The 128,574-nt window shown below is 48.8% G+C and overlaps 1 protein-coding gene, 1 non-coding gene and 1 pseudogene across 2 annotated transcripts; all 3 read right to left on the bottom strand.

The window, feature by feature from the left end:
- Window positions 1–18,815: 18,815 nt before the first annotated feature.
- On the bottom strand, window positions 18,816–18,991 carry LOC144609746 (U1 spliceosomal RNA; annotated as a pseudogene).
- Window positions 18,992–23,890: 4,899 nt separating this feature from the next.
- On the bottom strand, window positions 23,891–24,054 carry LOC144609778 (U1 spliceosomal RNA). Its single transcript, XR_013549372.1, has one exon. It is a non-coding gene; the product is annotated as a U1 spliceosomal RNA (small nuclear RNA).
- A 2,702-nt stretch (window positions 24,055–26,756) lies between these two features.
- LOC144609540 (chromodomain-helicase-DNA-binding protein 3-like) lies at window positions 26,757–117,357 on the bottom strand (the record flags this gene model as incomplete). The annotated part of the gene is made up of 39 exons (XM_078428043.1): window positions 26,757–29,117; window positions 46,147–46,273; window positions 48,838–49,001; window positions 52,553–52,748; window positions 54,464–54,596; window positions 56,187–56,295; window positions 57,806–57,937; window positions 61,229–61,327; window positions 62,127–62,271; window positions 63,937–64,046; window positions 65,926–66,091; window positions 66,552–66,696; window positions 66,787–66,920; window positions 68,352–68,437; window positions 68,925–69,011; window positions 69,695–69,872; window positions 72,110–72,276; window positions 73,884–74,115; window positions 76,653–76,777; window positions 76,871–76,988; window positions 79,513–79,644; window positions 82,561–82,702; window positions 85,471–85,644; window positions 86,772–86,893; window positions 87,297–87,434; window positions 88,100–88,300; window positions 89,941–90,132; window positions 91,687–91,792; window positions 92,993–93,124; window positions 96,474–96,685; window positions 97,543–97,746; window positions 100,870–101,118; window positions 102,307–102,482; window positions 103,448–103,586; window positions 105,640–105,767; window positions 106,152–106,396; window positions 107,627–107,748; window positions 110,556–110,729; window positions 117,220–117,357. Coding segments are annotated over 39 exons (5,886 nt in total), but the record flags the coding sequence as incomplete, so codon positions are not given.
- Window positions 117,358–128,574: the final 11,217 nt, after the last annotated feature.

The raw sequence follows: 128,574 nt of genomic DNA, 5'->3' as shown, positions 1-128,574 counted from the left end.
CCATGAAACACGACAACCTGTGTCTGACATTTGCGGCAGGTGCAGCACTAACAAATAAACTGCTTTTAACCCGCCTGACATCTGTTTGGATATTTAGTTCCCACTAAACTCTAGCCTTGAACTCAGAGGAATTAAACATCAACAGATGTCCACGTTGCTCAAAGATGCAGATTAAGCAGAAAAATAACACCATTGCCTGTCATATATATTGATCATTTTTAATGAGTCCCTGACCATTGAAGTGTTTATTTCAGTTTCTACCCCCTCATTCTCCCCCCTCCACTTTATAATACATTTATAATACACAATAATAAATTAAACTAAACAAATATTTGATCCCCCCTCTTCCCCTCTCTCTCTCTCCTACTCTCTCCCTTTTCAGATGCAGCACGGAAACAGGCCCTTCAGCCCATCGAGTCCGTTCCGACCAGCGACCGCCCGTTCACACATTTATTAATTTACAGATATAGCACAGAAATTAAACTAATATATGATACATTCCACCCCCTCTCTCTCTTTCCCCTTCTCTCTCTCACACACTCACCCCATCTCCCTCTCGTCCCTTTTGACTAATTTAAATACCTCTTGGGGCTAGAGGAATCAAGGAATATGGGGAGAAGCAGGCACAGGTTCCTGATTGTGGATGACCTGCCATGATCACAATGAATGCTGGTGCTGGCACGAAGGGCCAAATGGCCTCCTCCTGCATCTATTTTATACATTTCTGTGTTTTTTTGTTTCTATGTTTCTAAACTAAATAATAAATCCCCCCTTTCTCTCCACCCCTCTCTCCAATTCATTATAATAAATTTACAAGAATAAATTGAACTAATATTTGATACCCTCTCCCACTCCATTTTATAATAAATTCAACGATAATAGACAATAGACAATAGACAATAGGTGCAGGAGTAGGCCATTCAGCCCTTCGAGCCAGCACCGCCATTCAATGCGATCATGGCTGATCACTCTCAATCAGTACCCCGTTCCTGCCTTCTCCCCATACCCCCTTACTCCGCTATCCTTAAGAGCTCTATCCAGCTCTCTCTTGAAAGCATCCAACGAACTGGCCTCCACTGCCTTCTGAGGCAGAGAATTCCACACCTTCACCACCCTCTGACTGAAAAAGTTCTTCCTCATCTCCGTTCTAAATGGCCTATCCCTTATTCTCAAACTGTGGCCCCTTGTTCTGGACTCCCCCAACATTGGGAACATGTTATCTGCCTCTAATGTGTCCAATCCCCTAATTATCTTATATGTTTCAATAAGATCCCCCCTCATCCTTCTAAATTCCAGTGTATACAAGCCCAATCGCTCCAGCCTTTCAACATACGACAGTCCCGCCATTCCGGGAATTAACCTAGTGAACCTACGCTGCACGCCCTCCATAGCAAGAACATCCTTCCTCAAATTTGGAGACCAAAACTGCACACAGTACTCCAGGTGCGGTCTCACCAGGGCCCGGTACAACTGTAGAAGGACCTCTTTGCTCCTATACTCAACTCCTCTTGTTACGAAGGCCAACATTCCATTGGCTTTCTTCACTGCCTGCTGAACCTGCATGCTTCCTTTCATTGACTGATGCACTAGGACACCCAGATCTCGTTGAACTCCCCCTCCTCCTAACTTGACACCATTCAGATAATAATCTGCCTTTCTATTCTTACTTCCAAAGTGAATAACCTCACACTTATCTACATTAAACTGCATCTGCCATGTATCCGCCCACTCACACAACCTGTCCAAGTCACCCTGCAGCCTTATTGCATCTTCCTCACAATTCACACTACCCCCCAACTTAGTATCATCTGCAAATTTGCTAATGGTACTTTTAATCCCTTCGTCTAAGTCATTAATGTATATCGTAAATAGCTGGGGTCCCAGCACCGAACCTTGCGGTACCCCACTGGTCACTGCCTGCCATTCCGAAAGGGACCCATTTATCCCCACTCTTTGCTTTCTGTCTGTCAACCAATTTTCTATCCATGTCAGTACCCTACCCCCAATACCATGTGCCCTAATTTTGCCCACTAATCTCCTATGTGGGACCTTGTCGAAGGCTTTCTGAAAGTCGAGGTACACCACATCCACTGACTCTCCCTTGTCAATTTTCCTAGTTACATCCTCAAAAAATTCCAGTAGATTTGTCAAGCATGATTTCCCCTTCGTAAATCCATGCTGACTCGGAATGATCCCGTTACTGCTATCCAAATGCTCAGCAATTTTGTCTTTTATAATTGACTCCAGCATCTTCCCCACCACTGATGTCAGACTAACTGGTCTATAATTACCCGTTTTCTCTCTCCCTCCTTTCTTAAAAAGTGGGATAACATTTGCTATCCTCCAATCCACAGGAACTGATCCTAAATCTATAGAACATTGAAAAATGATCTCCAATGCTTCCACTATTTCTAGAGCCACCTCCTTAAGTACTCTGGGATGCAGACCATCAGGCCCTGGGGATTTATCAGCCTTCAGTCCCATCAGTCTACCCAAAACCATTTCCTGCCTAATGTGGATTTCCTTCAGTTCCTCCATCACCCTAGGTTCTCCGGCCCCTAGAACATTTGGGAGATTGTGTGTATCTTCCTCAGTGAAGACAGATCCAAAGTAACGGTTTAACTCGTCTGCCATTTCTTTGTTCCCCATAATAAATTCCCCTGCTTCTGTCTTCAAGGGACCCACATTTGCCTTGACTATTTTTTTCCTCTTCACGTACCTAAAAAAACTTTGCTATCCTCCTTTATATTATTGGCTAGTTTACCCTCGTACCTCATCTTTTCTCCCGTATTGCCTTTTTAGTTAACTTTTGTTGCTCTTTAAAAGAATCCCAATCCTCTGTCTTCCCACTCTTCTTTGCTATGTTATACTTCCTCTCCTTAATTTTTATGCTGTCCCTGACTTCCCTTGTCAGCCACAGGTGTCTCTTACTCCCCTTAGAGTCTTTCCACCTCTTTGGAATAAATTGATCCTGCAACCTCTGCATTATTCCCAGGAATACCTGCCATTGCTGTTCTACCGTCTTCCTGCTAGGGCCTCCTTCCAATCAATTTTGGCCAGCTCCCGCCTCATGCCTCTGTAATCCCCTTTGCTATACTGTAATACCGACACTTCCGATTTTCCCTTCTGCCTTTCCATTTGCAGAGTAAAACTTATCATGTTGTGATCACTGCCTCCTAATGGCTCTTTTACCTCTAGTCCCCTTATCAGATCAGGATCATTACACAACACTAAATCCAGAATTGCCTTCTCCTGGTAGGCTCCAGTACAAGCTGTTCTAAGAATCCATCTCGAAGGCACTCTACAAACTCTCTTTCTGGGGTCCATTTCCAACCTGATTTTCCCAGTCTACCTGCATGTTGAAATCTCCCATAACCACCGTAGCATTACATTTTTGACACGCCAATTTTATCTCCTGATTCAACTTGCACCCCATGTCGAGGCTACTGTTTGGGGGCCTATAGATAACTCCCATTAGGGTCTTTTTACCCTTACAATTTCTCATTTCTATCCATCCATAAATTAAACTAATATTTTTTAACTGCGCTCTCTCCCTCCCCTTCCTTTCCCCTCACTCCTCCCCCCCCTCATTCTCTCTCCCCTCCATTTTGTAAGAATACATTTACAATAAAAAATTAAACTAAACTAATATTTGATACAACCTCACCCCTCTCTCCCTTCTCTTTCTCATCCACTCCCCTCTCCCCGTCTCTCTCTTCCCGTCTCTCTCCCCCTCCAACCTCTTGCCCCTCACTCCCCTCTTTCTCTCCCCCCTCTCTCTGCCCTCCCTCTCTATCTCGCACCTCTCAGCCCTCATCCCCCTCTCTCTCTCCCCAGTCTCTCCCCCCTCCACTCTCTCTCTCCCCTCTCTCTCCCCTTCTCTCACTCCCCTGTCTCTCCCCCTCTCTGCCCTCTGCCCTCTCTCCCTCTCTCTGCCCTCTCTCCCCTCCCACTCTCCCCTCTCTCTCTAACTCCCATCTCTCCATCTCCCTCTCTCCCCCTCTCTCTCTGCCCTCTCTCTCCGCCTTTTCTCCCCCTCTCCCTCCACCCTCTTTCTCTTCCCCACCACTTTATATAATCACTTACAATAATAAATTAAACTAATATTTGACCCCCCTCTCCCCCTCTCTGTCATGCTCTCTGTCCCCTTTCTCCGATCTCACTCCCCCACTCACCCCTCTGTCTCTCCTTCTCTACCCGTCTCTCTCGCCCCAACTCTCTCTCGCTCTTGCTTTCTCTCCCGTCTCTCTCTCTCTCTCCACTGTCTGAAACCTCTCTCTCTCTTTCACTATCCCTCTCTCTCCCGCCCCCCTCTTTCTCTCCCCCTCTTTCTCTTTCTCCCTTCCATTTTGCAAGAATACATTTACCAAAAAAATTAAACGAAACTAATATTTGATACCACCTCACCCCTCTCTCCCTCCCCCTCTCCCCACTCTTCCCTTCTCTCTCTCTCTTCCTTTCCCCTCTCTCCCCCACCACTCTCCCGCCCTCTAATCTTTCTCTCCCTCTTTCTTTCTGCCCTCTCTTCCCTCTCTCTCACTGACCTCCCTCCCTCTCCCTTTCTTCCTCCCCTCTCCCTCTCTCTCTCTCTGTCTCTGCCCTCTCTCCCTCTCCTCTCTCTCCTATCTCCCTCTCTCCGTCTCTTGCCCCCACTCTCTCCCACCTCTCTCCCCCTTCTCTCTCCTTCATCTTTCTCTCTCCCCAGTCTCTCTCCCCTTTCATTATCACCCCCCTCTCTCTCTCCCCCTCTCTCTCTGCCTTTTCTCCATCTCTCTCTGTGTCCTCTCCCCTTCTCTCTCCCTCCTTATCCCCTGTCTCCCCTCCTCTCTCTCTTGCACCTCTTTCTACCCCGAGTCTCTCCCCCCCTCAACTCTCTCCCCCTGCCTCTCCCCCTCTACCCCCTCTCTCATTCTCATCTAACTCCCCATCTCTGCCCTCTCTCTCTCCCCTCTTTCTTTCCCCACTCTTCCCCCCCACTTTATGACACACTTACAATAATAAATTAAACTAATATTTGATCCGCCCTCTCCCCTTCTCTTTCCCATACTATCTCTCCCCTTTCTCTCTCCCCTTTCTCTCTCCCATCTCTCTCCCTCTCCCACACACCCATCTTTTCCTCCCTCTATTCTGGAGGGGGAGGGTGAACAGCCAGTTGTCGTGGTGCACGTTGGCACCAACGATATAGGTAAAAAACGGGATGAGGTCCTACAAGGTGAATTTAGAGAGCTAGGAGATAAACATAAAAGTAGGACCTCAAAGGTAATAACCTCTGGATTACTACCAGTGCCACGTGCTAGTCAGAGTAGGAATAGGAGGATATTTCAGATGAATACGTGGCTTGAAAAATGGTGCAAGGGGGAGGGATTCAAATTTCTAGGACATTGGAACCAGTTCTGGGAGAGATGGGACCAGTACAAACAGGACGGTCTGCACCTGGGCTGGAATGGAACCAATGTCCTAGTGTTTGCTAGTGCTGTCGGGGAGGATTTAAACTAATATGGCAGGTGGATGGGAGCAGGAGCAGAGAGACAGAGGGGTGTAAAATGAGGGTAGAAGCAACAGGTAGCAAGGTGAAAACTAAAAGTGGCAGGCAGACAAATCCAGGGCAAAAATCAAAAAGGGCCACTTTTCAACATAATTGTATAAGGGGTAAGAATGTTGTAAAAACAAGCCTGAAGGCGTTGTGTCTCAATGCAAGGAGTATACGTATTAAGGTGGATGAATTAAATGTGGAGATAGTTATTAATGATTATGATATTGTTGGGATTACGGAGACATGGCTCCAGGGTGACCAAGGCTGGGAGCTCAACATCCAGGGATATTCTATATTCAGGCGGGATAGACAGAAAGGAAAAGGAGGTGGGGTAGCATTGCTGCTTAGAGAGGAGATTAAAGCAGTGGAAAGGAAGGACATTAGCTTGGAGGAAGCGGAATCGATATGGGTAGAGCTACGAAACACTAAGGGGCAGAAAACACTAGTGGGAGTTGTGGACAGGCCACCTAACAGCAGTAGCGAGGTTGGGGATGGCATCAAACAGGAAATTAGAAATGCGTGCACCAAAGGTGCAGCAGTTATAATAGGTGACTTCAATCTACATATAGATTGGGTGAACCAAACTGGCAGGGGTGCTGAGGAAGAGGATTTCTTGGAATGTTTGCGAGAAGGTTTTCTAAACCAACATGTCGAGGAGCGAGCAAACCAATGAGAGAGCAGGCCATTCTAGACTGGGTATTGAGTGATGAGGAAGGGTTAGTTAGCAGTCTTGTTGTGCGAGGCCCCTTGGGCAAAAGTGACCATAATATGGTAGAGTTCTTCATTAGGATGGAGAGTGACAAAGTCAATACAGAAACAAGTGTTCTGAACTTAAAGAAAGGTAACTTTGAGGGTATGAGGAGTGAATTGTCCAAGATAGACTGGCAATTTATACTTAAAGGGTTGACGGTGGAAATGCAATGGAAGGCATTTAAAGATTACATGGATGAACTACAACAATTGTTCATCCCAGTTTGGCGAAAGAACAAACCAGGAAAGGTAGTGCATCCGTGGCTAACAAGGGAAATCAAGGATAGTATTAAAACAAAAGATGAAGCATATAAATTAGCCAGAAAAAGTAGCATACCAGAGGACTGGGAGAAATTCAGAGTCCAGCAGAGGAGGACAAAGGGCTTAATTAGGAAAGGGAAAATAGATTATGAGAGAAAACTGGCAGGGAACATAAAAACTGACTGCAAAAGCTTTTATAGATATGTCAAGATAAAAAGACTAGTTAAGACAAATGTAGGTCCCTTGCAGTCAGAAACAGGTGGATTGATCATAGGGAACAAGGAGATGGCAGACCAATTGAACAACTACTTTGGTTCTGTCTTCACTAAGGAAGACATAAACAATCTGCCGGAAATAGCAGGGGACCAGGGGGTCTAACGAGATGGAGGAACTGAGGGTAAACCAGGTTAGTCGGGAAGCGGTGTTAGGTAAATTAAATGGATTAAAGGCCGATAAATCCCCAGGGCCAGATAGGCTGCATCCCAGAGTGCTTATGAAAGTAGCCTCAGAAATAGTGGATGCATCTCCATTTATTGTATATTTAAGGGGTCAAAATGGCTTGGTTCGAGGACTTGACCGTGGCCTGAATAATGGAATGGAGGAAGAATTATGAACAATAAATTATGGATATATCTCCAATGATAGATAACTTTTTTAATACTCCATTCATTTCTCCAATTTGGATCTCTTATTTTTATTTTATTTTTCTCTATCTTTTCCTCTCTTAAAAAAAAAAGTATAGAAATATGTAGGACATAATTGTTAATATTAATAATATCACGAATGTATGTAATAAGTAAATTTTATTAATATGTATTTATGTTTAATAAAAATATTTATCAAAAAAAGAAATAGTGGATGCATTAGTGATAATTTTTCAAAACTCTTTAGATTCTGGAGTAGTTCCTGAGGACTGGAGGGTAGCTAATGTAACCCCACTTTTTAAAAAGGGAGGGAGAGAGAAAACAGGGAATTATAGACCAGTTAGTCTAACATCGGTAGTGGGGAAAATGCTAGAGTCAGTTATTAAAGATGTGATAGAATCACCTTTAGAAAGTGGTGAAATCATCGGACAAAGTCAGCATGGATTTACAAAAGGTAAATCATGTCTGACGAATCTTACAGAATTTTTCGAGGATGTAACTAGTAGAGTGGATCAGGGAGAACCAGTCGATGTGTTATATCTGGACATTCAGAAAGCCTTCGACAAGGTCCCACATAGGAGATTGGTGTACAAATTTAAAGCACACGGTATTGGGGGTTCAGTGTTGAGGTGGATAGAAAATTGGTTGGCGGACAGGAAGCAAAGAGTAGGAATAAACGGGTCCTTTTCGGAATGGCAGGCAGTGACTAGTGGGGTACCGCAAGGCTCAGTGCTGGGACCCCAGTTATTTACAATATATATTAATGATTTGGACTTGGATAGATTAGGAGAATGGGCAAATGCATGGCAGATGCAGTATAATGTGGATAAATGTGAGGTTATCCACTTTGGTGGCAAGAACAGGAAAGCAGAGCATTACCTGAATGGTGGCCAATTAGGAAAAGGGGAGATGCAACGTGACCTGGGTGTCATGGTACACCAGTCATTGAAAGCAAGCGTGCAGGTGCAGCAGGCAGTGAAGAAAGCGAATGGTCTGTTAGCATTCATAGCAAGAGGATTTGAATATAGGAGCAGGGAGGTTCTGCTGCAGTTGTACAGGGCCTTGGTGAGACCGCACCTGGAGTATTATGTACAGTTTTGGTCTCCTAATCTGAGGATAGACATTCTAGCCTTAGAGGGAGTACAGAGAAGGTTCACCAGATTGATCCCTGGGATGGCAGGACTTTCATATGAAGAAAGACTGGATAGACTAGGCTTATACTCGCTGGAATTTAGAAGACTGAGGGGGGATCTTATAGAAACATATAAAATTCTTAAGGGGTTGGAGAGGCTAGATGAGGGAAGATTGTTCCCGATGTTGGGGAAGTCCAGAACCAGGGGTCACAGCTTAAGGATAAGGGGGAAGTCTTTTATGACCGAGATGAGAAAACATTTCTTCACACAGAGAATGGTGAGTCTGTGGAATTCTCTGCCACAGAAGGTAGTCGAGGCCAGTTCATTGGCTATATTTAAGAGGGAGTTAGATGTGGCCCTTGTGGCTAAAGGGATCAGGGGGTATGGAGAGAAGGCAGGAACAGGTTACTGAGCTGGATGATCAGCCATGATCATATTGAATGGCGGTGCAGGCTCGAAGGGCCGAATGGCCTACTCCTGCACCTATTTTCTATGTTTCTATACATGTTACAACTCACAGTAGGTATCCTTGGGTACTATGAGTTGTAACATGTATGTGCTTTGTTAAATTTTTTTTTAAAAAAGAACGTTACACAAGGTCTAGGCTTGAACGCGGCCTAGTTTCAAGGCTCCCGAGGACTTACAGACTAATCGAGGCCCAGGCTCTGAACCGGGCCTGGTTTTCCAGGCTCCACAGGGCCTAGGAATCCATGAAGACCCAAGGGCCAGGCGGCCTTGCTGGAGAATCACCAACAACAGATAAACAGACTGATCCAACAGCTAATTATTCGCTCCGCACGCGGGATGTGAAAACAATCCATTAAATAAACTAATTACTCAACGAGAAAATTGTTTCACTCAAAACAACCTTGTCGTACACTGGTGGAATGTTGGCCTTCATAACTAGAGGTGTTGAGTTTAGGAGCAAAGAGGTCCTTCTGCTGTTGTACAGGGCCCTAGTGAGACCGCACCTGGAGTACTGTGTGCAGTTTTGGTCTCCAAATTTGAGGGACGTCCTTACTATTGAGGGCGTGCAGCGTAGATTTACCAGGTTAATCCCCGGGATGGCGGGACTGTCGTACGAGGAAAGATTGGAAAGACCTGGCTTGTGTTCACTGGAGTTTAAAAGGATGAGAGGGGGATCTTATAGAGACGTGTAAAATTAAAAAAGGACTGGACAAGTTAGATGCAGGAAACATGTTCCCAATGTTGGGCGAGTCCAGAACCAGGGTCCACACAGTCTAAGAATAAAGGGGAGGCCATTTAAAACTGAGGTGAGGAGAAACGTTTCCAGTTGTGAATGTGTGGGATTCTCTGCCACAGAGGGCAGTGGATGCCGATTCATTGGATGGGTTTAAGAGAGAGTTAGATAGAGCTCTAGGGGCTAGTGGAATCAAGGGATATGGGGAGAAGGCAGGCACGGGTTACTGATTGTGGACGGTCAGCCGCGATCACAGTGAATGGCGGTGCTTACAGGCTCGAAGGGCCAAATGGCCTCCTCCTGCACCTGTTGTCTGTGTAAGACATTCATACTGTAGGAAAATAACTGCAGATGCTGGTACAAATCGAAGGTATCACAAACTGCTGGAGTAACTCAGTGGGTCAGGCAGCATCTGGGAGAGAGGGAATGGGTGACGTTTTGGGTCGAGACCTTCAGACTGAACCCTTCAGACCCTTCTTCAGAAGGGTCTCGACCCAAAACGTCACCCATTCCCTGTCTCCCAGATGCTGCCTGACCCACTGAGTTACTCCAGCACTCTGTGAAACGTCACCTATCCATGTTCTCCACAGATGCTGCCTGACCCGCTGAGTTACTCCAGCACTCTGTGATACCTTCGATTTGTACCAGCATCTGCAGTTATTTTCCTACACAAGGATTATTAATTATTTAATTATTAGATGGACCTGCAGTGCAGCGGATGACCACACGGTGGGAGTGTTGACCACAAAGTGGCCCGGCCTGCAGTGCAGCGCATCACCACACGGTGGGAGTGTTGACCACAACGTGGACGGGCCTGCACTGCAGCGGATCACCACACGGTGGGAGTGTTGACCACAACGTGGACGGGCCTGCACTGCAGCGGATCACCACACGGTGGGAGTGTTGACCACAAAGTGGCCGGGCCCGCAGTTCCACACAACATTACTTACACATGGACATCCAGAACTCATTCAGAAGTCTATTAATAGTTATAGAAATCAGACATTTCATTCATTCCCCCCCCCACCCACCCCACCCCACCCCACCCCCACCCACAAAAGGAAGCATGCAGGTACAGCAGGCAGTGAAGAAAGCCAATGGAATATTGGCCTTCATAACAAGAGGAGTTGAGTATAGGAGCAAAGAGGTCCTTCTGCAGTTGTACCGGGCCCTAGTGAGACCGCACCTGGAGTACTGTGTGCAGTTTTGGTCTCCAAATTTGAGGAAGGATATTCTTGCTATTGAGGGCGTGCAGCGTAGGTTTACTAGGTTAATTCCCGGAATGGCGGGACTGTCATATGTTGAAAGACTGGAGCGACTAGGCTTGTATACACTGGAATTTAGAAGGATGAGAGGGGATGTTATCGAAACGTATAAGATTATTAAGGGGTTGGACACATTAGAGGCAGGAAACATGTTCCCAATGTTGGGGGAGTCCAGACCCAAGGGCCACAGTTTAAGAATAAGAGGTAGGTCATTTGGAACGGAGATGAGGAAAACGTTTTCACTCAGAGAGTTGTAAATCTGCGGAATTCTCCGCCTCAGAAGGCAGTGGAGGACAATTCTCTGAATACATTCAAGAGAGAGCTGGATAGAGCTCTTAAGGATAGCGGAGTCAGGGGGTATGGGGAGAAGGCAGGAACGGGGTACTGATTGAGAATGATCAGCCATGATCACATTGAATGGCGGTGCGTACAGGCTCGAAGGGCCGAATGGCCTCCTCCTGCACCTGTTGTCTATTGTCTAGCAACCCCACCTAGCAACCCCACCCAGCAACCCCACCTAGCAACCCCACCTAGCAACCCCACCTAGCGGGTCGGGCAGCATTTCGGGAGAGAAGGAACGGGTGACGCTTTGGGTCGAGACCCTTCTTCAGACTGAGAGTCGGGGGGGGGGGTGGTACAGAGATAAGGAAGTGAAAGGTGTGAAAGGAGGACAAAGGGGATGGAGATCAAGGAAAGTGTAGAATGGATCAGTTAGCTGGGAGAAGGTAACAACAAAGCAACAGTGGTCGGACGGACACAGTCAGACTGGTGGGAGAACTGGGAAGGGGGAGGGATGGAGAGAGAGGGGAAGCAAGGGTTACTTGAAGTTAACTTAAGGGTTACTAGAGAAGTACAAATTGACAAGGGAGAGTCAGTGGATGTGGTGTACCTCGACTTTCAGAAAGCCTTCGACAAGGTCCCACATAGGAGATTAGTGGGCAAAATTAGGGCACATGGTATTGGGGGTAGGGTACTGACATGGATAGAAAATTGGTTGACAGACAGAAAGCAAAGAGTGGGGATAAATGGGTCCCTTTCGGAATGGCAGGCAGTGACCAGTGGGGTACCGCAAGGTTTGGTGCTGGGACCCCAGCTATTTACGATATACATTAATGACTTAGACGAAGGGATTAAAAGTACCATTAGCAAATTTGCAGATGATACTAAGCTGGGGGGTAGTGTGAATTGTGAGGAAGATGCAATAAGGCTGCAGGGTGACTTGGACAGGTTGTGTGAGTGGGCGGATACATGGCAGATGCAGTTTAATGTAGATAAGTGTGAGGTTATTCACTTTGGAAGTAAGAATAGAAAGGCAGATTATTATCTGAATGGTGTCAAGTTAGGAGGAGGGGGAGTTCAACGAGATCTGGGTGTCCTAGTGCATCAGTCAATGAAAGGAAGCATGCAGGTACAGCAGGCAGTGAAGAAAGCCAATGGAATGTTGGCCTTCGTAACAAGAGGAGTTGAGTATAGGAGCAAAGAGGTCCTTCTACAGTTGTACCGGGCCCTGGTGAGACCGCACCTGGAGTACTGTGTGCAGTTTTGGTCTCCAAATTTGAGGAAGGATATTCTTGCTATGGAGGGCGTGCAGCGTAGGTTCACTAGGTTAATTCCCGGAATGGCGGGACTGTCGTATGTTGAAAGGCTGGAGCGATTGGGCTTGTATACACTGGAATTTAGAAGGATGAGGGGGGATCTTATTGAAACATATAAGATAATTAGGGGATTGGACACATTAGAGGCAGATAACATGTTCCCAATGTTGGGGGAGTCCAGAACAAGGGGCCACAGTTTAAGAATAAGGGGTAGGCCATTTAGAACGGAGATGAGGAAGAACTTTTTCAGTCAGAGAGTGGTGAAGGTGTGGAATTCTCTGCCTCAGAAGGCAGTGGAGGCCAGTTCGTTGGATGCTTTCAAGAGAGAGCTGGATAGAGCTCTTAAGGATAGCGGAGTGAGGGGGTATGGGGAGAAGGCAGGAACGGGGTACTGATTGAGAGTGATCAGCCATGATCGCATTGAATGGCGGTGCTGGCTCGAAGGTCTGAATGGCCTACTCCTGCACCTATTGTCTATTGTCTAAGTCAATGTTCGTACCGCTGGGGTGTAAACTACCCAAGCGAAATACGAGGTGCTGTTCCTCCAATTTGCGCTGGGCCTCACTCTGACAATGGAGGAGGCCCAGGACAGAAAGGTCAGCGTGGGAGTGGGAGGTGAAGTGCTGAGCCACCGGGGGATCAGGTTGGTCAGGCTCAGCCACCGGGAGATCAGCCTGCGCTTGGTCTCGCCAATGCACAGGAATACCTATCCACGTGCTGCCTGACCCGTGGAGTTACCCCAGCACTTTGTGTCCTTTTGTGTATTGACCAGTGTGTGCAGGTCCTTGTTTCTGCATTCTCTGGCATCGCCTGCTAAGCTTTGTCCTGTACCCACCTCTTCCAGCTTCCCCCCTCCCCCCCACACTCCGTCACTCTGAAGAGGGGTCACGACCCCAAACATCACCGGTCCACCTCCTCTCCACAGATACTGCCCGTCCCAATGAGTAACTCCACCACTTTGAGCTTTATCACCTCAAACAACACAACCCTCAGCTGAACTGCTCAATAACAGCACAGTTATTCCTCATTGAGGCAGGTAAACAGGCCCTTCGGCCCACCGAGTCCGTGCCGACCCAGCGATCACCCGTTCACACCAGTTCTACGTCACCCCGCTTTTCCACCCACTCAATTCCACAGATTCACCACCCTCGGACTGAAGAAATTCCTCCTCATCTCCTTCCTAAAAGTACGTCCTTTAATTCTGAGGCTGTGCCCTCTGGTCCTAGACTCTCCCACTAGTGGAAACATCCTCTCCACATCCACTCTATCCAGGTCTTTGGGAGGAATCCGGAGCACCTGGGGGAAACCCACGAGATCTGGGGAGAACTTGCAAAACCCACACAAAAGACAGCACCTTCCATACGATAGACAATAGACAATAGGTGCAGAAAGAGGCCATTCGGCCCTTCGAGCCAGCACCGCCATTCAATGTGATCATGGCTGATCATCCACAATCGGTACCCCGTTCCTGCCTTCTCCCCATACCCCCTGACTCCGCTATCCTTAAGAGCTCTATCCAGCTCTCTCTTGAATGCATCCAGAGAATCGGCCTCCACTGCCTTCTGAGGCAGAGAATTCCACAGATTCACAACTCCCTGACTGAAAAAGTTTTTCCTCATCTCAGTTCTAAATGGCCGACCCCTTATTCTTAAACTGTGACCCCTGGTTCTGGACTCCCCCAACATTGGGAACATGTTTCCTGCCTCTAACGTGTCCAACCCCTTAAGAATTTATACTAAGGGAAAAGCAACAAGACACACAGCCACATAAAATAACATTTCCCATAGACATCCCCCACAGCGGATTCCACATTCCTCACTGTGATGGAAGGTAATAAAGTCCAGCATCTTCCTCTTTGTTCACATCTCCGTCGAGGTCAGAGATTGAAACAAGTTTCCCCCAACTCCCCTTCCCCCCACATAAAACAAACCGAGAAACACTAAAACACACTTTAATACAAATCTAAAATAATTTAAAAAACAGTAGGAAGGACAGACAGACAATTGTCGAGGCGGCCGGTCATGGTGGCGCCACCCGGTGGATTCCCCCGTCATGCTTCTAAACTCCAGCGAGTGCAGGCCCAGTGCCGACAAACGCTCATCGTATGTGAACCCACCCATTCGTGGGATCGTTCACGTAAACCTCCTCTGGGCCCTCTCTGTGCACTGGATTTGGGCCGGAGAAGCGGTCAGCATCTGCTGTGGGTTCTGCGGTGTAACAGTGAGCACTCTGGACTCTGGCTCCAGCGATCCCGGTTCGAATCTCGGTGGAGCCTCAAGAGTTTAGTTTAGTTTCAGTTGAGCTCAGAGGCTCGAGACAGAATCAGGCCCTTCAGCCCACCAGGTCCAGACCGACCAGCGAACCCCGTACACTAACACTACCCTATTCACGTGGGACAACTTACAGCTTTAACGGTTTATTAACCTGCAAACCCACACGTATTTGGAGTGTGGGAGAAAAACAGAGATCTCGGAGAAAACTCACGTGAGTCACGGGGAGAACGTGCAAACTCCGTACAGACAGCGCCCGCAGTCAGGATCGAACCCGGGTCTCTGGCGCTGTGAGGCCGCAACTCTACCGCTGCGCCACAGTGCCAACAACAGCAATACTAGTGACATGGAAATGCAGGGAATGGAGGGATATGGATCACATAGAAACACAGGTGCACGAGTAGGTCCTTCGAGCCTGTACGCACCGCCATTCAATATGATCACGGCTGATCATCCACAATCAGTACCCCGTTCCTGCTTTCTCCCCATACCCCTTGATTCCGTTAGCCCTTAAAGCTAAATCTAACTCTCTCTTGAAAACATCCAGTGAATTGGCCTCCACTGGCTTCTGTGGCAGAGAATTCCACAGATTCACAACTCTCTGAGTTAAGAAGTTTTTCCTCATCTCCGTTCTAAATGGCCGACCCCTTATTCTTAAACTGTGGCCCCAACATCGGGAACATGTTTCCTGCATCTAGCCTGTCCAGTCCCTTAAGAATTTATACTAAGTGAAAAGCAACAAGACACACAGCCACATAAAATAAAATGTCCCATAGACATCCACCGCAGTGGATTCCACATTCCTCACTGTGATGGAAGGTAATAAAGTCCAATCAACTTCCTCTTTGATCACCCGCGGTCGGGGCTGTTGAACCGTCTGCAGTCGCCGCTGCCGACTGTCCGAGGCCCTCGCGTCGGGGCGATCGAAACTCCCCGTGTCGGGGCGGTTGAAACTCTCTCCGCGGCACGGAGCTCCCGAGTCAGCCTCTTCTCACCAGAGACCGCGAGGCTTCACGGCGTTAAAGTCCGCAGGCCCCGCGGTTGGAGCTCTCCGCAGTCGATCCCCAGCAAAGGGTCGCCAGATCCGCGATGTTAAAGTCCGAGGCACAAAGCGCCGGGCCGGTCTCCGGGAAAGGCCGCCAACTCCTCGATGTTAGGCCGCAGTGAGGACGGAGGTACGACATGGAGAAACATCACATCTCCGTCGAGGTCAGAGATTGAAACAAGTTTCCCCCAACTCCCCCTCCCCCCCACATAAAACAAACCCAAAAACACTAAAACATACTTTAACACAAATCTAAAATAATAAAAAACAGTAGAAAGGACAGACAGACAGTTGGAGAGACGGCCGGTGAAGGTGGCGCCACCCGGTGGATTCCCCCTCATGATTCTAAACTCCAGTGAGTACAGGCCCAGTGCCGACAAACGCCCATCGTATGTGAACCCACCCATTCGTGCCCCACCCATTCGTGAACCCACCCACTTGCCTTTGTTCTTCTCCCCCCCCCCCCCGCCGGTCCTCCAGCGGTTGGCTCCGGAGATCACCGGTCAGATGGACGCCATTTTGGGAAACAGGCCTTTGGAAAGGAGAGACTCCTGGACCAAGGGAAGGCATGATGGGAAGGTGCTTCCACTGACCCCTCTTCCCCAACACTTAATTGGGCGGTCACGATGGCACAGCGGTAGAGTTGCTGCCTTACAGCGAATGCAGTAAGGACGCTCGGGTTCGAAGATGACCATGACTTCTCTTTCAATCTTATTATTTCGGCCGCTGATTGGGATCGCCGCCAGCCAGCCGCGGTGTACATGATGGCCAAGGTTGAAGTCATGACTTGCGCTTGACTTGGGTTTAAGTGAGGGGGAGTTATTGCACAGATCGTCGGCCTCACTCTCTCGTCCCGGCCTATCGGGCCCCAGCAGCAAGACATAGTCGAGACGGCTGAGGACAGGTCGGGATGCACTGGATGGTCAGACGTGTCCTACGTATCGCACTCTGCCCTGTTTGCGCTCCACGGCGATTTGCTGGGATCGTCTTTCTGTCTCTCTTGCTATCCACTTTGCTGCTGTAACACTGTAAATTTCTCCGGTGTGGGATAAATAAAGGAATATATTTTTATTATTATTATCCCTTGTGTCCTTGTGATATAAAGATTCTGCCCATATATACTGACAATCTTCTGACAATACAGTGTTTTATTTCTTAAAATCTAAAGATTCTTCCCACTGATCGATCATGTAGTATTTATATAATGAAAAGTTAAAGATTCTGCCCACTGATCGATCGATCAAGGGCGGCACGGTGGCGCAGCGGTAGAGTTGCTGCCTTACAGCGAATGCAGCGCTGGAGACTCAGGTTCGATCCTGACTACGGGTGCCGTCTGTACGGAGTTTGTACGTTCTCCCCGTGACCTGCGTGGGTTTTCTCCGAGATATTCGGTTTCCTCCCACACTCCAAAGACGTACAGGTATGTAGGTTAATTGACTGGGTAAAATGTAAAAATTGTCCCTAGTGTGTGTAGGATAGTGTTAATGTGCGGGGATCGCTGGGCGGCACGGACTTGGTGGGCCGAAAAGGCCTGTTTCCGCGCTGTATCTGAAATATGAAAATAAATAAATAATAATAAATATGTTGTGTTTTTATCATTAAAAGTTAAAGATTCTACAGGCTGACAATATACAGTGTTTTTGAAATTAAAAGTTAAAGATTCTGCACGCTGATAATGTAGTGGGTTTTTTAATTAAGAGTTAAAAATTCTGCAGACTGACGATATACATATCTTTTTGAAATTAAAATTTAAAGACTCTGCAGACGAACAATAACAGTGTTAATGAAATAGTGTTTTATGAAATTAGATGTTTAAGATTCTGCAGTCAATATACAGTGTTTTGGAAACTAAAATGTAAACACTGCAGACTGACAATACGATAATACTCAAAAACTACTGTTTACTAGGTTAATTCCCGGAATGGCGAGACTCATATGTTGAAAGACTGGAGCGACTAGGCTTGTATACACTGGAATTTAGAAGGATGAGAGGGGATCTTATCGAAACATATAAGATTATTAAGGGATTGGACACGTTAGAGGCAGGAAACATGTTCCCAATGTTGGGGGAGTCCAGAACCAGGGGCCACACAGTTTAAGAATAAGGGGTAGGCCATTTGGAACGGAGACGAGGAAAAACTTTTCCAGTCAGAGTTGTGAATCTGTGGAATTCTCTGCCTCAGAAGGCAGTGGAGGCCAATTCTCTGAATGCATTCAAGAGAGAGCTAGATAGAGCTCTTAAGGATAGCGGAGTCAGGGGGTATGGGGAGAAGGCAGGAACGGGGAAGGGTCTGGACCCGAAACGTCACCCATTCCTTCTCTCCTGAGATGCTGCTTGTCCGGCTGAGGAGTTACTCGATTTGTACCAGCATCTGCAGTTATTTACTTACAGCTCCTGTCACAGAGTCACAAGTCAATTTTATTTGTATACCACATTTAGGAGCTTCTGGGAATAAATCGTGACCAGGGACCCCCCCTCCCCCCCTGTGTGGGATATGTGGGAATGCGGCGTCACCCTGGGTGAAAGGAGCGTCGCTGCGAGTAAAGGGCATAACTTACCTGGAGCATCTCGGAATAAATGGTGACAAGTACCCCCCCCCCCCTGTGATGCTGCTGGAAGGTCATCAACTCGGTGAAAGACGCCCTTTGGTCTGCCCGATCCTTGTTGACCTCCCAGCGGAGCGAGCTGTCCGTCAAGGAATGTTGCCGACTGGCCCACTGCAGACTGCAGGAGTACGTGCTGAGGGACGCTCTGAAGCTCGGTGCAGCCAACGCCAAGGCCCTGTGGGGGAGGACCACAGTCTAGGGTCCTTCCGCTGCTGGACATGGGGGGCAGGGTGTGGTGGAGAGAGACGCCCCTCCAAATAAGGGATATGTATGTAAATGTATGTAAATGTCTAAGTAAATGCCTGTATTGAATATGTAACCTCCGGAAATGTCGGATGGGTTTGTTTAAAAAAGATGTTTTGTAAATGATATTTATTACTTGAATAAAGTATTTTTGGATAAAAAAAATAAAAAAAAGATTATGTGGGAATTATGTGGCAGCCGTGCTCACTGCAGCCTAGAACGGACGCGCTGCTGTAATGGGTGCTGGTTCTGTCTTTATATTGTAAACCAGGGGAGAGCGTGAACGCTGTCCCCCACTACCACAAATTTTGCAGTCGAGTATCCCCCATTTGGGGACATCGCAGGCGTCAGCACACCCGAAGTGCAATGGGATAGCCTCGTCCTGGGAAAACCTTTTTTTTTTCTTTTTTTTTATATCAAAAAATACTTCATTCAAGTAATAAATATCATTTACAAAACATATTTTTTAAAACAAACCCATCCGACATTTCCGGAGGTTACACATTCAATACAGGCATTTACTTAGACATTTACTTACATTTACATACATTTACCCAGTATCCCTTATTTGGAGGGGCGTCTCTCTCCACCACACCCTGCCCCCCCATGTCCAGCAGCGGAAGGACCCTAGACTGTGGTCCTCCCCCACAGGGCCTTGGCATTGGCTGCACCAAGCTTCAGTGCGTCCCTCAGCACGTACTCCTGCAGTCTGCAGTGGGCCAGTCGGCAACATTCCTTGACGGACAGCTCGCTCCGCTGGGAGGTCAACAAGGATCGGGCAGACCAAAGAGCGTCTTTCACCGAGTTGATGACCTTCCAGCAGCACTCGATGTCAGTCTCCGAATGCGTCCCTGGGAACAGTCCGTAGAGCACAGAGTCCTCTGTGACGGAGCTGCTCGGAATGAATCGTGACAGGGACCCCTGCAGACCTCTCCAGACTCTCTTGGCAAATCCACACTCTTTGAAGAGGTGGGCCACCATTTCCTCTCCGTAGCAGCCGTCCCGAGGGCAGCGTGCGCTGGTAGTGAGGTTCCGGCGGTGCAGGAAGGATCTGACTGGGAGGGCTCCCCTCACCGCCAGCCAAGCCAGGTCTTGGTGCTTGTTGGTGAGTACTGGCGATGAGGCATTTTGCCAGACAAGCTGGGCTGTCTGTTCTGGGAACCACGCCACAGGATCCATGGAGTCATTCCCCTGCAGTGCCTGCAGGACGTTCCCTGCTGACCACTGCCCGATGGACTTGTGGTCAAAGGTGTTGGTCCGGAAGAACCTGTCCACAAACGACAGATGGTTCGGCAATGTCCAGCTGACTGGCACATTGCGTGGCATCTGCGCCAGGCCCATCCTTCGCAACACCGGGGACAGGTAGAACCTCAGCAGGTAGTGGCATTTGGTGCCCACGTGCCTTGGCTCTATGCTCCGCCTGATGCAGCCACACACGAAGGTGGCCATCAGAATGAGGGCGGCGTTGGGCACGTCTTTACCCCCGTTGTCTGCCGACTTGTGCATTGTGGCTCGTCGCACCCGGTCCATCGCCGACCCCCAGATGAAGCGGAAGACGGCCCGGGTGATCCCCGTGGCGTAGGAGGGAGGGACGGGCCACACTTGCGCCAAGTACAGCAGCCCCGAGAGCACCTCACACCTGATGACCAGGTTTTTCCCCGTGATGGAGAGGGAGCGCTGCTTCCACAGCTCCAGCTTCTTCCCCACCTTGGCTATCCGCTCCAGCCAATTTTTGTTACATGCCTCAGCCTTCCCGAACCAGATCCCCAGCACCTTCAGGAAGTCAGGCTTGATGGTGAAGGGGATGGAAGATCGGTCGGGCCAGTTGCCAAAGAGCATGGCCTCGCTCTTCCTGCGGTTTACCCTGGCCCCCGTGGCCAACTCAAACTGGTCGCAGACGCTGATCAGTCTGCGGACCGACCCTGGATCCGAGCAGAAGACGGCGACATCGTCCATGTACAGGGAGGCCTTGACCTGAGTGCCCCCACTGCCTGGCAATGTCACTCCTCTTATGCTCGCATCCTTCCTGATGGATTCGGCAAAGGGTTCAATGCAACAGACGAACAAGACAGGGGAGAGAGGGCAACCCTGCCTGACTCCAGACCTGACAGGGAAGCTGTCTGATTCCCACCCATTAATTTGGACTGCACTACAGATATCGGTGTAGAGCAGTTGTATCCACTTCCTGATTCCCTCCCCAAAGCCCATTTTGGAGAGCACGTCCCTCATGTACGTGTGCGATATCCTGTCGAAGGCCTTCTCCTGGTCCAAGCTGACCAGGCAGGCATCCACCCGTCTGTCCTGCACGTAGGCAATGGTATCTCTCAGCAGCACCGGGCTGTCTGAGATTTTCCTGCCAGGTACAGCACAGGTTTGGTCCGGGTGGATCACCCGTCCCAGAGCAGACTTGACCCGGTTGGCGATGGCCTTAGACAGGATCTTGTAGTCTACATTCAACAATGTGATGGGTCTCCAATTCCTTAAGTCATTCATCTCCCCCTTCTGCTTGTAGATCAGGGTGATGTTGCCCTTCCTCATAGAGTCTGACATGCTGCCGGCTAGAAGTATATCGTTGTACACTTCCAGCAGGTCCGGGCCCACCCAGTCCCACAGAGCCGAGTACAACTCTGCCGGTAAGCCATCGCCTCCGGGAGTTTTACTCGAGTCAAAGGAACGGATGGAGCCAGTCAGCTCCTCCAGGGTCAGTGATTGGTCCAGACTCTCCCGCTTGCTGTCGTCCAAGACTTCCGTGATGGAGGACAGGAAGTTCTGGGAGGCGGTGCTGTCTGTGGTCTTTACATCGTACAGATCCTTATAAAAGGATCTGCAGATCTTCAGCATGTCTGTCTGCGAGGATGTTACCGAGCCGTCCTCCTCCCTAAGGCTTTTGATCACAGAGCTCCCCCTGTGAACCTTATGGAAGAAGTAACGTGAGCACGTCTCATCCTGCTCAACATGGCGGACCCTGGACCGGAAGATGATCTTGGAGGATTCAGAGGTAAAGAGCCGAGCTTGCCGGCCCTTCAACTCTCTCAGTTCCTCCCTCACATCCACCCCTCTCCTCTGCAGAAGGAGTAGCTGCTGCAAATCTGTCTGGAGTTGACACAGTTCCCTCTTACCCTGTCTTGCTCTCCGAACACCTTTGGAGACGAAGAACTTCTTGATGTTCTCCTTTGTTGCCTCCCACCAGAGTGTCTGGGAGTCAAAGAGGGGCCTCACAGTTCTCCAACATGCGTAGTCCCTCTTTAGCTCCTTAACGTTCTCCGGGGTCAACAGCTCCACGTTTAGCTTCCACGTCCCTCTGCCCGCCTTCCGGTCCTCCTGTAGGTGACAGGTGGCCTGAAGGAGGCAGTGGTCAGAGAAGAACACCGGCGCGAGGTTGGTGTGTCTGACCGTGACGGCCCTCGATGTGAAGAGGAAGTCTATCCGGGACTGGGCTGAACCGTTCGGTCCTGCCCAGGTGAACCGTGGCTGGACTCCGCCTGCAGGGTCACTGAAGGCGTCGCGCAGCTTTGCATCTTTGACCGTTTCCACCAGGAGTTTGGAGGTGCCGTCCAGTCTGTGGTTGGCACTGCCGGATCGTCCAGCTGCATCGATGATGCAGTTGAAGTCACCGGCCAGAACGAGCGGTCTAGACGTGGCCAGCAGCGGTGGGAGTTGCTGGAGGACGGCCACCCGCTCGCTCCACCTGGGTGAGGCATACACATTAATCAGCCGGAGCGGAGAACCACGGTACATTACATCCACCACCAAGAGACGACCCCCCACCACCTCCCTTACCTCAGTGATGGTGAAGCCCCCTCCCCGCAGCAAGATCCCCAGACCGGACGCACGACAATCATTTCCCCCCGACCATACCGACAGTCCGTGGGGCCACCATCGCGACCACCTCCGATAGCAGCGAAGGTGTGGCAGCCCGCACTCCTGTAAAAAAGTCACATCCGCCTTTACCTTGGCCAGGTACTGCAAGGCGGTTACACATCGCGCAGTGCTCTTCACACTGCGCACGTTTAAGGATGCCAGTTTCATCTCCATTGTCCTTTAGTGTCCCAGGCGATCCTCCCGCATGCCAATCATCTGGCTGAGTTCCTGCACATTTTTGTCGCACAGGTAGTGGTACAGGTTGGTGGCTTCCTCAGCACAGGGTGTATTTTCTGGCGAGGCCACTGCGCTGCTCCCAGTTTCCTGGAGCTGGGGCCCATTGGCCACTGCACTGCTCCCGGTCTCCCGGAGCTGGAGCCCATTTGCCACTGCACTGCTCCCGGTCTCCCAGAGCTGGGGCCCATTGGCCATTGTGCCGCTCCCGGTCTCCCGGAGCAGGGGCCAATTGGCCGTTGTGCCGCTCACGGTCTCCCGGAGCAGGGGCCCATTGGCCGTTGTGCCGCTCACGGTCTCCTGGGGCTGGGGCCCATTGGCCGTTGTGCCGCTCACGGTCTCCTGGGGCTGGGGCCCATTGGCACTGCTCCCAGTCTCCTGGGGCTGGGGGGGCAACAGACACGTTCTTTCTCTTACCTTCCTCCTCCCCCGTTTTCTTCCTCTGCCTCTGTTGCCGGCTCTTCCTGGTCGTCTCATCCTCCGATGCGGAGAGGCTGCTGGCCTCGTCCTGGGAGAGGACTCTTTTTTGGGACTTGCTTGCCCCCTCCGCCTTTTTCTCCGTGCGCACAGCCTTCAATGTTTTCCTCGATTTTACCAACTGCCATTCCTCCTCTTCCTGTTCCCCCTCTTCCATCGACTCACCCTCGTGGGCAGGGGCCTGGGGGGCTCTGTCCTGCGGTTGGGGGCTCCTGGTGGTCGCGTTGTCATCGCCCCTGCTCTCCTTTCCTTTTTGGGCTTTTGCCGTGGTAGGAGGCGTCTCGTCCACCCTGGGTGTGCTGGCAGCGGCCCCTCTTATCGCCTGTGCATAAGTGCTTGCTCTTTTAGGGCAGGCCCTGTAAAGGTGGCCTGCCTCCCCACACAGGTTGCAGCTCTTACTCTCTTTACAATCCCTTGTCTCGTGGCCTTCTAACTTGCAGTTTCTGCAGATGACTGTCCTGCATTCTGCCGCCACGTGCCCAGGTTTGTTGCATTTCCCCGGCCTTGAATCCACAGGCCTCCAGCAGCACCTTCTTGATGAAGAGATCCCTTGAGAAAGGGTTCCCCTCCTTGAGGTCCTTCACCGATACTCGCAGGGTATTCCGGATACCCTGCCCTCCAGCTCCACTTGCTGCTGCCATCCCACCTGGATAAGGGTGTTAGGTTGGTTACCCAACCAGCATGGATCCACCCCTAAACCAGACACGTGCTCCTGAACGGACGCGCTGCTGTAATGGGTGCTGGTTCTGTCTCTGTCTTTATATTGTAAGCCAGGGGAGAGCGCGAACGCAGTCCCCCACTACCACAAATTTTGCAGTCGAGTATCCCGCATTTGGGGACATCGCAGGCGTCAGCACACCCGAAGTGCAATGGGATAGCCTCGTCCTGGGAAAACCTCCTGAGTGATCAAGGTATCTCCCCTGCCAGGTAAGTATGCCCTTGACTGGCAGCGACGCGCATCCAAGCTCCGCCGCTACTCCTTTCACCCAGGGTGACGCCGCATTTCCAAGCCCCATTTCCACACATCCCACTCCGATCCATCAACAAAACACCCGCTTCACGCTTCGCTTCCACTGTCTTTGATCGACGACCACAGTTGTGAGGGTCGCCCGTCGGCCTCCTTATTTGCATATCTTCCTAATATGGTAGCGACGCCGCTATTCGTCGGCTGAGCTGCCGCCTCTGGCTGGGCCGCAGGGTGTCGCTGTGGGCGGCAGGCGGAGAAAGCCAGGTTGCAGATGCTGCAAAACCCGGAAAATGCAGGAAGAACTTAGGCAGTCAGGCAGCATCTGGGGAAAGAGAAACTAAAGTCAATGTCTCAGAGGGCCCTTTCTCAGAACCGACCGAAACTTTGACTGCTTTCTCTTCCTGCGGACTTGGGTGACTTGGCGATTAATCTGTGGAATTCATTGGGTGACTTGGTGATTAATCTGTGGAATTCATTGCCACAGACAGTGGTGGAGGCCAAGTCAGTGGGCACTTTTAAGGTGGAGATTGATAGATTCTTAATGAGCACAGGCATCAAAGGTTACGGGGAGAAGGCAGGAGAATGGGGTTGTGAGGGAAAGATAGATCAGCCATGTGGAGCAGACTCGGTGGGCCGAATGGCCTAATCCTGGTTCCTATGTTTTATGAACTTATGGACTTTATTTTGTTTGTGAGATACAACAGGCCCTTCGGCCCACCGAATCCGCACCGACCAGCGATCCCCACACACTATCCTACACACACTAGGGACAATTTACATTGCTACCAAGCCAACCTACAAATCGTGTAGGAAGGAACTGCAGATGATGGTTTAAACCGAAGAAAGGCTCAAAAAGTTGGAGTAACTCAGCGGGGGTCAGGCAGCAACTCTGGAGAGAAGGAATGGGTGATGTTTCTGGTCGAGACCCTTCTTCAGCCAGTCTGAGCTATAAACCAGTACATCTTTGGAGTGTGGGTGGAAACCAAAGATCTCAGAGAAAACACACGCAGGTCACGGGGAGAAAGTACAAACGAGCACAGGAGCAACATTATGTCGCAAGGAACTGGATATTCCCTTGTTCAGATTCAGAACAATATCTGTGGCCATCATGATGCCAACTCAAGAGTCAAAAGGTGTTTTAATGTCCTACGTCCCAAAACGGAACAACAATTTTTTTACTTGCAGCAACACTGGCACCCAGTAGATGGCGATCATAAACAGCAAAAATGAGTTCAATAAATTGAAGCCACTACGAGTTACATAAAGGGGCGAGTCCATAATACCAGGAGACTACGTGCTGAAATCTCTCCTCAGAATAATCGAGGTTAGCTTATGATGAAAGTGCACCTGGTGATCATCTGTCTTAAAGCCTTGCTGAGTCAAAGTATGATGGAGGAAAGAACGTGCAGGCCGGACCAACCGAACCACGTTCACCACCTGTGCCAAGGAGATGTACTCTAAAAGAATGGAAGGTCAGCCGACTGAAGGCCTGCATTGGGCTTTTAGGGCATCTTCACCTTTTGTGACTGTTGGAAGGACCGTCATCATAAAATCTTACCTTGTTATTGGACTAAGTGTAAATTTGATGATGTATGTCCAAGTGCGGGTGGTTGGATTCCCATAGAACTATGTCGGGTCTCTCCACTACAATACGTGATCTCGTTTCTTGGAGAGGTCCCAAGAGGTAACTTATTTCCCCGAGCTCACTCAGCTATGTAGTCCCCACAGTCAGTTGTTTGCTACCCACCCGTGACCTCAGTACAGGCATTATTCAGCATGACCAGAATGATTTAATGGATGGGGATCGATCTGGGGCCTTGTGTGGCACTATGGGAGTATTATTGTAATAATTATAATTATTACTTTACTGCAGTATTGCTGTACGCCATGTATTCGCAATTGCTGCGCTCCTAGCTTCGTTATCTAATCCACGCTTTAAGTTAGAGTTGTGATTATGGAATAATCAAAGGGGGGAATGTAAGAGGTAATTAACTGGAAACCATTTTGTGTTAACTGGAAACCATTTTGTGCTAACTGTGGCATACATTTTAAAGTTGAAAATGCTCTTTTAGCTGAATATGTTCCCGTTTGAAGTCTGTCTTCACAGTACCAGACACCTACATGGTAAGAAGTTGTTCTCAGTGTTTAGAAGTTGTTCAGTTATGGTTTATCAAGGACTGGATGTTCCAATACTCCGAGCCAGATCCATTGGTGCTTCCTTATCACACAATGGTGGCCTCGTTGGCATGCTATTCCCTTGTACTCCTGTCTGACTCTCTAACACAATTAAAGGAACTCTACTATGTATCTGCTGAGACTGCTTTATGCTATGTAACCATGGAAATTTACTGCATGTGCTTTATGCTGCTTTTAACTGTATAAATACCGACTGTAATCTGTGTATTCTTTGAGAGGACAGAAGCAGGTGCTTGAGTGAACAACAATGCGCTCAGGTCTCTGTGTCTTCTCCCACCTTGGTGTAAAAGTAAAAGGTCTTGTGTTCTTTGAATTATTTCATAGATAGATCTAGCTGACTTTAACAACTGGGTGGAGTGTGAGTGCTCAGTGAGGGTGGGATTGCACGCTCGTGGAGGTTGGGAGGGCTCGGATCTGACCAGCGATTCAGTTCAGGAACAATCAACGCACAGCAGACGCAAGTTCAAACGGGTAACAAAAAAAACTTTAATGAAAAGAAAACATTCTTCAAAATATTCTTTTAAAACAAAGGATATGAAGTAATAGATGTCGGCTGAAAGAGATTATTACGCAGACATAATTTAAAGAACACATGTTTGTTTTTCCTTTTGGGAGTGTTTTTTTGCCCGGCGCTGGCTGTGAATGAGTTAATGCCGTTCCCGGGATGGGAGACGGATGGATGCAAGAAAGCGACCACACCCGGGCGTTACAGGAGTCACGGACAACACATATGGCACAGAACTGTCACGACCCCAGCCTTCCCCACTGTCAGAATGAGACCCCCAACTGCCAGCCCGATTCCCAGCACCATTCCACAACTCAAACCACTTGTATCAGGAGGCCACTGGACGGTGAGACAGGGGTGGAGGTGCAAGGGATCTGGGGCTTGGCCTGCCTTTGCTGGAACCACGGCCTAAGCCCACGGGCCCCACCTCCCTGTATCCCCAGCAGAGTGCTGTGGTGTTCCCCAGTCTGTCCCTCCCTGACGCACGGCGATGAGGCTACAGCAGAATCACCGTGGGGGATCAGTAAGAGGCAGCGGCTTTTACAGGGAATGAGGAGTTCCTTTACCAGTGACTGGTGGAGGAATGGCAGTGGGTCAGAGTAGGTGCGGGGGACAGGACACCCCTCACAAACTCTGGTGGTGCCGAGGAGCAGGGAGCGGAGGCAGCCTCATGGCCAGCTTTACGGTTCAGGGCGGGGAGGCTGCGGCAATTGTAGAGAAACAAAAACTAAATGCTTACGTGCAAACCATCCATATTGAACAGAAACCTGAAACAAGCTGGGAGCATAGGAAAAATGGGATAGCACTGAGTTAACTTATTTCTGACCAAAATCCCCCCCCCCCCCCCCCCCAGGGGAACATTAACCTGTTTTCCCATCGCCTGTGCTGACTTCCACCCAACAGGAATCCAATTTCAGATTTCAACAGAATTCAGATTTCTGCCACTTGGACATTTAAAATGAACATTAGACCACAGGTGAGATGCATTGCCCAGACATATAAAGGGACAGAATGACAACTTTTAGTATTTTCTGTAATCAGGGCCCATTGCAACCCCTCCTCCTCCCTAAACCTCCCATCCCCAAAATCCCACCCAACCTCTGCCATTTCCCTTAAAACAACTCCATACTCTGCAACTTAACTTAAACTGCTTCCCATGTTGGCAGGTTGGATGTGTGCTGGAGCAACTAAGTTGCTTTAACATGGCCGCCCAAAGGTAAAATGGGCATCCTTTTGATAAATCAAGGCCAGGCAGACACAAAGATAGATTGAAACGGAGGGGACCATACGTGTTCTGCTGGAGTTATTCTGAGCCACAGCCTCTGTAGACTGGAGTAAAACGGGGCGAGGATTTAAATAGTTGGCACGGTGCAAGGTTGGAGAAGGTGAATGTTATTTAAAGCTGCAGTACCTGACCCTGCTGCCAGGATTAGGGTGCCGTCTCTCGGACCCCTACCCCAACCTCACAAGCCCGCCCTCCAGTCCACAGAGAAGCTAGAGGAGGCAATTTACAGAGGGTTCCATTGCACATTGGCTGGGCTGCCCTTCACACCCCTCCACCCCCCCATCGCACTCCTCTGGCACACTGCCCGGTCACAGTGGCCCTCTCATTGCCACGGCCACCTGCACATCCGCTAGGGTGACGGGTGGAAATACAGAGGCCAGCGTGGAGCCCATGGACAGACAGGCCATTCTACAGTTGCCAGCAAAGGAGGGGGTTGAGAACTAATGGAGCTCACCCCCCCCCCCCCCCCCACACACACACTGTCACACAACCTGCTGCTGGTGTGAGCTTGGCTAACGGTGCAAGGTGCAGGAGCTCACTCCTGTCCGCAGAGTTCAGCACTACCCCCGGCAGCAGCAGCCTGGCTGGTTTACATTACACCCGCGTTCGCCTCTCGGCCGGGAGAGATGGAGAAAGTGGAATCAGTCGGGGATGGAAAGGAATCCGGCCTTCCTGCATCCGCTGAGCGTGGAGATGTGCGGCAGGGAGAACACTGCACCCTCCACTGGCTGGCCTCCCAACTCTGCTGGCTCTGGGCATTGGGGCAGCTGGAAGCAGGGGAGAGAGGGAGGCGGGGGGTCCCCAAGATGCCACTTGCTCACCTTTGCACATGCACACACACCCGGGGCAAAAACACACAAAGGACGTCCTTTAGCCTAGTGTTTCGTCTCTCAAAATTAAAATATAAACACAAACTGATACAGAGGCGGCGAGGAAGGTCAATCATCTATACATATTATTTCCCCTCTCTTCTCTTCCTTCTTGTCCATGTTCATTCCTTCCTTGATGCTCTCCTTTTTCTCTATAGCAGAAGGACCATTGGATGCTGTAAATAAGAGGTGAAGGCAGAGAGAGAGAGAGTGTCATTCACGATGTACAGTGCATGCCACTGACGATGTCTTCAGCTGGTGTAACGAGCAGCTTCAGTAACTAAACCTCACCCCCCACTCCTCCCCTCCCCACGCATCTGTCCTTTGCCTCTTCCGCATCCTTACTTCGCCTCTTGCTCCACTTGGTCTCACAAGGGAGTGCGCAGTGCGTGGCCCTGTAACGCTCTCGACCATCTGAAACGCTCGACGTGTGCAGTTCTGACACGGCGTTTCAGGACGGATACCATGGGCCACCAGGGAGGGAGGGAGGTCAGTGTGGCTGCGGCAGAATGAAGCTGGGCCCCAGGCATTCGATTTACCCAAGAGTAACTCATGAGACAGGCAACATCTCTGGAGAGAAGGAATGGGTGACATTTCGGGTCGAAACTTATCTTCAGACCCGAAACGTCACCCATTCCTTCTCTCCGGAGATGCTGCCTGTCCACTGAGTTACCCCAGCGTTTTGTGTCTATCTTCGGTTTAAAGCAGCATCTGCAGTTCCTTCTTACACATTGGATTTACCCACTGTTGGCTGGGCAAAAAGGATGGTGGCGGTTTCCGCAGATGGGGCAGGCATTATCTCTCTCTCTCTCTCTCTCTCTCTCCCCCCCCCCCCCTCCCCTCTCCTCCCCACCATAATGACGGTACCAGGAGGCATAACTAGGGTGTCCCAGTGACATTGGAAAGTTCTTCACACAAAAGGGAATGGTCATTGGGAGCACTTGCCTCATACAACATCGCTGAGCTCCCAAAGCACAGCATGAGTAGGAGGGAACTGTAGATGCTGGTTTACACCGAACAGGCACAAAATGCTGGAGTAACTCAACGGGACAGGCAGCATCTCTGGAGAGAAGGACTGGGTGACGATAGGATCTTCTATCCAGAAATGCTGCCTGTCCCGCTGAGTTACACAAGCGTTTTATGTCTCTCAAAACACAGGTAGACTGTGGCTAGACCAGAGTACTGAGAGCACAGAAGCAAGGCTGGACAGCAGGGTTGAGAAGGAAATATAGATCCGCTATGATCAAATGGTGGAGTAGACTCGATGAGCTGAATGGCCTAATTCTGCTCATGGAAACAGAAAAATAGGTGAAGGAAGAGGCCATTTGGCCCTTTGAGCCAGCACCGCCATTCAATATGATCATGGCTGATCATCCAGAATCAGTACCCCGTTCCTGCTTTCTCCCCATATCCCTCGATTCCTTTAGCCCTAAGCTAAATCTAATTCTCTCTTGAAAACATCCAGTGAATTGGCCTCCACTGCCTTCTGTGGCAGAGAATTCCACAGATTCACAACTCTTTGGGTGAAAAGCCCTCATCTCGGTCCTAAATGGCCTACCCCTTATTCTTAAACTGTGATCCCTGGTACTGGACTCCCCCAACATTGGGAATATTTTTCCTGAATCCTTTAAGAATTTTATATGTTTCTATAAGATCCTCTCTCATCCTTCTAAATTCCTGTAAATACAAGCCCAGTCGACCCATTCTTTCATCATACGTCAGTCCCGCCACCCCGGGAATTAACCTGGTGAACCTACGCTGCACTTCCTCAATAGCAATAATGTCCTTCCTCAAATTAGGAGACCAAAACTGCACACAATACTCCAGGTGCGGTCTCACCAGGGCCCTGTACAACTGCAGTCGGACCTCCTGGCTCCTAAACTCAAATCCTCTCGCAATGAAGGCCATCATGCCATTAGCTTTCTTCACTGCCTGCTGTACCTCCATGCTTACTTTCAGTGACTGATGTACAAGCACACCCAGGTCTCGTTGCACCTCCCCTTTTCCTAATCTGACATCATTCAGACAATAATCTGCCTTCCTGTTCTTGCCACCAAATTGGATAAACTCACATTTATCCACATTATACTGCATCTGCCATGCATCCGCCCACTCACCAAAACTATCCAAGTCACCCTGCAACCTCATAGCATCCTCCTCGCACCTCACACTGCCACCCAGCTTTGTGTCATCCACAAACTTGGAGATGTTACATTTAATTCCCTCGTCTAAATCGTGAATATATATTGTAAATAATTGAGGTCCCAGCACAGAGACTTGCGGCACCCCACTAGTCACTGCCTGCCATTCTGAAAAGGACCCGTCAATTCCTACTCTTTGCTTCCTGTCTGCCAACCAGTTCACTTTCCATGTCAATACTCTACCCCCAATACCATGTGCTCTAATTTTGCACACTAATCTCTTGTGTGGAACCTTGTCAAAGGCTTTTTGAAAGTCCAGATACCCCACATCCACTGGCTCCCCCTTATCCATTCTATTATGTCTTATGATGTTTTGATAGAGTTAAGTTACGGTTTAGCCACAATGGGACTGAGTGGTGGATGGGGTTGCCTTAAGGGGAGAGTGGCTGCCCTCGAACAGGGCTGCAATTACAGAATACTCAAAGTCAGTTGAGCGATGGAGAGATACTGTGTGTAGGTTTACACTAAGATAGACACAAAATGCTGGAGTAACTCAGCGGGAAAGGGAGCATCGCTGGAGAGAAGAAACAGGTGACATTTCGGGTCGAGACCCTTCTTCAGACTGAGAGTTATGGGGAGAGGGAGACATCAAGATATGGAAGGATAAGGTGTGAAAACGAGAGTCAAAACCTCAGGGAAGTGCCAAACTGAGCTGTGACACACAAGCCAGCAAGGATTGGCAACGTAACTGTGCGCTGGGGCAGCATCATTCCCTCATCTCAGAGTTTCTTGTTGCTCTGGAATCGAGGCACCAAGAACTTAGCCCAGTGACTGCCCTGCATCTAACCACACTGCGACCAGCTATCGCACTTCCAAACGCAACCTGTATTGCGGGCGGAGGAAATAAGAATGCGGAAGACTTTAGCCAGATGAAACACTCAAGGCGGAAAGCGTCATCCTATCGTTACGACACAGATGAATAATGGCAGGCGATGAATGGGGATAAACGCCACTGGGCCACAGAGTGCAAGCATGTCTCCATGGGTAAAGCAGCTACTGGCATCTAACCAGCTGGCGGGCAGAGTTATAAAAGCAACACTGCAGAGTCAAGCTGTAGTGGCTTCTCCAGAATCTGCGATTGGACTCACTGCCTCTCAACAAAGACTTAATGACAACCTGATCCCTCAAACTGACTCATGTCCCCTGACGCTCAGCCTGAAGAAGGGTCTCGACTCAAAACGTCAACTATTCCTTTTCTCTAGAGATGCTGCCTGACCCTGCTAGGCAAAGGAGCAAGGATGCTGCAAGACAAAGGAGATGGTGACCGACTGTAGGAAGCAAAGCGGTCAGTACACGTACCCCAGTTTGCATTGACGGAGCCGAAGTACATGGTTGAAAACTTCAAATTCATAGGAGTAAATATCACTAACAACTTCTCTTGGACTACTCGTATTGTAGCAACGACCAAAAAAGCACACCAAAGCCTCTACTTCCTTAGAAGCCTTAGGACGTTCAGCGTGTCCCCTACAACTCTCAACAACTTCTAGAGATGTGCCGTCGAAAGCATTTTATCAGGATGCATCACAGCGCGGTTTGGGAACAGATCCATCCAAGACCGTAAGATATTGCAGCAAATTATGAATGCAGCCCAGACCATCATACAAACCAACCTCCCTTCCATCGACTTCATTTATACCTCATGCAGCCTCATCATCATCAGCATCAGCCAGCAGCATCATCAAGGACCAGTCTCACCCCTCTCCCATCAGGCACAGAAGTGTGAACACGCACACCTCCAGATTCAGGGAAAGTTTCTTCCCAGCTGTTATCAGGCAACTGAATCATCCTAGCACAACAAGAGAGTGGTCCTGAACTAGTATCAACCTCATTGGTGATCCTCAGTCTATCTTCGATCAAACTTTACTGGCTTTCTTGCACTAAACCTTATTCCCGATACATGTGACAATAAACTAAACTTAACAAAAAGACGCATCTCCTCAATCTCCACTTGGATTCGCTGCCTGTGAACAGTCTCAATGACCCCCTGATCCCTCAACGCACTCTCAGATCCCCTGACTCGGTCTGAAGAAGGGTCTTGACCCAAAGCATCACTTATTACTTTCCTCCAGAGTTGCTGGGTTACTCCAGCTCTGTGTGTCTACTGTCAAACCACAACATTGCCATCAATTCTCTGCAACCCCCCCCCCCAGAGTACCACCCCATCCCCTAACCGGAGTACACTAAACAGTACAGTAGCGTGTAAGACCTGGGGCTGTCCTGCTCCACACAGCCCAGAAGGCAAAGGATCTGGAAAAAGAAAGGAGAATCCAGGCCAGGTTTTCCGAGAGACCTATCAAAATAAACTCAGGGACACACACACACTCATCTATAACTGGATCATTGACCCCGTTGTTGAATTACACACAACGCATTTCACTAAACCACTTGGCCACTAGTCCTGTGCCGATCTTTATGCTTTACACAGCCTCTTCTCGCTGTCATGGCCCGAGAGCAAACCCACTATTCCAATCCTCCCTGTGTACTTAGCTTCCTTTTAAATGCTGACAAACACCACTCTTCCAGCAGACAGAAGTTGCATATTTTCACCATTCTCTGGGTTCATCTCATCAAAACCCTTTCTTATTTAGGTTGAGGCCCTTCTTCGGACTCAGACTTGAAGAAATTGCCTGCAAATGTTCTCCAGAGACAGAGAAAGAAGGAACTGCAGATGCTGGTTTACCAAGAAAAGACACAGGACACTGGAGTAACTCAGTGGGTCAGGCGTCATCCCTGAAGTCTGAAGAAGGGTCCCAACCCGAAACATCACATCTCCATGTTCTCCACAGATGCTGCCTGGCCCGCTGAGTTACTCCAGCACTGTGTGTCTTTTTTTTGCAAGCCAGCATCTGCATTTCCTCGTGTCCACCCTTCATTATTTGAAAGGTCCCAGAGTTTTCTAGGGTTTTCAGTCTTTTCAAAAAAGCATAACCCTTCAGTGCTGCTATGCTTGACAACTCTTGCTGAGATCTCCTTCAGTCTCGGTATTCTTTTTACAACATTAATGCTCAAAACTAAAAGCAAACACTCGCCTGCATTTCAACCAAACTTTCAGCACAAAGTTAACTTTGCTGCTTTTCTAGTCTAACGCTGTAAAAGTTGCTAGGATTTACCTATCAAAAACTGAAAAGACCCATGTAACCCTACCTTGCTAGTTTAAATAGTTTAAATAATCAGTGGGTCTGATCCTTTGCTAACTGCTCTGCTACCCTGTTAACATGTTCTCCAAGGATTCTTTATACAAAAGCCTTCAGCTCATGCTGACCATTTGGCAATCACACGCCAAAGTGATTTGAGGAAGGATATTCTTGCTATTGAGGGCGTGCAGCGTAGGTTTACTAGGTTAATTCCCGGAATGGCGGGACTGTCATATGTTGAAAGACTGGAGCGACTAGGCTTGTATACACTGGAATTTAGAAGGATGAGAGGAGATCTTATCGAAACGTATAAGATTATTAAGGGGTTGGACACGTTAGAGGCAGGAAACATGTTCCCAATGTTGGGGGAGTCCAGAACCAGGGGCCACAGTTTAAGAATAAGGGGTAGGCCATTTAGAACAGAGATGAGGGAAAACTTTTTTAGTCAGAGAGTTGTGAATCTGTGGAATTCTCTGCCTCAGAGGGCAGTGGAGGCCAATTCTCTGAATACATTCAAGAGAGAGCTAGATAGAGCTCTTAAGGATAGCGGAGTCAGTGGGTATGGGGAGAAGGCAGGAACGGGGTACTGATTGAGAATGATCAGCCATGATCACATTGAATGGCGGTGCTGGCTCGAAGGGCCGAATGGCCTACTCCTGCACCTATTGTCTATTGTAAAGTTTTATTCCTTTGGTTCATAAAATCAATTGATTTGATTATTACAAGGCTGTTTAGTATTGTATTACACAACAGGAGACTATACACGATCAGCCAAAACATTATGACCACCTGCCTAATATGCTGTTGGTCCTCCGTGTGCAGCCCCATACGCAGCAGGGTGCGATGCACTGTGCATTGTGACACATTCCTCCCGTGACCACCATTAACATTTTCCGTGACTTGTGCCACAGTCGACCTTCTGTCGGTTCGGACCAGACGGGATAGCCTTCGTTGCCCTCGCACATCGATGAGCCTTGGGCGCCCAACACACTGCCTGTCGCCGGTTTGTCCCTCCTCGGACCACGGTCGGTCGGTACTCACCACTGCTGACCGGGAGCACCCACAAGCCTTGCCGTTTCAGAGATGCTCTGACCCAGTCGTCTGGCCATAACAATTTGGCCCTTGTCAAAGTGGTTCAGGTCTTTACTCCTGCCCATTTCTCCTGCATCCAACACGTCAACTTCAAGAACTAACTGTTCACTTGCTGCCTAATATATCCCACCCCTTGACAGGTGCCATTGTAGCAAGATAACCAATGTTATCCACTTCACCTGTCAGTGGTCATAATGTTTTGGTGATCTGTGTACAGTCCACTGCACCTATACAGCTTTGCTTAAAATCTGTCCTTCTCATTCTACCTTTAGCTCTGTAATTTAGAGACTATCCACGAGACGTGCACTCTAACTGCAGGAGCCCAACTACTAAGCATCCAGCTCATTTCACTAAGTCCAAGCTGAAATAAATCAACTATTAGTCCTCCATGTATCCAGACGTTGTGATAATTATATTCCTAGTAGCCAGCCATGTTCCCCTCCCATTTATTTTCAAGATAGGCACTGACAAGTTGATGAACATGTTCCCAGCACAGATAACACTCATCCAAAAGCAAAATGCCGTAAAGTAAAATAATTTCTGCCAAAATGATTTCTCTGCACACACATACCCATGGTTTTCTGCTTGCGTCTTTGACCCAGTTACCCACAAGCTGAGTAGAAGTGCAGTGTCAAGCCTTGCCCTTTGCGTTGCCCAGCGCACAACGCTGCTGAGCCTCGTCTGGAACCCGCGCATGGTTTATGAATGAACATCTGCAGGGAAAACTCAGCCACACTCCAAACCTGGGCCACCCATGAGGTGAATCAGGCTTGTGTTCAACCCTGCACTCCAAGATCAAAGATGAAACAAATGATTATGGGCAAATGGGCGGAAGTGACGACCTTTCACCACCAAGACCCTTGAACGGAGCACTTGCTTCAGGATTTCACGAACAGGGAGCTGAAAACCAATTGTGGAGGGAAGTGGGGTGGGAGAATGGGAGCTTGGGCAGCATATCTTTCTCCGAGATCTTCGGTTTCCTCCCACACTTCAAAGACGTACAGGTATGTAGGTTAATTGGCTGGGCAAATGTAAAAATTGTCCCTAGTGGGTGTAGGATAGTGTTAGTGTGCGGGGATCGCTGGGCGCCGCGGACCCGGTGGGCCGAAGGGCCTGTTTCTGTGCTGTATCTCTAAATCTAAATCTAAATATCTGAGGATGGACATGCTGGCTCTGGAGAGGGTACAGAGGTTTACAAGAATGATCCCAAAAGTGAGTGGGTTAACATATGATGAGCATTTGATGGCAATGGGCCTGTACTCGCTGGAGTTTAGAAGGATGGGGGATCCTCATTGAAACTTACTGAACAGTGAGCGGCCTGGATAGAGTGGATGTGGAGAGGATGTTTCCACTAGTGGGAGAGTCTAGGACCAGAGGGCACAGCCTCAGAATTAAAGGACGTTCCTTTCGGAAGGAGATGAGGAGGAATTTCTTTAGTCAGAGGGTGGCGAATCTGTGGGATTCTTTGCCACAGACGGTTGTGGAGGCCACAAGTCAGTGGATATTTTTAAGGCAGAGATAAATTCTTGATTAGTGCGGGTGTCAGGGGTTATGGGGAGAAGGCAGGAGAATGGGGTTAGGAGGGAGAGATAGTTCAGCCATGATTGAATGGAGTAGACTTGATGGGCCAAATGGCCTAATTCTGCACCTATCACTTATGACATAACAGATTGCTTTAATAAACTCAAAGCTGCAGTCAATATGAAGATGGACATAAAGTGGAAGAGTAACTCATCTCTGGAGAAAAAGGATAGGTGACGTTTCGGGTTGGAAACCTTCTGGACAAGAAGGCTGGGCCTCACGGCTTGTTAGTTTGACTCCTTTGTGCTATGTAGCTCACCAGTTCTATACAATGACTAATTTGCTGAATATTTTGAGGAGGACAATATGGACAAAGTTTATACCAAAGACAGACTCGAAATGCTGGAGTAATTTAGCAGGTCAGGCATCATCTCTGGAGAAAATGGATAGGTGACAATTTGGGTCGAAATCCTTCTTCAGTGATTGTGAAGGAGGGGGTGGAAACTGGAAATTAATAAAAGAGGACAAATTGGGGCCGGCAGACAGATTACCTCAGGCATGGAGGTTCCCTGGTATAGTCGTGCAGCGGTTAGAGCTACTGCCACACTGTGCCAGAGACCCAGGTTCAATCCTGACCTCGGGTGCTGTTTGTGTGTGGAGTTTGTACGTTCTAGGTTTGTACATAGAAGGTACGGTGGCGCAGCGGGTAGAGCTGCTGCCTCTCAGCGCCAGAGACCCGGGTTCCATCCTGACCTCCTACCGAATAGTGAAAGGCCTGGATAGAGTGGATGTTCCCACTAGGAGAGTCTAGGACCAGAGGGCACAGCCTCAGAATGAAAGGACGTTCCTTTAGGAAGGAGGAGGAATTTATTCAGAGGATTTGAGTACAGGAGTAAAGAGGTCCTTCTGCAGTTGTACAGGGCCCCGGTGAGACCACATCTGGAGTATTGTGTGCAGTTTTGGTCTCCTAATTTGAGGAAAGACATCCTTGCTATTGAGGCAGTGCAGATTAGGTTCACGAGGTTAATCCCCGGGATGGCAGGACTGTCATATGAGGAAAGATTGTAAAGTCTGGACTTGTATTCACTGGAATTTAGAAGGATTTAGAAGGGGATCTTCTGGAAACATATAAAATTATAAAAGGACTGGACAAGCTAGATGCAGGAAAAATGTTCCCAATGTTGGGGGAATCCAGAACCAGGGGGCACAGTCTAAGAATAAAGGGGAGGCCAAAACTGAGATGAGAAAAAACTTTTTCACCCAGAGAGTTGTGAATTTGTGGAATTCTGTGCCGCAGAAGACAGTGGAGGCCAATTCACTGGATGAATTTAAGAGAGAGTTAGATAGAGCTCCAGGGGCTAGCAGAATCAAGGGATACGGGGAGAAGGCAGGCACGGGTTACTGATTGTGGATGATCAGCCATGATCGCAATGAATGGCGGTGCTGGCTCAAAGGGCCAAATGACCTCCTCCTGCACCTATTTCCTATGATTCAATGTTCTCCCTGTGTCCGCTTGGGTCTCCTCAGGTTTCCTCCCACATCCCAAAGATGTGTGGGTTGGTAAGGAATGGATGAGAAAATTAGATGTTTAGTTTACCGATATATCAAGAAAACAGGCCCTTCAGCCCACCGAGTCCAAGCTGACCAACGATCATCGATACACTAGTTCTATCCTACACACTAGGGACAATTTGCAGAAGCCAATTAACATACAAACCAACACGCCTTTGGCATGTGGGAGGAAACCCGGAGAAAACTACATGGCCACAGGGAGAACATGCAAACTCCATGCGTGGTCAGGATTGAACTCTTTGTGCTCTAAGGTAGCAACTCCTCATCTGCACCACTGTGCCGCCTGATAACATGGAACTAGTGTGAAGGGGGGATTGATAGTAGGCAGGGACTCGGTGGACTGAAGGGCCTGTTTCCAGGCTGCATTTCGAAATGGACACAATCAGTTTTTGAGAAGCACCTGGCAACTTCTCAATTAAATGGGCAAAGCTAAATCTGTAAGGTTTGTCAGAATACATGTGAAGACATCGCAGCAAAGGGCATTTTTCAGCAGCTGCCCATCTTTTCATTTGCTCAACCTGGGGATTCAGAGGTCAAAAACAGTACCTCTGCTGCCGTCCTAGTTGTGACTGGAGCGATAACAAGACTGGAAAGGGGGGGGGGGGGGGACGTGGGAAAGATGGGGTTGAAGCTCAAATGATTTGGTCTTGCACGACCAACTGGATCAGCAGTTGTGTGGTTGGGATGGAGACGACCAGAGGTCTTGATGGTGAGAGGAACCCCGTCACATTTCAATGGCAAATGCAATGAGACACAGCGTGTAAAACAACCAGCGATGGGTGACAAGGCACCAAGTGTAAGTGGGATGGTAGTGAGGGCTGCACCTGTGATTCCCAGCGGGATACTGGGAAGTTTGCTGTTACTGAAAGAGATGGGCCTCTGGGTGGGAGGCTGTGGAAAAGGCTGCCCCTGGCTTGGGTGGGCTCCAGAAGTGGCCCGCTGGGTGCTCACTGGCAGGGGGAACTGTACAGGGCCATGGACACAATGCAAGGGTGGGGGGGGGGGGGGTAAAGTAAAGGACCAGGAGACAGATGCAAATAAAAGGAACAGATCAAAAAGAAAGAGAAGGGGGAGGGATAGGATCAGGGAGGATAGTGCGGGTGGGGGTGGTCGGAGAGAGGGGTCGGTCGGGGAGAGAGGGGTCGGTCGGGGAGTGGTGGGGGAGAGAGGGGGGTGGTGGGGGAGAGAGGGGGGTGGTGGGGGAGAGAGGGGGGTGGTGGGGGAGAGAGGGGGGTGGTGGGGAGAGAAGGGGGTGGTGGGGGAGAGAGGGGGTGGTGGGGGATGGTGAGGGAGAGAGGGGGGTGGTGGGGGAGAGAGGGGGGTGGTGGGGGAGAGAGGGGGGTGGTGGGGGAGAGAGGGGGGTGGTGGGGGAGAGAGGGGGGTGGTGGGGGAGAGAGGGGGTGGTGGGGAGAGAGGGGGTGGTGGGGAGAGAGGGGGGTGGTGGGGGAGAGAGGGGGTGGTGGGGAGAGAGGGGGTGGTGGGGAGAGAGGGGGTGGTGGGGAGACAGGGGGGTGCTGGGGGATGGTGAGGGAGAGAGGGGCGAGGTGGGGGAGAGAGAGAGAGGAGGTCGGAGAGAACGGTTGGGGAGAGGGGGTTGGGGGAGAGGCAGGGGAATGGTTCGTGGGAGAAATGGGTGAGATGATTCAGGAGACAGGTGGGGAAGGAAGTTCGGGGGGAAAAGGAAAAGCGGCAACAGAAAAATGGAAAGAAATGGAGGAGAAAGGAAAAAGACAACCCTTTTGTTAGTGCAATAACCAAGCTGATGGGAACAGCAGTCTCCAATACATCCACTTAACACACAGGACATTCCAAGAGTTTGCTCCACATCGACTCATTTTCCTTCATTTTGTTTAAACCACCTCCACAACCCAAAACTCATCCCGACGTGGTTTCCAACATTCACATGGAGCGTGCCACAGTCGATGACGATTCCTGGCCACGCCATTGGCGAAACGGCCTGTCTGAAGGACGGGAGCGACAGCACTGGAAGGGGATCAGGACACATTTAACCAACGCTTGTCCGGTCCCGCAGTGCCTCAAACGAGGGAAGGATATCACTCCGGGGACCACATGAGTGGCAAGGGTGCCGGGAATAAATATGGTTTTTGGGAACTCCACCAAATGCAATGCCAACGAATCTTGTATCGCCGTGGAGAATGTGAGGAATTTTGCAGTTTTGTGCATATTTTTCTATCCTGAACAAAGTTTAATTTTGGTCTCGACCCGAAACGTCACCCATTCATTCTCTCCTGAGATGCTGCCTGACCTGCTGAGTTACTCCAGCATTTTGTGAAATAAATACCTTCGATTTGCACCAGCATCTGCAGTTATTTTCTTACACTAAAGTTTAATTTTAGTTTAGTTTACAGATAGTGTGGAAACAGGCCCTTCGGCCCACCGCGTCCACACTGAGCAGCGATTCCCCGTACACTAGCACTATCCTGCACACAGTGGAGCCAATTTACAATTTTTACCGAAGCTAATTAACCTACAAACCTGTACGTCTTTGGAACGTGGGTGGAAATCGGAGCACCTGGAGAAAACCCACGAGGGTCACGGGGAGTATGTGCAAACTCCGTACACAGTGCCCGTAGTCAGGATCGAACCCGGGTCTCTGAAGCTGTGAGGCAGCAACTCTACTGCTGCGCTACAGTGCTGCCCCTGAGTTTTAATTAAAAACATTTTTAAGTACGACCATGTTGAGGTCAATGGATACATTCGTGAACGTGGGTGATCAGCACTTGTAGGAAGTCGACTGGAGCATTTTCTGAGCTGCGAAAGCTCATTCTTTAATCTAGAAAATACATCAGTCTAGTTTTGATGCATTTTGAGGAGTCAAATTCCAGCAGGACAGAGTGGATGGCCGCCACAAGGAACCGAAGATGCTGGCGTGCAGCACAGAGTGCTGGAGTAACTCAGCGGGCCAGGCAGCATCTCTGGAGAACGTGGGCGGGTGACGTTTTGGGTCGGGACCCTTCTTCAGACTCAGTAAAAGGCACACTAAGGAGCATTGAGGCACAGACACCTTTGCATGGAAGTACATGTACACGTAGAAGTACACATACTACTGGGCTCCATAACGCGCTGGTCAGACCGTATTTGAAGTATTGCGACCAATTTCGGGCACCATGTCTGAGGAAAGATGTGCCGGCACTGGAGAGGATCCAGAGGAGGATTACGAGAATGATCCCAGGAATGACTGGGTTAACATATGATGAGCGTTTGACGACACTGGGCCTCGACTCGCTGGAGTTTGGAAGGATGAGGGGGAACCTCATTGAAACTTCGCAAATAATGGAAGGCCTCGATAGAGTGGATGTGGAGAGGATGTTTCCACTAGTGGGAGAGTCCAGGACCAGAGGTCACATCCTCAGAATAATAGGATGTTCATTTGGAAAGATGAAGAGGAATTTCTTTAGAGGGTGGTGAATCTGTGCAATTCATTGCTGTGACGGCCAAGTCAATTGATATATTTTGGGGAGAAGGCAGGAGACTAGGGTTAGGAGGGGAAGATAGATCAGACATGATTGAATGGCAGAGTAGACTTGATGGGCCGATTGGCCTAATTCTGCTCCTAACACTTATGAACTTATATACATAGCTTGCTGTAAGTGGCAGCACAGGTGCTAGGGTAGTGCAGAAGTAATTTGACTTGCTTTGCTTCACAAACCGAGTTGCTGAGTATAAAATTGGGATGTTATGGTGCAGCTGGTTACACTGCACTTGGAGTGTTGTGTACACTTCTGGCTGCAACACTACAGGAAGAATGTGGTAGCTACACAGGCAGTGCAGAAGAGATTCAATGGAGAGCAGTAACTATAGGGAGAGAACAGGGTTTGTTCTCACTGGAATATAAGAGGCTGAGAAGGGTTTCTAAACTATGAGGGACACAGATAGTTGTTTTTTTCTCAGAAGGGTGGGGATGAGTTGTGAATTGTGAAGCCAGAGGAAGGAATGTCCAGTTCAGCTTATTGTCAGGTGCACCGAGGTACAGTGAAAAGCTTTGGTTGTGTGCTAACCTGTCAGCAGAAAGACAAGACATGATTGCAATCGAGCCGAGAATGTAGGTGGAATGAGAGGGGGTGGGGAAAAATGGGTGCAAATCAAGGTGGGGCACGGGGAAGAGGAGAAGGAGGTTGGGGTGGGGGCAATGGGAGGGCGGGGGGAGGGTTCTTAGTTTACCCAAATTTGGAGAATTCAATCTTCAACCAATGGGTTGTAAGCGACCCAAGCAGAATACAAGGTGCTGTTCCCCCAGTTTGCACGTGGCTTCATTCTGGCAATGGAGGAGGCCCAGGACCGAAAGGCCAATGTGGGAATGGGAAGGGCAATTTAGATTTTAGATTTAGAGATACAGCGCAGAAACAGGCCCTTCGGCCCACCGGGTCCGCGCCGCCCAGCGATCCCCGCACACTAACACTATCCTACACCCACTAGGGACAATTTTTACATTTGCCCAGCCAATTAACCTACATACCTGTACGTCTTTGGAGTGTGGGAGGAAACCGAAGATCTCGGAGCAAACCCACGCAGGTCACGGGGAGAACGTACAAACTCCGTACAGACGGCGCCCGTAATCAGGATCGAACCTGAGTCTCCGGCGCTGCATTCGCTGTAAGGCGGCAACTCTACCGCTGCGCCACCGTGCCGCAGTAGATTAAAATGCGTCACCGTAATTAAAATGGTTAGCAACCGGGAGATCCATTAGGCCATGATGGACCGAGTAAGTGTTGGGCGAGACCATTATATCTGAAGGATTGGGGATAGGAACTGAGCCCACATGCGATTTCCCCTTTTCCCCCCCAAGTCTAAAATCTGCTCTTGAAATAAATTAATAGAAAGGTCACAGAACCGGGTTCTGGAAAGGGCATAGATGTGCGTTTTCAAAAAGGTGAAGATAAGACACAAAATGCTGGAGTAACTCAGCGGGAGAGGCAACATTTCTGGAGAAAAGGAATGGGTGACGTTTCGTTAGCGGAGACAGGGCCAGTGCAGGCCTTGGGCAGGGATTGTTCGAAGTTTAGAGTTCGGGGACAGGGCCAGTGTACTTAACCTGTGACTTGTGTTCACTTCACGTTGAATTTAAGATCAAATGTGATGGAGGGAATATTGGAAAATAGGACATAAAAAACAGTACGGTACAAGAACGAGCTCTTTGGCCCACGACGTCTGTGCCGGACATGATGCCAACACCAACCCTGATCTTTCTGCACATCATCCATAGCTCTCCTTTCTAATGGAATATTGAATGGCTATTTCTTGCTAAAGGACTTCAGCCTTTCCAATCAGCCAAAGCAACAGTGTGATCAGACTGTGTTACACTCAACACACTGATGTTTAAAACCACCCTTGCCAGCACAGTCCAAATGATAGAAATTAATTAGGTTTAGGTTGACCGAATATCGAGAGCAATTGTGTCCAGTGTATTAAAGGCACTGCTTGGAGACTGGGCTGTCACTTTATAAATATCATGCACAAGTTAATCTCTGCAGAGTATATATTGTATATGCCAGTTCTCAGTAATAAGAGGACATTATCTCAGCTCATGATTTCAACCATCAACTACATTTCTGTATCCTATTCCATTTCTCTGAACCCCAACCGCTTTGCTTAGTTTTAGTTTAGTTCAGAGATACAATGCGGAAACAGGCCCTTCGGCCCACCGAGTCTGCACCGACCAGCGATCTCCACCCACTAGGGACAATTATTACACCAAGCCAATTAACCTACAAACCTGTACGTCTTTGGAGTGTGGGATGAAACCAAAGATTTCGGAGAAAACCCACGCAGGTCACGGGGAGAACGTACAAACTCCTTACAGACAGCACCCGTAGTCAGGATGGAACCCAGGACACTGGTGGTGTAAGGCAGTAGCTCTACCACTACACCACCCTGTCAGCCTCGAGTAAACAAGGGCACTCACAGGTCTCGGCGCTGAAGGGACATCTATGTACGCATATCTTTCACGCAGAAGTGGTGAGTGATCAAGAGCTAGTTTGCACTCTAGCTGAGAAATTTAATCGGGGAATCTGCAGATCCTGCCAACTATGTAAATACATAGATTTTAGTTTAGTTTAGAGATACAACGGGGAAACAGGCTCTTCGGCCCACAGAGTCCACGCCGACCAGTGATCCCCGCACACTAACACTATCCTACACACATTAGGGACAATTTACATTTATTCCAAGCCAATCACGCTACAAACGTGTACATCTTTGGTGTGGGAGGTAACTGGAGCTTCCCGGAGAAAACCCACGCATGTCACAGGAAGAACGTACAAACTCCATACAGACAGCACCCGGGTCTCTGGCGCTGTGAGGCAGCAAATCTGCCGCTGCACCACCGTGCTGCCCGATACCAGCATTGAGAGAGATTCAATGTTGTTTGATGTTGCCTGGCACATACATTATATACTAGATGCAACAAACCACATGCAGGGACTGAAACAGCCAATGATTCCATTTCAGCGACAGTGTTTTGTAAACCACTCATCACAGCATTATCTGAACACCACATGGCAATCCCTGTAGTATCCACAGTAAATATCACAGTAAACATGTTGCTTGGACACTGGCTGATGTGATTTTGGTCTTGGGTTTAGTGTAGCATAGTTAAGTTTAGAGATTCAGCGCGGAAACAGGCCCTTCGGCCCACTGAATCCGTGCCGACCAGCAATCACCCCGTACACTAGCACCATCCTGCACACCAGGGACAATTTACAGAAGCCAATTAACCTACAAGCCCGCATGTCTTTGGGATGGGGAAGGAACCGGAGTACCCGGAGAAAATCCACGCGGACACAGGGAGAACATGCAAACTCCATACAGACAGCGTCCGTGGTCGGGATCAAACCCGGAGCTCTGGCGCTGTGAGGCAGCAACTCTACCATTGCACCACCGTGCCGCCCCGTAACACCGCTATGGTCTCCAATAGGACATACGCCTCATCCTCGTCTATCCGGAGGTTTATTCTGAAGGACACTGAACGAGGGGTCAGTGCCGTTGATGTTGTGTTTATCCATCGCCCAGAGAGGACCACATCCAGAGAGGAGGGTTCTACTGCACGGCAGATAAACCCACACCCGGCCCCCCAACTCCACAACGTCCAACACTTCCTCTTCCAGGGAGCGGCTGCTGTTAGTCGGTGCCTGGCAAGGAGAAGTTAGCACCAGGCCAACATCCAAGCAACAGGAGAGACGCCACGCTGGCTGTGATGACGTCCAGCTTTCAGCTCGTCCACAAAGCGTGGCATTCTCCGACATCTTTCTGCCCATGACAGGTGAAGCAAGTTCAGTGGAAGGACCTGTCCCAGGAGATTATTTCAGATAAGAGTCCAGATAGACAACGAGAGCAGAGATCGGGGCCCGAGCCACAAACTGTGGGCATCAGGAGACGTGTTTCGTACCTGTGGTGGCTCCTCCACTCATCGCCCGCACTGCGCGGGACCTTTCAGGCCCATCTCCCCTTCAGAACCAAAATCAACTCAACTTCCCCAATCTGATAAAAGGCAAGGCAAAGCTGACACTGTTAATCAGCCAGGGAACCTTCCAAAGCTTCACTCGCCCAGAGAAGATGGCAGAGATAGAACTAATTAATGTCCCCTTTGCGTATGCTCACTGCTGCCCAGCCAGAGAACAGTTAGATAGATAGATAGACAAAGTTGCAAATGTCACAGTATCACTGACCTGTTACAAAGGAGCCCCCCGGCACCTGACTGTAGTTCATTGGGCCCCCTAACGTGCTCACAGGTGCAGGTGGCCCAAAAGAGCCAGCGAAAGTTTGCGATGTCGTGTACGGACCTGGCGGAAAGGTCTAGGAAACAGAAACAAACTCCACTTTAGTTTACAAATGCAGTTTTACATTTCTTTTAAATAATTTAACTAATGGCAGCCCGGTGGCGCAGCGGTAGAGTTGCTGCCTTACAGCTTCAGAGACCCGAGTTCATTCCAGTGACCTGTGAGGGGTTTTCTCTAGGATCCTACACTCCAAAGACATACAGGTTTGTAGGTTAATTGTCTTGGTGTAAATGTAAATTGTCTCTAGTGTGTGTAGGATAGCGTTAGTGTGCAGGGGGATCGCTGGTCGGCGCGAAACGGTGGGCCGAAGGCCCTGTATCTCTAAACTACACTGAATTAATTGGATAGGTAGTAAAAAAAAAAGACTTAAATAAGCTCAGTCAACGAGCCGAGCGAGTTCATCATCAATGCTGCCACTCTATCAGCATTCGGTAACTTTCCACTGGGGCTTACCAGAACAAGACATCATATCCCAGTGCTTTTATTTGTGCACACATCCCTTTCAGGAATAGTGAGGCAAGTGGAACTTGTGATTAATTAAAGTTCCAAGAGTTAGCAATTAAGGTTGCAGTTTATACTTTGTAAATTATGATACACCGGCACTGGAAATAATGTGCGGGTTGGAAAGAGTAAAGCCCTCTCCACACAGTCCCATGAAACAAGAGCTGTAGAAACAAGGAACTGCAGATGCTTGGTAATTAAAAAGGCACAAAGTGCTGGAATAACTCAGAGGGTCAGGCAGCATCTCTGGGGAACATGGATAGGTGATGTTTTGTGTTGGGACCCTAGCTCAGACAAGTACTGCATAGTTTAAAGGCATAGAAAACCTACCATCTGGAAGATTTTTTTAAAACTCAGGAGATCAGAGTCCAGCGCCCTTCTATGCAAACTACTTTAGCATCATAAAATAATTGATTTGGGGCATTAGCCTAGAACTCCAAAATACTGAAACATCAAGACATGCTGGAGAGTGTGCAGAAAGGAACTGCAGATGCTGGTTTAAACTGAAGATAGACACAAAATGCTGGAGTAACTCAACGGGACAGGCAGCATCTCAGTAGAGAAGGAATGGGTGACATTTTGGGTCAAGATCCTTCTTCAGAGTGTGTCAGGAGGACAGGTCATCCCTGTGTTACGACCGGGGTCTAGTTACCAGCAGTTTGCAAGTCGAAAATGTGACCGCAAACAGAGTTGTACTCAAGGTGTAGCAGATGCATGCAGAGGCGAGTTGTCCCACAGAAGTGGATAATCTGCACAGGCATGTTAAAGCTTATTCACCATCTTAAATAATAAAGCTGCTGTCAAAAAATGTAGCCCAAGCCTATCTTTTAAAAGTTTTGAATGCAGACAAGGTTAGAAATGGGGTTGAGAATTTTAAAAAAGGAAACAGTTTCTATCCTGGATGCCGTATCTCTTAATAGGAATTTCAAAATGGACGTCAACATGTATTTTTCCTAGGTTATGTATTTTTCCTGTGGCAAAATTCTAGTTAGTGCCAAGAACAGACTCCTGCAGCCTCGCAGTGCAAATCCATCCTGCTGGTCTCCCAAAAGCTTGTTCCCATGTACAGGGTATACACAAACCGGGCGTTCAAAAACTGGGGACAACGGTGGCGTAGCAGTAGAGCTATTGCCTTATAGCGCCAGAGACCGGGGGTTCGATCCTGACTACGGGTATTGTCTGTACAGTTTGTACATTCTCCCCATGACCTGCGAGATCTTCGGTTTCCTCCCACACTCCAAAGACGTACAGATTTGTAGGTTTGGTATAATTGGTTTGGTATAAATGTAAAATTGTACCTAGTGTGTGTAGGATAGTGTTAATGTGCGGGGATCGCTGATCACTGGACAGTGGGCTGAAGGGCTTGTTTCCGCGCTATATCGCTAATCTAAGACTACGCCAGTAATGGGATCCATGTGGGAAACTGGAACTGAGGCTCATTGCAATGGACAAAGCACAGAATGGACAAAGCAGAGGAAAGTAAAAGAAAATGAGATGGATTGGAAATGTTTAGAGATATGGGCCAAACACAGGCAAGTGGGACTAGTGCAGATGGAGCATCTTGGTCCGCATGGGGAAGTTGGGCCGAAGGGCCATGTTTCTGTGCCGCATGCCTCCGAGGTCAATGAAAGGTTGAGGAAAGATCATGGTCTTATTTCTCTGACCTCAGCTATTGTCTGACACCACGTCTCTCTCACATTGGCGTACAGCACGAGGAACCTAGATTCGATCCTGATTACGGGTGCTTTCTGTACAGAGTTCGTACGTTCTCGCCATGACCGGCGTGGGTTTTCTCTGGTTTCCTTCTACACTCCTGGTTTGTAGGCTAATTGTCTTGGTGGAATTGTAAATTGTCCCTATGTTGTGCAGGATAGCGTCAGTCTGCGGGGATCACTGGTCAGCGTGGACTCGGTGGGACAAAGTGCCCGTTTCCGCAATGTACCTCTAAACTAAACAACTTACTGTTGAAGAGAGAATGGATCACAGTAGTGATTTGCCTTTCATCTTATGCAAACATCTATGCAACCTTTGCAGGAGGGGCCACGGTGAGAAAGGGAAGACAATGTGAGATTTTTTTACCAGCGTATTTGTGGATTCTGTTCCTTTGTTGGCCAATCGGCTGAGGATGCTGCGCTCCGACATCTGGAGACGAGCGGCTATTGGTGGGACTCGTGACAGCGTGGAGGGGAGGCGGGTCACATCTGCCTTCATGTCACTTAGCAGCTCCTCCAATTGGTTTAGAACTGGGAGACAATAAGAGTGAGAGCTGGTTGAAATCAGGCAGTCAGTCCCTCAGCACTAGACCTTTGACTGGTCACGATTGGTAGATGCGAGGGATGGATGTGGCGAAGAGCAACAACTCCAGAGAGAATAGTGACCGGCTCCCAGCTCTCCACAGCCAGCTGCCGAGGGGGGTATCAAGGAAAACCCAGGAAGTGCAATGGAGACAGTCTTCCCACACAATCTGCCAGGCATCAAGCAAGGGCAAGGAAGGCAAGCATCCCTTATGCCTTCTTCACCAACTTATCTATCTGTGCTGCCCCCTTCTAGGAGCCGGCGACTTGTACCCCGACGTCCCTTTGTTCCTCAATTCTCACTAAGGCTCCTTATACATCTCCCAACTTCATCCTCCCAAAGTGCATCATCGCACATTTACGTGGATACATAGAAAATAGGTGCAGGTGCAGGCCATTCGAGCCAGCACCGCCCTTCAATATGATCAAGGCTGATCATCCAAAATCAGTACCCCGTTCCTGCTTTCTCCCATGATTCCGTTGGCCCGAAGAACTAAATCTAACTCTCTCTTGAAAACATCCAGTGAATTGGCTTCCACTGCCTTCTGTGGCAGAGAATTCCAGATTCACAACTCTCTGGGTGAAGAAATTTTTCCCCATCTCAGTCCTAAATGGCCTACCCCTTTTTCTTAATAGAGGACAGGTCTAGGGGGGTAAGGGCCAAACACAGGCAGGTAGGACTAGTGCAGATGGGACTCTCTCTTGCATTGCTTCTGCCATTGTTAGGCCCATCTTACCAAGTGACCAGAATAATCTTGGAGCCCATAGGTATGTTCAACAACACCACCAATTTATGAGTCATCTACAAATTTAGAAATCGTACCCCTGCTTGGAAAACCTAATATATACAATGGAGCAAAAGTCCCAGCCCTCACACCTGTGGTCACGAAAAGAGCCCTCCAGCATTACCCTCTGCCTCCTATTACCAAGGCAATAAGGATCCACTTTTCCAACTTGCCTCGGATCCTCTGGGCTCTAAACATTTGGACCAGTCTTCCTTGTGGAAGGGGGGAGCTTATCAAAGCCCATTTTTAAATCATCGTGGAGAGGCTCAAAAAGTTCACAAATGCATGTTAAATCTGACACCTCCTCGAATCCTTATAAACTTAAGCAAAATAAGATTAATATTGGGGAATCTGAAACGCCCTATATATTAGCCCTATTAGTCTTGCATGCCTGATTTACTTGCATATCTACTCCTCTATCACCTGCTAACTGTTAGATCTATTACATATCCCCAAAGTAATGGTCCCCTTTTTATTCATAAATTCTACCTATATGGCCACATTTTTGAAGAGCCTTCTCGGATATAACAATAGATAATGCCTAGTTATTTAGAACAACAACATTTAAAGGACATTTGAGTAGGTACTTGGATAGGAAAGGTTTAGAGGGGTATGGGCCAAATGAAACTAGTTTCAATGGGGCATCTTGATCAGCATGAACTAATTGCCTGTTTCTGTGCTACATGACTCTATATTCTTCCTAAGATAGACACAAAAAGCTGGAATAGCAGTGGGTCACACAGCATCTCTGAAAAAAAGGAATAGGTGAAGTTTCGGGTCGAGACCCGAAACATCACCTATTCCTTTTCTCCACAGATGTTATCTGACCAGCTGAGTTATTCCAGCCTTTTGTATCTATCTTCAGTTTAAACCAGCATCTGCAGTTCCTGCCCACACTCTATATCCTTCCTCTTTACTGCAAATATGGATGCTTTGGTCAAAACTGCAATACAGTGCTATGTTGCACCTAGTCAAGCCTGAGCATCCAATACCCTAGAATGTCATTGCCTCCCATGCCCTGCTTCATTCAAACGTATCTCTGCAAGAGAAACAATTACTCATCAGATTCTCTCGCCATTCAGCAGTGGCTACCAAGTGAAGATGAGAAAACTTCTCTCTTTCACCAGATCCAAGACAAATAAGCAAACGGATCATAAAATGCCAGATGCGCTCAGCGAGTAGCACTCTAGTTTTGGGAGTCCACTTGTAATGAGTCATAAGTGATTGGAGCAGAATTAGGCCATTCAGCCCAACAAGTCTAGTCCACCATTCAAACATGAGTCAAGAATGTTTGTCTGTCACATGCACCAGGACAATGACATTCCTACTTGTTGCAGCGTGCAGGTTTAAGGTCCAGAGACTTGAACGTACTGCCAGAGACTTGAACACTGCCCGCTCCATCATGGGTTCTGACCTCCCCACCATCGAAGGGATCTACAGGAGGCATTGCCTCAAAAAGGCAGCCAGCATCATCAGAGACCCTGGCCACATTCATTTCACCACTGTCATTGGGAAGATGGTTCAGATCCTAAAAACTGTAATGTCCAGGTTCAGGAAAAGCTTCTTTCCTACAGCCATCAGGCTATTAAACATTACAACCTCTAATAAGTTCTGAACTATGTAGACTATTATTGTTATTATCACACTATTATTATTTGTTTGTATGTGTGTGTATGTGTGTATATATATAAATATATATATATATATTCACAAAATGCTGGAGTAATTCTTCAGTCTGAAGGGTCTCGACCCGAAACGTCACCCATTCCTTCTCTCCTGAGATGCTGCCTGACCTGCTGAGTTACTCCAGCATTTTGTGAATGAATATCTTTGATTTGTACCAGCATCTGCAGTTATTTTCTTACACTATATACACACATACACACACTCGAGTATGTACACACTGAACTTTTTTTCTAGCTTATTATATTGTTTACAGTGTACTATGTTTACATATTCTGTTGTGCTGCTGCAAGCAAGAATTTCATTGTTCTGTCTGGGACATATGACAATAAAACACTCTTGACAATGCAGACCGACACGGTGTAGGAAAATCAAGGGAGTGCTGCCAACTGTTGGAGGATTTGATTTGTGTTTTGGATGAAACATTAAACTGAATCCCCCACTGCCATCTCAAGTTGGTACAAACGTTCCCTTGGCTATTATTGGAGGGACTGTGGCGTTCTCCCTTGCATGTCCCTGGCCGATAACGTTGCTGCTTGTGACATCCCACTGTGCGGAACGTGCCCAATGCAAATCCTGTGTTATGGCAGTAATTACTTTTCAATTCCATTTTCAAAACTACTTCATCAGTTGTCAATCAATTTGGGATGTCCCAAACTGGCGGGAGATGTGATGCAAGTTCGAGCTGAATGCTTCCCTTGGGCGGCACGGTGGCACAGCGGGTATAGTTGCTGCCTCACAGCGCCAGAGACCCGGGTTCCATCCTGGCTACGGGTGCTGTTTGTACGGAGTTTGTACGTTCTCCCCGTGACCTGCGTGGGTTTTCTCCAGGGAGCACCGGTTTCCTCCCACACTCCAAAGACATACAGGTTTGTAGGTTAATTGGCTTGGTATAAATGTATGTGTGTTTAGTATAGTGTTAGTGTGCGGGGATCGTTGGTCGGCGAGGACTCAATGTGCCAAAAGGCTTGTTTCCGCTCTGTATTTCTAAACTAAACCAAGTTTACAGCAGGAGGGTGACTCGGCACTCACCTTTGTGTAGGACGGCGTTGGCAGGCTTGTTTCCGGCCAGAGATTCCTTGGAGAGGTGTTGATGACTCTCCGCCAGGCACTCCACTTCCGCAAAGCGGGTATTGAGGGCCATGGCCGGATGGCTGGTGTCCTGAGACATGTTCAGGTAGGCTGCCCTCCGCAGCTGCTCCTCGATCACCAGTGCCTGCTCCAGCAGCTGCAGCAGGAGAAAGAAGGGGGGCACAGCACTTCAGAGGGTGACTGTATCAAACCGCAGTAGTATACTGGAATGCAAGGCAGGCCAACAGGTTTAATTCACCTGTTGCCAGTACTGAGCAGTAGTTAACATTCGTACCTGCGATTCAGAAGGCAATAGATTTAAATCTCCCCATTCAAACCATAGAGCCAAACATTACCCAAACTGACATTCCCACTATAGAGGCAAAGGTGGGATACACAGCAGCCGCCGTCTTGTGAATGTAATGTTCAAACAACAGTCATACAGCACAGTAACAGGCCCTTCGGCCCAACTTGCCCATTCCGACAAAGATGCCCCATTCACACTGGCCCCACCTGCCCGCGTTTGGTTATATCCCTCTCAACCAGTTTGTCTTTTTTTTAAACTTCCATTTCCCCACCACCCCTCTCTCCCTACTACAATCAGTTTGAAGAAGGGTCAACTATCCATGTTCCCACACTGTATCTCTGTACAGTATAGAAGACTACGGGCCAAGTGTTGAAAGATGGGATTAATATGGATGGGCGCCCAGTGATTGGAGTGGACATGCTGGCCGAATGAAACGTTTCCACCTTAAGGACGTGTAGGTTGGTTGGTCAGTTGTTCAATGAAAATGATTCCCAAGATAGACATAAAATGCTGAAGTAAGTCTGAAGAAGGGTCTCAAACCGAAATGTCATCCATTCCTTCTCTCCAAAGATGCTGTCTGTCCTCCAAGTTACTCCAGCATTTTGTGTCTATCTTCGGTGTAAGCCAGTAGCTGCAGTTCCTTCCTACACAAAATAAGGTGAGATGGCAATGTGGGGAGTAACAGTTACAGGGCAAATTGGGAGGAAATGGGATTGTTCTGTGGGCCAGCATAGACACGACAGGCCGAATGCCCTCCAACACTGTAAAATATGATGCACACATTTACAAACACATTAGTTAATTTGTGTACAACAGGAAACGCCATCAGTAAAGAGTATTTCCTAAGAGAATTTCAGAGACATCCCCACGTTCATATGTTCTAGGAGCAGAATTAGGCCATTCGGCCCATCATGTACTCTGCCATTCAATCGTGACTGATCTATCTTTCCCACTCAACCCCATTCTCCTGCCTTCTCCCCATAACCCGACGTCCATGCTAATCAAGAATCTGTCAATCTCTGCCTTAAAAATATTAATTGACTTGGCCTCCACAGCCGTCTGTGGCAATGAACTCCACAGATTCACCACCCTCTGACTAAAGAAATTCCTCCTCGTGTGTAGACCATTGGCTTTACACATACATGGCAGCAACGAGAGAGGAGAAGAGTGCAGCCACAAGATCTTATCTTTCCGCCACATTTCTTCACGCCTCTTTCATATCTCTGCACTCTTCCAGTTTGGGCCCCCCCCAATCTAACTGCACCACTATTGTTGTCAGGACCGTCAGGGTCTAGAATACCCTCAAATCACGTCCATCATTATTTCCTCTAAAATGTTCCTCAAAAGTTCCAAGCAAGCTTTTAGCGATGTGTGCGTGGAAGACAACGTTTGTTTGACACAGCCTCTGTGCTGTGCCTCAAGAGATATTTTATTATCATGAGGAATGACGAAACGGGGTTGGCATTATCTTCTCTCACACAGATACGTCTTGGACCAACTCACTGTGCAAACAACCGCTCTCTTTTCCACCGCTCACCTTCAGCCCACAATACAAAGTTGCTCACCTTAAATCGTCGGGCCAGGAACTTGTTCTTCATCTCCAAGAAGTTTCCTTTGTTCACCTCCAGCTTGAAAGGCTCATTGATGATGGCAAACCGGGCATCGTTCTGAATATCCTGCCACCGGGCATAGCCGTATCTGCCAGGGGTTAAGGACAACTTCCTTTCCATGTAGTTTAGAGAAACTGTCACTACACGAAAGGTAGCCAAGGGAGAGGCGAGCACAGCCCACATAAAATAAGTGTTCCTGATTTTAGCTCTTTGGACAAATGGCACAATTAATAGAACAGACCACATCTGGAGTATTGTGGGCAGTTTTGGTCTCCTAATTTGGAGGACATCCTTGCTATTGAGGGAGTGCTGCGTAGGTTCACAAGGTTAATCCCTGGGATGGCGGCACTGTCATGAGGAAAGATTGGAAAGACTGCACTTGTATTCACTGGAGTTTAGAAGGATGAGAGGGGATCTTATAGAGACGTATAAAATTATAAAAGGACGGGACAAGCTAGATGCAGGAAAAATGTTCCCAATGTTGGGGGAGTCCAGAACCAGGGGCCACTGTCTTAGAATAAAAGGGAGGCCATTTAAAACGGAGGTGAGAAGAAACTTTTTCACCCAGAGAGTTGCAAATTTGTGGAATTCTCTGCCACAGAAGGCAGTGGAGGCCAATTCATTGGATTAATTTAAGAGAGTTAGAAAGAGCTCTCGGGGCCAGTGGAATCAAGGGATAAGGAGAGAAGGCAGGGACAGGTTACTGATTGTGAATGTTCAGCTATGATCACAATGAATGGTGGTGCTGGCTCGAAGGGCCAAATGGCCTTCTCCTGCACCTATTTTCTATGTTTCTAAGATCTGCCTCTCAATTCTAGTATCTCGGGTTCAATCCCCATCTGTGGAGTTTGCAAGATCTCCCTGTGAAGGCGTGGGTTTCCTAGGTTGCTCTGGTTTCCACACCCCCCCCCCCCCCCCCCCCATATGCCACAGATGTACAGGTGGAGGTTGACTGGCAAAAGTGCCCCTAGAGAAGGCAAGTGGAAATATTAATTTGGAAGCTGGAATGGAGCAATAAAATTACCATAGACATAATGGGCTGAATGGCCTCCTTCTATATCTAAAGAATACATGGGTGCATGATGAACTTCAATAATTGGCACATCAAGAAAGAAATCGATCACTGAGGCAACCAATTCTAACAAAGCAGCATTTTCCAGCACAGAATTCTGGCCAGCTAACTTTATGTAGTGGGGACTCAAACCTTTTCATTGTGCTGCACCAGTCCTGGAAGTGGTTTATAGAACCACGTTTAGGAAGTGTTGACATCCGACGGCGGCAGCGGTGGAGCCTCGGTCGCGGGGCCTTACGGTCGACCGAGCCTTGTGGGTTGACCCTCGTCGATGAGGGAGTGGGGGAACTACCATTAAGGGAGGTGGGGGGACCGCCGAGAGGGAGGGGGAAGAACAATAAAGGGCTCGGCGTGTGGGGACCGCCGTGATGGAGGGGGAGAGCAAAGGAGGAGCCGGCGGGGGTGTTTTGTAACTTTGTTAGCGCCCTTTATGTGGAGACTGTTTGCATACCTTGGGTATGCAAGCAAAGAATTTCACTGTGCCTCGTCACATGTGACAATAAAGTATTCCATTCTGTTTTACTCGAGAGTGCATTCATGACCGATAAAGGCAAAGTTTGGACTGATGAGTTGGACCTGGCGCAGGGCGTGACTGTGAAAGGATACACAACGATGCCAGAGAGCAGCCAGAAGTCATGTCGACGGTGCCAGATTTCAGACACTTTTCCAGAAGATATTGCAGCCCTCTCCTCATTCTGCCATAGGGTATGCAGCTCTGTAAAGATCAACGCCAGCGCAAAAGCATTAGTAACACTTTGGAAAACCTTCCTTCATGCCCCGGTCAACACCGTGTCAGCAGGATAGGTGGACCCATGGGGTACAATGGTAGATCACTGGAAGGCCGTGAGTCCCCGCAGTCAGTGGAGGACGCGCCACCGAGAACAAGGAGGGACCACGTGTGTGTGTGGGGGGTGTGGTGTATCCAAGAAGAGGGGCCCTGCGTGGCGAGGATCCAAGAACAAAGAGGGACCCAACAGGGTGTGCCCGCCGAGAACTAAGAGGAACTGGAAACCTCACCCATTCCTTCTCTGCAGAGATGCTGCCTGTCCCGCTGAGTTACTCCAGCATTTTGTGTCTAATTTGAGTTTTTTAACAAATCAGTTTAGAAATATTTAACCTCCCTCCCTTCCATTGACTCCATCTACACCTCACGTTGCCACGGCAAGGCCACCAGCATAATCAAGGAGTAATATCATTCTGGTCACTCCCTCTTCTCCCCTCCCCCATCAGGCAAGCAGTACAGAAGTGTGAAAATGCACATCTCCAGATTCAGAGAGTTTCTTCCTGAGCTGTTATTAGGCAGCTGAACCATCCTGACAACAACTAGAGAACAGTTCTGAGCTAGTATCTATCTCATTAGAGACCCTCGGACTATCTTTCATTGGACTTTACCTTACATTAAATGTTATTCACTTCATCATATATCTGTACATTGTCGATGGCCCTATTGTAATCATGTCGCCTTTCCACTAACTGGTGGCATGCAACAAAAGCTTTTCACTGTACCTCAGTACACATGACAATAAACTAAACTCAACTGCATATCCTGTACAGATGCTCCTTGACGTACGATATTTCGACTTTACGATGGTGCAAATGCGATACATTCAGTTGAAATTGTACTTTGAATTTTGATCTTTGCCCGCGCTAGTGATATGCGGTATGACACTCTCTCGTGATGCTGGGCAACGGCAGCGAGCTCCCAGTCAGCCATGCGATCACGAGTGTAAACAATGTGATCTACAGTATACTTTATTAGTGTACTTTATTATAAAATAGGCTTTACGTTAGATGATTTTGCCCAACTGTAGGCTAATGTAAGTGTTCTGAGCACGTTTAAGTTAGGCTAGGCTATGATGTTCGGTAGGTTAGGTGGCTATGATGTTGGGTAGGTTAGGTGGCTACGATGTTTGGTAGGTTAGGTGTATTAAATGCATTTTCGACTTACGATATTTTCAATTTATAAAGGGTTTATCAGAACTAAACTCCATCGTAAGTCGAGGAGCAACTGTATTAATTCTCCCTTTTTGAAAGTTACTCCAGCATCTGCTGCCAACATCGCCTCGGAAGGCTCACAGCAGACCACGATAATATTTTTCTCCATTTATCTTATTCTCCATTTGTCTGCCAAATATCTTAAATCTGCAATAGTTGGTTGCAACCTTTCTCTCAATGAAGTCAGAGAGCAGAGTGGGCTTCTTAAAAAAACAATGCTGCAGTGTTACCTGTGAAGCCACCATCGGCAATGTTAAACATGAACTTGCACTTCTCCATCTTGTCCTCCTCCCTTTTCCCGTTGCTTTTGTTTTCATCTTTTATGCTACTGGATTTCAGATCTTTCTCTGTTTTTGTCTCCTCTGTATTTCCAAAAAAAAAAAGAAACAAAAAATGAACAGAAGTGTTAGTGTGCGGGGATCGCAGGTCGGCATGGACTTGGCGGGCTGTATCAATAAACAAAAAACTAAACTGAAGTGCTATTTCATTCGGAGACGTTTGCACTTTCAGACTCAAAATCGTTTTTGCAGCTTAGGATGATTGAGATAAATCGGAGGAAAGCAGTCGGCTTGACACCATCCGAGGCATTCACTCACTCACCACGGGTATACCATGGCTGTAATGCCTCTACAATCAGGACAGCACCGTGCCAATACTGCTGTGAGAGCGTGCCCCATTGCCCTGACCATCACTAGAAGATTCTAATGATGCTGGAAGTCATCAACTCGGTGAAAGACGCTCTTTGGTCTGCCCGAGCTTTGTTGACCTCCCAGCGAAGCGAGCTGTCCGTCGGGGAATGTTGCCGACTGGCCCGCTGCAGACTGCCGGAGTACGTGCTGAGGGACGCACTGAAGCTCGGTGCAGCCAACGCCAAGGCCCTGTGGGGGAGGACCACAGTCTAGGGTCCTTCCGCTGCTGGACATGGGGGGCAGGGTGTGGTGGAGACACCCCTCCAAATAAGGGATTCTGTGTAAATTTTGGTGTAAATTTGGAAATGAATACCTGTATTGAACGTGTAACCTCCGGAAATGTCGGATGGGGTTGTTGAAAAGAAGATGTTTTGTAAATATTTATTACTTAAATAAAGTATTTTTTGATATATATTTTTTTAAAGATTCTAATGATGGTGGGGGTTTGGAGGTTAATTGACCTCTGTAAATTGCCCCTTTTGTAGGGAGTGAAGGGGAAAGTGGGATAACATACAACTAAATGTGAATGGGTGATCGATTGGCGGCATGGATTTGATGGGGACAAAGGGCTTGTTTCCATGCTGTATCTTTCAAGCAATCATTCAAATACCTGTCCCTGGTTAGTGAACATACAAGCTCGGACATACACTGGCAAAATTCCATAATAATAATAATAATAATAAACATTTATTTTATATAGCGCTTTTCCAAATGCTCAAAGACGCTTTACAAAACAGTCAAAACATAAAAACAAACAAACTGACAAACTGACGGATATAATCCCGACCTCCCTCAAGGTTGCCATTTAAGAGGTGGAACTAGAGACATCCTTGTTTTGGGAAATAATTTAAAATTGAGAGTTTAGTTGAAACTATTTTACTATTTGCAGAATCGTTCATCCCGTTTGTAAAAACCTGGATAATTATTTGAGCAATACAAGGTGGCTCAATGGTGCAGACGTAGAGCTGCTGCCTCACAGGGCGAGCGAACAGAGTTCAATCCTAAACTCAGGTGCTGTCTGTGTGAAGTTTGCATGGTCTCTCTGTGGCCGCATGGGTTTCCTCTGGGTGGTCCCGTTTCCTCCCGCCTCCCAAAGACATGCGGATTTGTAGATTAATTGGCCCTATTTAAATTGCCCCTAGTGTGTTGGGAGTGGATACAAAAGTGAGATAACAGAGCCAGTGTGAACGGGCGATCGGTGGTCGGCATGGGCTTGAAGGGCCTGTTTCCACGCTCTAAATTTCCATTTATCTCCATTTCTCTAAAACAATACTGCTAACCCGTAAGAGGTGGGATTAAGCTAAATAGGCTACTTTTGGCCGACAAGGATGCAGTGACTTTCTGGTGTTCCGGTAACCTCGAAGATTCATGGATCTACAATAGCCAGGTAAATGCAGCTTCATTATGCCATGCATCACCACTGGGTCCTACAACTGTCAGAAGACCTCCTCGTCTCCTCACCTAAACCCTGATACATGCATAGTCCGAAGACGCACACCAGTTGAACTATTTGGGGAGTCTTTTTCTTCTGATCCAAAGGCAGACGGATAAAGAAAGGACAAAGTGAGACTGACTGAAATAGGCATAAACAATAGACAATAGGTACAAGAGTAGGCCATTCAGCCTTTCGAGCCAGCACCACCATTCAATGTGATCATGGCTGATCATCCACAATCAGTACCCCGTTCCTCGCCTCTCCCCATACCTCCTGACTTTGCTATCATTACGAGCGCTATCTAACTCTCTCTTGAAAACATCCAGAGAATTGGTCTCCACTGCCTTCTGAGGCAGAGAATTCCACAGATTTACAACTCATCACTTCAAGATGAGTGAAAAGGTTTTTCCTCATCTCTGTTCTAAATAGCCTACCCCTTAAGGGCCTGCCCACTTAGGCGATTTTTTTGTCGCCTTAAAATCGCCTGTGAGACAGGCCCTTTATTCTTAAACTGTGGCCCCTGGTTCAGGACTCCCCCAACATTGGGAACATGTTTCTTGCCTCTAGCGTGTCCAACCCCTTAATAATCTTATATGTTTCAATAAGATCCCCTCTCATCCTTCTAAATTCCAGTGTATACAAGCCCAGTCGCTCCAGTCTTTCAACATACGACAGTCCTGCCATTCCGGGAATTAACCTAGTGAACCTACGCTGCACTCCCTCAATAGCAAGAATGTCCTTCCTCAAATTTGGAGACCAAAACTGCACACAGTACTCACTGTGTGGTCTCACTAGGGCCCTGTGCAACTGCAGAAGGACCTCTTTGCTTCTATACTCAACTCCTCTTGTAATGAAGGCCAACATGCCATTAGCTTTCCTCACTTCCTGCTGTACCTGCATGCTTACTTTCAGTGACTGATAAACAAGGACACCCAGATCTCTTTGCACTTCCCCTTTTCCTAACTTTACAGCATTCAGATAATAATCTGTCTTCCTGTTCTTACCACCAAAGTGCATAACCTCACACTTATCCACATTAAACTGCATCTGCCACGCACACAACCTGTCCAAGTCACCCTGCATCCTCATAGCATCCTCCTCACAGTTCACACCGCCACCCAGCTTTGTGTCATCTGCAAATTTGCTAATGTTACTTTTAATCCCTTCATCTAAGTCATTAATGTATATTGTAAATAGCTGCGGTCCCAGCTCCGAGCCTTGCGGTACCCCACTAATCACTGCCTGCCATTCTGAAAGGGATCCGTTAATCCCTACTCTTTGTTTCCTGTCTGCCAACCAATTTTCTATCCATGTCAGTACCCTACCCCCAATACCATGTGCTCTAATTTTGCCCACTAATCTCCTATGTGGGACCTTATCAAAGCCTTTCTGAAACTCCAGGTACACTACAGACCAGACAAGCCTTTTAGAACGGTGGGGTTGTGTGAATGAACAGAGGATACCGATACCCTTAACACAGTCTCTGTGTTGCTTAGTATGGTGACCATGAAGGATAGTGCCAATATTACCTTTAACATCAGCTGTTTCTAGTTCAGTTTTTTCCTCGAATTCTGAGTTTGCTTCAGGTTTCTCGACAAATGTTTCCCCGCCGCTCCTTTCAAGCTCTGCTGTTAAAGTGAGAAGTGTCAAGTCTGTGGCACAGTATCAAAGCGTACAATACATTAACTCGAGCTGTTTTTGTTCTCGCTCCATTTGACACTTTCCTAGAGTCATAAGAGTGATACAGTGTAGAAACAGGCCCTTCGGCCCAACTTGCCCACACCGGCCAACATGTCCCAGCTACACTAGTCCCACCTGCCCGCGCTTGGCCCATATCCCTCCAAACCAGTCCTCTCCATGTACCTGTCTGTTTCTTAAACACTGGGATAGTCCCTGCCTCAACTACCTCCTCTGGCAGCTTGTTCCGTACACCCATCACCCTTTGCGTGAAAAAATGACACCTCAGATTCCTATTAGATCTTTTCCCCTTCACTTAAACGTACATCCTCGATTCACCTACTCTGGCCGCTCCAGTTCCTCCCACATTCCAAAGACGTACAGGTTTGTTGGTTAATTGGCTTCAGTAAAAATTGTAAATTGTCCATAGTGTTGGAGTGTTAGTGTACAAGGATCGCTGGTCAGCGCGAAATCGGTGGGCCTGTTTCCACACTGTATTTCTCAAGTCTAGAGCACCTTCTGCCATTTGACCAGATCAAGGCATACAATACCCAGACTCCACACAGTCATCATTGAAAATGTTCCCCCAGTGGAAACTAAACAGAACCAGCAACCCTGGTCTACCTCGCAATAGCCACTATTAATAAATCAGCCTGCTTATAGTGCAAAGGTTTGGGTTTTTTTGGGGGGTGAAGTGAATTACCCACCATTTCTCTGCCTGTTGCACTCACTTCTAAACACGGCTGGTACCTTGTTTCTCATCCTTGAGCGCTGACTCCTGCACTTCTCCTGCACCCTCCTTTTCCTCTTCCGGCTGCTCTTTAACCTCTTCAATATCGGGTGGCTGGGCCTCCGGCTTTTCAATCACCAAAGCTGGTTCTTCTGCACTGGGAGTCTTAAAGGAATAGATCATACACGTAAACTCAACTGGAAACAACCCCAAAAAATTCTGAGATGTAATAACTCGGTAATAAACGTGGAAAGCCCTGTACAGTAGAATGCTTCATCAGTTTTGACAGTGTTCAATATGAAAAGAATGGCTCAACTGCAATCATGTATTGTCTTTCCGCTGACTGGTTAGCACGCAACAAAAGCTTTTCACTGTACCTGAATTCTCACTGTCACATCTGAATTCTCAAGCTAAATGTGAAGTTTCTTCATGTGGTACAATTGAGCAGATTTTCTTTTCTTTGCATGAAAAGACTAGGCTTGTATTCACTGGAGTTTAGAAGGATGAGAGGGGATCTTAGAGAGACATATCAAATTATAAAAGGACTGGACAAGCTAGATGCAGGAAAAATGTTCCCAATGTTGGGGGAGTCTAGAACCAGGGGGGCCACAGTCTTAGAATGAGGCCATTTAAAACTGAGGTGAGAAGGAACTTTTTCACCCAGAGTTGTGAATTTGTGGAATTCTCTGCCACAGAGGAAGCCAAATCACTGGATGAATTTAAGAGAGAGTTAGATAGAGCTCTGGAATTAAGGGATATGGGGAAGGCAGGCACAGGTTACTGATTGTGGATGATCAGCCATGATCACAATGAATGGCGGTGCTGGTTCAAAGGGCCGAATGGCCTCCTCCTGCACCTATTTTCTATGTTTCTCTGTTTCTAAACCAGTGATCATCTGTCAATGCAGATAGACACAAAAATGCTGGAGTAACTCAGCGGGACAGGCAGTGTCCCTGGATAGAAGGAATGGGTGACGTTTCGGGTCGAAACCCTTTTTCAGACTGAGAGGGGAGAGGGAGACACAGAGATATGGAAGAGTAAGGTGTGAAAATGAGACATCAAATGGGACACATTTCAAGGAAAATGTAGAATAGATCATTGTTAGCTAGGGAAAAGTGACAACGAAGCATACAAAGATAAAATGTAAGCAGGATGACAGTCAGACTGGTCAGAGAACTAGTGTAGGAAGGAACTGCAGATGCTGGTTTACACCGAAGATTTACACAAAATGCTGGAGTAACTCAGTGGGACAGGCAGCATCTCTGGGTAGAAGGAATGTGTGACGTTTCGGATTGGGATCCTTCTTCAGATAACTAGGATGGGGAGGGATGGAAAGAGAGGAAAAGCAAGGGTTATCTGAAGCTGGAGGTCGATATTCATATCGCTGGGGTGTAAGCTGCCCAAACAAAATATGAGGTGCTGTTCCTCCAATTTGCGCTGGGCCTCACTCTGACAGTGTTGGAGGCCCAGAACAGAAAGGTCAATGTGGGAATAGGATGGTTACAGGTAATGACAGACGATCCACCATTTTTCGCCAGTGCAAAATCTGATCATCTGTCAATGCTGTGAACCCGATTACCTTGAAAAGTAAATTGAAAGCATCTCTAAAGACAATTTCCTCGACCTAATCGTGAGCAGAAGTTGGAGGAGGCAACTTAGTGCTCGTGCCTGCTCCACCATTCAAGCAGGTTTATGGCTGACCGTTGACCTGAGCATCATGTTCTTGGAATAAACTAATATCACCCGATTCCCTAATAACTAAAAATACATTGATCTCAATCGCAGAACCTTTACTTCCCAGCGTATGTGCCAAAGTCATTCAGAACATACCTCAAATCCCATCTTTTCACTGCCATTTGCCTCTTCCTCTTTGCCATCTGTCGGTTCCTTCTCAACAGGAGTTCCGCTGCCTTCTAACTTGTCACTTGGAGCAGGAGTGGCTGGTCATTTAAAAATAAACATCGATTAGATAGAGACACAAGAGACTGCAGATGGAGCATAAAATCAAACTGTTGGAAGGAGCTTAGCAGGTCTGGCAACATCTGTGGAGGAAAGTGAACAGAATATGTTTAGAGGTGAATCCATCTCCAGTTTGAGATACTCCGGCAGCCAGCCTTTGGTTGATGTGGAGAGGATGTTTCCACCAGTGGGAGAGACTAGGACCAGAGGTCATAGCCTTAGAATTAAAGGATGTTCCTTTCGGAAGGAGATGAGGAGGAATTTCTTTGGGCAGAGGCTGGGGAATCTGTGGAATTCATTGCCACAGACGGCTGTGGAGGCCAACTCAATGGATATTTTTAAGGCAGAGACATTCTTAATTAGTACGGGTGTCAAGGGTTATGGAGAGAAGGCAGGAGAATGGGGTTGAGAGGGAGGGATAGATCAGCCATGATTGAATGGCGGAGTAGACTTGATAGGCCGAATGGCCCAATTCTGGTTCTATCACATGAATTTATGAGCTTTTGCACACAGATTAGATACAGCTTTCTGTTGGTTTATGGAGTCCTGTTCTGGTTTAACTTCCCAAAATGCAACAACTCACACTTGTCGGTGTTAAATTCCATCCACCGTTCCATAGCCCAGTTCCCCAATTCATTCTAAACCCTGTGACAAACTTAGCTAACCTTCACTGTCCAGTACAGCACCAATTTGGGTGTCATCTGCAAACGTACTAACCATGTTATCAATACTGTCATCCAAATCATTAATATGACAGTGTATCGAGCACTGATCCCCGAGGTAGAGCACTGGTCACAGGCCTCCAATCTGAATAATAACTCTCTAGTATCATTCCCTGTCTCCTTCCATCAAGCCAATTTAAAATCCACTTGGCTAATCGCACTCTGGACCCCACGTGATCCAACCTTCCAAACCAGCCTACCACGTGGGCCTTTCTAAAGTCCATGTAGACAACGTTGACATGTAGTTTCTAAAGTCCATGTAGACAATGCTCCCATCAGTCTCCTTGGTCACCCTTTCAACAAACTCAAATTAGTAAGATACAATTTCCCTTGGCCAGACTAATCTTAATCAGTCCTTGACTCTCCTAATGTGGTAATCTTATCCCTTAGAATCTCCTCCAGCAGTTTTCCCACCACTGTTGTCAGATTTACTAGCCTGTAGTGCCACATCAAGGTTTGTCCTTGTGGATCTTCTCAAATAAATGTACATTAGCCATTCTCCAGTCTCTGGTACTTCATTCTGGATAGAGCTCTTAAGGATAGCGGAGTGAGGGGGTATGGGGAGAAGGCAGGAACGGGGTACTGATTGAGAGTGATCAGCCATGATCGCATTGAATGGCGGTGCTGGCTCGAAGGGCTGAATGGCCTACTCCTGCACCTATTGTCTATTGTCTATTGGAACCAGAGTCATGATGCAGGGCCTTTCCTCCCAAGCTTTCCACAGCTGGTTGTCGTATCTAGTTTAAATGATCGGTATTGCAAAATGCACCAAGTAAATCTCCAATAAGCCGCCATATTGCTGAATGGTTATAATGACCGTTTGCCATCTTGGGAGAGTACCAAGGCAGGATTCCCAAAAGGTCCACTTGCAGGTTGAGTCAGAGATTTAGTGCACTGTTTTTTCATGCTTGGGACTGTGGAGCAGCATTACTGTACAAAGAAGCCATCACTATCTGACCAGTTTGTTGCAGTTGCTTACACACGGTACCTTTCTGCACCTGACGTGGAGTAGTGTTGTTGACCTTGATTTGGTCTTGAGTGACTGCATTTAGCACTGATGCTATTTTCATGCATGCACACCCACTGCTGATCTGAAGCACAGCATGGCTGTGCACATGTATTCAGTCAGTATATGTACCTGGCTTTGAAGTGCAGGGGGTGTTGCTGCAGCTGGGTTCTGGGGTCGTCGTTGCCGTCTTCACGAGGGGAGACGAGGCGCGCGACGACTTCTTGGAGTCGGCACTGATGTCGGGCATGAGCTCTGGCATGCTCCATTTCCCATTGATGTGCTCAAATTCCTGCACCTGGTGGCAAAGCAAATAAGACATGAGTGGCTCCACTCTCCGGCAACCCCATCCTGTGCACTTGGGACAATCTGGAGGACGTCAGATAGAAGGGCGGCACGGTCACCCTGCATAGAGTTGCAGCCTCACAGCGCCGGAGACCCGGGTTCGATCCCGAAAAAGGGTGCTGTCTTTACGGAGTTTCTACATTCTCCCCATGACCCCGTGGGTTTTTTCCCCCAAGATCTTCGGTTTCCTCCCACATTCCAAAGACGTACAGGTTTGTGGGTTACTTGGCTTGGTATAAATGTAAAAGAAAATTGTCCCTAATGGTGTGTCGAGTGTTAATGTGCAGGGGTTGCTGGTCGGTGTGGACTCGGTGGGTCGAAGGGCCTGCTTTCGCGCTGTATCTCTAAGCTAAACTATAGTTATCATATGACTCCCGCCTGCATGTGCACTCTGTCAATGACTCGGCTCTTACCTTCTTCTTCACCAGCGACATGACTCCTATTCTGGTCAGCACTTGCTGCCTGGACAGTCCCTCACGAGGCACTCCATCTGCAAACGTTTCAGCACCATCAGCCCCAGGCTCACACAAGTGCCTCATGAACAGTGACACATAAGCCCTAAAAACCAAGCACAATGATCTTTAGTACACCCACTGAAGAAAATTCAGATCAGCAAGCTTTCCGATGTGGAGTTAAAGAGAAACATACTTGAACTCCTTCTCACTCTTGCCACGCAGGTCCCTGACCAGCCACTGAGAATTGAAAGCATCTTGAGGAGGCATCCCCCACCTCATCACTGCGTTCAGGAAAGCCTTCCGCTGCCGGGTGTTGAATCCCAAAACCTGTCATGCAAGGGGCACATTCACAAAGGACACACTTCAGCCAGGCACACTTTCAATCTATTTATTTAAGGGCTTATGCTGCTTCCCACAGTCGAATTGAACATCATAAACCCCTTTACTGTTCCACAATCTAATCCCTTCCCTCTTACTGGTCGTGCTAACCCCAGCTTAAAATTCGAAAACCAATTTCGCTGCCCCACAGGGGAGTTTCAGTTTCAGTTTAGTTTATTGTCACGTGTACCGATGCACAATGAAAAGCTTTTGTCGCGTGTTAACCAGTCAGCAAAGACAATACATGATTATAATCGATCCATTCACAGTGTATAGATACACGATAAGGGAAGAATGCTTAGTGCAAAGTAAAGCCAGAAATGTCCGATCAAGGATAGACCGAAGGTTATCAGAGATAGAAGTTCAGCACTGCTCTCTGGTTGTGGTAGGATGATTCAGTTGCCCGATAACAGTTGGGAAGAAATTGTCCCTGAATCTGGTGTTGTGCATTTACACGCTTCTGAACTTTTTGCCTGATGGGAGACAGGAGAAGAGGGAGTGGGCAGGGTGTGACTCGTCCTTGATTATGCTGCTGGTCTTGCCAAGGCAGTGTGAGGTATAGATGGAGTCAATAGAAGAGAGGTTGGTTTGTGTGATGGTCTGGGCTGTGTCCACAATTCGCTGCAATTCTTTGCGGTGCAGAGCTGTTCCCAAACCAAGCTGTGGTGCATCCCGATAAAATGTGCTCTATGGTGCATCTGTAGAAGTGAGAGTTGTAGGAACATGCTAAACTTCCTAAACCTTCTAAAGAAGCAGATTAAGAAAGGAAGGATTTGACAAAGACCAGAGATCAAACTACTCTTGTGTAGGACTAGGCTGCATCACCACTTCCTCACCCAGCACATGCTTCCTCCTTTGAGCCTCTTGCCCAAGTTATGTTTCAAGAACCAAGAACAGGACTTCTGCCATCAGGAAAGCCAAAAGTGGTCATTAAATAGTCACCAACAGTCCCATTTCACATTGCACTCTCGCACTGTAACCAATGTGCTGTGGTTTATTGCAAGACAGATACACTTGAATCTGCTTGGGGAATTCACGCACAGTTTCAATGTTTGTCTTGTATGAGAGAAGGGGCCAGGCCTCAAGACACCCTCTAGGAAATCAAGACAGTCAAAGGTCAGGCAGTGACTAATTCGCATGAGTAAGGCTATCATCACTTGGCAATCGGTTCAAGAAGGACTTCCATATCAATCGCCTACCCATCTCCCTCTTCCTCTCTTATTCACTCCCATCCGCCCACTCACCATTTTCTTCCCTCACACTATCTCGCTCTCATCATGGACAAATTCAATTCATATTACCACTAGCAGGTGCACTATTTTCAGGTGTGCTGGAAAGGGGAAACAGAGCCCAGTTCTGGCCTCTGTTGATTGTTGTTACCTCAATGTTCCCACCCACTCGCGCCAACAACGGTGGAAGTGGCTTGTCCTTCTCGCCTCGGAGCTGACGCCTGGATTGTCGGCGACCTTTAAAAGCATAAAAAAGAAATATGTGCAGAAAGAACTTTATATTGCCAACTTTTTGAGCGTCTCAATTATGAGGTAGTGCACAGTCTCACGCAAAGCAACGGGGCACCAATTGTTATGGGCGTTCGTTTTGCAGCATATACGTGCGGGGCCGTTCTCCCTACATGGTCTAACTGCAGCATTGGCAGTCACACTATCTGTAACGTAAAGCATACGCACTGACCACAAACAGTCCCACTGCAGTATGTAGGACTGGTATTCTGTGTGGACCTCATCCTTCACGTAGGATCCACACTCTCCCCTACACAGACCCACTGCATGAACTGCCCACACTCGCCATGCACAAACCCAGTCACTCTATTACGGTCTTTGCTTTCCATGTAAACTCCATCTGACCATCTCGACTACAGGCCGAATCTCTTCAAACAAAAACAAAATCAAGCACACACTGCTGATCCGAATCGAGGAACAAAACGTAAAGAGAGACCTTCAGGCCTTTCATCAAAGTCTTCGTCCTCTTCCTCCGAGCCTACTGAATATTCTGATTGGTTGTCTGAAACAGCATCCTGCCAGTCTGCAGCAGACAAAAGATTAAAAAAAAGAAAACCTTGTTTATTACTTGTCTTCTCAATTTTTTAAAACTTTCTTTTTCTCAATAAATCAGATTGTCAAGAGTTTTATTTTAGCTCCTGCAGTTCAAGTTTATCATGCTCATGAAGGCTCTTGTGCACAAACGCCGAGATCAAGGAGGATTGGTATATGTCGGTTGGGTAGCCTGGTTATAGGTTCTTGTGGTCAATTCCATTTCTGAGGGTAAACAGTTGCAGGAATGGGCAGTAATTCATCTGGCGGTGATGGGAGAAGATAACTAGGATTACACGAAAAGCTGGAATTGGCAAAGGGTTTAGCTCCCCAGAGCACTGCACCACCCAATTGGTACATACGTCAAAAAAGCAAGCATGGCAATTGTTGATGGTGGTATCAAGTATACGGTGAATCAAGTACACAGAACCAAGAACGCTCCTGCGTTCCTCCTGGGGTATAAAACTACCACTCTAGGAATGGCAGCAAAAGAGATGACTGCACTTGAGATGTGCCTTCCGCTCTAGCCTCTTGGCTGACAGAATCAGTCAGCAGCCACCTACATCTAGCTCAGGAATCCCACCAACGTTAAGATGATCCACACTCGGAATGTCCCAACTCGGGTTCAGCCGCCGTAGCCACTGGACGGGCACATGAAACAGCGCTGCCAATTACCTTGGTCCTCCTGGGCAGCATCATTGTAGTTGACCTGCTTGCGCACCCGCTTGCCCTTGCCCAGGTTCCGTGCCAAGTCCTCTTGCTGCTGCTCGTAGTGATGCCGCAGCAGCTTCTCCCAGTAGTCAGGATCCACGTTCTCCTCTTGCTTGATAATTTCCCTCTCAACCTCCTCTTCCTGCGGGCACACAAAACAAGTCATGTCCATTAGCAACACTGTGCCAGAGCATGGCAATCGAAAGCAGCTGTACGGGAAGGCACTGTGTGCAGATTTAAGACAGTCTCAAATATCTGACTCGAGTACAATGGGCCAGATACACAGCAGCAGAAAGCTGCATACAACATACATACACTCATATTAAAACCTCACAGAAGCATATTAACTATTCTCTCATTAATCATTACACAGAAAACTATTTCAAATATTGCTGATAACACCTGATTTTGGTGGTCGGGAGAGTAGTTATTACAGTTAACTTAGAGAATGTTGCACCAAAACGCAAGACAATATTAATAAACTTTCAGAATGAGCATGTAAACTGTAAATAAATATGTAACGGTGCATTTTGGTAGAAGGAATAGGAAATCTAAATGGAGCAGAACAAAGGGAGCAGAAGCAATAAAAGTGGCAGATTAACAAGGTCATTAAAACAATAAAATGGCACAGAGAGACAGACTAAAAAAAAAGATGGTAGGGCAAATGTTGCATTGAGGAGTTAAGGTAAGACCTCTTCCCTCATCTGCTGCTTTAGGCTTTAGAGATACAGCGTGGAAACAGGCCCTTCGGCCCACCGAGTCAGCGCTGACCAGCAATCGCTCCGCACACTAGCACTATCCTAAACACTAGGGGCATTTTACAATTTTACCAAAGCCAATTAATCCACGAACCTGTACGTCTTTGGAGTGTGGGCGGAAACCAGAGCACTGGAGAAACCCACGTTGTCACAGGGAGAACGTGCAAACTCCGTGTAGACCAGTAGTCAGGATCGAAGCAGGGTCTCCAGCACTGTAAGGCAGCAACTCTACTGCTGCGCCACCGTGCCGCCCAGCAGTGAGTGGTAAATAGGGAGCAGTGTAACGTAGACTTTAGAGTTTAGGGATACAGAGCAACAGAACAACTGGCAAAATGATCTCCCACTTTGTGCCGTAAATTCTGTGCAAATCCATGCTGAAATCAGTGCTGGGTAGAAATGTGTAGGAGGGAACTGCAGGTGCTGGTTAAACGTTAAAAAACATCTCTCAGTTTGAAGAAGGGTCTTGACCCGAAACGTTACCTATTCCTTTTCTCCAGAGATGCTGTATGACCCGCTGAGTTACTCCAGCTTTTTGTGTCTATCTGCTGGGTGGAAATATATTATGGGTGCCCTGGGAAGAGGCAAGGCACTGACAGTTTTGAGATGAAATGTCTGGGTGCAAGAAACACGTAAAATATTGAAATCACTGCACAACAAATGACAACTAAGCTTAATGCCGAATACGCTTATTCAGCAAATATCATAAACACAGCAAAATAACTGTGCATGTCATCAAACGATAAAATATATTAGGGATGCTTGGGAACCAAAGTAAGTGGCAGAGCCAACATATGCAGTCAAGCTTACTTGTCAGGTGGAACCTTTTCTCCGTATGATACTTTGGGTAGGTTCTTTTTAGAGATTAGGCTTTATTGCCGTATTAATGAGTTAGGAATAGGCAGCATCTCTGGAGAGAATGACTGGGTGCCGTTTCGGGTAGAGACCCTTCTTCAGACTCTTTGATGGGTATTCAAAGGAGTTTATCCCACGATGAAGCAGTACTGCTGATGCAGTCAGAAATGTATAATTTCAGATTATGTATTTAGTTTCGAGTTAGATTCAGCACGGAAACAGGCCCCTCGGCCCACCGAGTCCGCACCGACCAGCGATCCCAGCACACTAACACTATCCTACACACATTAGGGACAATGTACACATACACCAAGCCAATTAACCTACAAACCTGTATGTCTTTGGAGTGTGGGAGGAAACCGAAGATCTCGGAGAAAACCCACGTGATCACAGGGAGAACGTACATTTCGCCTTTTCAAGATCTGATGCTTACTCTAGGGCGGCATGGTGGCGCAGCGGTAGAGTTGGTGCCTTACAGCGAATGCAGCGCTGGAGACTCAGGTTCCATCCTGACTACGGGCGCCGTCTGTACGGAGTTTGTACGTTCTCCCCGTGTCCTGCGTGGGTTTTCTCCGAGATCTTCGGTTTCCTCCAAAGACGTACAGGTATGTAGGTTGATTGACTGGGTAAACGTAAAAATTGTCCCTCGTGTGTATAGGATAGTGTTAATGTGCGGGGATCGCTGGGCGGCGCGGACTCGGTGGGCCGAAGGGCCTGTTTCCGCGCTGTATCTCTAAATCTAAAAAAAAAATCTATCAGCCACTCTTACCTTGTCCTCCTCGCGAACAACATACTGAGCCACCTTGAAGGAGGTCAGGTACTCATTCATGCTTTGGATGTCGGTGTCTTCTGTGGCGTTTTGGTTCCTATCCAGCAGCCGGTCGATGGCAGTGCCGTCGTAGTGGATGACACTGCTGTCATCATCGCGGTTGTCACCTACTAACATGGTGGAAAGACAGAATGAAAGTGACACAATGCTTCACACGTTCAGAAACAAGTGCAGCAACAAGGTACGTGGGGCTTTGTGGAAGTAGCTCGTGACGATGCAATTGGTGCTCAGGTTTATTCACTTCTCTGTTCTAACAAGAGGTACAGAGCTGAATCCATATTTCCAATGTTATCAACTATCCATCCTGCATTGTAGGATATCAGTGGGGCAACCTGACCATAGTCTGACCCCGTGCATTAACTACCCTCCTCTAAAAATCAAAAGTCATAAATAATAGGAGCAGAATTAGGCCATTCGGCCCTTCAAGCCTACTCTGCCATTCAATCATGGCTGATCTATCTCTCCCTCCTAACCCCATTCTCCTGCCTTCTCCCCATAACCCCTGACACCCCGTACTAATAAGGAATCTATCCACCTCTGCTGTAAAAATGTCCATTTACTAGGCCTCCACAGCCTTCTGTGGCAAAGAATCCCACAGATTCACCAACCTCTGACTAAAGAAATTCCTCTTCATCTCCTTCCTAAAGGAATGTCCTTTAATTCTGAGGCTATGACCTCTAGTCCTAGGCTCTCCCACTAACGGGGAAACATCCTCTCCACATCCACTCTATCCAAGCCTTTCACTATTCAAAGGGCGGCAAGGTGGCTCAGCGGTAGAGTTGCTGCAATACAGTGTCAGAGACCCGGGTTCAGTCCTGACTGCAGGTGCTGTCTGTATGGAGTTTGTACATTCTCTCTGTGACCGCATGCTCCAGTTTCTCAGGTTCACTTGCATCTCCTCCAACCTCATTCACTGTATCTGTTGTTCCAGTTTTGGACTCTTATACATCGGTGAGAGCAAGCGTCGAATGGGTGGTCGATTCGCTGAACACCTTCGCTCAGTCCACTTTGGCCTACACGATCTCCCGGTTGCTAAAAACTTTAACTCCCCTTCTCATTCCCACAATGACCTTTCTGTCCTAGGCCGCCTCTACTATCACGAGTGAGGCCAAACGCAAATTGGACAGCTTACAACCCAGCGTAATGACTATTGATTTCTTTAACTTCAAGCAACCCATGCTTTCCCTCTCTCTCCGTCCCTCCCCGACCCTAGTTCTCAGAATAGTTTCACTGTCCTCCTGATTAGTTTTACTATTTGTATACCTTGTTGTCACCTTCCCCTCAGCCAACAATGAACCATTCTACATTTCCTTGATCATCATCTGCTATGATCTGTTGTTTTCACACTCCACATTCTCTTTATACCCTTCCATATCTCCAGTTTCCCTCTCCCCTGACGATCAGTCTGAAGAAGGGTCTTGATCCGAAACATCACCCATTCCTTCTCTCCGGAGATGCTGCCTGTCCCGCTGAGTTACTCCAGCATTTTGTGTCTATCTTCAAGGAAGAATTACATTGTTCTGCTTCAAGTAGAAACGACAATATACAAAACACTCTAAACTGGAGACAGAAACGCACACACACAATAAACAAATGTGGTACAACTAATGACTCCTTATTCTATTCCTGTGGAAAATAAACAATGTCTTCATGGATAGGACAGCTGCTGCCTTTCTCACTCGCCAGCTCCACTGAGTAAAAGTTGATACTTTACCTTCTATGTCTCCTTTAAAGAGCTCCTCTGTGCCAAACTTGAGTATATTGTCCAGCTCCTGCTTGCTCATGCTGCCAGCCTTGGAGCCCAGGCCAGACCGCACGACAAGGTGAGTGAGCATCATCTTTCTCTTGGCCACTTGTGTGATTCTCTCCTCCACGGACGCTCGAGTGACAAAGCGATAGATCATCACTTTTTTTGACTGCCCGATGCGGTGAGCTCTGCTGAAGGCCTGGAGAACAAAGAATGCCAAATTAACTGGGCAGAGACAGCAGCCTTTAAAACAACTTATTAGGAGGCCGTAAATCTCTCAATCCTGCATTCCTACTTAATTAAATTGTGGTGAGCTGTACCTTATCTGCATGCTTCTGCTCCACGTCCTTAGCCCTAAAACAAAAACCTCTCAATCTCAATTTTGTAACTTTTCACAACTTTTGAGGGACAGCAGTCAGATGGGGATAAACAAAAAAATTATCAAGTTACATGACTGGAAACACAAATTCCTTCACTCTCAACATCGGTGATGCAGTTGATAGGAAAAAGGAGTCTAAGGCTACAGACAATACTCATTAGCTGGAAAGTTGAGCATGCAAATGCCAGATGGAATTTAATCCCAAATAAAATGGAAAGCAATGCATTTCGGGAGGTCTAATTAGGGTTTGATATTGACAATGAATGGAACAACCCTAGTATGTTGAGGAATAAAGGCACCAGTTTTTAACGTGGCAGCACAGGATGATCAGATGAAGGTGGTAAATGGGATATGCCTTCATTAGCCAAGGCACAGAATACAAGCATGATGATCATGGTACAACTTTATAAAAGGATTTAGACCATTCAGAAGCAGTGTGCAAGGTTCTGGTCACAATAACATAGGAAGGAAATGGTAGGTAGGAATTTCAGATGCTGGTTCACAATGAAGACAGGCACAAAATGCTGCAGTAACTCAACGGGACAGGCAGCACCTCTGGAGAGAAGGAATAGGTGATGTTGCGGGTCGAGACCCTTCTTCAAAAGGGTCTCAACCGGAAATGTCACCCATTCTTTCTCCCCAGAGATGCTGCCTGTCCTGCTGCGTTACTCCAGCATTTTGTGTCTATTACCGAAGGACATGGGAGCACTGGAGATTCACCGGGGTGACTTGGAATGAAACGTTTCAGATATGACAGAATGGATGGGCTCAGATTATTTCCCATAGACTGAAGGCGGTTTGAGAGGGGGGGACGACGACAAGGGTAGGGACTGTAAAGAGGTATGCAAAATTACGAGGCACGTAGATTTGGGAGATAGTAAATTATGGTTCCCCACAATGGTGACATCAAAAACCAGAGGTGAGGAGTAAGTAGTTTAGAGAGCCCCAAGGAAATTATTTTCACCTGGATTATGGCCGCAATCTAAAATTGACTGCTTGAGCAGGTAGTGGAGACAGGTACTCTAACAGTGTTTAAGTATCTGGATGAATATTTGAATTGCCACGGCATAGAAGGCTATGGACCATACGTGGGTAAACTAGGATTCGTTGGGATGGGTACTTGATAGGTGGCATGGACATGTTGGCTAAAAGACTTATTTCTCTGGTGAATGACTCTGACTTTATGAAAAATCAGCGGGTTTATTATTTTCACTGAGGCTTCTAACAGAAAAAAAGAATACGAAATTCGGAGCAGCACTGCTCCACTCAACTTCTCAAGCTTGAACGGTTCAATGGTTCCCAGGTCTCCACTCCTCTTTTGTGCCAGTTCCTCATAATCTCAATTCCCTCACCTTTCAAAGATCTATAGTCGTACAGTGTGGAACGGGCTTTTTGGCCTAACTTGCCCACTCCAGCCAACACGTCCCATCTACACGAGTCCCATTTTCTAAATGGGGAGAGAATCCAGAAATGGGAGGTGCAAAGGGACTTGGGAGTACTTGTGCAGGACTCCCAAAAAGTTCATTTGCAAGTCGAATCTGTAGTAAGAAAGGCAAATTCTCTTTATATCAAGAGGACTGGGATACAAAAACAGAGATGTAATGCTGAGGCTCTGTAAGACGCTGGTCAGGCCACATTTGGAGCACTGTGAGCAAAATTGGGCCCCATATCTGAGGAAGGATGTGCTGGCTCTGGAGAGGGTCCAGATGAGGTTTACAAGAACGATTGCAGGAATGAGTGGGTTAGCATATGATGAGCGTTTGACAGCACTGGGCATCGACTCGCTGGAGTTTAGAAGGTTGAGGGGAGACGTCATTGAAACTTATAGAATAATGAAAGGCATCGATAAGAGTGGATGTGGAAAGGATATTTCCACTGGGGGGGGGGGGGGGGGAAGAGTCAAGGACCAGAAGTCATAGCCTCAGAATTAAAGGGTGCTCTTTTAGAAAGGAGGTGAGGAGGAACTTCTTTAGTCAGAGGGTAGTTAATCTGTGGAACTCATTGCCACAGGGGGCTGTGGAGGCCATCAATGGATATTTTTAAGGCAGAGATAGACAAATTCTTGATTAGAACGCTTGTCAAAGGTTATGGGGAGAAGGCAGGAAAATGGGATTAGGAGGCAGAGATTAGCCATGATTGAATGGCAGACTGAGTAGACTTGATGGGTCAAATGGCTTAATTCTAATGATGCTGCTGGTAAAGATTCAATTATCGCTGATAGTTGAGAGTAGACTATTAAAATCCAACCTTTACCCACATTTTTACCAACAAAACTTGTACGTGTCACTTGTACGTTAGATGCCTTTGATTGAGCCACACTGAGATAATACCACCATGTACCATCTCCCATTCTGTACCTGGATATCATTGTGAGGGTTCCAGTCCGAGTCGAAGATGACCACGGTGTCTGCTGTGGCCAAGTTAATGCCCAGGCCCCCGGCTCTGGTCGATAGCAAGAAGCAAAACTGTACAGCTCCCGGTGCTGCCAATGGAGAATGTGAGCAAATATTAGAAAAGCAAGAGCAGGCAAAGGACAGGTGTCGCACTCCAAAAGATTGGTGCTTGTGGCACTTACCGTTAAATCGATCAATCGCCTCCTGTCGCATTCCACCAGTGACAGTTCCATCAATCCTTTCATACTTGTAGCCCTCGTAGTCTAGGAAGTCTTCAAGTAAGTCCAACATTTTTGTCATCTGCAACAACAAAAAAATCAGTTTTCAGGGTTTCAGAAGCATGCCAAAGTCATTCATTAAAATGTCTGGAGGTGGACACAAAATGCTGGAGTAGCTCAGCGGGTTCGTTAATTGGCTTCGGTAGAAATTGTAAATTGTCCCTAGTGTGCGGGGTAGTGCTAGTTTGCGGGGATTGCTGGTCGGCGTGGACTCGTGGGCAGAAGGGCCTGTTTCCGCGCTGTATCTCTAAACTAAAAATATTCCCCTACAAACCCATTTTGGAGTTTATTGCTTGAATAAGGTCACCCCTCATTCTTCGAAACTCCAAGGACTACATACCCAAACTTGTCTACCCTCTTTTGATAGCACAAGTTGTGTAGTCTGAAGAAGGGTCTTGACCCGAAACGTCACCCATTCCTTCTCTCCGGAGATGCTGCCTGACCCGCTGAGTTACTCCAGCTTTTTGTGATACCTTTGATAGCACATGCCTCTCCAGGAATTAGCTTGGCAAGTCTCCTTTGGTCTGCCTCCAATGTTACTATAAAGTGTTACTATAACCTTTTCTAGGCAAGGGACAAAAACTGCACAGACAACTCCAGTTGTCACCTCACCAACACCTTTTTGCAACTGCAACAAACCTCCTAATTCTTAAACTCCAATCACTTTGCAATAAAGGCCAACATACCAATTGCCTTTATAGTTTCATAGAGATTTAGTGAAACAGCATGGAAACAGCGGCTTTGGCTCAACTTGTCCATGTCGACTAAGATGCTAATCCCATTTGTATGTGCTTGCCCTATACCTCTCTACACCTTTCCTATCCATGTACCTATCCAAATATCTTTTAAAAGTTGTAACTGTACTTGCCTCTACCGCCTCCCGTGACAGCTTGTTCCAAATACCCACCGCGCTTTGTGTGAAAAATTTGCCTCTCAGATATGCGTTAGGTCTGTCCCCTCTCACTTTAAACCTTTGCCCTCTCATTTTAGGCTCTCTCCGCTACTCTACCATCTGAACCATTAGTTGGATCTGCCTCCAACTCTGAGATTAAACGGGTTGGAACACCCAAAGCCCTTTGAACTTCACTCATTTGCGACGTCTCTCAATAGACAATAGGTGCAGGAGGAGGCCATTCGGCCCTTCGAGCCAGCACCGCTATTCAATGTGATCATGGCTGATCATTCTCAATCAGTACCCCGTTCCTGCCTTGTCCCCACACCCCCTGTCTCCGCTATCCTTAAGAGCTCCATCTAACTCTCTCTTGAATGCATTCAGAGAATTGGCCTCCACTGCCTTCTGAGGCAGAGAATTCCACAGATTCACAACTCTCTGACTGAAAAAGTTTTTCCTCATCTCAGTTCTAAATGGCCTACCCCTTATTCTTAAACTGTGGCCCCTGGTTCTGGACTCCCCCAACAGTTTACCAGCATCTGCAGTTATTTTCTTATATTTCCTAGCTCTAACGTGTCCAACCCCTTAATAATCTTATATGTTTCGATAAAATCCCCTCTCATCCTTCTAAATTCCAGTGTATGGAAGCCTTGTCGCTCCAGTCTTTCGCTTTGGTTTATGGCCTTCTGCCAAATAACTTGGCACGTAGAACCACCCCACCAGATCTACTGTCACCTTTTCACGCAGAGCTCTGGTGGTACGTTCTACAAACCGTTATCTAATAATCGGCATTCAGAGGTGTTCTTTTGGATAAAGTGTTCAACAAGGAACACTCTGCAAAACAGTCCATCTAAAGAGGAACATTCTGAGGCGACAGTCAGACAAGACAGAATCTCAATGCATACTGACAACTTGATGTTTCCAGTATTCTAGTACATATTGCACAGGTCTGCAGTTGGCCATTTAGCCCTTCAAGCCCACCACATTGCACCAACAGCTCATTTTCCATCACAGCACCATTTTTTTGCATGATCCCTACATTCCTTAATTCCCTTCACACCAAGAAATCGTTTGAACGTGACCGAGCATCCACAGCCCTCCAGGTTAGATAATTCCAAAGATTCATTGCTAGCTGTTTGAAGAAATTTATCCTCACCTCAGTTCTTTAGACTTTAGAGATACAGCGCAGAAACAGGCACTTAGGCCCACCAAGTCCACGCCGACTAGCGATCATCATGTACACTAACATTAACCTATACACTAGGGACAATTAAAAACATTTCCGAAGTCAATTAACCTACAAACCTGTAGGAAACCGGAGCACCCAGAGAAAACCCATGTGGTCACAGGGAGAAACTCCATACAGACGACACCTGTGGTCAGGATCGAACCCAAGTCTCTGGTACGGTCCAGAGATGCTGCCTGACCCGCTGAGTTACTCCAGCATTTTGTGTCTACCTCAGATGAACACTAGACCAGATACATACACAGTCTGACTCAAATTGCATGCCCCACTTGATTGTGCCATTCTTGAATTATCAACAGGCTTGGGCCTTCCCATTTCTTCAAAGATCTGCAAAGTGAGTGGTGCAGAGACTGTGGGTATCCCAATAAACATCGTGTACCGAGGTACTGGGAGCAAGGAGCAATATACCTGAGAAAATATCAGCACTCTGTGGCCCCCGTCCTTCAACTTCCGCAGCATTTTCTGGAGCAGCGTCAGTTTTCCAGACGACTTGATTAGCCCGTTACCTTCATATGCACCATTTGGTAACTTCGCAGCCTCCTAAAGCAAAAGGCCAGTAAAGCAGATGTTCAAAACAAGCTGCTAACCACAACAAGGCTTGGATACAACAGAAATAATTAGCAGAATGTGTGTTCCATAAACCACAGTACCAAGTCCTTTTAATAATAGGACTACATACCTTCAACATATTTTCTCTATCCTTGACCCAAACATTCCAGCATTTTTCCTCATTGCTTAAGGAATACAAGAGTGGACTGTTGTGGTTGACGGCATCACCTTAAGGGCTATAAACATTGGCCTGACCAGTAAGGCAACATTATAGAAAACTTTTCTTTTTGGACGAATGAAGTAAACGTCTCAGCCAAATGCACAATCTTCATGCAATAGGCTCAATAGTGAGCCTGGTGCCGTAATTGGAGGGCAATTTAGAGAAAACCAAATGCAGAGAAAGCCTGGCTCTGATCTGCTCTTCTACACCTGTGGTTCTCCCAGAAAAATCATTAAACCTATGTTTTTCCGTGAGTAGTAGAAAAATAGAAAATAGGTGCAGGAGGCCATTCGGCCCTTCGAGCCAGCACCGCCATTCATGGTGATCATCCACAATCAGTAACCCGTGCCTGCCTTCTCCCCATATCCCTTGATTCCACTAGCCCCTAAAGCTCTATCTAACTCTCTCTTAAATCCATCCAGTGATTTGGCCTCCACTGCCCTCTGTGGCAGAGAATCCCACTAAATCACAACTCTGTGGGTGAAAAAGTTCCTTCTCACCTCAGTTTTAAATGGCCTCCCCTTTATTCTAAGACTGTGGCCCCTGGTTCTGGACTCACCCAACATTGGGAACATTTTTCCTGCATCTAGCTTGTCCAGTCCTTTTATAATTTTATATGTTTCTATAAGATCCCCTCTCATCCTTCTAAACTCCAGTGAATACAAGCTTAGTCTTTTCAATCTTTCCTCATATGACAGTCCCGCCATCCCAGGGATCAATCTCATGATCCTACGCTGCACTGCCTCAATTACAAGGATGTTCTTCCTCAAATTGGGAGACCAAAACTGTACCCAATACTCCAGATGTGGTCTTACCAGGGCCCTATACAACTGCAGAACTTCTTTACTCCATGATAAAATGGGGCGTGGCTGTGTTCTGCAGCTGCGGCTCACCGGCAGTCTCTCTGTCTTTTTTTTGTTTTTTGTCTATTGTCATCGTTTAATGTACGTTTTGTTCTATTTTTAACTCTGTGTATGTGGGGGGGTGGTGGGGGGTTGGGGGAAACCTTTTTTCTAATCTCTTCCTCAACGGAGATGCGACCTTTACCGTGTCGTATCTCCGTTCGCGCTACGGCCTAACATCGTGGAGTCGGCGGCCTCCAGCTGGGATCGACCTTGAAGACTCCGGTCGCAAGGCCTGGACTTACCATCTCGGAGGCTTCGGCCGTGGGCCCTGCAGACCGCAACATCGGGAGTTCGCAGGTCCCTGGCTGGCGACCGGTTTTTGGGAGCTCCAGCCGTAGCAGCTTCGACCGCCCCGAAGCGCGAGGTACGATCGACCCGCTCGCAGGCCCTTCATCACCCTGCGTGGCTCGGCCACAGCACTTTCCATCGCCCGGTGGGGGCTCAGGACTTTCATCGGCCTGCTCGGCTCGGCCCTGGGACTTTCCATCGCCCAGTGGGGCTCAGGACTTTCATCGGCCTGCTCGGCTCGGCCCTGGGACTTTCCATCGCCCGGTGGGGGCTTCAAAAAGTTGGGAGCCTCGATCACCTCGTGGCACCACGGGTGAAAAATGAGGAGGGGATAAGACTTTGCCTTCCATCACAGTGAGGGTGTGCCTAGAGCAATCACTGTGATGGCTGTTTGTGTAAAAATTGTATCTGTGTGTCCTGTGCTTTTTGTTGGCTACTGCCGGACCCTGACATGAGAGGACGCTGGCGTTGTTTATTCGCCGCTTTTCCGTTAGGATAGTTTGTCTGTTTGTTTTTATGTTGATTGTTTTTGTAAAGCGCTTTGAGCACCCGATAAGGCGCTATATAAAATAAATGCTTATTATTATTATTATTATAATACTGAAATCCTCCCGTTATGAAAGCCAACATGCCATTAGCTTTCTTCACTACCTGCTGTACCTGCACGCCAACTTTCAGTGACTGGTGTACAAGGAAACCCAGGTCTCGCTGCACTTCCCCCTTACCCAACCTGACACCATTGAGATAATAATCTACTCTACTCAAGTAGCTCTATTCAATAACCAAAAGTCTGTAGTCTCTTTTTGCTCTGGTTTATTTCACTCACATGTTTAAACCATAATGTTGTATTCTTAATGGTTTATGCTTTGTTCTTAATTGTTTACTGTGTGTTCGTGTTGTTACTTGCGAACGGAGCACCAAGGCACATTTCTTGTATGTGTACATACTTGGCCAATAAACGTATTCATTCATTCTTTCTCGTTCACCTCCCCTGCTCCCACCTTCCCTCGCAAGTTCCAGGACCCAGATGTCGGGAAGTTCAAACACCTAAGGTTTAGTTTCATGTTGTATTTCTAGAAGACTGGCTAAATAGCCTTCCGAGTTCCTATATTCATCCATCTCACAGGTAGACACAAAATGCTGGAGTAACTCAGCGGGTCAGGCAGCATCTCGGGAGAAGGAATGGGTGGTGTCACCCATTCCTTCTCTCCCGAGATGCTGCATGACCCACTGAGTTACTCCAACATTTTGTGTCTACCTTCGATTTTAACCAGCATCTGCAGTTTTTTTCCCCTATTCATCCCTCTCACTATCTCTTAACAATTTTCTTGATTCCTGCCAAACCTCTACCACTGTTCAGTCCTCGTTGCTCCCCTGAGATGGCTCACTATTTGAAATGCATGACCGCTTTACTAGCTGTATGCTTAAACACTCAAAAGAGCGCATGATGCGAGACCGTACAAAATGGCAACAAAGAATGCAGCTGCTACATACCATGGCAGCCACAGGGAAGAGGTAAGGGTGGTTACAACACTTCTTCAGATCCATCATGATATTTAGGAGCGACACCTGATTCCCGCCACCTTTGGAGTTGAGGGCATCGAAGTTTCTCGTCAGTATAAATTTGTAATATTTCCTGAAAAACAATTAATAGGATGGAGATTTACATCTGTGATCGGAGGTTGATAGCACCTACCTATTGATTCGCAGTCTAACAAATATTTAACTGGAGAGCTATGTAGAAATTCCAGGACTCGCTGATCCCTTCTTCCAAACCTTCCATACTCTCCAGAAACAAGTTGCAAATCCAACTATTTCTGCCAATTGGGGCTGAGAAACTTGAACAAAGATCTACTTTTTGAAAACAGAGTGACGCAAGAAAAGGAACTGTAGTTCTATCTTCACGAGAGGAAGATACAACTATCTTCACGAACAGGACAGAGCACAGAATACAACGTCCATGCACCCTCAGCAAGGTGTGAAGAATTAGGAGGCCTGCCCTCTGCCCACTCGCTTCCATCCCACGCCTCCCATGATCTTGCCAGGCGAGCGACGCTCAACTGATTTCAGAAAACAACCTGTTGTTTTAGTTTCTATAGGAAAGTACGGTATCATGAATGAGGGAGACTGCATGAATTACAATTGTTCTTCACAAGGGAAAGTTTAATGGGATATTGGAAATTTTTGACGTGTTGCCTGAACAGATAAGCATAATAACGATTCATTAACTAAAGTGTTGGGAACTGGAGGCCATTGTATTAGCAAAACAACCAGACAAAGCATTATTTTAAACACGAAAAGTTATTATTTGGAATGCAGTGAATGAAAGGGAAGCGGATGCAAGTTCGAGGTAGGAAAAAAAAGTAGGCTTATGGGAAAAGGATTAGGATCCTGCATTAGTCATAGGCAGTGATACAGCGTGGAAACAGGCCCTTCGGCCCAACGTACCCATACCGGCTAACATGTCCCAGGTGCACTAGTTCCACCTGCTCACGTTTGGCCCATATCCCTCTCCAAACCTGTCCTATCCAAGTGCTAAAGATAGACACAAAAAGCTGGAGTAACTCAACGGGACAGGCAGCATCTCTGGAGAGAAGGAATGGGTGACGTTTCGGATCGAGATCCTTCTTCAGACTAGTTAAGCATATGGGAAACGAGAGATATAGACGATGATGTAAAGAGATAAAGAACAATGAAAGTTTAAAAAAAGTTATGGTGATAAAGGAAACATTCCATTGTTAGCTGTTTGTTGGGTGTAAACGAGAAGCTGGTGCAACTTGGATGGGGAGGGTTAAAGAGAGAGGGAATGCTGGGGTTACTTGAAGTGAGAAAAATCAATGTTCATATCACTGGGCTGTAAGAAGGGTCTCGACCCGAAACGTCACCCATTCCTTCTCTCCCGAGATGCTGCCTGACCTGCTGAGTTACTCCAGCATTTTGTGAATAAATCATTGGGCTGTAAGTTGCCCAAGCGAAATATGAGATGCTGTTCCTCCAATTTGTGTTTAGCCTCATTCTGACAATGGAGGAGACCTAGGACAGAAAGGTCAGTGTGGGAATGAAAAGGGGAATTAAAGTGTTTAGCAATCGGGATATCAGGTAGGTTCAGGTGGACTGAGCGAAGGTGTTCAGCAAACCAATCGGCCAGTCTATGTTTGGTCTCGCTGATGTTTCAGCATCCACATTTTGAACAACGGATACAGTAGATGAGGTTGGAGGAGGTGCAAGTGAACCTCTGCCTAACCTGAAAGGACTGTCAGGGTCCCTGGACAGAGTTCAGGGACGAGGTATAGGGACACGTGATGCATCTTCTGCGGTTGCAGGGAAAGGTATCTGGGGAGGGAGTGGTTTGGGTGGGAAGGGATGAGTTGCAGAGGGAGCGGTCTCTGCGGAAGGGGGAAATGGGTGTAGATGGGAAGATGTGACTAGTGTTGGGATCCCGTTGCGAGGTGATAGAAGGTAGTTTAAGTTTGCCAGGAAGAAAAAGTTTAAATACCAAACAAAGAAGTTAGTACGTTCTCCCCGTGGTTTTTTTCCGAGATCTTCGGTTTCCTCCCACACTCCAAATACGTACTGATTTGTAGGTTAATTGGCTTGGGATAAGAGTAAATTGTCCCTAGTGCATGTGTAGGATAGCATTAATGTGCGGGGATCGCTGGTCGGTGCGGACTCGGTGGGCCAAAGGGCCTGTTTCCGCACTGTATCTGTAAACTGAACTAAATTTGCTGGAAGAGGTAAAGCTGGTTTGAAAGGATAAAAAAGTAATAGTTGCTGGAAATTGGGAAATTAAGAACAGAAAAAGATGGAAACCCTTAGCAGATCAGGCAACATCTGTAGAAAGTGAAACAGTCATTCTTTCAAACCAGACCCAAACCAGCTCCTCGACATTAACTGCTTCCCTTTCCACAGATGAAACCTGACATTGCTTCAATGATGCTGAGGTCTGAAGGGTGTAATGTGCTCAGGTAATGAGATGTTGATCCTCGAATGCATGCAGTTTTATCGAAAGTGACTTTCAGTTTAAAGATACAGTGCGGAAACAGGCCCTTCAGCCCACCGAGTCCGCACCGACCAGCGATCCCCGCACATTAACACTTTCCTACACACACTAGGGACAATTTACACTTATATCAAGGCAATTAACATACAAACGTACGTCTTGGGAATGTGGGAGGAAATCGAAGATCCTGGAGAAAACCTATGCAGGTACAAACTCCTTAGACAGCATCCGCATTCGAGATCGAACCCGGGTCTCCAGTGCTGCAAACGCTGTAAGGCAGCAACTCCACTGCTGCGCCTGACTTTCTGCTCTGTCTTTTCTCCCCTACAATGTGAATCTCGGACCAAAGGAAGAGGAGTTGGCCAAGGTTAAGTTGCAAACCGCAGGATCCCAGAGTTACTTACTTTTGCATTGTGCTCAGCTCCACACGCACAATCAGCTCGGTCTTGGAGGGCATGTTCTTGAAGACATCTGCCTTAAGGCGGCGCAACATGTGGGGACCGAGAAGATCGTGGAGCTTCTTTATCTGGTCCTCCTTTGAGATGTCAGCAAATTCTTCAAGGAAGCCCTCTAGATTACTGCAAAAGATATTCAGTGAGAGCAAAGCTTGGACAATTTCTAAACCTACACTGTCGCCAGGATCTTCTCATATCATTGAAGGTATCAGAGCTTACACAGAAACTCCAGACAACAAATGACAAGACCATCACATAAGGGAGATTACAACAATCATCAGAATAAAGTGTTAATGCAGACTGTTAACGTAGATTTCAAGACCCTTCTGGAAGGGAGCAAAAATATGGGGAATTGGTAACAAATTCCAGGTTTAACATGACTACCTACAATGAAAATTGGAGATGCACACAAATGCTATCAGGGAAGTTAACTATTCTTTTTTGCGAGCTATTGATTTGGCTGCATCGCCAGTGCGTTGACCTCTGTCAGAAGGTCATGGATCACACCTGCCATCTTAAATGAGGCAAGACAAATGCAGGCTGATGCATCCGTGGACATTCAGAGAAATCAGTGTGGCGACGTTAGGGATGGTAACCTGGAAGGAGAGCAGTGCAATCTTCAAGTACTCCACCAGTGTTTCACCCTCAACCACAAGCAGGCTACTTGGTTTCACTTCTATTTCATTTATTTATTTTTACTTTTTAAATATTATTTCACTAAATTATCAGATCATAACAACTATGTTTATGACAAGATAGGCTGCCACTTTCAGCTGAATGCCCATATCCCATAACCATGAATCAGTGAGGGAATTCTTGTGCCTGTAAATGGGCTTGCCCCATTCAGAAAGGTGCATGCACAAACTGGGCTGACACACATTTAATCCAAAGAGACTGCAAAGCATAATTTCTCTTGGGTGGACGCAAAAGATTTTCAGAGCACAAGAGGGCTCTGTGCCGCTTGTCAAAATATCCTCAGTCAACGCCCCAAAGAACAGAATATCTGATCTTTGTACACGACTCTGAGGAAATTTGCTCGGTCCAAATTGACCGGCTGCTTTGTGCAGCACGACACAAGAGAAACCACTCCATTGGGCGAGAGTGAGAGTGATAGGGAGTGAGAGTGAGTGAATACTTTATTTAAAGGGTGCCTACAAAGTGTACTTTGGACTCTTCCTTGAAGAGTAGTTGGGGACGCTCCCAAGGTCATAGAAGGAATTCTCACCCCACCATTGTGAAGCGGCACTTACTTGAAACGATCAGACGTCAGGAAATTAAGCAGATGGAAGAGTTCTTCTAGATTGTTCTGCAGAGGTGTCCCTGTCAGCAACAGCTTCCATTTAATCTTATAACCATTCAACACTCTGAAAAACTAAACAATTGTCACCACGTCAGTACAGATGTTGCTCTGTGTTTTCTTCTTCAGGTTATTTATATGGATAACATTCGGATTTTGGTCAAAAGGTACTGGTCAATCTTGTTATTGTGCAAATCTAGGGCGATAGTGGCACTGCTAGTTCCGAGAGACCACAGAGATCAGAGCAGGAGGTACTGCCTTCTTGGATTAGGCGTTAAAAAAAGCAACCCCTTCTCGGGAGGGTGGCATAGTGGCGCCGCGGTAAAGCTACTGCCTTGCAGTGCCAAGGACCCGGGTTCCATCCTGACTACGGGAACTGTCTGTACAAAGTTTATATGTTTTGCTTCATTATGCTTCTTCATTACATGTGAATGAACAAGTGGCAGAAAAGGAAAGTGGACGTGCCTCTCGCACTCACCTTGGACTGGTTGTTCTTTAATCTGTGTGCTTCATCAACCACGAGAGAGGCCCACTTAATGGAGCTCAGAACTGCCTGGTCAATGGTGACCAGCTCATAGGAGGTCAACAAGACATGAAACTTCACCTGTGCCTGATTCTACAAAAGAAACATATTAAATCAGTCTAACCATTGTGAAAATTGATCTACAATAATATATAGAGCTCAAAATGTTCCCTTTCCTGTTTGAGTTTAGTTTATTGTCACATGTACTGAGGTACAGTGAAAAGTTTTTGTTGCATGCTAATCGGTCAGCGGAAAGACAATACACGATTACAATCAAGCCGTCCACGGTGTAGATACATGGGTCACTTTTCCAGTGAGCACCATATCCTGTGGCTGTGATCCTGCGCATTGCGTTCCCAAGCACGGTGGCGCAGCGGTAGAGCTGCTGCCTTACAGCATCAGAGACCAGAGTTTGAGCCTGACTACGGGTGCTTGTCTACACGTTCTCCTCATAATCTGCATGGGTTTTCTCAGAGACCGGTTTCCTCCCACACTCCAAAGACGCACAAGTTCATAGGTTAATTGGCTTGGTGTTAATGTAAAATTGCCCCTAGTATGTAGAGGGTAGTGTTAATGTGTGGGGATCGCCGGTCGGTGCGGACTTGGTCGGCCGAAGGGCCTGTTTCTGCGCAGTATCTCTAAACTAAAAAACTAAACCTTACATTCAACATTGCAAGGTAACCCAATGGCCTGACATCGGATCCTTCACTTCAAATCTTAGCATTTTGCACCCCAGCATTAAAACATACAAGGCTTACCCTGATTTTGACTGCTCGCTTGCTGACTTTAACAGCACCATCGTCAAAGCAAAACTCGTTCTCCCGGATGACGGCACGGCTATCCTTGTCTCCTGTGTACGTAACCACGTAAAAATGCGGCGCCCAAAACTCAAACTCTCGTTCCCAGTTTATGATCGTGGACAGGGGGGCGCTGACCAAGAAGGGGCCTTTCGTGTGTCCCTGCAGAATCAGATTAAAGAAAGTTCAAAGATCGAGTGAAATAAAATGAAATCCCAAAGGAGGGTGTATTTAGTCACCAGCTATATTCGTCGTAACGTTTAAAAAACATTTAGACAGTATTTATTTCACAAAATGCTGGAGTAACTCAGGCAGCATCTCAGGAGAGAAGAAATGGGTGACGTTTCGGATTGAGACCTTTCTTCAGACATGGATAGGACAGGTTTAGAGGGATATGGGCCAAACGCGGGCAGGACCATACCCGGATCTATGGCGCTATAGTGTAGATGGGACCTGTTGGTCGGCGTGGGCAAGTTGAGACCAAGAGCCCGTTTTCACGCTATCTGACTGTGACTCAATGTATTCCAGGATGTTTCTCAAGAGTATCAGACAAAACTGGTATTCGTAAATAAAGAAATTATAAATGGTGACCAAAGGCTTTATCAAGTTCATGAGTAGTATGTGAATAGAACAAGCTGCAAGTCAAAGTTTGTGGAGAGGCTGACAATAAACAACTGAAGGACTCCTAAGCTTTGGCATCCAAGGCAACTGAGGCGTGCTTTACAATTTCTTACACTGATAAGTACGAGAGAAACAATGGCATACCTTCCTCTTGGGAGTTAGTTATATCTGCTCGTCCTTGTTGGAACACAAGACTCTGGATGGATGGTTAATGTTACACTATCAATTACCACCTGGTCTGCTGTTAGATTTCTTTGCACAGAGGACTGATGCATTGTAAAGAGAGAATTTTAAGTATAAGTGGAGCTGTTAGATGAGGGTAGGGCAGTGAATGCTGTCTGAATAAGCGGCATAGCGTTAGAGTTGTTGCCAGGGTTCGATCCTGACTACGGGTGCTGTCTGTGTAGAGTTTGTGCGTTCTCACCGTAACCAGCGTGGGTTTGATCCTTACTACAGTTGCTTGCTGTACGGAGTTTGTACGTTCTCCCCGTGGGTTTTCTTCAAGATATTCGGTTTCCTCCCACAGTTTGTAGGTTAATTGGCTTGTGTGTGTAGGATAGTGTTAACGTGCGGGCTAGTGTGTGTAGGATAGTGTTAACGTGCGGGATCGCTGTTCGGCGAGAGACGGTGGGCCAATGGACTTGTACCCGCGCTGTGTCTCTAAACTAAAAAACAATTTGACAAGGTCCTCTTGGCAGGCTGATCCAGTAGAATAAGGCACATAGGATCTACAGTGACTCGGAAGACTGGATGCAAAGTAGGTTCGGGGCTCCAAGAGTTAAGTTAGTACCAGAGAATCTAACGTCAAAACGCAATTGACATAAGGCCAATTGATCATTGAAAAAAATAGAATTGTAGATTTTGATAAACAAACAGAAAAACAGAAACTATGTGAATAAACACAAAATACTGAAGTAATTCAGCAGGACAGGCAGCATCTCTGGAGATAAGGAATGAGTAACGTTTTGGGTCGAGAAGAAGGATCTCAACCTTCTGCCTGTCCCGCTGAGTTACTCCATTTTGTGTCCTTCCGACACAGAAACTATATAGAGCTTGATCGCCCTTGTTCCCAATAACAGCAGTAAGGACAGAGTTGTAAGTAGCCATTCCTGTTGTCCTATGTGTTAACCAGCCTCCTACGATAACACAGAGGATGAGTTTAAACCAAAGTCCACCTTTACCTCTTTATACAAAGAATACAAGAATACGATGGTCTGGATGGTCTTTCCCAGTCCCATCTCATCGGCTAATATGGTATCGGTGCCCTGTGCCCAGGAGAATCGAAGCCAGTTCAGACCCTCCAGCTGGTACATGTGCAGTGTTCCGCCCGTAACCGTGACGAAATCTGGCTGTGCCTCATATTTAATGGTTGGCTGCAGGTAAAACAAAAAACAATTAAACAACGACACAAAGCAATCCTGCAACAAAACAGCCCTAAAGAGGGGCTGGAAAAGGCAATGGAACTAATGGTATTCAACAGCACGGTGGCGTAGCGATGGAGCTACTGCCTTGCAGCGCCAGAGACTGGAGTTTGATCCTGACTACGGGTGCTGTCTGTATGGAGTTTGTACGTTCTCCCCATGACCTGCGTCAGTTTTCTCCGAGATCTTTGGTTTCCTCCCATACTCTAAAGACGTCCAGGTTTGTAGGTTAATTGGCTTGGTATAAATTGAAAATTGTCCCGAGTGTGTGTAAGGTAGTGCTAATGTGTGGGGATCGCTGGTCGGTGCAGACTCAGTGGGCCGAAGGGCCCGATTCTGCGCTGTATCTCTAAACTAAACCAAATATAATCTGTCACCGTTCACTTTCCTTGAGCTGCCAGGTTCCTGGAAGTGTTAAGAGGCTCCAAAGCAATGCAGGCAGTCCCCATTGCTTGCTATCAATTTTGATTTCAAGATTACCAAGATTCAAATATTCAATACCATTCAAAATGTTTTAACATTTCAATATGATCATTCCTCAACCTTCTGCATTGATTTCGACGAGGGGATTGGACGCTTTGTGGCCAGGTTTGCAAATGATATGAAAATAGGTGGAAGGGCAGTTAGTGTAGTGAAAGCCGGGACTCTGCAGAAGGACTTGGACAGGTTGGGAGAGTGGGCAGAGAAGTGGCAGGTGGAATATAGCGCAGCAAAGTTTGGTGTCATATAGTAGGAATAAAGGCATAGGCTATTTTCTAAATGGGGAGAGAATCTAGAAATCGGAGGTGCAAAGGGACTTGGGAGCGCTGGTGCAGGATGCCCAGAAAGTTCATCTGCAAATCGAATCGGTAAAGAAAGCAAACTCAATGCTAGCATTTATTTATTTATTTATAAGAGGGCTTGTATACAAAATCAGGAATGTAATGCTCAAGTTCTACAAGGTGCTGGTAAGACCGCATTTTGAATATTGTGAGCAATTTTGGGTAACATATCAGAGAAAGGATGTGCTGGCTCTGGAGAGGGTCCAGAGGAGGTTTACAAGAACGATCCCAGGAATGAATAGATTGACCTATGATGAGCCTCATTGTTCTCCAATGGGGACCTCATTGAAACATACAGAATAGTGTCTGGCTTGGATAGAGTGGATGTGGAGAGGATGTTTCCACTCGCGGGAGAGTATAGGACTAGAGGTAATAGTCTCAGAATTAGACGTTCTTTTTGGAAGAGATTTCTTTTGTCAGAGGGTGGTGAATCTGTGGAATTCTTTGCCACAGAAGGCAGTGGAGGCCAAGTCAGTGGATATGTTTAAGGCGGAGTAGATCTGTTAGGCCGAATGGTCTAATTCACCTATCACTTATGACCTTATTCCTTTGGCCTCTGCACATAGCTCTATGTTTTTTGTATCATATTAGACTATCATACCCACACTCACATACTGTATATTATACTGCAAGATTCACAATTCTCACAAACCGCTTCGGACCAAGGCTTCAACCCCTCACTTACCTCAACTTCAGGTGAGCTGGGAAGCCTGTCCACCAAAATCTCCTTGATTTTCTTGAAATTCTTGGTTTTTCTGGGCCTGGATGACTCCTCTCCAATGATCGTCTCCCTTTATTAGAAGGTAAACAATGTTTAAAAATCAGGAGTCCCGCATGCAGCCGCACCAGTGAGCTAGGCTGGAGCGTAGCTAAGCTACGGGCAATAGTGAGCTAGGCTGGAACGTGGCTAAGCTATGGGTAATAGTAAGCTAGGCTGGAACATGGCTAAGCTACGGGTAATAGTGAGTAGCTAGGCTGCAGTGTGGCTAAGCTATGGGTAATAGTGAGCTAGGCTGGAACATGGCTAAGCTACGGGTAATAGTGAGCTAGGCTGCAGTGTGGCTAAGCTACGGGTAATAGTGAGCTAGGCTGGAACATGGCTAAGCTACGGGTAATAGTGAGCTAGGCTGGAACGTGGCTAAGCTATGGGTAATAGTGAGCTCGGCTGCAGCATGGCTAAGCTATGAGTAACAGTGAGCTAGGCTGCAGTGTGGCTAAGGTAAGGGGCTGACGGAGCTCTTATGAGGTGGTTCAAACCCATGTTGGACAAGCAGATGAAATAGTCTGTGCCCGTTAACTAATGGGGTAATCTCGGGTCAATAGACAATAGACAATAGACAATAGGTGCAGGAGTAGGCCATTCAGCCCTTCGAGCCAGCACCGCCATTCAAAGCGATCATGGCTGATCACTCTCAATCAGTACCCCGTTCCTGCCTTCTCCCCATACCCCCTCACTCCGCTATCCTTAAGAGCTCTATCCAGCTCTCTCTTGAAAGCATCCAACGAACTGGCCTCCACTGCCTTCTGAGGCAGAGAATTCCACACCTTCACCACTCTCTGACTGAAAAAGTTCTTCCTCATCTCCGTTCTAAATGGCCTACCCCTTATTCTTAAACTGTGGCCCCTTGTTCTGGACTCCCCCAACATTGGGAACATGTTTCCTGCCTCTAATGTGTCCAATCCCCTAATTATCTTATATGTTTCAATAAGATCCCCCCTCATCCTTCTAAATTCCTTGAGATGTGGACAGTTGAAGGCGTCACATGATACAGATGGAGCTTCTTGTGTAGGAAATATCTGCAGCTGCTGATTTAAACCGAAGATAAAACACAAAAAGCTGGAGTAACTCAGCAGGTGGGGCAGCATCTCAGGAGAAAAGGCCTAGGTGAGGTTTCAGGTTGAGTCCCTTTTTTGCCTGACCCGCTGAGTTACTCCAGCTTTTTGTGCTTGTGAGAACACACACACACACACACACACACACAAATACACACCTGTAATTCCAGTAGGTAACTTTTAAAGAGTCGTAGTCTGGGATCTCCAGATCATCCTCCTCCCAGGTGGCCTGGTCATATTGCAGGTCTCTCCACTTCACCAGGTAATGGTAGTTTCCTTTCCTGTCAATGCTGCAGAAGGAACGAGATGGAGGAAGGTTACATTTACACAAGTAAACTACAATCATCCAGTCTGCAACATGTGGAGAGGATGTTTCCTGCCGATGGGGAGCACGTGCACACGCACCCGCTCCCCTTCTGTAGGAAGCATCCTCTCCACATGCTACTGACTGGATGATTGCATTACTCCATCTCCTATTGAGTTAACGTGCGTCGGTACCAATTGTTTTACATAGAGTCATGGAGTGATACTTTCGGCCCAACTTGCCCACACCGGCCAACATGTCCCGGCTACACGAATCACACCTGCCTACGTTTGGTCCATATCCCTCTAAACCTGCCCTATCCATGTACCCGTTTCTTAAACGTTGGGACAGTACCTGCCTCAACTACTGCCTCTGGCAGCTTGTTCCTTACACCCACCACCCTTTGTGTGAGAACGTTACCCCTCAGATTACTATTAAATCTTTTCCCCTTCACTGTAAACCTAAGTCCTCTGGTGGGTAAGAGACTCTGTGCATTTACCCGATCTATCATGAATTTATACACCTTTCACCAGATCTTCTTAACACACTTTACCTCCATGACAGTCACTGAATTTTCATTGCTGTACAGTCTCATTCTATCACAGAAATAGCAGTTTAATTCTTGTTGCTACGTGATGAACTGCAATAAAAATTTAGTATTATCTCACCTTCAATTTTATGACAAATTTGGATTTCAGTTTTGATCTATTAAGTTGTATTGACGTGGTTTTCAATGCATCCAATATGACACCGAGACAGGGGCTTTTAAACTGCCTCGTTTTTTTTTTAGAATGAGCTGCCCTTCCAAAATGCAAAACAATTATTTATGTTGTAAATTTAGCTCTTCAACTAAATTCAGATATAAATCGGTATTTTGTCAAGTAAACGTGAATGGGGATATATTCACAGCATGACACCGTGGTCAAAAATTAGAATTTACCCTTAACAAGTGTAAAACATTCATGGTGATTGTAGCATTTAAATCTCCTGTGACCAATTGCAATCTCCTCCTTATAACCCACTCACCCTCTCTTTCTCTCCCCCACTGCTGCCTTAATTCAAGGCAGTTGGATGGTATGGGATGTGTGTGCCATCTCCCCCCTCCACACCTCCCTCCTCACTCCCTCCCCCTTCCCTCCCCCCCACTCCCATCCCGGTTACAATGGAAACCCTACGAAGACACTCCCTCTCTCTCAGACACTGTCTCTCTCACTCTCACTGTCACTCCCTCTCTCTCTCTCTCACTGTTTCTCTCTCACGCTCTCACCGTTTCTCTCTCTCTCTTTCACAGACAGCCCATCTCTCTCACTCATTGACACTCCATCTTTCTCTCTCACTCTCACTTCATGGATAGAAGACGGTTTAGAGGGATATTGGCCAAACACAGACAGGTGGGACTAGTGTAGATGGGGCTTCTTGGTCAGCGTGGGCAAGTTGAGCCAAGGGATCGGTTTACATGCTGTCTCACTCTATGATCCCAACCCCTACCCGCCCAATCAGAGGAAAAGATTTATATCCTATAAAAACCTTAAATCATTTAAACAAAACAATTAGAAGGTAGACACAAAATGCTGGAGCAACTCAGAAGGTCAGGCAGCATCCCAGGAGAGAAGGAATGTGTGATGTTTCGGGTCGAGACCCTTCTTCAGATTGATGTCAGGGGAGGGGGCGGGACAAAGATAGGATGTAGTCGGAGTCAGGAAGACTAGTAGGAGAACTGGGAAGGGGAGGGGTGGAGGGAGAGGGGAAGCAGCGACTACCTGAAGTGGGAGAAGTCAATGTTCACACCGCTGGGGTGTAAAGCTGCCCAAGCGAAATATGAGGTGCTGTTCCTCCAATTTGCCCTGGGCCTCACTCTGACAATGGAGGAGGCTCAGGACAGAATGGTCAGATAGGGAATGGAAGGGGGAGTTGAAGTGCAGAGCCACCAGGAGATCAGGTTGTTTGAGACGGACAGCAGAGGTGTTGAGCGAAACGATCGTCGAGCCTGCGCTTGGTCTCGCCGATGTATAGAAGTTGATCTGTAACATTCCATAACAATTAGAAGACTCTTTTAACCTTCCAAAGGAAGACATTTGGGAAAGTAGAAAATGTTGAAAGGGCAAGCTGAAGCAGGAGGATTAGGAAATCATGCGGTTCAAGGACACCAACATAGCTCAGATGGGCCAAATAGCATTTCCGTGCTATAAATGTAATGACATTTCATGGATGAGAAACAGGCTTATGCGTCTTGAAGGACTGGAAGTTATTTGGAGATGTTAACCCAAGCTATGTTTCTATTGAAGTCAAGCTGGGTAAATGATCAGCAATTATGACTTGGATGAAGGGATTAAAAGTGACATGAGCAAAGTTGCAGATGATACAAAGCTGGGTGGCAGTGTGAACTGTGAGGAAGATGCGATGAGGTTGCAGGGTGACTTGGACAGGTTGTGCGAGTGGGCAGATGCATGGCAATGTGGATAAATGCGAGGTTATCCACTTTGGTGGTAAGAATAGAAAGGCAGAGTATGATCTGAATGGTGTCAGGTTAGGTAAAGGGGACGTACAACGAGATCTGGGTGTCCTAGTGCATCAGTCACTGAAAGGAAGCATGCAGGTACAGCAGGGAGTGAAGAAAGGTAATGGAATGTTGGCCTTCATAACAAGAGGAGTTGAGTATAGGAGCAAAGAGGTCCTTCTGCAGTTGTACAGGGCCCTAGTGAGACCGCACCTGGAGTACTGTGTGCAGTTTTGGTCTACAAATTTGAGGAAGGATATTCTTGCTATTGAGGGCGTGCAGCGTAGGTTTACTAGGTTAATTCCCGGAACGGCGGGACTGTCGTATATTGAAAGACTGGAGCGTCTAGGCTTGCCTTAAATTTATAAGGATGAGAGGGGACCTTATTGAAACATAAGATTATTAAGGGATTGGACACGTTAGAGGCAGGAAACATGTTCCCAATGTTGGGGGAGTCCAGAACCAGGGGCCACAGTTTAAGAATAAGGGGTAGGCCATTTAGAACGGAGATGAGGAAAACATTTTCAGTCAGAGAGTTGTAATTCTCTGCCTCAGAAGGCAGTGGAGGCCAATTCTCTGGATGCTTTCAAGAGAGAGCTAGATAGAGCTCGTAAGGATAGCGGAGTCAGGGGGTATGGGGAGAGGACAAGAACGGGGTACTGATTGTGAATGATCAGCTATGATCACATTGAATTGGTGGTGCTGGCTTGAAGGGCCAAATGGCCTACTCCTGCACCTATTGTCTATTGACTATAATTTGACAGAATGGGCATGATTGCAAGAGCCACGATCCGTGACTGAGCAGAAAGCTGCAGCTCTCCACAGCTCCTCGCCCCACCTGTGCTGCAGGATGCGGTGGATGGTCATCCACTCCAGTTTGATCCCGTAGCGGTAAAACTTCTCCTCCATGGCAGCGTACTGGGGGTCTTGGGCTTTGCGCTTCTCACTCTTGCTGTCATCTTCCCCAGAGCAGTAATCGAACGAGGGGGGCTCGTCCATGTCGGTCTTGCGCTGGTAGTTCCGGAACATCACTGAGTGGTAAATCTCCAGCTGTCACGGACCAATGGGCAGGACAATTAATGACGGAAATTAGTGGCGCCAACAGTAAATGCTGCAACGTCCTGGGGCTGCGTACATCCACTCCCAAGGAACCCCTATAGATTCCGACACATGCCCAGCTTCTGTGTATCACTAAAGACTTACCCAGGGACTGAGGGAACAGTGCAGATGGAGCTTCCCTCAGCCCACCTCATGCTGTTCCTGCCCTTGTAAATGTCAAAATCCAAGAGACCCCTTAACCCAAACCACTGCCAGGTCCCCAAGCCTCTAGTGAGAGGTCAACACGGTATTGCAATGGGTCGAACTGCCAACTCACAGCACCAGAGACCCGGTTTCAATCCTTGCCTTGGGTGCTGCCCGTGTCTGTGTGGAGTTTGCACGTTCTCCCTGTGAGTTTCTTCCGGTTGCTCCAGTTTACCTCCCACGTCCCAGACACACAAGTATGTAGGTTAACTGGCCTCTGTAAAAGGGTCTTTTTCCATGCTATATCTCTAAACTAAATCTTAGTGGCAAAACATTTTTGCATGTTCACCCTATGACCATATGGGTTTCCTCCCAAATCCCAAAGACGTGCGGGTTTGTAGATTAATTGGCCCTCTGAAAATTGCCCCTAATGTGTGGGGAATGGATGAGAAAGTGGGATAACATAGAACTAGTGTGAACGGGTGATCGATGGTCGGTGTGGACTCAGTGGGCCGAAGAGCCTGTTTCCAGCCTTATCCTGGGACCGAGGACAGTGCAGATGGAGCTTTACTCAACCTGAGCCATGCTGTTCCTGCCCTGGCAATCCACTATTAGCCCTCATTCCCGCAACCACAAAATAGGAAAAAAAGACGACCAAAACCCACCTGCAGCTCGGTGACCCAGGAACAGTGCCAGTAGGACAAGCCAGCCCACTTAACGAAAAACTCCCGCTCGGGTCGGCCATGCAATGGCTTCGGCGGCGAGTCCTCTGGGTTGTCGTCGGGTGCCCTCGGCGCTGGGACCACTAGTGGAGGATCTCCCCATCTCCAGTGAAGAATCTTCTGGACCCGGCCTTTCAACAGCGGGCACTGCACAGAGAAACAGAGCAGCAGGGTGAAGCTTTAAGGTAGCGAGGGGAATGAAAGGCCCTGCACTCTCATTATCCCAGGGCAGCCCGAGGCATCACGAATGTACTTACTGAGAGGGAACGTAGGCTACAACCAAGTTGAGCACAATCAACATGATAAAGATTTTTTTTCTGCTGTGAAATCAAAGGATGTTTTAGCCTGGACAACATAGAAGAGTTCTCCTGATCGTCTGAGATAATACAGTGGTATCATTCAATTCTACCAGAGGAGAAATCGGCCTCAGTTTTATGCCTCTTTTGTATACTCCTATATTGAAAAGCTTAGATAGAGTGGACGTGAAAGATATTTCCACTAGTGGGAGAGTCTAAGATCAGAGGACACACCCTCAAAATAAAAGGACATGCTAAATAAAAGGACAAAATAAAAAGAATTGCTTCAGCCAGATGTGAATCTGTGGAATTCATTGTGTGCAGGGAGAGGATGTGAAAGTGGGATAATGTAGAACTAGTGTGAATGGGTGATCGAGTGTTGGCGTGGATTCAGTGGACCGAAGGATCTGTTTCCCTGCTGCATTTGTAAGTATATTACTTACTAGCCGGGCGTGGACCCGTTGGGCCCAAATCTCTCCTGCGGGCCTGTCAACCCTCCGTCCAAACCTCTCCTGCGGGCCCAGTAACCCTCCCCGAATTGATCCAAAACTCTCCTACGGGCTTGGCAAGCCTCCGTGCAAACCTCTCCTGTGGGCGCGGCAACCCCCGTTGGGTGCAAGCCTCTCCTGCGGGCCCGGCAACCCTCCCCCAACTGACGATCCGTGGACCCATTGGCGGCCAGGGAGAGTTCCCCCGGGGCTATGGGTGGGCGAGGGGGGACAGGAAAGGGGAGGGGGAGCCACTCACCCCAGCCCCGGGTGGCCATCGCGTTGGCCAGAGCGAGCCATGGATGGAAACCTCTCCTGCAGCGGCAGCTCGGCGGCCACGGCCAAGTTGTTTGACCCTCTGCCACCGCGCTGCACACGGGAGGAAGGTCAAGCGCGGGAGGACGCGTGCCGGTCCTCCAGGCGAGCGCATTCATGAATGTTTCAGCTCGACGACTCAGCAGCTGCGACAGCTGGACGGCTCACCATAACCCCCCCCCCCCCCCCTTCATTGGCCACCACTCCCGTCACTCTGGTGGGTCCCGCTCCCTTCCAAGCGGCAACCCTCCCCCAACTGCGCACCCGCGGATCGGACGGCCATCTTACGTAGGTATAAGATCAACGGCCCCAACTGCGCACCCGCAGATCGGGTGGCCATCTTACATAGGTATAAGATCAACGGCCCCAACTGCGCACCCGCGGATCGGGCGGCCATCTTACGTGGGTATAAGATCAACGGCCCCAACTGCGCAGGCGCGGGCCTGTTGGGTTCCCATTGTGACGTCAAACACAGAGGCAGCCAATCAGGACCCATTGTGGGGGGGAGGTGGAAGAGGTGGATGAATCAAATTCATTAAAGTTTAAAAAGTGTGTTTTTTTTAAGTTTAAACAGCAAAAACAAAATTTAAAATATAACATCCATTTGAACGGCAGGCCAATGGTGAGTAAGGTGCGCCTAAAATTGTTGTGCTATCATGTACCGTTTTGGCTATACTTCGGGAACAAATATATATAAGAACAAGATGAGAGTTTCAGTAATATAATAATAGATAAGTGTATATTGTGATTATAGGCCAGTTATGCTGCTGAAAATAAGAATGTTACTGTCCTGTTGTTGGTACATATGACATGCAGCTGAACCTGGATGCTTCTCGCCCATTTGCACATCTCATTTATTGGTTTCAATGAACCACCAAGCACCTGGATTAGACACCAGTTTCGAAAATATGCACCCTAAGGTGCCTGAGGTTACCCCAGGCGTTAGAATTAAGGAACAGTAGATACTTCTTTGTAAACGTAATTTTTCCACTCTGTACCATAAGTTCATTAGAGACAGGAGCAGAATTAGACCATTCAGCCCATCAAATCTACTCCACCATTCAATCATGGCTGATCTATCTTCCCCTCTTAACACATTTCTCCTGCTTTCTCCCCATAACCCCTTACACCTATACGTATCAGGAATCTATCCATCTCTGCGTTAAAAATATCAATTGACTTCTACGGCATTCTACGGCAATGAATTCCACAGATTTATCACCTTCTGACTAAAGAAATTCCTCCTCATCTCCTTAAAGGAACATCTTTAATTCTGAGGCTACGACCTCTGGTCCTAGACTCTCCCACTGATGGAAACATGCTCTCCACATCCACTCTACCGTACCATTAAATATATTGGACTCAACTCCTCAACATCTTGGCCAGAAGCAAGAATCTCAGATACCTAATCCAATCCAAAGTGCAGCAGATGCCTGCAGATTGTTAAATTGGAAACTATTGTTTTAAGTAGATCAGACAGATTGCCCAATCTAGGAAATGGATGGTCAAATTCAATTTTGCCGAGCTAATGAGGAAGGCAGTCAGAGACGTGTTCCCAGAGCACGACAAATTCATCATGTCTACAGCTTTGTCTTTTCCACAGAGATACTCTGCAAAGCTAAGCACTACAAGGGTATTTTATTCTCAGACAGTTTGCTTGGACTGCCCCCATCACACACAAGAATGATCCCAGGTATTTATTCACAAAATGCTGGCGTAACTCAGTAGGTCAGGCAGCATCTCAGGAGAGAAGGAATGGGCGACGTTTCGGGTCGAGACCCTTCTTCAGACTGATCCCAAGAATGAGTAGGTTAACATATGATGAGCATTTGACAGCACTGCACCTCTATTCACTGGAGTTTAGAAGAATGAAGGGGAACCCCATTGAAACATACAGAATAGTGAAAGACTTGAATAGAGTAGATGTGGAGAGGATGTTTCCACCAGTGAGACAGTCAGTCTTGGACTAGAAGTAATCGCCTCAGAATTAAAGGACGTTCCTTTAGGAAGATGAGGAGGAATTTCTTTGGCCAAAGGGTGGTGAATCTGTGGAATTCTTTGCCACAGAAGGCTGAATGGCCTAATTCTGCTCCTATCACTTAGGCAAGTATCTGCCCAAATCAGTCATACAAATCTTTCCCCGCAAAATATGAAATGACATAATAACTCACTGTACAGCGAGGACAAAGCCACTCGCCATTGGGAATCTCTGGAAGTGGTGGATTGAGGCAGTGAATGTGATAGGACGAAGGGCAGGTGTCACAGCACAGCAGCTCTCCGCCATCCTTGCAGACCCGACAGTACTCCATGTGATCGTCCTCTTCTTCCCTCTCAGCTCCCAGCTCCACATCTTCCTCCGCCGCCTCCTCCTCCTCCTCCTCCTCTTCATCCTTTGCTTCCCACTGGATACCTTCTTTATCCTGAAGAAACACAGAACAGAACTCTTTCATTATCATTATTCTTCCGTTATTTACTCTCATCCCAATGAGCCAGGAAACAGGTTCACTTTAAATTGGCAGAACATTGTGAAGTTAAAAGACTGTTCAAAATGGCTGTGATCATGTGGATTTCACTCTAATCCACTGTGTATTTGGCAAAATTAATTTTACATGTAATTTGTATTATGGGGCTACCTTAGGGGCAGCACAGTGGCACAACGTTAGAGTTGCTGCCTTACAGCGCCAGAGACCGAGATTCAATCCTGACCACTGTTGCTGTCTGTACGGAGTTTACACGCTCTCCCCATGGCCGTGTGAATTTCCCCCCGGGTATTCCGGTTTCCTCCCACATTCCAAAGAAGTACAGGTTTGTAGGCTAAGTGGCTTTGGTAAAGATTATAAATTGTTCCTAGTGTGCAGGATAGTGCAAGTGTATGGGGATCGCTTGTCAGAGTGCACTCGGTGGGCTGAAGGGCCTGTTTCTGCGCTGTATCTCTAAACTAATCTTACACATTGAAATTGTTTGGAAAAGTAACCCTGAATTTAATCAGGAGACTTTCCAGTAGAGTCAATTTTGGGGAATATTTGCATTTACAGTCTCTACCCCAGGCAGATACCTGATTTCCTAGAAACATAGAAATGTATGGTTGAAGAGACACCGTTTGGTCCAATGTATCATAAATTGACAAAAATTAGAAATGTTCCAGTTCTCAATTCATGGCAGGGGGGCTTTGTATTTTACGATTTCGACATAACTACACTTTTACAGCCTTAACGATGTTCTTCTAAATCTTCTGTGCACCCTGACAACATACTTCTAGCAGTGTTACTCTAGATATGGGCTGCCTCATGCGTCAAATTCAGCCCGTTCCTGCTAATGCTTTAATAGACCTAACCAAACTGACCCTATCGCTCAGTTCTGTCAACAGCATCCACGGAGTTTGAAGAAGGGTCCCGACCTGAAACATCGCCTATCCACGTTCTCCCGAAATGCTGCCAGACCCACTGATCTACTCCAGCACGCTGTTCCTTTTGTAAACCAGAATCTGCAGTTCCTTGTTTCAATACCTCCCTGACTTGTTTCCCCCGTTTCCCCCCCCCCCCCCCCCCCCCCCCACCCACCCACATGGTTACAATTTGCAAACTCCTACACAAGCAAGCACTACTCACACAATGTGGGCAGCTCCACTTCCCTTCTGGGGCCTTGTCCATTTCCGGATCCAGACAGACCAAGTGGTAAGCTCTGGGGCAGGTGTCGCACAAGATGATCTCTCCTCCCTGCTGGCAAACCTCGCAGTAATCCTGATGATCAGTCTCGTATCCATCTGCCTCGTCCTCGCCAATCACTGCAGGTTAAGAGTCAACCAGTTAAAGTCAAGTTAGTAAATACCATGGTAGGTTGCTGCCTTACAGCGCCACTGATCCAGATTTGATCCCGACTATGGGTGCTGTATGCACGCGGTTTGTACATTCTCCGCGTGACTGCGTCAGTTTTCCCCGAGATTTTCGGTTTCCTCCCACACTCCAAAGATATACAGGTTAATTGGCTTGGTACAAGTGTAAATTGTCCCTAATGTGTGTGCAGGATAGTGTTAATGTGTGGGGATTGCTGGTTGGTGCGGACTCGGGGCCTGTTTCCGCACTGTATCTCTGAACTAAATACTTGAATTTAAACAAACTGCAGATTCCAAAGGGTTGGCACACGAGATCAATGGGGATGTATTGAAGACAAGTTATCACACGGAAGACAAGAGTCACAATAAATGGGTCTTTATCAGGCTGGGTGGATACAAATTGTAGAGGTTCTTGGTCCTCAATTATTTACTATCTACAGTGGTGACCTGGAGAAAGGGCAGCGTGCAAGATATTATGATCAGAGTTTGAATTTTTGCAACTATATTCCCTTGTATTGCACACACCCAACCCCCCAATCTCCTAAACTCCCAACCCCGCAATTTCCTAAACTCCACATCTTGGGGCAATACAAGTAGACTTTGCATTACAATAGCTTGGAAGAGGACGAGTTTCTTTACACAGAGGGTGATGAATGTGTGGCATCCATTACCACAGCAGCTGTGGAGGCCAAGTCAGTGGATATTGTTAAGGCAGAGATTGACAGATTTGTGATTAGGAAGGGTTTCAGGGGTTATGGGGCAAGGGCAGGAGAATGGGGATGAGATGGAAAGATAGATCAGCCACGATTGAATGGCGAAGTAGACTTGATGGGCCGAATGGCCTAATTCTGCTCCTAGAACATGAATTTCAGCCTTAAACCCCTGAAAAGCACACACTAAGTACGCGATTTACTTACTTTTCCTCTTCTTTCTGCCGACTTTTGCTTTCAGCTTTGCTTTCCTCAGAGGCCCGACTGAGCTATCAGATCGAATCGATGAACTGTGCACACTGCCATCGTCAAAATCAGAATCGCCATCCAAGTCTGCCTCATCGCTCTGAAAGGGAACCGCAAGGGTGTTTCAGGCCACAAGACAGTAAAACACGCTGAAGGTGACTCCCAAATACAAAACTCTGTTTTCTGGGTGGGCATGGCAAGATTAGTTTAGAGATACAGCATGGAAACAAGCCCTTTAGCCCACTGAGTCCATGCCAACCGTACACTAGTTCAATCTTAAACACTCGGGATAATTTACAAAAGCCAATTAACCTATAAACCTGTAGGAAGGAACTGCAGATGCTGATTTAAACTGAAGGTAGTCACAAACTGAAGGGTCTTGAACCGAAGCGTCACCCATTCCTTCTCTCCAGAGATGCTGCCTGTCCTGCTGAGTTACTCCAGCATTTTGTGTCTAGCCTACAAATCTTTGGAATGCGGGAGGAAACCTAAGAAAAACCTACGTGGTCACAGGAAGAATGTGAAAACTCCATACAGACAGTACACGTGGTCAGATTCGAACCCGGGTATTTGGCACAATAAGGCAGCAACTATACCACTGCGCCACTGAGTATAACTTAACATCACTGAATACAACTTCACACTAGATGCGAAAGGAGAAACAAAGACATGGAGGCACGGTGGCGCAGTGATAGAGTTGCTGCCTTACAGCGAATGCAGCGCCGGAGACTCGGGTTCCATCCCGACTGTACGGTGTTTGTGCGTTCTCCCCGTGACCTGCGTGGAGTTTCTTCGAGATTTTTGGTTTCCTCCTACACTCGAAAAACGTACAAGTTTGTAGGTTAATTGGCTTGGTAAATGTAAAAATTGTCCCTAGTGTGTGTTGGGTAGTATTAATGTGCGTGGATCGATTGTCGGCGCGGACCCGGTGGGCGGAAGGGCCTGTTTCCGCGCTGTGTCTCTAAACTAAACTAGTGCCTATGTCCAAGAGGCCGCACAGGGGCAGATTCCCCTTAGAAACTACATAAGATTGTAGTTTACTACTACACTTGATTACTACTACACTTGACACTATCTCAGGCCATTCTTAGTAATAAGTAGAAGTTTTTAAAGCAATTGATTTTTAAAAAGCCAGTGCTACATTGTTATGAAGTAGCAGCCAGGTGCCTCCCAAGATTAGTACGACAGTCTAGCACCTACTGGTCATATTGTCCAATACGACAGAGCAACAAAGCTGGACCCATCAAGATAATGCTTCAGTGCAAGATTATCTACCATATTTTTCATACACACAAAATGATACGCCTACATTATGAAAAAAGACTAACCCACAGGCTAGCTCCACACCAGGAAGGCAAACAGAAAATAACACGTGCTGGAGTAACTCAGCAGGTCAGGCAGCATCTCTGGACAAAAGAGATGCAATGGAGGGATATAATGCTGAGGCTCTATAAGGCACTGGTCAACATTTGGAATATTGTGAACAATTTTGGGCACCATATCTGAGGAAGGATGTGCTGGCTCTGGAGAGGGTCCAGAGGAGGTTTACAAGATTGATCCCAGGAATGAGTAGGTTAACATATAAGCATTTGATAGACTGGGCCTATAGCTACTGGAGTTTAGAACAAAGAGGGTGGACCTCATTGAAACGTACAGAATAGTGAAGGCTTGTATAGAGTGGATGTGGAGAGGATGTTTCCACTAGTGGGAGAGTCTAGGACTACAGGTCATAGCCTCAGAATTAAAGGGCATTCTTTTAGGAAGGAGATGAGAAGGAATTTCTTTAGTCAGAGGATGGTGAATCTGTGGGATTCATTGCCACAGAAGGCTGTGGAGGTAATGTCAGTGGACATATTTAAGGCAGAGATAGATTCTTGATTAGTACGGGTGTCAGAGGTTTCAGGGAGAAGGCAGGAGAATGGGGTTAGAAGGGAGAGATAGATCAGCCATGATTGAATGGCAGAGTAAACTGGATGGGCCAAATGGCCTAATTCTGCTCCTATCACCTATGATCTTATGATATGATGGGGGGGCGGGGGGGGGGGGGGGGGAAGAGAGGGAACTGGAGGTAAAAGGCCAGAACAAATTACAGCCGGCAACAGTTGACCAAGGAAGGATGGAGCCCATAATGGCCCACGGAACATCACACTTACCGAGGAGCTTTTCTTCCTCTTCGATCCCATTATTCCCAGCTTGATTTTCAAAGGAACCAGCTTCTTCCTCTTTTTCTTCTTTCCTTCGGGGATTCTGGGGCTCTTGCTCCGCCTTTTTGCACCAGGACCTACAATCACAAGAGTGGACTTTTGAATCTCACACCATCCAAACTCCACAATGACTAGTGTAGATGGGACATGTTGGCCAGTGTGGGCAAGTTGGGCCGAAGGGCCTCTTTCCACGCTGCAAAACTCTATGACTCTCAAAGGGATGATAAAAGGGGATGACTCTATGACTAAAAGGGGATGATACAATCTTGTGTCCAGCTAACAGCGAGATAACCCCAGAAAGGTCCCTCTGTTTAACCCTTGACCAACCTAACAATCTCCAGTGTCGGGGCCTGTAATTAGCAGGGGCTGGGAAAGGAGCCAAGGAACGGGCAGGGTTGTGGAAGGCTGGAAGGGGCACAATGTGGGAGTGCACCAAGCCAGAGGCCTCCAGCAGCACTCACCTTTGCCCTCTTTGGTCTTAGCCTTGCGGATGGGCGGCACCGGCAGTGCAGACAGTGTCTCTGCGGAGGCGCTGGCAGACACTTGCTCCACCACGGCTGCGACCGCTGCCGCTGCCGCCGCTGCCGCCACTGCTGCTGCCGATCCCTTGAACGGGCTGTTGGCGCTGAACTCCCTCCACTTGGCACCAAGAATCGTCATCATTTTAGACATTGGAATCTTCGGGTTCTTCTTGGCAATGAGCGGCCTGGGTTCAAAAGATACGTATTTGAATATAAGGTCCATCCAACTTGAAGAGAAGCCAGCGTCATAGTAGAAACAAGGAGTAGTTTTACAGATGTATGCAATAGAACCCCACCTGTCTATTTTTATGTCTGCATTCTCTCCACCCGTCTCATCCATCTACCTGCTAGGAGTTTCACTCTTATCTCATTTAGCTTGCCCTTCAATTAATTTGAGGAGCTTGAATCATTTTAAACAGATTTACGATAATCAGAAAACCCAGAAAGAGTTGGAAGAAACAGCAGATGCTGGTTGAGACCGAAGATAGACGCAAAATGCTGGTGTAACTCAGCGGGTCAGGCAGCATCTCTGGAGAAAAGGAATAGTTGACGCTTTGGGTCAAAACCCTGCTTCAGACTTCAAGAAGAAAGATCTTGACCCGAAACGTCAACTATTCCTTTTCTTTAGAGATGTTTGCCTGACCTGCTGAGTTACCCCAGCATTTTGTGTACAGCGCCAGACACCCTGGTTCGATCCTGACCTTGGCTGCTGTCTGTGTGGAGTTTGCACGTTCTCCCTGTGACCGCCTGGGTTTCCTCAAGGGTGTTCCGGTTTCCGCCCACATCCCAAAAACATGCGGGTTCGTAGGTTAATTGACTCTTTGTAAAGTGCCTCTAGTGTGTTGGGAGTGGATGAGAAAGTGGGATAACAGAGCTAGTGAGAATGGGTGATGGATAGTTGGAAAGGACTCAGTGGGTCAAAGGGCCTGTTTGCATTCTGTATCTCTAAACTACATTAAACAAAAAATTAAGCTCAGACATGATGATAACAAAATTACCAGGTTATCATGAATGGACATGTAGGAAGGTACTGCAGATGCTGGTTTACACCGAAGATAGACACAAAATGCTGCAGTAACTCAGCGGGACAGGTAGCATCTCTGGAGAGAACGAATGAGTGATGTTTTGGGTTGAGACCATTCTTCAGACCTGAAGGTCTTGACCTGAAACATCACCCATTCCTTCTCTGCAGAGATACTGCCTGTCCTGCTGAGTTACACCAGCATTTTGTGTCTATGTTCTGTCATGAATGCCAATCATACTGGGTTTGACCTATTACTGTGTCACACCCACTTATTAGGTCGACTCTCGGAGATAGCCCAGGATGCAGTAAGTGTTCAATAATACATTTATAAAGAATCTATGCATATCTTTCCTTTTATTTTAAATGGCCCTCATAAACTGCTCTCACTCACCTCATAAACTGGCTGAAGGCCTTGTAGTTCGTTAAAGTGCGGTAATCATCCTCTGTGAATACATGGTCCACATCTTCCAACCCCCAGTCCTCAAGTAGCCAGGCTGAGGATTTCGGTTCAGGCTGTTACAGACAAAATGTTACAGTATGAGTAATGGGCAGCCAGACACTATGCCAGAGGGCAAACTGGGCCACCATCTACCCTCTGAAAGAAATATTTTAATTACTCTTAACTTCTTGTCCTATCCCTTGCACTTTGATTAAATCTTCCCAAACATTTAATCTCATTACCATTATTAAATCTGCTTTCACCTTTCAAGCAACAAGTGGTGTCCTCCAATTGCTCCAAAGGGGCGGCACAGTGGCACAGCAGTAGAGTTGCTGCCTCACAGCACCTGAGACCGGGTTAGATGACAACAGGTGCTGTCTTTACAGAGTTTGTATGTTCTCCCTGCAACCATGTGGGTTTTGTCAGGGTGCTCCAGTTTCGTCCCATACTTAAAAGACGTACGGGTTTGTAGGCAAATTAGCTTCTGTAAATTGCCCTTAGTGTGTAGAATAGAACTAGTGTACAGGTGATCGGTGCTCGGCACGGATTCAGTAGGCCGAAGAGTTTGGTTCCACGCTGCATCTCTAAACTAAATTATTGTCAGTGACAATAGACACTACAGACAATAGACTACAGGCATCTTGGCATGGAAAAGATGGGCTGAATGGCCTGCTTCCATGTTATACGAAGTCTATGATGCTATCTGTGACTCCTGCTCTATTTGGAGGTACAGTTTATTTTCTGCTTAAAACTACCAATTGTTCCACCAAATTTCAGCCAATTTCAATATATGACAAGACACATTAGTGTGACTTTTTTTAGTTTAGTTTAGAGATACAGCACGGAAACAGGCCCTTTGGCGCACCGGGTCCGCGCCAACCAGGGATCCCCACAGACTAACGTTATCCTATACACAACAGGGTCAATTTACAAATTACACCAAGCTAATTAACCTACAAACCTGTACATCTTTGCAGTGTGGGAGGAAACCAGAGATCCCGGAGAAGACTTCCCGCAGGTCACGGGAAGAACGTACAAACTCCGTCCAGACAGCAGTCATGGTCAGGATCGAACTCAGTTTCCTGGAGTTGTAAAACAGCAACTCTACAGCTGCGCCACCATGCCACCCTTCTAATCTTTTAATGGACTATAAAAGAACCAATAAGCCGCTGCATTTTCAAGTGCCTGTGTGATCTGACCAGTGCTGAAACAAAAGTCCTCAGCCTAACTGCTACAGTGGAATAGATCTGCAGATCTCAATATGATATGCAGAGAAAGCTTACATCCCCTGCATCCATGTTCCTGTTTTAACTGTTATCGGACAATAACGCAGAATGCATCAACATTCTGTAGTTCCTCAGTTCTACACCATCAAATCTTGCCAAGCTAATTTTAAATGAGCACTCGTCATTCCTCCTCCTCTCTCTGTCCCCACATCCATCTTAAGATGACGAATGTACGTTGGCCTTTAATACAAGCGTAATTACTTTGCTCTGCAATTACACAAAGCATCAGTGTTTGTCTGAGCTGACTGAGCCTGTCCTCCTCAGGGTTTCGAAGAATGAGAGGGAACCTCCTTGAAATATATAAAATTATAGAGGTTGATAAGACAGATGCAACAATGATAATTTCACTGACCAGTGTCTAGAACACTGGCGCAGAGGTAGTATTGATGCCTTACGGTGCCAGAGACCCGGGTTCGATCCTGACTGCAGGTGCTGTCTGTACAGAGTTTGTATGTTCCCCCCGTGGGTTTTCCCCGGGTGCTCTGGTTTCCTCCCACACTCCAAAGACATGCAGGTTTGTAGGTTAATTCGCTTGGTAAAATTGTAAATTTTCCCTAGTGTATATAGGATAGTGTCGATGTGCAGGGATCGCTGAACTTGGTGGGCCGAAGAGTCTTTTCCCCACGCTGTATCTCTAAACTAAACAAAGTGTCACAGACTCAAAACAAGGGGCCAGCCATTCATAACAGAGGTAAGAAAGTTCTTCACCAGAGAACAGCAAATCATTGGAATTCTATACCCAAGAGGGCTGTTGAGGCTCTGTCACGAAGTACATTTATTACAAAGATTGATAGATTTGTTGATTTCAAGGAATTATAAAGATTAGAGATGAGGCTTTATAAAAATGATCAGGTTAACGCATGATGACCATTTGATACTTCTGGGCCTGGAGTTTGGAAGGATGAGGGGGGAAATGACATTAAAACCTACCAGATAATGAAAGGCCTAGGTACAGTGAATGTGCAGAGGATGTTTCCAGTTGTGGGAGAGTAGGACCTAAGGGCACAGTCTCAGAATAAAAGGACGTACCTTTAGAATGGAGATGAGGAGGAATTTCTTTAGCCAGAGGGTGGTGAATCCATAGAATTCATTGCCACAAATGGCAGTGCAGGCAACTCATCGGATATTTATAAAGTGGAGATGGTTTAGCAAGGGCATCAAAGGTTACGGGGAAAAGCACAGGAATGGAGTTGAGAGAGAAAAATAGATCAGCAATGATCGAATGGCAGAGTAGACTCGATGAGCTGAATGGCCCATATCTTAACGTCTTAAATATCGCCCATGATCTTATTCAATGGCAAGACCTCCCCAGTTGTTTTTGGTTAATGTTCTCATCTGACAGTGTGGATTATGTAGGCAGGAACTGGGGTGGAAGGGGACAGATATTAGTGTGTTCACAGCTCCAATCCAAAATGGCTTAAAAAAGTGATCCGAGGATGTGCTCAGGCGGATGAGCTGGATCAGTGCGAGGAGGAACAGTAGATACAAAATGCTGGAGTGACTCAGCTGGACAGGCAGCATTTCTGAAGAGATGGAATGGGAGACGTTTCGGGTCGAGACCGAATGGTCAGAGGGCAACGGAATGTAAACGTCACCTTACGACCTTCCTCCTCTTCATCGTCATCACCCTGATCCTTTTTTCGACGCTTGATTTTCTTCTCTTTCTTCTCCTTTCGTTTCTTCCTCTTTTTCTTGCCAAAGTCACTGCAACCGCTGTCTGATTTTTCTTTGAGATCTTCCAGCTCAGAGGCAATTTCGTCCTCACTTTCCTATTGGGAAAGAAACGTATAAAAGGTTATACAGGAAGGCACAGGTACACAGTGGGAAAACACCTAATAAGAAGCGGGATGCTCTCGGCAAGCAGGCCCCGGAGAGCAGGCGAAGTGCCTGACCCGCTGAGTTACTCCAGCACTTTGCGTCTATCTTGGGGGTAAACCAGCGTCTGCAGCTCCTCCCCACACAATTAAAGACCCATACTTTGTGCAGCTTGCTCCCATCTGCCTATTAGTAAAGACTGAACAGCTTCACAGGGGATAGGACAGTTAATTAAACCGTTCACTGTTTCCTACACACATCACATCTAGTTCACTGCTTGGAACATCCTGCAATCATGAAAAGCATTTTAGAAATGAAAAAAGTCTTACATTTAATTTCTGAGAAACTGCATAACAGAAATAAATACATCCAGATTACTCATATCCAGTAATTCCCTTGGAAATTATAAAAACATTCAGACACACAGTCAGCTGGGTGGCACAGCGGCAGAGCTGCTGCCTCACAGAGCCAGAGACCCGGGTTCGATCCAATCTACGGGCGCTGTCTGTACGGAGTCTGTACGTTCTCCCCGTGACCTGCGTGGGTTTTCTCCGAGATCTTCGGTTTCCTCCCACACTCCAAAAACGTACAGGTTTGTAGGTTAATTGGCTTGGTATAAATGTAAATTGTCCTTAGTTTGCGTGGTCTAGTATTAGTGTGCGGGGATCACTGGTCGATATGAACTCGGTGGCCCGAGGGGCCTGTTTCCGCGCTGTATCTCTAAACTAAACTGACCATAATTAGTCAAAAATCTATCAATCTCTGCCTTAAAATTATCTATTGACTTGGCCTCCACAGCCGTCTGTGACAAAGAATTCCACAGATTCACCACCCTCCGACTAAAGAAATTCCTCCCCATCTCATTCCTAAAGGAACGTCCTTTAATTCTGAGGCTGTGCCCTCTGGTCCTAGACTCTACCACGATTGGAAACACCTCTCCACGTCCACCCTATCCAAGCCTTTCACTATATCTCTCTATGTTACTGAACATGTGTAGGAAAGAACTGCAAATGCTGGTTTAAACCGAAGACAGACACAAAGTGCTGGAGTAACTCAGTGGAACAGGCAGCATCTCTGCAGAAAAGGAATTGGTGACGTTTCAGGTCAAGGCTCTTCTTCAGACTGAGAGTCAGGGGAGAGGGAAACTAGAGATATAGACGATGTAGAGAGATATAGAACAAACGAATGAAAGATATGCAAAAAAGTAACAACGATAAAGGAAACAGGCCATAGTTAGCTGTGGGCTAGTGAAAACGAGTTACAGACAGTGAGACTCAACAAGATGACAGTGAAACGAGTTCAACGACTTGGGTGCGGGAGGGACGGAGAGAGAGGGGATGCAAGGGTTACTTGAAGTTAGATAAATAAATATTCATACCGCTGGGGTGTAAGCTGCCAAGAGAAATACGAGATGCTGTCCCTCCAATTTGCATTTGGTCTCACTCTGACAGGGGAGTAGGCCCAGGACAGAAAGATCAGTGTGGGTAGACACAAAATGCTGGAGTAACTCAGCGGGACAGGCAGCATCTCTGGATAGAAGGAATGGGTGATGTTTGGGATCGAGACCCTTCTTCAGACTGAATCAGGGGAGAGGGAGATACAGAGATGTAAGGTGTGAAAACGAGTTAAAGGGGCTGGAGATCAAGGAATATATAGAATATTGTTAGCTAGAAGGTAACACCAAAGCAAACAGATAAAATGCAAATAAGCAGTCAGATGTTGGAAAACTGGGAAGGAGGAGGGATGGAGAGAGGGAAGGCAAGGTTTAAAGGGGCTGGAGATCAAGGAAAATATAGAATATTTTTAGCTAGAAGGTAACACCAAAGCAAGCAGATAAATTGCAAATAAGCAGTCAGATGTTGGAAAACTGGGAAGGAGGAGGGATGGAGAGAGGGAAGGCAAGGGTTACTTGAAGTTAGAGAAGTCAATGTAATGGCAACTTTCTGACTTTTCCAGTGTCTTCTTTTCCACTTGCCATCACTACACAGGAAGTGGGAGTGATCTTACGCAGATCTAATAGAACATATCTTCCAGTCGTTATTTCCAGTTTAATTGGTTGTTTATTGAAGAAGTTGTACAAACAAGATGAATATACCAGGCTTTCCTTGTTCTGCATGCAAGTTGTAGCTGGCAGCTCTGTCCCAGGTCTGGTGACAACTGTACACTCTCCCTCCCTGTGCCTGCCACTTCCTGCCCCCTATGCCTATACACACACCACACTGTGCATCTAATTACCACCCCCAAGTGTCTAAAATAATACTGCAATATATATCTAGACAAAATAATATAATATGCCAACAGTAGCTAGCCTAAACAGAAATGGCTCCTACAGTCAATATTCATACCGCTGGGTTGTAAGCTGCCCAAGCGAAATATGAGGTGTTCCTCCAATTTGCGCTGGGCCTCACTCTGACAATGGAGGAGGATCCAGGACAGAAAGGTCAGGAGGGAGTTAGCAAGTGTTTAGCAACCAGGACATCAGGTAGGTTTAGGTGGACTGAGCGGAGGTATTCAGCGAAAACGGTCGCCGACCCTGCGCTTGAAATGGTTAACAACCGGGAGATTGTTAACCAGCAGGCCCAGGCAGTTAATCCACAAGAGTCAAGACAGACACAAAAGTCTGAAGAAGGGTCTCGACTGGAAACATCACCCGTTCTTTCTCTCCAGAGATGCTGCCGGTCCCGCTGAGTTACTCCAGCATTTTGTGTCTATCTTCATGTTACTGAACAGTTTGAATGAGAGACAGGTAGAGTGAAAGAGAACAGTTGCTGGAAGCCTACCTGTATTTCACATGAATAATGAGTAAAGCTTCATGCAGTTTACCCAAATCCCCAAGTGTAGTTTGGAGGCCCGAGCATTGTTTCACAGCATTCGTCTTGTGAAAGGATCACCAACACTGTCATCGTTTGTTATCACTGCCAGACAGCAGCACAAAGACGCTTTCAAGTGAAAGCTGCAGAGGTCGTCACTGAGCGATAACACTTCCCTCAAATCTGCAGCACTGTGAATTGTACGAGGTTCCCTCCCTGCAGCTGCTGTTCACTCTTTGTAATGAGTTGCGAACCTACAAACCTGCACGTCTTTGGAATGTGGGAGGAAACCAAAGATCTCGGAGCAAACCCACGTGGTCAGGCGGAGTGCGTACAAAATCCAAAGAGACAGCACCAATAATCGGGACCGAACCCACTGAGCCGTCCATTGAGTACATAAGAGCAAAGAGGCAGTAGGGTATTTGCAAGGCAAAGATATAGTTGCAGTATCCCAGTTTAAGTCTAAAACTAGACTTAGAACTAAAACTAGGTCTAAAACTAGACGGGATAGGGTTAAGGCGAGAGGGGGAAAAAGTAAAGGATCCGATAGGCAAGTTTGTAGGATAAGTGTGCGGATCGCTGGTTGGTGCGGACTCGGTGGGCCGAAGGGCCTGTTTCCCTACTGTATCTCTAAACTAAACTGAAAAAAATAAATGCTTAAAATTGATCAAAAGAAGAATCTCACAAGGCACGCAAAAGTAGATGGATCTCTAAGGGACATGATGGTAAATCAAAAGTCAGAAGCCAGGTCAATGTCAGCTCTTCACAGAAAGATCCATGGAAGTCGGCAACACTCTCCCCAGAGAACTGGTCTGCTCAGCGCAGTTTCAGATCACAATGTTTTGGTTGGGAAAAGATAGGTGGGAGAGGAAAAGATCATTCTGAATTAAACAGAACAGCCACATGTGCCACATTCCTTTATCCCCATTGCTCAGAAAAGCCGTGTTCTTTTCAGAATTCTTGCTCAGAATAAGCCGCGTACTTATCAAAGAGACGTGGGCGGCACGGTGGCGCAGCGGTAGTAGAGTTACTGCCTCACTGCGCCAGAGACTCGGGTTCGATCCTTACAATGGTTGCTGTCTGTACGGAGTTTGTTCGCCCCGTGACCTGTGTCAGCTTTCTCTGAGATCTTGGGTTTCCTCCCACACTCCAAAGACATACAGTTTTGAGGTTAATAGGCTTGGTGTAAATGTAAATTGTCTTTAATTTGTGCACGATAGTGTTAGTGTGCGGGGATCGCTGGACGATACAAACTCAGTGGGCCGAGGAGCCTGTTTTCACGCCATGTCTCTTAACTAAACTAAGAAACGCGTCTACTCCAACTTAAAGCATGCATATAGAGCAGTACCTCTCCCACATCTGGGCCTGTCAGACCATCTCTCACTGCTCCTCATTCCAGCATACACTCCCCTCAGGAGAAAAACCAAGCCGGACATAAAGATCATAAAGACCTGGCCTGAGAGGGCACTCTCTTAGCTGTAGAACTGCTTTCCACATACAGCATGGAATATATTTGAACAACAGGACTTCCAGGAATACATAGAAGCTGTACTGTTCTACATAAAGCACTGCACCGATAATGTCACTGTTGAAAAACGCGTCCGGGTTTATCCCAACCAAAAACCCTGGATGACTAGTGAAGTACAGTCACTCCTGAGAATCCGCAACTCTGCCTTCAGGTCAGGCGACAGGCCCCTTTCAGCATGGCAAGAGCAGACCTGAGGAGAGGCATCAAAGTTGCAAGGAGGCCTACAAGAAAAAAGTGGAGGACCATCTCACACACAATAACCCACAGCAGGTGTGGCAAGGATTACAGCAAATCACCAACTACAAAGGCAACACCCCTTTGCCAGTCTGTGCTGACGCCTCGCTGGCAGAGGAACTGAACCATTTCTTTGCTCGCTTTGAGGCAAAGAGGCCCCACACAGTCACGCTGCCCCCACCGACCTCCAGCCCCCACTCGCTCACTCTCCAGGAACACCAAGTGAGGCGTGTGCTCAAGCCGGTGAACCCAAGGAAAGCCACTGGATCTGATGGTGTATTCGGCAAAGTACTTAAAGCTTGTGCTGACCAGCTATCAGGGGTCTACACCAAGATCTTCAATCTTTCCCTGACACAAGCCACCATACCAACTTGTCTGAAGTCGGATACCATTATCCTTGTCCCTAAGAAGCCAGCCATAAACAGTCTCAATGACTACAGAACAAGCGCATTAACGTCAGTAGTCATGAAATGTTTTGAAAGGCTAATTTAACAGCACATCAAAGCCAGCCTCCCTCCAAACTTTGACCCTCACCAGTTTGCTTATAGAGCATACAGATCTACGGAGGACGCCATCGCCACAGCCCTCCACACTGCACGGAGCCATCTGGAACACCCGGGGAGCTATATAAGGATTATTTTTATTGACTATAGCTCAGCTTTAAACACGATCATCCCTGACATACTAGTCGACAAGCTGTCGGACTTAGACCTCCCCCCTCACCTGCGCCTGGATAAAGGACTTTCTCACTAACCGCCCACAAACAGTCAAAATGGGCCCCCACCCTCACACTCAGCACTGGCTCTCCACTGGGCTGTGTGCCGAGTCCACTCCTCTATGCTCTGTACACTTAAGACTGCACTCCCATCCACTCCACAAACTCCATTATTAAATTCGCAGATGACACCACTGTGGTCGGACTCGTATCAGGAGGAGACGAGGCAGCGTTCAGAGATGAGGCCCTGAAGCTGTCAAGAGTGGTATTCTGCGAATAACCTGGCACTCGATACCAGCAAAACAAAGGAAATGGTCATCGACTACAGGAGGCACAGAGCGCACCCTGCCCCACTCTACATCAATGGGGACAGTGTCGAGAGAGTTTCCACCTTCAAATTCCTGGAACGTACATCACGGGTGACCTCTCCTGGTCTGCCAACACTTCAGCGGTGGTAAAAAAAGACCCAGCAGCGATTGCACTCCCTGAGAGTGCTAAGGAAGAACACTCTAAAGGAAAAGCTGCTGGTGGCCTTCTACCGCTCCACCATCGAGAGTGTGCTGGCATATTGCATCACAGTGTGGTGTGCCAGCTGCTCAGCAGCAGACAGGCGAGCTCTACAGAGAGTTATCAAAACTGCCCAGAAAATCATCAGCTGCCCTCTGCCTTCCCTGGAAGACATCTCCAGCTCTCGGTGCCTCTGCAGAGCCAGGAAAATAATCAAAGACCCCTCCCATCCTGGACAGTTCCTGTTCAATCAACCTCCTGCCCTCTGTAGGCGGTACAGGTGCATCAAAAGCCGGACAAACAGACTCAAGTACAGTTTCTATCCCTGGGTCATCAGAACGCTAAATTCCTCAAATATTCACACGACATGAGAAATGCTGTCATCCATTCCAGGAATTTATTTTAAAGTATTTATTACATTTTAAAGTGCAATATTTTCCCAAGTGCAATATTCAACCTAGGTGTGATAAATATATATTCATTTACTACTTTGAGCATTTAAATAACGTATTGTATGTGTTTTTAACTTGTTTTATCTGCACTGATCAGGAGTAGCTCTCCTAATTTCATTGTATCTCTAAGTACAATGACAATAAAGGCTTAGTATTATTATTATTATTATTATTATGAACAAGCATCACATCACTCACCAGTCTCTTCCGCTTTTTGGTTTTCACTGACTTATTTTCTTTCCGCTTTTTCAAGAGTTTCTTTCGTTTCTTTTTGACACCTTCGCCTTCAGAATGTCCTTCGATAACATCTTCCACATTCTCCTCTGCAAACAGAAGCAAATAGAATCAGCATTTCCCCCCACAGTTTAGACATGGATTTTCGTTGGGACCCTTTGACAGGGACACAATGTCCAAGAACTAAATTTGTGCTGTAGGCCTTTAACAAAAATGCTTCCGCAATCGGGAAGGGAGGGGGGGGGGGAGAGAGAGGGAAAAAGGGGCAAGTGGGAGTGAGAGAGAGGGAGGAGGGTGAGGGAGGAGGGTGAGGGAGGAGGGCGAGGGAGGAGGGCGAGGGAGGAGGGCGAGGGAGGAGGGTGGGGGAGGAGGGTGGGGGAGTGAGGGAGGTGGGGGTGTGAGGGAGGAGGGTGGGGGAGTGAGGGAGGAGGGTGGTGGGAGTGAGGGAGGAGGGTGAGGGGGGTGTGAGGGAGGAGGTGTGAGGGTGAGAGGGGTGAGGGTATGAGGTAGGGAGTGGGTGTGAGGGAGGAGTGAGAGGGTGGGGGTAGGAGGGAGGAGGAGTGAGGGGGTGCGAGGTAGGGGTGGGGGTGTGAGAGAGGGTGAGGGAGGTAGGTGTGAGGGTGGGGGGTGAGGGAGGAGGGTGGAGGTAGGAGGGTGGGGGAGTGAGTGAGGGGGTATGTGAGGAAGGAGGTGTGAGGAGTGAGGGTGGTGTGAGTGAGGGAGGAGTGTGGTGGGGGTGTGAGGCTGGCGGTGAGGTGTCAGTGAGGAGGGTGAGGAAGGAGGTGGTAGGTGTGAGTGAGGATGGAGAGGGAGGAGCGTGTGAGAGAGGAGGGTCAGTGAGGATGGGGGAGAGAGGAGGGGGAGAGAGAGGAGGGAGAGAGAGAAGGGAGAGAGAGAGAGAGAGAGGAGGGAGAGAGAGAGAGAGGAGGGAGAGAGAGAGAGAGGAGGGAGAGAGAGGGAGAGAGAGAGAGAGAGAGGAGGGAGAGAGAGAGAGAGAGGAGGGAGAGAGAGAGAGAGAGGAGGGAGAGAGAGAGAGAGAGAGGAGGGAGAGAGAGAGAGAGAGAGAGAGGAGGGAGAGAGAGAGAGAGAGAGGAGGGAGAGAGAGAGAGAGAGGAGGGAGAGAGAGAGAGAGAGAGAGGAGGGAGAGAGAGGAGGGAGAGAGAGGAGGGAGAGAGAGGAGGGAGAGAGAGGAGGGAGAGAGAGGAGGGAGAGAGAGGAGGGAGAGAGAGAGGAGGGAGAGAGAGAGGAGGGAGAGAGAGAGGAGGGAGAGAGAGAGGAGGGAGAGAGAGAGGAGGGAGAGAGAGAGGAGGGAGAGAGAGAGGAGGGAGAGAGAGAGGAGGGAGAGAGAGAGGAGGGAGAGAGAGAGGAGGGAGAGAGAGAGGAGGGAGAGAGAGAGGAGGGAGAGAGGAGGGAGAGAGAGGAGAGGGAGAGAGGAGAGGGAGAGAGGAGAGGGAGAGAGGAGAGGGAGAGAGGAGAGGGAGAGAGGAGAGGGAGAGAGGAGAGGGAGAGAGGAGAGGGAGAGAGGAGAGGGAGAGAGGAGAGGGAGAGAGGAGAGGGAGAGAGGAGAGGGAGAGGGAGAGAGGAGGGAGAGAGAGGAGGGAGAGAGAGGAGGGAGAGAGAGGAGGGAGAGAGAGGAGGGAGAGAGAAGAGGGAGAGAGAGGAGGGAGAGAGAGGAGGAGGGAAGAGAGGAGGGAGAGAGAGGAGGGAGAGAGAGGAGGGAGAGAGAGGAGGGAGAGAGAGGAGGGAGAGAGGAGGGAGAGAGAGGAGGGAGAGAGAGGAGGGAGAGAGAGGAGGGAGAGAGAGGGAGAGAGAGGGAGAGAGAGGGAGAGAGAGGAGGGAGAGAGAGGGAGAGAGAGGAGGGAGAGAGGGTGTGAGGGCGAGGGTGTGAGGGAGGGAGGAGGGAGAGAGGGAGAGAGGGAGGAGGGAGAGAGGGAGGAGGGAGAGAGGGAGAGAGGGAGGAGGGAGAGAGGGAGGAGGGAGAGAGGGAGGAGGAAGAGAGGGAGGAGGAGAGAGGGAGGAGGGAGGAGGGAGAGAGAGAGGAGGTAGAGAGGAGGGTGAAGAGAGAGGATGGAGAGAGGGGTGTGAGTGTGAGAGAGGGAGTAGGGTAAGGATAAGGGAGGGCGGGGGTGTGAGGGAGAAATGTAAGTGTTAGGGAGAATGGATAGGGAAGTACGTGTGAGGGAGGAACGTGTGAGAGAAGGGTGAGGGAGGTGAGGAGGGTGGGTGGGAGGTAGGGAGGGAGGGTGGAGAGAGAGGGTGTGAGAGAGGGGTGTGAGGGAGGCGTGTGTGAGTGGAGGAGGATGAAGAGAGAGGATGGAGAGAGGGGTGTGAGAGAGGGAGTAGGGTAAGGTAAGGGAGGGAGGAGGGTGTGAGGGGAGGGTGAGGGAGGGGGTGTGAGTGAGGTAGGGGTGAGGGTATGAGGGAGGAAGAGTGAGGGGGGTGTGAGTGAGGTAGGTAGGTGTGAGGGAGGATGGAGAGGGAGGAACGTGTGAGGGAGGAGCGTGTCAGAGGAGGGTGAGGGAGGTGAGGGAGGGAGGGTGAGGGAGGGAGGGTGGAGAGAGAGGGGTGTGAGAGAGGGAGTAGGGTAAGGGAGGGTGGGGGAGGAGCGTGTGAGAGAGGATGGGGGAGAGAGAGAGAGGAGAGAGAGAGAGAGGAGGGTGAGGGGGGGTGTGAGTGAGGGGTTGTGAGTGAGGTAGGTGTGAGAGAGGAGGGTGAGGAAGGAGGGTGGTAGGTGTGAGTGAGAATGGAAAGGGAGGAACGTGTGAGGGAGGAGCGTGTGAGAGGAGGGTGAGGGAGGTGAGGAGGGTGTGAGGTAGGGAGGGAGGGAGGTGAGGGAGGGAGGGTGGAGAGGATGGAGAGAGGGGTGTGCGTGAGAGAGGGAGTAGGGTAAGGGTAAGGGAGGGCGGGGGTGCGAGCGAGAAAGGTAGGTGTGAGGGAGAGGGAGGAGGTGAGGGAGGAGGGAGGAGGTGAGGGAGGAGGGAGAGTGAGGGAGGAGGGAGGGTGTGTGAAAGTGGGGGGTAGGGAGGGTGAGGGTGTGAGTGAGGGAGGAGGCTGAGGGATAGGGAGGGTGAGGGTGTGAGTGAGGGAGGAGTGTGGTGGGGGTGTGAGGCTGGCAGTGAGGAGGGTGAGGAAGGTAGGTGTGAGAGAGGAGGGTGAGGAAGGAGGGTGGTAGGTGTGAGGGAGGATGGAGAGGGGGGAACGTGTGAGGGAGGTGAGGAGGGTGTGATGTAGGGAGGGAGGGTGGAGAGAGAGGGAGGGAGGAGGGTGGAGAGAGAGGGAGGGAGGGGGGTGGAGGAGGATGAAGAGAGGGGTGTGAGTGTGAGAGGAGGGTGAGGGAGGTGAGGAGGGAGGGTGAGGGAGGGAGTGTGAAAGTGGGGGGTAGGGAGGGTGAGGGTGTGAGGGGAGGGAGAGAGGAGAGAGGAGGGGAGGGGAGGGGGGGAGGGAGGAGGGGAAGGGAGGGAGGGAGGGGGGGAGGGGAGGGGAGGAGAGGGGAGGGAGGGGGGGAGAGGGGAGGGAGGGGGGGAGAGGGGAGGGAGGGGGGAGAGGGGAGGGGAGGGGGGGGGAGGGGAGGGGAGGGGAGGGGAGGAAGGGAGGGGAGGGAGGGAGGGAGGGAGGGAGGGTGGGTGGGTGGGTGAGGGTGAGGGAGGGAGGGTGGAGAGAGAGGGGTGTGAGAGAGGGAGGGAGGGAGGAGGAGGGGGTGGGTGTGCGGGGCCGGGTCTCACTGACCCGCGGTCGGCGCCGCTTTAACGGGCGGCCGCGGCAGTTGGCTCCGTCCATTTGAAAGGCGCGCGGGCGGGCGGGGGGCAGCGCGGGGGGGGGGGGGGGAGCGAGGGGGGGGGGGGGAGCGAGGGGAGGGGGAGCGAGGGGAGCGAGGGGGGGGGGCCAGCGTGGGGGGGGGGGGCGGTTGGCGGTTGGGACTCGGGGGCCGCGAGCCGCAGAGAGACAGAGAGAGACAGAGACTTTTCATCGCATCAGAGGTGCAGGACGGACCAAAGCTCACAATTTAACGATGCAAAATCATCAATGCAGCCGCCGCTCCACGGTGCATTCCGTTTGGGGAGAGAGAGAGAGAGAGCGAGAGAGAGAGAGAGAGAGAGAGAGTGTGAGTGTATGTGCTGGAGCAGCGGCCTTGCGGGCGGGCAGAGGGAAAATGTTAATAGTGTTTAAATAAAAGAATGCAAAATGAAGATTGCAGTCGCCGCTTCACGGTGCATTGGGACCCCGCTGCAGGTTCCGGAGAGAGGGGGAGTGAGAGAGAGAGTGAGTAAGTGATGGGGTGAGTGGGTGAGAGTGAGGGGGGTGTGAGGAGAGAGGGAGAGAGGGGAGGGAGGGGAGGGGAGGGGGGAGGGAGGGGAGGGGAGGGGAGGGGAGGGGAGGGGGGGAGGGAGGGAGGGAGGGGAGGGAGGGAGGGGGGAGGGGAGGGGAGAGGGAGGGGAGAGGGAGGGGAGAGAGAGGGAGAGGGGAGAGAGGGGGGGGGGAGAGAGGGGGGGGAGAGAGGGGGGGAGGGGGGGGAGAGAGGGGGGGAGGGGAGGGGGGGAGGGGAGGGAGGGAGGGGAGAGAGAGGGAGAGGGGGAGAGAGAGGGAGGGGGAGAGAGAGGGAGGGGGGAGAGAGAGGGAGGGGGAGAGAGAGGGAGGGGGAGAGAGAGGGAGGGGAGAGAGAGGGAGGGGGGGAGAGGGAGGGGGAGAGAGAGGGAGGGGGGGGAGAGAGGGAGGGGGGGAGAGAGGGAGGGGGGAGAGAGAGGGAGGGGGAGAGAGAGGGAGGGGGAGAGAGAGAGGGAGGGGAGAGAGAGGGGGAGAGAGAGGGAGGGGGGGGAGAGAGGAGGGGGAGAGGGAGAGGGGGGAGAGGGAGGGGGAGAGAGAGGGAGGGGAGAGAGAGGGAGGGGGAGAGGGAGAGGGAGGGGGGAGGGGAGGGGGAGAGAGGGGGGAGAGAGGGGGGAGAGAGGGGGGAGAGGGAGGGGGGAGAGAGGGAGGGAGGGGAGGGAGGGAGGGGAGGGAGAGAGGGAGGGAGGGGAGAGGGAGGGAGGGGAGAGAGAGGGGGGTGAGAGGGAGGGGAGAGAGAGGGAGGGGGGGAGAGAGAGAGAGAAGAAAAGGGGGGAAGGAGGGGAGAAAAGGGGGGAAGGGGAGAAAAGGAGGGAGGGAAGGAAAGGGGGGGAGGGAGGAAAAGGGGAGGGAGGGGAGAAAAGGGGGGAGGGTGGGAGGGGAGGAAAGGGGGAGGGAGGGGAGAAAAGGGGGGAGGGTGGGAGGGGAGGAAAGGGGGAGGGGGAGGAAAGGGGGAGGGAGGGGAGGAAAGGGGGAGGGAGGGGAGGAAAGGGGGAGGGAGGGGAGGAAAGGAGGGAGGAGAGGAAAAGGGGAGGGAGGGGGAGAAAAGGGAGGAAGGGGGGAGAAAAGGGAGGAAGGGGGAAGAAAAGGGAGGAGGGAAGGGGAGAAAAAGGGAGGGAGGGAAGGGGAGAAAAAAGGAGGGAGGGAAGGGGAGAAAAGGGGAGAGAGGGGGGAGAAAAAGGGAGGGAGAGGGAGAAAAAGGGAGGGGGGAGGGAGGGGAGAAAAGGGAGGGAGGGAGGGGAGAAAAAGGGAGGGAGGGAGGGGAAAAAAGGGAGGGAGGGGAGAAAAAGGGAGGGAGGGGAGAAAAAGGGAGGGGAGTAAAGGGGAGGGAGGGGAGTAAAGGGGAGGGAGGGGAGTAAAGGGGAGGGAGGGGAAAAAGGGGAGGGAAGGAGGGAGAAAAGGGGAGGGGGAGAAAAGGGGAGGGAGGGGAGGGGGGAGAAAATGGGAGGGAGGGGAGGGGGGAGAAAAGGGGAGGGGGGAGAAAAGGGGAGGGAGGGGAAAAAGGGGAGGGAAGGATAAAATGGAGGGGAGGGGAGAGAAAAGGGGAGGAGGAGAAAAGGGGAGGGAGGGGGAGAAAAGGGGAGGGAGGGGAGAAAAGGGGAGGGAGGGGGGAGAAAGGGGAGGGAGAAAAGGGGAGGGGAGAAAAGGGGAGGGAGGGGAGGGGGGAGAAAAGGGGAGGGTGGAGAAAAGGGGAGGGGGAGAAAAGGGGAGGGGGAGAAAAGGGGAGGGGGAGAAAAGGGGAGATAAAAGGTCGGGGACGGAGGGGAAAAAAGGGGGGGAGGGAGGGGAAAAAGGGGAGGGAGGAGGAAAAGGGGAGGGAGGGGGAGAAAAGGGAGGAAGGGGGGAGAAAAGGGAGGAAGGGGGGAGAAAAGGGAGGAGGGAAGGGGAGAAAAGGGAGGGAGGGAAGGGGAGAAAAAAGGAGGGAGGGAAGGGGAGAAAAGGGGAGAGAGGGGGGAGAAAAGGGGAGAGAGGGGGGAGAAAAAGGGAGGGAGAGGGAGAAAAAGGGAGGGGGGAGGGTGGGGAGAAAGGGAGGGAGGGAGGGGAGAAAAGGGAGGGAGGGAGGGGAGAAAAGGGAGGGAGGGAGGGGAGAAAAAGGGAGGGAGGGAGGGGAGAAAAAGGGAGGGAGGGGAGAAAAAGGGAGGGGAGGGAGGGGTGTAATGGGGAGGGAGGGGAGTAAAGGGGAGGGAGGGGAAAAAGGGGAGGGGAAGGAGGGAGAAAAGGGGAGGGAAGGAGGGAGAAAAGGGGAGGGAGGGGAGGGGGGAGGGAGGGGAGGGGGGAGAAAATGGGAGGGAGGGGAGGGGGGAGAAAAGGGGAGGGAGGGGAAAAAGGGGAGGGAAGGATTAAAATGGAGGGAGGGGAGAGAAAGGGGAGGAGGAGAAAAGGGGAGGAGGGGAAAAGGGGAGGGAAGGAGAAAAGTGGAGGGAGGGGAGGGGAGGGGAGGGGGGAGAAAAGGGGAGGGGGAGAAAAGGGGAGGGAGGGGAGGGGGAGAAAAGGGGAGGGGAGAAGAGGGGAGAAAAGGGGAGGAGGGGGGGAGAAAGGGGAGGGAGAAAGGGGAGGGGAGAAAAGGGGAGGGAGGGGAGGGGGGAGAAAAGGGGAGGGAGGGGAGGGGGAGAAAAGGGAGGGAGGGGGAGGGTGGAGAAAGGGGAGGGGAGAAAAGGGGAGGGGGGAGAAAAGGGGAGGGGGAGAAAAGGGGAGATAAAAGGTCGGGGACGGAGGGGAAAAAAGGGGGGGAGGGAGGGGAAAAAGGGGAGGGAGGAGGAAAAGGGGAGGGAGGAGGGAGGGGGAAAAGTGGAAGGAGGGGAGAAAAGGGGAGGGAGCGAGGGGAAAAAGGGGAGGGAGGAGGAAAAGGGGAGGGAGGAGGAAAAGGGGAGGGAGGGAGGGAGGGAGGGGGAAAAGTGGAAGGAGGGGAGAAAAGGGGAGGGAGGGAGGGTAAAAAGGGGAGGGAGGGAGGGGAAAAAGGGGTGGGAGGAGGAAAAGGGGAGGGAGGGAGGAGGAAAAGGGGAGGGAGGGAGGAGGAAAAGGGGAGGGAGGGAGGGGGGGGAAGTGGAGGGAGGGGAGAAAAGGGGAGGGGAGGGAGGGGATGGGGGAGAAGAGGGGGATGGGGAGAAGAGGGGATGGGGAGAAGAGGGGATGGGGAGAAGAGGGGATGGGGGAGAAGAGGAGGGGGAGAAGAGGGGAGGGGGAGAAGAGGGGAGGGGGAGAAGAGGGGAGGGGGAGAAGAGGGAGGGGGAGAAGAGGGGAGGGGGAGAAGAGGGGAGGGGGAGAAGAGGAGGGGGAGAAGAGGAGGGGGAGAAGAGGAGGGGGAGAAAAGGGGAGGGAGGGGGAGGATGGGGGGAGAGAAAGGGGAGGGAGGGGTGAGAAAGGGGAGGGAGGGGGAGAAAGGGGGAGGTGGAGAAAGGGGGAGGGGGAGAAAAGGGGAGGGAGGAGAAAGGGGGGAGGGGAGGGAGGAGAAGGAGGGGGAGAAAGGGGGGAGGGAGGGAGGGAGGAGAAAGGGGGGTGGGGAGGGAGGAGAAAGGGGGGAGAAAGGGGTGGAGGGAGGAGAAAGGGGGGGGAGGGGGAGGGGGGGGAGAAGGAGGGGGAGAAAGGGGGAGAAGGGGGGAGAAAGGGGGGGACGGGAGGGGGAGAAAGAGGAGGGAGGGGGAGAAAAGAGGAGGGAGGGGAGGGGGAGAAAGGGAGGGGGAGAAAGGGAGGGGGAGAATGGGAGGGGGAGATGGGAGGGGGAGAAAGGGAGGGGGAGAAAGGGAGGGGGAGAAAGGGAGGGGGAGAAAGAGGGAGGGGGAGAAAGAGGGAGGGGGAGAAAGAGGGAGGGAGGGAGGGGGAGAAAGAGGGAGGGGGGGAGAAAGAGGGAGGGAGGGGGAGAAAGAGGGAGGGAGGGGGAGAAAGAGGGAGGGAGGGGGAGAAAGAGGGAGGGAGGGAGGGGGAGAAAGAGGGAGGAGGGAGGGGGAGAAGAGGGAGGGAGGGAGGGGGAGAAAGAGGGAGGGAGGGGGAGAAAGGGGGAGGGAGGGGAGTAAGGGGAGGGAGGGAGGGGGAGAAAGGGGGGAGGGTGGGAGGGGGAGAAAGGGGAGGGAGGTAGGGGGAGAAGGGGGTGGGAGGGAGGGGGAGAAGGGGGAGGGAGGGAGGGGGGGAGAAAGGGGGAGGGAGGGAGGGGGAGAAAGGGGGAGGGAGGGAGGGAGGGGGAGAAGGGGGGAGGGAGGGTGGGTGGAGAAGGGGGAGGGAGGGTGGGGGAGAAAGGGGGGGAGGGGAGGGTGGGAGGGGAGAGAGAGGGTGGGGGGGGAGAGAGTGGGAGGGGGAGAGTGAGGGAGGGGGAGTGAGTGGGTGGGGGGAGAGAGAGGGAGGGGGAGAGAGTGGGAGGGGGAGTGAGAGGGAGGGGGGGGAGAGGGTGGGGGAGAGAGAGGGAGGGGGAGAGAGAGGGAGGGGGGGGAGAGGGAGGGGGAGAGAGAGAGGGGGAGTGGGAGAGGGGGGGAGAGGGAGGGGGAGAGAGAGGGAGGGGGAGAGAGAGGGAGGGGGAGAGGAGAGGGTGGGGGGTGGGAGGGGGGAGGGAGGGGGGGAGTGGGAGGGGGGAGGGGGGGGAGGGAGGGGGGAGAGAGGGGGGAGAGGGAGGGAGGGGAGGGAGAGAGGGAGGGAGGGGAGGGAGAGGGGAGGGAGGGGAGAGAGGGAGGGAGGGGAGAGAGGGAGGGAGGGGAGAGAGAGAGGGGAGAGAAAGAGGGGGGTGAGAGGGAGGGGAGAGAGAGGGAGGGAGAGAAGAAAAGGGGGGAAGGAGGGGAGAAAAGGGGGGAAGGGGAGAAAAGGAGGGAGGGAAGGAAAGGGGGGGAGGGAGGAAAAGGGGAGGGAGGGGAGAAAAGGGGGGGAGGGTGGGAGGGGAGGAAGGGGGAGGGAGGGGAGAAAGGGGGGAGGGTGGGAGGGGAGGTTGGGGGGAGGGGAGGAAAGGGGGAGGGGAGGGGTGGAAAGGGGGGGAGGGGGGAAGGGGGAGGGAGGGGAGGAAAGGAGGGAGGAGGAGGGGGGAGGTGGGAGGGGGGGTGGGGAGGGAAGTGGGGGAGGTGGGGGGAGAAAGGGAGGAAGGGGGGAGAAAAGGGAGGAAGGGGGAAGAAAAGGGAGGAGGGAAGGGGAGAAAAAGGGAGGAGGGAAGGGGAGAAAAAGGAGGGAGGGAAGGGGAGAAAAGGGGAGAGAGGGGGGAGAAAAAGGGAGGGAGAGGGAGAAAAAGGGAGGGGGGAGGGAGGGGAGAAAAGGGAGGGAGGGAGGGAGGGGAGAAAAAGGGAGGGAGGGAGGGGAGAAAAAGGGAGGGAGGGGAGAAAAAGGGAGGGAGGGAGAAAAAGGGAGGGGAGTAAAGGGGAGGGAGGGGAGTAAAGGGGAGGGAGGGGAAAAAGGGGAGGGAAGGAGGGAGAAAAGGGGAGGGGGAGAAAAGGGGAGGGAGGGGAGGGGGAGAAAATGGGAGGGAGGGGAGGGGGGAGAAAAGGGGAGGGGGAGAAAAGGGGAGGGAGGGGAAAAAGGGGAGGGAAGGATAAAAATGGAGGGAGGGGAGAGAAAAGGGGAGGAGGAGAAAAGGGGAGGGAGGGGAGAAAAGGGGAGGGAGGGGAAAAAGGGGAGGGAGGGGGGAGAAAGGGGAGGGAGAAAAGGGGAGGGGAGAAAAGGGGAGGGAGGGGGAGGGAGGGGTGGGGGAGAAAAGGGGAGGGAGGGGAGGGTGGAGCAAAGGGGAGGGGGGAGAAAAGGGGAGGGGGAGAAAAGGGGAGATAAAAGGTCGGGGACGGAGGGGAAAAAAGGGGGGAGGGAGGGGAAAAAGGGGAGGGAGGAGGAAAAGGGGAGGGAGGGGGAGAAAAGGGAGGAAGGGGGGAGAAAAGGGAGGAAGGGGGGAGAAAAGGGAGGAGGGAAGGGGAGAAAAAGGGAGGGAGGGAAGGGGAGAAAAAGGAGGGAGGGAAGGGGAGAAAAGGGGAGAGAGGGGGGAGAAAAAGGGAGGGAGAGGGAGAAAAAGGGAGGGGGGAGGGTGGGGAGAAAAGGGAGGGAGGGAGGGGAGAAAAGGGAGGGAGGGAGGGGAGAAAAAGGGAGGGAGGGAGGGGAGAAAAAGGGAGGGAGGGAGGGGAGAAAAAGGGAGGGAGGGGAGAAAAAGGAGGGGGAGGGAGGGGAGTAAAGGGGAGGGAGGGGAGTAAAGGGGAGGGAGGGGAAAAAGGGGAGGGAAGGAGGGAGAAAAGGGGAGGGAAGGAGGGTGAAAAGGGGTGGGAGGGGAGGGGGGAGGGAGGGGAGGGGGGAGAAATGGTGGGAGGGGTGGGGGAGAGGAAGGGGAGGGAGGGGAAAAAGGGGAGGGAAGGATAAAAATGAGGGAGGGGAGAGAAAGGGGAGGAGGAGAAAAGGGGAGGGAGGGGAAAAGGGGTGGGGAAGGAGAAAAGTGGAGGGAGGGGAGGGGAGGGGAGGGGGGGAGAAAAGGGGAGGGGGGAAGAAAAGGGGAGGGAGGGGAGGGGGAGAAAGGGGAGGGGAGAAGAGGGGAGAAAGGGGAGGGAGGGGGGAGAAAGGGGTGGGAGAAAGGGGGGGGGAGAAAAGGGGAGGGAGGGGAGGGGGGAGAAAAGGGGGGGAGGGAGGGTGGAGAAAAGGGGTGGGGAGAAAAGGGGAGGGGGAGAAAAGGGGAGGGGGAGAAAAGGGGAGATAAAAGGTCGGGGACGGAGGGGAAAAAAGGGGGGGAGGGAGGGGAAAAAGGGGAGGGAGGAGGAAAAGGGGAGGGAGGGAGGGAGGGGGAAAAGTGGAAGGAGGGGAGAAAAGGGGAGGGAGCGAGGGGAAAAAGGGGGAGGGAGGAGGAAAAGGGGAGGGAGGAGGAAAAGGGGAGGGAGGGAGGGAGGGAGGGAGGGGGAAAAGTGGAAGGAGGGAGAAAAGGGGAGGGAGGGAGGGTAAAAAGGGGAGGGAGGGAGGGGAAAAAGGGGTGGGAGGAGGAAAAGGGGAGGGAGGGAGGAGGAAAAGGGGAGGGAGGGAGGAGGAAAAGGGGAGGGAGGGAGGGGGGGAAGTGGAGGGAGGGAGAAA

Source organism: Rhinoraja longicauda, chromosome 34 (assembly GCF_053455715.1).
Source record: "Rhinoraja longicauda isolate Sanriku21f chromosome 34, sRhiLon1.1, whole genome shotgun sequence".
In the NCBI taxonomy this organism is placed as follows: domain Eukaryota; kingdom Metazoa; phylum Chordata; class Chondrichthyes; order Rajiformes; family Arhynchobatidae; genus Rhinoraja; species Rhinoraja longicauda.
Note: the sequence above shows the minus strand (reverse complement) of the source record. Positions and strands in the feature narration are given on the sequence as shown.